The sequence below is a fragment of the Peromyscus leucopus genome, chromosome 16_21, assembly GCF_004664715.2.
Source record: "Peromyscus leucopus breed LL Stock chromosome 16_21, UCI_PerLeu_2.1, whole genome shotgun sequence".
NCBI lineage: Eukaryota > Metazoa > Chordata > Mammalia > Rodentia > Cricetidae > Peromyscus > Peromyscus leucopus.
This window is the reverse complement of record NC_051084.1, coordinates 52206328-52350506: the sequence shown is the minus strand read 5'-3', so window position 1 is coordinate 52350506 and position 144179 is coordinate 52206328. Positions and strand designations below refer to the sequence as shown.

Genomic DNA, 144179 nt, shown 5'->3' with positions numbered 1-144179 from the left:
GAAGCTCAGATACACGTCACTAGGGACACAGGCTCTCTGGAAAGCAGTGGAGGAAGAAAGCTCTCCAAGGGACAGAGGTGGAAGGGCATACAGTGCAATGCCATGTGAGACTCCTTTGTTGCCCCTAACAATTACCCTTGCCTTTTCACTAGAAAATGATTGTAAGAAACTCCCTTGAACTGCACAATACTTTATGGTGAGCATGTATGTTTACATATATTTAAAAACTACAAAAGAAAAACCCCCAATCATTACTCCTCGTTAAAGTCTTCTACTAAAGCCAGTACCACAATTCCAATTTAATATACGGAAAAACACTCCAGGTAGGAAAAAAGAGTAGACTAACAGCAAGTCTTCACCCTTTAATCCTCTCCTCCAAATTCAATACCCCAGTGTCATCCCCAGTTCTGTAGTAAACCACCTGCCTCGGTATCATCTCCCTCCTTACCTCTATCTCCAGTGGATCACATAGATCTCCCCTTCCAACCTTCATCCCCTCTGCTCATCACTTTATACCTGTCCTCTACTCCAAAAGGCAATACCTTGGAACTCACAGGACACTCCAGCCAGGGAAGCTAGTAGCCTAACTGCAGATCTTCACCTATCCCTCCTCTCCAACAAATCCAATCCCTCAGTCCCACCCCCAACTCTGTAGTAGACCCGGCACCTGCAGCAGCCTCCTATTCCTCTCTGCACCCATCTCCAATGGGTCAAAGAGATCTCCTCCAACCTTCCTTCCCACTCAGCCCCCAACTCCAGCAAGCTATCCCTGGGAACCCCCGAGCCAAGCCTGCCAGAGAAGTAAGCAGGCAAGCAAACTAGGTAGGCGAGCTTCAGACCTTTACTTCCCCTTCTCTCCTCCAAATCCAATCAGCCACCGCCACCACTCCACCTCCCATCTCATTCCCAACTCTGTAGCAGACTAACTGTTGTGGACGTTCCTCACCCTGCCTCCTTTCCTAGTGGACTGCAGAGATCCTGGTGGAACACCCTGCTTTCCTCCTCCTATGGACCCCCAAACCACACCCTCCAACCCATCCTCATTCATAAGCATCAGATCCTAATATCTAAAAACACATTTTTCCTGGAACCCCAGTGGCCATACCTCTCAGGATCCCAGGATACCAAGCGATACACACACACGCACACGCACACACCATACCCTCCTAAGATCCAAAGAGGGCAACAGAAAGCAAGGAAGAAAACACAACAAAGACAAGACCACATACCAGCACCTAGCATTATAATCTTCTGAACCTAGGTGCCAGATTAAAAACACAGTAACAACCATAACAACATGTTTGCACTGGAGCCCAGTAACCTTGCCACAGTATGCCCTGAGAGCCACAACACAGCTGAGGCACAAGACAGACTTTAACTAGCCTTCGTGAATATGATAGAGTCCCTTAGAGAGAAAATGAATAAAGCCCTTAAAAAAAAAATCTATGAAAACACGAAGAGTCCAAGGAAATGAAAAAAAAAAAGTTTAAAGCCTGAAAGTGGAAATAGAATCAATAAAGAAAACTCAAACTGATGGAAATCTTGAAATAAAAAAATTAGAAACTAATTTGATGATCCCTCCATCAAAAAAAATGTTAAATCTAAATATAAATAGATAAATAAATAGATCCTGGTACAAAACATCCAAGAAAGGTGAACTACTAAGGAAAAAAAATCCAAAAATAACAGAAATAGATGGAGAAGAAACCCAACTCAAAAGCACAGAAAATATTTTTTTAGCAAAATCATAGAAGAAACTTTCCCTAACCTAAGGAGGAGGTCCTGTCAAGGTATAAGAAGTATACCGAACACCAAATCAACTAGGCCAGAAAAGGGAATCCCCTCAGCACATAAGAATCCAAATACCTAATGTACAAAATAAGGAAAGAATATTAAAAGCTACAAGGGAAAAGACCAAGTAACATATAAAGGCAGAACTATTAGAGTAACACCTAATTCTCAATTGAGACACTAAAACAAAGAAGTGCCAGGACAGATTTCTACAGACTAAGAGACCACAGATGTCAGCCCAGAATACTATGCCAAGAAAAACTTTCTATCACAATATATGGAGAAAATAAGACATTCCATGATAAAACCAAATTTAAGAAACAACAATTAAACTGAGAAAAAAAATCAGGGAAACAACACCTTTCACAATAACCTCAAATAAAATGAAATAGTTTGCATAACTTTAACCAGGCAAGTGAAAAACTTATATAATAAAAACTTTAAGACACTGGAGAAAGAAATTAAAGAGGATATCAGAAGATAGAAAGATATCCTGTAGGCAGGAGTTTCTGTGTCCGGCCAGCTACTCTCAAATACCCAGTAGCCACTTCCCAAATAACTGATAATATTAAACCTCCTCAGTATATTAGAGGTTTAATATTACTTATAGATGCTCAGCCAGTAGCTCAGACTTATTACTAACTAGCTCTTACTCTTAAATTAATCCATTAATCTTATCTATGTTTAGCCACATGGCTTGGTACCTTTTCTCAGTACAACATTCTCATCTTGCTTTCTCTGTGTCTGGCTAGTGACTCCTGATACTGCCCTTCCCTTTCCCAGCATTCTCAGTTGGCTTCCTTGCCTGACTTCCAGCCAGTTGTTACCAGCCTGTCAGATTTTTATTAACAATGAGCATAACCCACAGGATCAGTAGGATTAACATAGTAAAAATGACCATCCTGTCAAAGAAATCTTCAGATTCAATGCCATCCCCATCAAAATTCCAACACACTTCTTCTCAGATCTTAAAAGGACAAATTGTGAAAGAACAAATTTCCACTCTATATGGAAACACAAAAATACCTAGGATGGCTGAAACAATCCTGAATAATAAAACAACTGCTGGAGAAATCACCATCCCCAAACTCAAATTGTACTACTTAGCTATAGTAATAACAACAGTACAGTACAGTACAATATCAGCACAAAAACAGACATATTGATTAACAGAATTGAATTGAAGACACAGACATAAATCTCTACACCTATGGACATCTGATTTTTTTATACGGAAGCCAGAAACGCACACTGGAAAAAAAGATAGCATCTTCAACAAATGGTGTTGGTCAAACTAAATGGCTGCATGTTAAAGAATGCAAACAGGCCGGGCGGTGGTGGCACACGCCTTTAATCTCAGCACTCGGGAGGCAGAGCCAGGCAGATCTCTGTGAGTTCGAGGCCAGCCTGGTCTACAGAGTGAGATCCAGGAAAGGTGCAAAGCTACACAGAGAAACCCTGTCTCGAAAAACCAAAAAAAAGAATGCAAATAGATCCATACTTATCACTCTGCTCAGAACTCAAGTACAAATGGATCAAAGACCTCAACATATAAACAGATACATTGTGATATCCAAGGGCCATGCTGCCACTGGGGCAATACTAGTCTGAGAGACCTGTGCTGTCATGGTGATATCTGGGCTAAGCTACAGCCAAGAGCCATGTCTGGGTGCCTGACCCTGCCGGAGCCTGTGATGATATCCATCGCCCACATTACCAATGAAGACCATGCAGATGCCAGTGGTCGGGGCCATCACTTGAGGGCATGTTGGTATCCCAGACCATGCTTCAGTGGGACCATACCAATCTGAGTGGACAATGCTATAGTGATGCCTGGGCCTGAGCTGCAACCACGGATCATGCCGGGGTCTGTGGTCCTACCACAGCTGGGTCAGTGTTGATATCCATGACCCGTGTTACCACTGGGGGCCATGGGAGAGCGGGCCAGTGGCCCATCACAGGAGAACTGGCTGCAACCCTTGATGGCCCTGAGAAAACTGTGCCCCTCCCCCACTCACTGGCCACAGCAATAGGAGAGCTGACTCTGCAAGTAGAAAAGCTGGTACCACTTCTCACCATGCGTGTGGGATAGCTGGCCCTGACCCTCACCTGAGGGTGGCAATTCTGGTGGAGGCCCAGGCTGACCAAGTCAGCTACCACCCAGGCCTACATTCAGGGCTTTGAGTTGGCCCACCCACAACATCTCCCATTTATGAAGGACATTATGAAGGAACCAGTTCCGTGGAACCAAAGCAGCAGGATCTCCATGACTGGGGTAATAGGAGGATATCCAAAAGAAGTTTTGGTGAGGGTCCAGTATTGATGATGGACCAGAAGCCAGAGGCCTTGAACCAGACCAATGACTCATTGTAATGAACATTTGCAAGTAAAGCTGTTTGGGCAAAAGGATAAACTGCATGACACATCATAGTTCCCAAGACCACTATGACAAATGAATATGTGATGGAGAGGTAAGAAAGATGGAGCAAAGTGTTTTGTTTTTTTTCTTTTTCTTTCTTTTTTTAAATTTTTTTATTTTATTTTGTCAGGGTAGGTGGAGGGTGGACATAGAAGGACTGGGAAATGAGTGAGTTTGGGGTACATGATGTGAAATTCCCAAAGAACCAATTAAAAAAATATGTTACTATATAAAAGAAAAATAATAACAGATACACTTAATCCTACAAAAGAGAGAAAAAGGATTAGAGCCTTTAAGTCACTGTCACAGGAAAAGACTTTCTGAACAGAACATCAATAGCACAGGTTCTAAGATCAGCAATTAAAAAAATGAGACCTCATGAAACTGAGAAGCTTCTGTAAGGCAAAGGACACTGTCATTCAGACAAAGTGGAAGCCTACAGAATTGGAAAAGGTTTTTACCAACTACACATTTGATAGAGAACTAATATCCAAAATATTATAAAGAACTCAAAAAAACTAGATATTAAAAAAAAAAAGAAGCCGGGTGGTGGTGGTGCACGCCTTTAATCCCAGCACTCGGGAGGCAGAGGCAGGCAGATCTCTGTGAGTTTGAGGCCAGTCTAGTCTACAAAGCGAGTTCCAGGAAAGGCACAAAGCTACACAGAGAAACCCTGTCTCAAAAAAACAAAAAAAGAAAGAAAGAAAGAAAGAAAGAAAGAAAGAAAGAAAGAAAGAAAGAAAGAAAAGAAAAACAAGTGACCCAGTTTAAAATGGGGTACAGATCTAAACAGAGAATTCTCAAACAGCTGAGAAATGCTGAAAGAAGTGTTCAACATCCTTAGTCTTCAGAGAAATGCAAATCAAAACTACTTGGAGATTTCCTCTTACACCTGTCAGAATGGCTACGACCAATAAACCAGTGACAGCTCATGCTGGATGTGGAGTAAGGGGAACATTCCTCCATTGCTAGTGGGAATGAAAACTTGTACAGCCACTCTATAATTCAGTGGGGCTGTTCCTCAGGAAGATGGAAATCGATCTCCTCCAAGATCCAGCTATACCACTCTTGGGAATATATCCAAAAGATGCTCTACCCTATCACAGGGACACTTGCTCAACCATGTTTGTTGCTGCTCTATTCACAATAGTCAGAAATTGGAAACAGTCTAGATATCTGTCCACAAATAAATAGATCAAGAAAATGTGGTACATTTACACAATGAAATATAAGTTCTGACATTTAAATAAGTGAAATTTGCAGGCAAATGGCTGAAAATAGAAAAAAATCATCCTCAGTGAGGTAACACAATCCTAGAGAGACAAATATCATATGTATCCTCTTTTACGTGACTATTAGCTATTAAGTCAGTGATAATCAAGCTACAATTCTTAGAATCACAGAGGTTAGGTATAGAGTAAAAGACTAGGTTGGGGGGCAGGGAGACATAGCTCTCGCTACACAAGGGAAATAGAATAGATAGTTATGGATGGATGAGGGTGAGGATGAAGACTGAAGGATCAAGTGGGGAAGGAGATGTGATATTTTAATTGTGCTGAAATGTGATTTTATTTGTATGTTAATAAATAAAGTTTGCCTGGAGATCAGTGGTCACAGCAAGCCAGCAACAGCAGTCAGGTGGTGGTAGCCCATGCCCTTAATCTGATCACATGGCAAGCAGAGTCTCTGTGTGGTCAAGGACACAGCCAAGTGTGGTGACACAAACCTTTAATCCCAGTACCAACCATAGAGACCAGGAGGTCTGTATAGATAGGCAGTGACGAGGAAGTCATGTGGCTGGGCTTAGAGCCAATGAGAAAGCAGAACAGGAAAGCAATAAAAACACAAGTCAGACATTAGAAGCTCTCTCTCTCTCTCTCTCTCTCTCTCTCTCTCTCTCTCTCTCTCTCTCTCTCTTTCTCTCTCAGCTACTGCTGGTGGTGGCTCTTGCTCTGATCTCTTTGGCTTTAACTCTGTATTTGGCTCTGTGTTTCTTATTTAGTAAGACTATTTAGAAATTCATCTACAAGGAGAGAGGATGAGAGAGGGAATACAGGGAGAGACAGCTAAAAGTAAGGGCCATTTGAGGGGCATATGGAAACCTAGTAAAGTAGATGCTTCCTACAACATAAACATATGTCAAGACAATCTGAAACAGAGCCCCAACTGGACATCTCTATCACTAAATGAAGCTTCCAGCACTGGAACTGAGCTACATCTAATTGAGTTGTTGACCAAAGAGGTCCCATGGGAACCCCCAAATAACCCAGGCTGTTGCCAAGACTAAAGGTTGCTCTCCTCAAACTGGTGGCAAGGCCCCATTGCTGAAGACAATGCCTACATAGTTCAATGAACATGGAGAGATGGAGCTGTGCCTACACAGAGCCTTCCCTCCCCCATGCTACATGGACTTTGTCAGTGAGAGTAAGAGCAAGCAAAGAAAGGGGGCAAACTTCCTTTTTCCATGTGCTTTTTATAGGCTGCCAGCAGAAGGTGTGGCCCAGATGAAAGGCGAGTCTTTCCACCTCAAAGGATCACGATTAAATGTGGGTCTTCCCACTTGAAATGATTTAATTAAGAAAATATCCTTCACAGACAAATGTACCCAGGCTCTTGGGTTTCAGTTAATTCCAGATGTAACTGATTGTCACTGCTCTAGAGGTAGTGGACGTGGGAGAATGGAACCAATAAACAAGGTGGACTATAAAGCCCCATGCAATAGCCAACTCTATTCAGAGCAGCAGACAATGTATACTCTGGGGGTTAAGAAAGTTCGTATGAGTAAAGTTGCTATGATACAATAACGAAGACAAGCTGAGCATGACAAAAAACATGTTTTTCCACAGAAGCTCACAAAGGACAGTTTAAACATTTCAGTGATTATCAATAACAAGCAGTAATCAGTAATGTGAAGTAAACCCACTCCTTTCTGCTGTGCCTGGAGGGAGCACAGAAACACATTCCAAGAACATTTCTGTTTTGAAGAAACTGAGTCATGAGACGTTTGGCCTGTTCGCTTGGAGTGTTCCCACGAGGACTCAGGATTCTCCTCACCTGACTCCATTCCTGGGCCGTGTTCTGACCGTAGGCAACCAAGAATAGCCATCACACTAGAGGACTATCATTTCATTGCCTTTTCTAGCTTCCAGAGACACTTCCTTTTTCTCAGCTCCTAGTCACTTCCCCATATTTAAAGGCAGAGGAGAGAGGCGCAGTTTTATGTTAGAATTTCCAACCTTCACTTCTGGTGCCCTTACACTTACAAGTGTGTGTGATTTCATTTGCCCACCCAAATATTCTGAGATAGCCTTCCTATCTGAAAGTCCACCTGAACGGGTGTCATCTGTGGCCTCATTTCTCTGCTGTGCAAACTGATATTTACAAGTATTGCAAGGATTAAGATGTCAATAGGTATCTTTGGGTGGGGAATATCATTCCTCCTGGGCATATAAATTGTAGTTATTGAACTGTTAGCCTTCTGAGCTTTTATCTACTACATGTATCCTGATAATATTAAAAGACAATACTGAACTCATACATTTTACATTTTCTCCAAATTACAAATACCTTCTGGGGTTCCATAAACCCTGGGTTTTCATCAATCACTGTGTGGGTAGAAAGCTGTGTCTCACAGCTGACCAGGAAAGCCTTTTTTTATAATAAGTAGATGTGAGCAATAATAATACATCTTCTAAGTTTTCTTACAGGCACTAAGTCCTTTTCATATATAAATTATTATCACATGCTGGAGCTGAATCTTGGAGATGGCACACATACCTATATATACATGAATGGGACTGTTGTGACCACTCTGGGATCTTCTGATTGTAATAACCCAAAAAAAAATTTACTATGGTAATTATTAGCTGAGGTCCAGCTAGTTCTTGTGAATACCATTAAAATAATAGCCTTCCAAACTTGAAGTAGCTGAATTTCTGTTGAGTAAATGATGCCTCAAAGAAGCAGTTTTAAGATATCAAGACTGACATTCATGGGTGCTCAGCTCCCACTGTGGCAGCAGTTCAAAGGATTTTTTTCCCTTTTGAAGGATTTTGTAACTCAGCTCCCGGCTCAATAACAACAATCCCCCCTGTAAGGGAAAAGAAGATGTGGATTTTATGATACTCCTTTCAGTAATGCCTAAGAAGATTTCTTCTGTACTTACCTGAGTCCTAGGCTTTTACTTTTATGTCTCTACACTTTTGTTTTTTCACCTGAAGCAGAACAATATTGAGTTTCTAAATAACATTATAGATAATAAGGGCTAAAATTCAATCTTTTCTGAAAAAATAACTAACAGACATGCTAAAACATTTTCTAAATTCCCAAGAAGCAAGTCCTAAGCCAGAAGCACAAATTTCACGGTGTTTGAGATCAATTACAAAAACAAAATCTTAAAGCAGATCAAAGCTATCCTCCTGCTTCAGCCTCCGGAGTACTGGGGTTCAGGTGTGCATGGCCATACAAAGCTTCAAAGTATGTAAATGTGTAAAATGCTCCTTTTGATCCATTCCTCAAAGCTAGGGAAAGGAAACTCTGCTTTGGTGCATAAAATCCTTTTAAAAGAGGGGAGGGAGCTGTGTGCAGAGCCCTGGCGCAGTGCAGGGAACCAGGCCCTCCCCTGTGGAATCCAATAGCACACAGCTGTGTTCCAAGGCCAGCTCTCGGGGACAATGCTATAAGCAGAGTTCACGTCAGGACCGTCTGTGCTCTGGGTGCAACAAAGAAACATCAAACTACATCTGTCCTTATTGATGAGTAGAAAAGTCTTTTTTGTTTGTTTGTTTGTTTGTACAGTTCTAGGGCCAGTGAGATGGCTCAGCAGAGGAATGCACTTGCCACTACAACTAAATATCTGAGCTCGATCCCTCGAACCCACATGATGGAAAGAAAACAACAACTCGTGCAAGCTGTCCTCTGACCTACACACACACACACACACACACACACACACACACACACACAAACACACATACATAAATAATAAATAAATAAATAAATGTAGTAGAATAATAAAACTATTCCAACTTGACCATAGGTGGTCATGTGCTTCATATGCATTTTTAGGCAATTTTTATTCCACTAACATGCTTTTCTTTTTCAATAAAATATACTATTTATGATGTATAACGTATTTTTAAAATGTCAACATTGTAGAATGAAAACGCAATCTGATCTCAGTGTTTTCCAAAATGTAGATGCTGCTGTAAACAGACACCATGATGAACCTCCTAAGCATCCTGTGAATGGGGACCATATCCAGTTGCACCGCTTAGAAAGCACCAGAAAAGCTCCTGGAGGCTGGGGAGCTACTGGGTGTTAGAACACCTGCCTAGCACGTGTGAAGCCCTGAGTTTGGGCCCTAGCACTACTCAAAGGGAAGAGGAAGGCAAAGAAATAGAGTTGTTAAGAAAACTCAAACTTGACAATCAAGTCGGACGCTACTGTGAGTGTCAGAGATGGTAAATGCAATCCAATCAACAGGACCTCAGAGTTGAGGGTGTGAAAACAGGCCCTTCGCTTTGTCTTCTTGCAAGTACATGAATGGGCCACTAGATGGCGCAGCCATCATTGAAAAATAGAAAGACATTGGCCCTCTTAAAATTCTCTATTAAGAATTTTTACTATTTTATTTCTTTTGTAAGATTAGTAGCTAGTTCAACTTATATAAATTGTCTACATATTTTGTGCTCTCTATACTCCTCAAACAATAATCAAGGTCGTAGGTGACTTTGTAAGAGGTTAATTCCACTTTTTGTTGATCTTCATTTTAAAGATTATCATACTCTTCAAATGTGTTAACTTCAACACAACAAGCACAAAGCTTCATTTTTAATAGTTTATATAAATATAACTATTATATTATATATAATTAATATATTATATATATATAATTTTAATGCAGTGAAAATATTCCCAGAAACACATTTGGGGTGTGTGTGAGTGGTGTGTGTGTGCTCATAACTTATGCCTCTTCCTCTAAGTTCCAAACAGATGATAATTTTCATTTTAAATTCCTCCTTGTGTCAGAATCTAGGAGAGCACTGGTGAGCATACATTTGTCATATTAAATATGTTCTCATCTACCAGTTTCTGGATTCCAGCAGAATCTTGCCACGTCACGCCACACACTGGTTGCCTCTCCTCAGGAAATGCATCTGTCACTCACTATCCCAGCATAGCACACCTCTCCGGAAGTCAGAGCTTGCTTCTCATACCTTAGCTGCCTGTCCTACATGACCTAACAGAAAGCCTTGTGCATAAATCAGACCAGAAATACACATATTAGAAAAATGGATTTTTTTAAGGTATGTCTTAGTTCCAGTTTCTGTTGCTGTGAGGAAACACCATGACCAAAAAGCAAGTTGGGGAGGAAAGGGTTTATTAGACCTTCATTTCACTGAAGGAAGTCAGGACGAGAGCTCTAACAGGACAGACTCCTGGAGGCAGGAGCTGATGCAGAGGCCATGGAGGGGTGCTGCTTACTGGCTTACTTCCATGGCTTGCTCAGCCCACCTTCTTATAGAACCCAGGACCAGCAGCCCAGGAATGGCACCACCCACCATGGGCTGAACCCTCCCCACACTGATCTCTAAATGAGAAAATGCCTTACAGCTGGATCTCAAGGAGGCATTTCCTCAGCTGAGGCTCCTTCCTCTGATGACTCTAGCTTCTGTGTCAAGCTGACACACAAAACCAGCCAGGACACGGTATAAATAGGAATCAAACAGGAATTTTAAACGAGTGTTGTCTTAGTTATTTTTCCTGCTTCTGTGATAAACCTTACCCTAACTAAATCAACTTAAGGGAGAAAAGGTTCACTTGGGATCACAACCCATCATGATGTGGGACTCAAGGCAGCAGGACCTTGAAGCAGCTGCCCACACTGCGTCCACAGTCAGGAAGTAGAGGATGTGACTACTTATGCCCAGCTCACTTCTGCTTCTTCATTCAGTCCAGGATTCCAGCCCAGGGAATGTTGCCACCCACGGTGGGCACATCTTCCCACCACAATTTACCAGAATAATTCCCCTACAGAAACGTCCAATGGCCTATCTCCCAGGTCATTCTAGATTTCATCATGCTGACAATTGAGACTAACCATCACAAGTACATCCTTGATAAATACACATAGGTGGACAATCATTTTTATCTTAATAAAGAATTGTTAAGGCAGAAATAAAGTGCAAGGAACCTATAAAATGTTTCATTTTTTTTTTTACCTACATTCAAATCTATTGTTTTAGAGGCATTCTCATACACTGATAAAGAGAACATAAGTTGGTACAACTATTATGGAGGAGAGATTAGAATGTGAATTTAAAAGCCTAAAAGTCATAGTGGCACTTGACTTTATCCTAAGCAATGAATTATAGATATAAATATTGTACTACAAGAGTTTTATCACAGTGTTGTTATGTAAAGTGTGGAGCTGTAAGTGTATAGTATTTCATCTATTAGTGTCACAATATCCAACTATTAAATATGGGACTGTGGAAGAGAAGGAAATGGATACGGGAAGATGTTCGCAAATATTGTATGGTTTTCATTGTTTTGTATACAGGTGTACCTGCATGCATGACTATGCCTGTGCACCATGTGCATACAGTGCCTTCAGAGGCCGGAAGAGGGTGATCCACCTTCTGAACTGGAATTATGGATAGTTGTTAGCCACCTTTTGGGCGCTGGGAAGCAAACCAGGGTCTTCTATGAGAGCAGCAACTGTGTATAATCATTGAACCATCTCTTCAACCCCTGTAAGGGGTCTGGTTGGTTGGTTGGTTGGTTGTTGGTTGGTTGGTTGGTTTGGTTTGGTTTGGTTTGGTTTTTTAACAAAGAGTTCCATTTGTAGGATTTAGGAAAAATTTGGTACACTGAATGGTTATTCAAACCTGAATAGCTTTTCAGATGTTCACTTGCGGGGCATTTTTACCTAAAGTGAAAACAAACCACAGGTAGAGACCAAGTAAAATGAAGCAAGATTCTGCAGGACCAGCATGGAAGTGGCTCTGCCCTAATGCTGCCTTCTGAAGCCATGAGACTATGAACTTAACCTTTGAGATCTGCACAGACTAAAGAGGATCCGACATGAAGGGTAGTACATGCCTAAGATGGGAATCTAATAAGAGACTCCTCATAACGTTAGGTCCCTCAACAGCTGCACACATGTAAGAATAAATGAGGAAACATGAATTTTATGCAGAGACATCAAGAAAAAAATAAAAAGCTTGAGACCAGTTGAAGGGGAAATATACGAGATAGCAAAAAGGTTGAAAAGAGTTAAGACCCCTCAAGAAAAATGTGAAGCCACATAACTTGCCATTCCAGACATCAAAACATAACATTGGAGAAGCTAAGACAGTGTGAAATTGTTACAAGAGTAGACTAAGAGTATGAAGAAGAGGCGGGGGGCCACGTTCAAAGGAACACAGCCCATCAGCAAGAAGGGACGTGCTACACACTAATACATCCCTGCAGAGAACTGGAATTGGATCTTTGCCCTAAATAAAATACATAAATTTTTTCATATGTATTAAAAGTTTTGTCCTTTTTTTAAAGATACAAATCTTTTATTTTTATGTGCATTGGAGTTTTGTCTGCATGTATGTCTGTGTGGAGGTGTCAGGTTCCCTGGAACTGGAGCTACAGACAGTTGTAAGTTGCCATGTGGGTGCTAGGAATTGAACCCGGGTCCTCTGGAAAAGCAGCCAGTGCTCTCAACCCCTGAGTCATCTCTCCAGCCCCAAGTTTTGTCCTTGTACTGTTTGAGGAGATAGCATAAAGTAGCAGTATTGGCCAGGTGTGGTAGTGCAGGCCTTTAACCCCAGGACTCAGGTGGCAGAGGCAGGTGACTTTCTATAAGCTCCAGGCCAGCCTGGTCCACACAGCAAGTTACAGGCCAGCCAGGGATACATAGTGAAAAAGTGTCTTTCAATATAGAGTAATATTGGGCTAGAGAGATGGCTGCCATTTAAAGGCTAGGCTCACAAGCAAGAATATAAAAATAAAGTAATATTTTTAATATCATACTAGGGAAAAGGCTCATAAATAAGTCTCAAAATTTAAACCATAAAAGAAAGATTATGATTTCAACTATGCTGAATTCTGAACTTCTGTTCATTGTTATGTATCAGGGGTGATGGCTACAGTGTCCTCTGCATGGTGGGATCCTCACACAGTCCTGACTCAGAGGCAGTCACTGTGGCTTATGCATAGTATAACACTACATTTAGATGAGGTATAAAACCAAGCAAAATTAAAAACTAAAACTATAAAGAAAATTGTTCTCTTTAATTTAGGACAGTGGTTGGCTCCCTGCGTGTGAGACCAAAGGTTATGGGGCCAGCACCCCTGTGACCTTGAAGGTCTCAGGAATTCTTTGGGTTTTATGTCTGGGGACTCATGGGGCAGGTAGTATATTCAAAGAGGTTCATTTTATCATTGATCATTGCGCTGTACATGCACATGGTATGTATAATGGACCCCACGATAAAAATCTTTCTAACTAAAAAGCTATAAGATATTATGTGGAGCATTTTTAATGTTAAAACTAGCTTAGAAAAAGTCCTGCAGAGATGCATACAAAGAGATAAAAATGACTTCACTGTAAACATCACTCAGAGCAAGGGAATCTTTGTGTTGTTTACCGTGTGTTCTGACCTGCTGTGAAAGCATGGGTCCTGCTAATGTTAGCGGAAGTGTCAGTCTCCCCTCCTATGTGCAGAATATGTTTTCATCCATCTGGGAAGAGCTGTGTGCACCTTCAGCCTGCAGTATCTGTGAGGGTTATCCTAGCATAGAGAAAACATAAAATTAAAGACATTTCAGATTTCTACCTACTTGTCTTTACAGCATCAGAAACTGCACATGGAAGTGATTTTCTTTTTTTTTTTTTCTTTCTTTTTCTTTTTTTTTTTTTTTTTGTGGGGGGTGGAAGGGCAGTTCTTTGAGATAAGATTTCTCTGTGTAACAGCCCTGTCTGTCCTGGCTGGAGCTCACTCTGCAGACCAGGCAGGCCTCGAACTCACAGAGATTCTCCTATCTCTTTCTCCCGAGTGCAGGGATTAAAAGTGTATGCCACCACTGCCCAGCAGGGGAGGTGATTTTCTATACCTTTGCACAGCTCATCATTTATCCATCACTAAATGCCTCTGTGATGCAATGAGGGCAAACATGTGCAGCCCAGGCAGGCCTCATGGGTGTGCTCATGAAGTAATTTACTTGTCCCCTGCTCTCTTTTTATATTTGCTCCAAGTTTGATTCCTAGCTCTGCTGACAACAACTATCTATAATTCCAGTGCCAGGGAATCATATGCTCTCTTCTGACCTCAGTTGATACCCACATACACTGCACATACCCACATAGAGACTCACACATAGACATAAACAAATACATATTTACAATAACCCAGCTTCACCTGATTGGCTGGCTTGTGTCCCTTTCAAATGGCTACTGCTCTGTTAGCACTTGTGATTGGTGATTCCTCATGGTCTGAAGCTTAAATGACACATAGACATCATCAGTGACGTCCCCACGAATCAATGAAGCCTCCATGAGTCAAAACTCACTCAATGGAGTTTACTTACTGGGTGGCTTGATCTGTTACCGACAGCACTTCCAAATGCCCTGAGAGAACGCACAGTAAGGATGAATATGTTTTAAAAGTAACCAAGACAGTTGTAGAAAAATATGCTGCCACCTTACCAAGAAAGAAAAAAAGAGAGAGAGAGAGAAGGGGAAATGAAGAAGGGACCAGAAGCTGGCCATGATGACCCTCTGCTGTAAGCCCAACAGCACCCAAAACAATGAGATAGGAAAGTTAGAAGTCAGTGTCGGCCGGCATTCAGCAAAGCTAGTATGAAACATGGCACGCATTGAATGTAACAGTATCTCTGGCCTTTTGGGGAGCCCAAGTAAAACATCAAATGGTCAGAGTTGCTACATGATTATCTTCTAGCAAAAGAAAACACACCCATCCTCACACCAAAGACAAAATAAAGCGTGACTCTGAACTTTAAAATTCATTTAAAAAAAAAGCTTTAATTTCAAAAGAAGAAATTTAACAATATGTGTTACTTTTTAGGACAACTTTCTATAAATGAGATAGTATATATCTGGACTTTTTATATAGGTTATATAATAAAGGCTAAGGGCGTATATTAAGTCACAATTCTGTAAATATATCTATGTCACAAGCCAATTAGCAAAGTGGCTTTATAATTACCTGGAGGATTATTGGAGTAATAGTTCTCTGGGAAAATCATTATTCAACATTTTTTATTAGAATGTTATTCTTGGATGTTAATTGTGCGGGCTGAGGTTTTTGCATAGAAATAAGATAAAATCCCTTTAGAACTTCAAGTGTCCCAGTTATTGAAAAGATCACAAACATTTTTTCTTCCAGGCTTATGGATAACAAAGCTGCTGAGTTACTATAAAAATTGTAAAGTTTAACCTAGCACCTGTTCAAATTCTTCACAAAAAAAATGGGAGTTCAACATCCTCTTCCAGAAGCGACCAATAGCAGGAATTACCAGATGTCTGGCTGCCATAAAACAGTAATGTGATTGTGTAGAACACTTAATTCTGAGCAACATACTGTCTTGATAGTTCTCCAAAGATCATTTAGAATTAAAGAGCCACCCAAATAAGTAAGTGTGTTGAATTGTTAAATGGAATCGTTCAACATTGTCTGAGTGTTGAAGAAAATCTGCCTGAGGGGCAAATTTATTCTTTCAATAGTTGACACTTAGCCATTCCTTCTGTTAGCAATTAGCCAAGCAGGTTCAATCATTCATTCACACAATTCCCAGTAGACTCTGTCAATATTCCATACTTCCAGGAGGGACAGACGGTGCCAAGCTTCCACGTTCTCTACAATAGCCAAATGTGTACAGATTGCTGATGCTGGAAGTGGGGATGCAAAGTGATAAGAATTGACACTGTTCTGGATGGGGAAAGTTCTTTTCTACCCATTAGATTCTTATTGAGGCTATGGCGAAATAGTATGCATTTATGAGCAGACCTGAAGGCAAATAGTAGACTAATAAATGCTACAAAAAGCATTCAATTGCTCTCATTTCTTTTTCTATGATTAAGTGGTCAGAACAGAGCTATGGGTCAGAACAGCTAGCATGTGCTAAATTCAAAATGTTCTTCATTAAATGTGATAAGACTAAGTACAGAAAAAGCAGAACTCAACGGTTTCCTAAGAACAAAGGCGTGTGCATCCATAAGGTCTGCCCATTGAACTTTTGGATTGTGGTATGTGGAGATAGAGAGCTATCCATTTATTTTAAGCTCAATTTGAAGAGCAATGATCTGGAATTCATCTATTTTAAGGGCTGGAGAGTTGGCTCTGCAGTTAAAAGGCTTGCTCTTCTTTCAGAGGACTGGAGTAGTTTGGTCCTCCAGCCCTCTCATCAGCAGCTCACAACTGCTTCTAACTCTAGGTCCAAAGGATTGGACACTTCTGGCCTCTGCGGGCACTGCACAGGTGGCACACACTCACACCTACATATAAATAAGAATTATTTTTAGTCATCTGTTTTAGAAGACTTGTGGCCACCACAGAGAACACGATATTGTATTCCATTTAACGTGATTAAATAAATCAATATGAGCAGAACAGCTGCCGCCGAGGTAGAGAGGCATCAACATGTATACTGCATCAGTGAACCACAGAGCTAAGCATTTGAAGAGGACTGCTTTAAACGTCGTATGGGGGCGGGGGGGTAGAGGCACACTGACACTAGAGAGCTTTAGCCCTCCTTCCTCACAAAGATACCAGGTTAACAACATTCAGAGTGAGCCAAGTGTGTGTGGTGTGGCAGTGTATGTGTGTCTTCAATCCCAGCATGCAGGAGGCAGAAGAAGCAGGAAGATCTCTGTGAGTTGGAGGCCAGCCTGGTCTACATGGCAAGCTCCAGGACAGCCAGGACTACACAGAAAAAAACAAAGACTATTCTGAACATAATACCTCGGTGAGGACTATAGCTCCAGCTCAGAAGCTAGAAACTCAAGTCTTTGCCAAACAAGAGCCTAGTGAAAGAGCTATTGGATTCAGTTATCCCTGACTCTGTCCCACGCAGCACCGCAGAGCAGCTGGAAAAACACCCGTACCTGCTCTCTTTTCTCAGGAAGGAAAGTGAAGAGAGTCTGAGGTTCTGAGGCTCGGTGCCCGTTTTGTCCCAACACCCACAAAGGGGACTAGGTTCTGTCTCACTCAACAGACTGCCTCCAGAGTTCAAAAGCCACTGGAAACTAAGATGAGTGTGGCAGGTAGCACACTCCTTTAAATCCCAGCATTGGGGAGGCAGAGCCAGGTGGATCTCTGTGAGTTTGAAGACAACATGATCTACACAGCAAGGTCTAGGCCAGCCAAAGTTACATGGCGAGACTTTCTCAGAGTAAAACAAAAATCCAAGATGAACAGAGTAATACCAGAACTGAAGTTCTACAAGAAGACACCAGGGGGCGCAAGCTATCAGAAAAGGTTTGAAGGGTCCAATGATTTAACAAATGACCAGCAAGCAGCTTATGAAAAGATAACGAAAATTACCGGTGGTCAGGGAAAAATGGAAATCAAAAGTAGAACAATATATTGGCTTGTTTACATTGTGGCTATTATCAACTAGAAAGGGAAGGAGGGAGGGAGGGAGGGAGGGAGGGAGGGAGGGAGGGAGGGAGGGAGGGAAGATTGGCTAAGAACAAAACAAGTTTTGTCAAGGTGAAGAGGCATTGGACCCCCTGTTTAGTGCTGCTAACAACACAAATTATTAGTGCTGCTAACAACACAAATTATGCACCTTATTTGGAATCCTCATTATGGAGTAGTGTTGCTATGATTTATTACCACAACTGTATACAACACAAGCTAAGTGGATTTTAAATTTATGATCTCCTTTTTGGATAATTAAAATGAGTTTGATTAACCTGAGTTGTATGCAAATGTCTTAATTTGTTTTCTTTTTTATTAATTTTTTTCTTTATTAAGAAAGTTTTTATTGATTTTACATAGCAACCACAGATCCCCCTCTCATTTCTCCTCCCACTCCCCCCACAACCCAACCCACATTTCCTCCTCCGAAAATGTATAGCCTCCTGTGGAGTGTCAGCAAAACCTGGTACATTCAGTTGAGGCAGATCCAAGCCTCTCCCCCTGCATCAAGGCTGTGCAAGGTGTCCCACCATAGGGAGTGGGCTCCAAAAAGTCAGCTCATGCACCAGGGATGGATCCTGATCCTACTGCCAGAGGGCCCCTTAAGCAGACCAAGCTACACAACTGTCTTGCTTATGCAGAGGGCCTAGTCCTGTCCCATGGAGGCTCCACAGCTGTTGGTCTAAAGTTCATGAGTTCCCACTAGTTTGGTTCGTTTGTCTCTGTAGGTTTCCCCATCATGATCTTGATGCCACTTGCTCATAGAATCCCTCTTCCCTCTCTTCAGCTGGACTCCTGGAGCTTAGCCTGGTGCTTGGCTGTGGATCTCTGCACCTGCCTCCATTAGTTACTGGATGAGAGCTCTATGATGACAGCTTCATCAAACTGAATACCAGGGTAAGCCAGTTCAGGCACATTCTCCATTACTGCTTGCAGTCTAAACTGAGGTCATCCCTGTGGATTCCTGGGAACTTCCCTGGCACCAGGTTTCTCCATTTCCCCATGATGTCTCCCTCTATCAAGGTATCTCTTTCACTGCTCTCCCATTCCTTCCCTGTTCCACTTCAACCATCCCATTCCCTTATCTTCTCATCCTCCATCCCCTACCCACTATTGTCCCCCTCACCCCCACTTTACTCATAGAGATCTCATCTATTTCCCCTTCCCAAGGCAGAACCTCTTAGGGTTCTCCTTGTTAGCTAGCATCTCTGGAGCTGTGAGTTGCAGTCTGATTATCCTTTGCTTTACATCTAGTATCCACTTATGAGTGAGCACATACCATGTCTGTCTTTCTGACTCTGGGTTACCTCACTCAGGATGATATTTTCTAGTTCCATCCATTTGCCTGCAAATTTCATGATGTCATTGTTTTTTACTACTGAGTAGTACTCCATTGTGTATATGTACCACATTTTCTTTATCCATTCTTTGATCGAGGGCCATCTAGGTTGTTTCCAGGTTCTGGCTATTAAAAATAGTGCTGCTATGAACATAGTTGAGCATGTGTCATTGTGATCATAGCCATTCTAACAGGTGTAAGATGATATCTCAGAGTTGTTTTGATTTGCATTTCCCTGATGACTAAGGATGTTGAGGAATCCCTTAAATGTCTTTTGGCCATTTGAAATTCTTCTGTTGAGAATTCTCTGTTTACCTCTGTATCCCATTGTTTAATTGAATTGTTTGGTATTTTGATGTCTAGTTTCTTGAGTTCCTTATATATTTTGCAGATCAGCCCTCTGTCAGATGTGGGGTTGGTGAAGATCTTTTCCCATTCTGTAGGCTGTCATTTTGTCTTATTTACTATGTCCTTTGCCTTACAGAAACTTCTCAGTTTCAGGAGGTCCCATTTATTAATTGTTTCCCTCAGTGTCTATGCTACTGGTGTTTTATTTAGGAAGTGGTCTCCTGTGCCAATGCGTGTTCAAGGCTACTTCCTACTTTCTCTTCTATCAAGTTCCGTGTAACTGGATTTATGTTGGGGTCTTTGATACACATGGACTTGAGTTTTGTGCATGACAATAAATAGGGATCTATTTGCAATCTTCTACATGTTGACATCTAGTTATGCCAGCACCATTTGTTGAAGATGCTTTCTTTTTTCCATTGTACAGTTTTGGCTTCTTCGTCAAAAATCAAGGTATTCATAGGTGTGTGGGTCTTCAATAGGTGTGTGAATTAATGTCAGGGTCTTCAATTTGATTCCATTGGTGCACATGTCAGTTTTTATGACAATACCAAGCTGTTTTTAATAATATAGCTCTACAGTAGTGCTTGAGGTCACGGATGGTGATGCCTCTAGAAGTTGCTTTATTGTAAAGGATTCTTTTAGCTATCCTGGGCTTTTTGGTTTTCCATATGAAGTTGAGTATTGTTCTTCCCAGGTTTGTGAAGAATTGTGTTGAGATTATGATGGGGATTGCATTGAATCTTTAGATTGATTTTGGTAAGATTTTCAATTTTAATATGTTATTCCTACTTATCCATGAGCATGGAAGATCTTTCTTCAGATACATAAAGTTCTTATCATACAGGTCTTTCACTTGCTTAGTTAGAGTTACCCCAAAGTATTTTATATTATTTGTGGCTATTGTAAAGGGTGATATTTCTCTGATTTCTTTCTTGGCCCATTTACCACTTGTATATAGGAAGGCTACTGATTTTTTTTTTTTTTTTAGTTAATCTTGTATCCCACCACATTACTGAAGGTGTTTATCAGCTGTAGGAATTCCCTGGTAGAACGTTGGGGATCACTTATGTATACTATCAGGTCATCTGCAAATAGTGAAAGCTTGACTTCTTCCTTTCCAATTTTTAACCCCTTGATCTACTTTTGTTGTCTTATTGCTCTAGCTAGAACTTCTAGTATTTTATCGAATAAATATGGGGAGAGTGGACAGCTTTATCTTGTTCCTAATTTTCGTGGAATCCCTTTGAGTTCCTCTCCATTTAATTTGATGCTGGCTACAGGCTTGCTATAAATTGCCTTTATTATGTTTAAGTATGTTCCTTGTATTGCTGATCTCTCCAGGCCTTAACATGAAGGGGTGTTGGATATTGTCAAAGGATTTTTCAGCATCTAATGAAATGATAATGTGTTTTTTTTTCCTCTCAGTTTGTTTATATGGTGTATTACATTGACAGATTTTTGTATGTTGAATCATCCTTGCATCTCTGGAATGAAGCCTACTTGGATAATTTTTTTGGATGTGTTCTTGGATTCAGTTTGCCAGTATTTTACTGAGTGTTTTTGAATCAATGTTCATGAGAGAGATTAGTCTGTAATTTTCTTTCTTTGTTGCTTCTCCTCTCCTCTCCTTTCCTCTCCTCTCCTCTCCCTGAAACTTGTGGATCAGATGTGAGCTCTCAGCTACTACTCCAGATCCATGCAAGCCTGTCTCCTGCCATGCTCCTGACTATGATGTTCATAGACTAACCCTCTAAGTGCCTTCCTTCATAAGTTGCCTTGGTTATGATGTCTCTTCACAGCAGTCGAACAGTAACTATGACAGCAGTCTCTGGAGGAGAGCAGACTTCAGACAGTAAATATCCAGGGTAAGATATCCTGCTCTGCATGCTATTAACATTTGTACTTGGATCAGAAGGCTTTGCCTTTCCTCTGAGCCTCATGGAGGTAGGATGGAGCATTGTCAGTTTCCCATGGCTCTGAGGCTTTGTTCCTTGACATGGCCAGATCATCTAGACACATCCACTCAGGATTTCTCACACTTGGGACTTCCTCTGCTCCCCACATGTGTGAGATAGGTAGAAGGCAGCAGTGTTGACTTGTTCCTATCTATACTTTTTTACTGAGGCTCTTTCAGATTCCACTTTCATTGGTGGGAAGGTTCTTATAAGACATCTGTCTCTTATTCCCATGCCCTCCTTTTAGATTTATTTTTATTTATGTGTATGTATGTCACATGTGTGGTATGTTATTACACAGCAAGGTAACTACAAATAATAAATAATGCATGTTTCAAAAAGTTAGGAATTTAAATGTACTCACCACTTAAAGAAGTGGTAATAGAGAATATATTTGTTTTAGCTGATTTATTCATTAAGCATTATATACATGTAGCATATCACATCATACTCCATTAATAAGGATAGCTTTTTTAAAAAAGATTTATTATGTATACAGTGAGTGCTCGGCCTGCAGGCCAGAAGAGGGCACCAAATCTCATTGCAGATGGTTGTGAGCCACCATGTGGTTGATGGGAATTGAACTCAGGACCTCTGGAAGAACAGCCAGTGCTCTTAACCTTTGAGCCATCTCTCCAGCACAAGGATAGCATTTATATATCCAATGAATTTTTAAAATATTTTATTATTTTTAATTCTGTGTATGTTGGGGAAGGGATATGCATGCATGAATGCAGGTACCAACAAAGGTTAGAAGTGTGGGATCCACCTTGAGGTGGTATCACAGGCTGCTGTGAGCCACCCAGCTGCCCAATATGGGTGCTAAGAACCAAACCCTGGTCTTCTAGAAGAGCAGGAAGCACTCTTAAGCACTGACCCATCTAACTCTAGCTCCAACATGACTTTTTTATTCTCCTTATTCATTCAGGTTCTTTTTTTTTTTATCCGAGTATTCTTTTTCTCCTGCCAGATCATCCATTTACTGCAAAAGATGTCTTAGAATAATTCATCCAATGAGATCTATATGAATGGCCTGGGAGTGGGGGGGGGGTGGCAGAGGGCAAGGAGTGGGGCATGAGAACATAGAGAAATGGGAGGGTCAAGCTAGAACAGGGACAGAGTGGGAGGGCAGGGAGGGAGATACCATGATAGATGAGGACATCATGGGAATAGGAAGAGGTAGGATGTCAGGGAGGGTCTCAGGAATTCACAAGGATGACGCTACCTGGGAGTGCTGGCAGTGGTCTAGAAGGTGCCTGGACTGGTCTACTCTGGTGACCAGTCTAGTGAGTTCCCTAAATGTCATCACAGAGCCTTTGTCCAGTGACTGATGGTGGCAGACGCAGAGATCCATGGCCAGGTGCCAGGCTGAGCTCTGGGAATCGATGATGAGAGAGAGGAGGGATTCTGCAGGCAGGGAACGTGGAGAATATGATGGGAAGACTTGCAGAGATGGCCGGCCACACTAGTGGAAGCCCATGAACTGTGAACTGGTGGCTGTGGAGCCCCCATGGGACTGGACTAGGCCCTTGGGATATGGATGATAGTTGTTTGGCTCAAACTATTTGGGGTGCACCCAGGCAGGAGGATCGGGATCCCTCTCTGGTGCATGGGCAGGCTTCTGAGAGCCTGGTGCCTGTGGTGTGATGCCTTGAACAGCCTATGTGCATTGGGGAGAGGCTTGGACCTGCCTAGGCTCAGTGTGCTGGGCTCTGCTGACTTCCCATGGGAGACCTTGATTTGGGGGATGTGGGGATGTGGGGTGGCTTGGGAGGGAGGCTGGAGGATGGGAGGAGTCGTAGGAGGAGGGGGTAATCTGTGGGTGGGATGTAGAGTGAATAGAAAATTTCTTAATAAAGAAAAATTTTTAAAAAAGAATAATTCATCCAAACCTTTTCAGTTTTCATATTCAGGTGAGGCCCATTGTGTTATCTGTTGCTTGATTTATTTGGAAGAAGTCCTTCTGTCAAGTGTGTGTGCAATGCACAAAAACTTAGAAGAACGCTGAGGAATGTGAATAGGGTGCTATGAAAGGGAGCATGACTGTTTGGTCCAGAGTTTCAAGGAGCAGGTACCATACGTGCCCAAAAAGGAAGTGAGGACTGGCGGAGTGACAATATTAAAGGGAATGGCCCTTGTACAGCAGTACCATTATTGAGTCAGTCTGTGGCCCGCCTGCCCAGTATCCTCATTCACAACAGAGAAACGCTGTTCCTTTTTCACTTCTAAAACTGCATTTAAGGCCAGGAAACATAGCTTAGTGGTAGAGCACTTCCCTCCTATGCATCAGACCTATATCCAAGCGCAGAGGCACAGGTCTGCAGTCCCAGCACTGGGAAGGTGAGGCCAAAGACTGGGAGCCCCAAGTCATCCTCAGCTATAAAGCAAGTTCAAGGTTGGCCTACGATACATGAGAACTTGTCTTAAAAATAAACAAATAAATAAATACTGCACTAATATTCAAAAATGATGATTTAGTTTAACAAATGAATTAAAAAATCAAAGCATTTGGGGATTTACCACAGTGGTGAAGTTGACCCTGGGTTTGGTTACCAGGGCCCCAAAAAAAAAAAAAAAAATGACGAATTTAAAGCGTGCTTGAACCTCAGATATAGATCATGCAAATGCAAAAATAGTATTATAATGAAAAAGAAAAGAGGACTAAAATATACCTTAGTGGCAGAATGCTTGCTTAGCATGCACAAGATCCTGAGTTGAAACCCTGGCACTGCTCTTTCAATGAGGGAAGGAACAAAGCAGGAGGGAATTGCTGAAATGCAATATCTATTCCTACAGATAGGCCTTTCCATATTTCACTGAGGTGTGCTACTTTGGAGTACTTTAGTACCCACAAAATCTTAAACAAGTAAATTCTGATTTATATACAAAAGATACTTCTTCCCAATGCCTACAAGACATATGTATGTGTATGTTTCATGTACACAGCATGAGGATGTGTACACCTCTATGTGGACATGTAAAATGTGGACTCTCTTCCTTGATCCCTCTCTACCTTTTTGCCTTGAGATAGGGTTTCCTACTGAACTAGAATAATGCTCTTATAAACTGATTTAATAAAAAGCTGATTGGCCAGTAGCCATGCAAGAAGTATAGGTGGGGCAAGCAGACTAAAAGAATTCTGGGAAGAGGAAGGGTGAGTCAGGAGACACCAGCCTGCTGTCCAGGGAGCAGCATGTAATGGCACACAGGTAAAGCCATGGAAAATGTGGCAACATATAGATGAACAAAAATGGGCTGAGTTTAAGTGTAAGAGCCAGTCAGTAGGAAGCCTAAGGTAATGGCCGAGCAGTTTTAATTAATATAAGCCTTTGTGTGTTTACTTGGATCTGAGCAGCTGCAGACTGGACGGGACATAGGAAAACTTTCAGCTACACTGGAAACTTTTCATTCTGGCTATCCTGGCTGGCCAGTCAGTTCTCAGTATTCTCCTGTCTCTAGAATATGTATGTGTATGTTGGTCATAGAACTAGTATATACACCCATGCTTGACTCTTTACTTGAGTACTGAAGATTCACCTTAGGGCCTCATGCTTGCAGACCATGTGTTTATCCCCGGTGAGCCATACCTAAAAATCTTTCAGACTGCTTTTCTCACAGTTTCTGCCTCAATGTGTGACATTCCATAGCTTCAGAAAATCCTCCTGTTGGGTACCTCACCCTTCACTGCTGGCTATGTTAAGGGTCAGAGCTCAATAGTGTTTCTCTGAAGAAGTAAGACTTTTGTAAATTATGCTCAGCCTCTGGAGTCCTCTATCGGTTCTTCTTTAAACCTGAAACCAAATTCTGTAAGAATGGCATTTCTATTTTTAATTGCAGCCTCCTCTACTTTCTTGTGCTCAACTTGAGAAACAAATTTGGCGTAAAATTTGAAAATCTATCCAACTGGCCACAAAATCTGCCTGATCTTCCTGCTATAAATGTGGGGAGTTTTTTATTAGTAGAAAAACCTGGCTGGCTGGCTCTTTTTTGAGATGAGTTGTCAGTCTCCTAGGAAATGTCTAAGTTTCACATGCAAATAGATTTCTGGCAGACACCCTATCATTCTGCCAGATCTACCCAAGAGATACAGGCCACATGAGAATAGACAGGTTAGATGCAAGGTGCTCCTGCCAAGTTACATTTGACTAATATACTAATGCCTTCCTGGAAAATCTTAGACAATACTACGTCAGAGCATGTCTGAAACAACATGCAACAAGCATCACATGATGCCTCAAGGCTGAGATTAACTAGATTCATGTAAACTCACAAGTCTAAAAAATAGTTTATGAATAATTAGATAGCATAGCATATTTACTGGAATGAACGAAATAAAACATGATGATGCCACATGCCAGTGAGAACTTGGAGAAGCTGTGTCTGTCTAGAAAGCTTCTCCAATGTTGGTAGTGTAATGTTGGTAGTGTCTTTGTTTCATTTCTGTTACTGTGATAAAATATCCTAACAAAATGCAACTTAGAGAAGGGTTTGTTTGTTTGTTTGTTTTTCTCACAACTGCAGGTTACAGCTCATCATTTGGGGGAATCTGAGACAAGGGGATCTTAAAACAACTCTTCACATCACATCCACACTCAAAAGCAGAGAGAATGAATGCATACATGCTTATTAGTGCTCATCTTGTTCTCTACATTTGTATAGTCCAGGATTCCCTGCTAGGTAATGGTGCCACCCATGGTGGGCAGGGTCTTACCACATGAATTAATAAGACAACCCTCCTCCCACACACACACCCTATAGACACACCTATAAAACAACCCAATTTAAACAATTCTTCTACTGAGACCTTTCTTCCCAGGTGATCCTGAACTGTGTCAGGTTGACAATAAGTGAGAAGAGATGGGAGGCCATTCAGATGGACACAGGAACTGGATTAATCCCTTCATCCCTCTCCAGACTGTGTATAAAAGAAGGGGTATGATAAGAATAAAACTTTTAAAGAAAGAAGATCATGACCAAGAAGAAGAAGAAGGATTAGGATGTACATAAGAAAGTAAATGAAAAGAATATTAAAAGTGCTCACAGAAGACAACAGCCCATGCCAGAGGGAAGTCTCATGATTCCTTCCCTGTTGACAGTTTCTGCCAATCCACACTGAATCACTCTGCTGAACCAGAGCAGAGCAGGGAAGAGAGATCTCAGAACCAGACCAGAGGCTCAGGAGCACCCGATCCACATGTAAAGTGTCCTCCAGGCAAGAATCTGAGTTTTTTCCTAATGGCAGGCCAGGAGCAGGGCATCTAAGGAGCCAAGGTACCTCCCACAAAAGGCACAGCAGGAGCCCTGTGGAGTGGTTAAGAAAAGCAGTTGACCAGAAAACTATCTCAAGGAGAAGGTAGCACTCACAAGAGCAGAGAGGTGTGAGTCTTGTCGGTCATTTCAGGGTAGAGGTGCCAGAGGGAGACTGAAGGGCATCTGAATAGCAACAATGTGACTGCAGAGATAATATATCCAGTGGCTAGACTAAGCGGCTGCATACAGGGACGACATGCCCTATTTTTCTCATCACTGATCCTCAACATGTTCTTAGAAAGGCCCAAATGCAGCCAAGTGAAGCCATGAGCAGAATAAATAACAAAATACAAACTGGCCAGTGTGACCTGCCCCACTTTCCTGCAGCTATTCAAACTTGTGTCAAATATAATTCAAGCTAGAATTAGGTAGAAAACGGGAGGATTTGGTTCAGATGGAATGAGGTTTTTAAACCTGAAAGCATTTCACTAAAAATGATCAAAGGGTGAAGAGATTTGCCTGAGACATCATCAGAAAAAAAAAAAAAAAAAAAGATGATGGGTTCACAGGCAGATCTGAAGGGAAAAATCAAGCTGGGTCCTTTCAGTAAAGCACAGGTCCTCGAAGTTTTTCCCTGGATCCCTTGAGCAGTATTCTGCTTATGCCAAAAGCATCCATCCATGGGCTGCGCTGCATCCCATGGGTTTTGAAGGGATATAGATCTTTCTTCAAAGATATCCTCGTTTCAGAATCTATGAGTCAGTGAATCCGGCATTGCAGTGTTACAAAATCTGGCTGTTTTTTAGTCTGATCTTTATCAATTAGTCTGATCTTTGGGTTTTCACCAGATCACACTGGTCTGGTGCCAGGCAATACTGCACAAATGGGAAACGTAACTATTTTATCTAGGGGGTGGGGTCCTGTTTATAATAGCAAGATCATAGAGTTAATGTAATTTCAGTAACATTTGAATCATTATCTGTTATTCCTCTCTGGAAACTTCCTTTGTGAAACAACCCTTTGCACTGACCAGAATAGAAACTGATCATCAGGGGAGCCTGGTAGATCAATTATCCAAGAAAAGCAGTTTGCTGAATTCTTCTTAAAACAACCTGTTTTAATGAGCAAGCTCTTCGAAGATGACTCACCACAAGAGTGACTTCACATGAGTTACTAGGAAACCTGGACCTTTCCAGAGTTGATTTCAGTGAGTAACAGAGGAAAGGCTTGGCAGTTCATTTCAAGATGATAGACATTATTTACTGAATCGGGGTCCCATCATGTCCTATTTGTAGCCTCTGCCTGTTTCTCCAGGCAGACCCACTCACATTCAAAGGGCAGCGGAACTCGCACTCTCCCACCTAAGCTCTAAAAGCTCTTGCTTAGTCAGCTTTCTGATTGAGAATCGGCTTAAGGAGGAAACAGTTTTGAGTCATGCCTACAGCTTAGATCACTGTGTCTCTGCAGTTAGATTCAAAGGCCCACTGCACCCTGTCTTGGTTTCCTTCCAGTGGCTATGATAAAATACTCTGAAAAAGGCAACTTAGGAAGGAAAGGTTACTTAGCTCACAATTCCAGGTTACAACCCACCATGGCGGGGGATGTCAAGGCAGCGGGAACTTAAAGCAGCTGGTCACGTGACACCCATAGTCAAAAGCAAAGAATGATGGTTTCATGCATCCATGCTGGTCCTTGGCCCCCTCCCTCCACACATAACACAGTTCAGATACCCCTGCCTAGGAAACAGTTGACACCCACAGTGGGCAGCGCTTCATCTGGACATAAAGACAATCCCCCACATACATGCCTATTGCTGAATACCATACACTTCAGACACAGTGTTCAGAAGCCCCTGAGAGGGAACTGACCAGAAAGCCTCCTCCCTGAGGACTAATTTTCATGATACCAGAAGGTGCCCTGCAAGCTTCCAGAGGGAAGAAGCAACCAACAGTTCTACCCAGCTATGGTGCCTATGAACCTCAGCAATGTGGAGCACGGCACAATAACCATAGGGGTCCAGTAGTGGCATGTGTATCTTGGACTTAAGACCCTCTCAACATGTACCCATCACCTGTTTTCCTGTTGGCCATAGACATTAACTCTCTATCAGTTGTCTTGGAGTGCATACATGACTTTTTGAATTTTTGAATGACTCTCTGGTCACAACATCGGCAGAACCTTGGTGTCAAAAAACAAAACTCACTCAGGTGGAGTGTTAAAACATATGAACATATACATTATGTATATACATCATATACATATCGTGTGTGTAACTGAAGAGGCCGAACTTAACGTTAGTGAAGCCAAGACAGGCTGCAGAGTAACTGAGACTAGGCCTCACCATTACAATAACCAGGGAAAAAAAACCACAAACTGTACCCTGCAGGGAACCAGTCAGAATTGAGACAAACAAGAACTGGATGCTTTTGCAGTTCTTCTTATTGCAAAAAGCCTCCTGTTAAAGATGTCTATGGCTGTGTAGGATGAGGGAGAAAAAAAAATTAGAAGGAATCAGAACTCAGGAAGAACTAGAGCTGTGTGTGGAGAGAATAGAACTGTAACAGTAGACTAAAAGAGCATGACCCGAACAGTTTGTGCGTGGATTTATTATAGATAAGAAGTGTTTCTAGGTCTCGCTCCTGAAAAGCATTTGCTTAGCAAACCTGGGAGCATCCTGAGAGCTGGTCTTTGCAGGCTGTTATATTGATATCTCTGGCTCTTGTTGCCACTGAAGGCCGTGCAGAAGCCTGTGATCTGGGATGCCACAGGGAGCCATGTTGGTGTCTGGGGGCCACGCTGCCATGGGGGCCATGCCAATCTGGGTGGCCTGTGCTGGCTGCCACCTGGGGGCATGGTGACATCTGAGTCCAGGCTTCTGCCATGGACCATGTCTGTGTCTGTTTTCCTACCATAGTTGGGGTCTGAGTTGATGTCTCTGGCCTGTGATGCTACCAGGGGCCACACAGATGTCCAGGATCCAGGCTGCAATCTATGACCATGTTTGTATCCAAGGTCCAAGCTGATTTGCGTGGCCAGTACTGTCACCTGGGGCCATGGCATCTTCAGGAACAGGGCTGCTGCTGAGGGCCATGTCTGGGTCCATGGCCCTGCCACAGCCAAGGTCTGTGTTGATTTCCATAGTTCCTGAGACCATAGAAGGCTGTATCAATGCCGAGGGTCTCCTGTGGCCATGTTGGTGTCCAAGGGCCATGCTGCCATGGGGGCCACGATGATCCGAGGGGCCTGCATTACCACCTGGGACCCTGGTGATATCCAGACCCAGGCTGCTGCCTAGGGGCATGTCTGGGCCCATGGCCCTGCAGTGGCCCAGGTCTGAGGTGGTATCCATGACTCCTAATATCACCAAGGGCTCTGCAGATGCCCAGGGTCTGGTCAGCTACCTGAGACCATGTTGGTACCTGAGGACTATACTGCCACCATGGCTATACTGATCTAGGTGGCCTGTGTGGCAACCACAGCCATGGTGATGTCCGGGTCTGAGCTGCTGCTGAGGGCTATGTCTGGATCCAAGGTCCTACTGCAGCTGAGGTCTGTGTTAGCATGGGGGTCATTGGAACCACGCTGTGCTGAGCCAGCCCTACCCTTCACTGGCCTTGGGATAGTGGCCTTGCCCCTTGCTGGATACTGTAGCAAGAGAGCTAGTCCCACCCCTCAGGGGAGAGCTGCCCGTACTCGACACTCAGAAAAAAAAATGGCCCCACGCACGCCTCATCACAGATGTACACCTCACCTGGGCAGCATACTAGAGCTGACCTTGAGGGCCTAAGAGCAGGAGAGCTGACCCCTACCCCTTCTCATCTGCCATGTGGTGGTGGCATGGACGGGAAAGAAAAGATGCCCTCTCCCCCATTACCCCCTGCAGGATGTGAGAGATCTGGCCCCAGGGTCACAGGAATGAGAGAGCTAATCCTGCCCCTCGCCCTCTGCAGCACCCCTGCAACCTGCCTGGACAGCACACTAGAGCCGACCCTGTTGTCCGGTGTGTGGGTGAGCCAGGCCTGGGGGCATGAGAGCCGGAGAGCTGACCGCACCCTCGTATGCCTCGTACAGCAGTAGGCAGAGAGGGCCCTGCCCCTTGCCTAGACAAAATGGCAGAGCTGGCCCTGGCGATACAAGTGAGGGGGACCCAGATCCGAGGGCTGGAGAGCAGGAGAACCGGCCCATCTCCTTACTACAGCCTGTATTGGATGAACTAGCTGAGGCCACGCTGGAGAGTTCAACTAGGTAGTGTCAATGAGGGAAAGTTGGCAGGCTGATCAACCCAGCTACTACCCAGGCCCAGAACCAGGGCTATGAGATGGCCCACCCCAGCATCCACTGAATCTATGAACTGCTGGAGCATGTGAAAGGAACGAACCTACAGATCCAAAACAGCAGGATCTCCAGAACACAGGACAACAGGATATCCAAGAAGAGCCTTTGAAGGAGCTTATCAAGCTGTGGATGGGGGGGGGGGAAGAGTTGATGGGGGGGGGGCAGTGAGACACCTCTGCAGGAAAGCAAGCAAGAAAGCTCAGAATCAGAGCCCAGAGGAAAGCCTTCGCCAACCCTCTCCAACCTGCTGCATAAAGCTGCCCAGAGGAAAGCCGTGGAAACTTCAGGAAGCACAACTCCTCACGGGACCAGAAGAGCCCACTGTGGAATTCAGGGGATCCAGAAACTACCAGGGAAAAGCCTTACAACCCCTTCCCACACAACTAGAACGCCATGAGCACTGAGGCTGTAGAGACTAGCTGCTGCCCTGACGCCTTCTCACGGCACCCCATGGAGCCTTTAGAGTCAGAGGGTCCAGAGACCTCCATCTTTCCCCTCAGCACAGTGGGCCAACAAGTCCCTTCATCAGTGCTGTTCTTTCATTTCTTACTCTCCATTATCATTTTCCACTCTTACATATATGTTCCTCCATGGTGATATTGTATTTGGGCTGAAATGTGACTTTATTTGTATGTTGATAAATAACATTGCCTGGAGATCGGAGGTCATAGCCATTAAGGAGAAGTCTGGCAGTGGCAGCCCATGCCCTTAATCCCATCACATGGCAGCCAGAGTCTCTGTGTGGTTCAGGACACAGCCAAGCATTATTGGTGAAATTATTAAGGCCACTCCACGTAGTTAAAAGGAAGATTTATTTAGTGGGTGACTTACAAATGAAGGAATAGGTAGATCACGGGGGTCTGGGGAAGGTGTATCGCAGTCCAGCAGTGTTCTCTGGAGCTCTGTTCAGTCAACCTCCACCATCTAGGGTCCAGGAACAGAGAGAGCACTCGCTCATCCAGGTCTCGGGTCTCCAGACGCCTCCCTTGGCCCCGCCTCGTAGGTGTGACAGTTGCCAGAGTCTCAATGGGGGTTGGAACTTCCAGATCCAAGCTGGAATGGCTACCCACTACAAAGCATGGTGACACACACCTTTAATCTCAGTATCAACCATAGAGACCTGGAGGTCTTTATAGACAGGCTGTGACGAGGAAGTCATGTGGTTGGGTTTATAGCCAATGAGAAGGCAGAACAGAAAGGCAATAAAAAGACAGGACACAGGAAGAAGGTCTCTCTCTCAGGGGAAGGATGGCAGTGACTGGTAAGCTTAAGGCTATTCGCTCTGATCTCTTGGATTTTTAACTCAGTATTTGGCTTTGTGTTTCTTATTTAATAAGACCATTTAGAATTTTGTCTGCATTCCTCGATGGGTTTGCCTTTGTGTGTTGTACAGTTATGTTCGGGGATATTTGCTTATGTTTCCCCATCCAGTTGATTCTAAGACATTCTCTATTGCAATTATTAGCCATATACGCTTCCCCTCTTATTCCTACGTGTTTTTCACTAATCAGTAGCCCTTCTTGATTTTTTTCTTTTAAAAATCAGCCTAATACTTAATCCTATCCTTACTACTCTACTCCCCCGACTCCATTCTTAATACCTAGTATCTGAGTACAGGGCTTATTATCCTTGGTTTTTTATTGTTCAACAGTTATTGAAGTCCAAGGGACCACTGTTGTTATCCAGCTAGTCCATCTGCATAGTGGCAATGTTCAGTAGCTGTGGTTGTTCTGGTGGCTAATATCCTCCTCAGAAGATAATAGAATTTACACCAGGAATTCAGCCTCTAAACTGAGGAATTATCTTCAGTACGACATACTATACCATATTCAAGTCCTGCTTGGTCATTGCTTCATTTGAAACAATTTAACTGATTAAATAAGTAAATAAATAAACAAGCAAACCAAGCAACAAAATAATACCATATACATAAATAATCGCAATGCAGTGTGATAAGGAACATGAAAAACCAAGACGTTAACTGTCTTAGTTAGGGTTTCTATTGCTGTGAAGAGACACCATGACCATGGCAACTCTTACAAAGGAGGGCATCTAATGGGGTGACTTACAGCTTCAAAGATATTTTTAGTCCATTATCACCATGATGGAGCATGGTGGGGTGCAGGTAGACATGGTGCTGAAGGAGAGCTGAGCATGGAGCAGGAACTACATCTTGATCCTCAGGTAACAAGAAGTGAACTGAGTTACTGGGAGTGGCTTGAGTGTACATGAGACCCCAAAGCCCACCTCCCCAGTGACACACTTCCTCCAACAAGACCACACCTACTCCAACAAAGCCACGCCTCCCAATAGTGCCATTGCCTATGAGCTTATGGGGGCCAATTACATTCAAACTGCCACATTAACTCATCCAAAAACTATTAACCATGCAACAATGGCATCTAGAGTGATTTAGATCAAATCCCAAGAGAAAACTCAAAAGAGTGACTATGAGTGTATTCCAAGATAATACATGAATAGTATATCTGAGCTTGGAGACAAAGCAGAACATCTGAGCAACTCAACAATTTGACAAAGACAAAATAAGAAGTTGCCAGTGGGAGTTCTAAGATAGTTTTGGCACCCTAAAGATAACAGGGTGCTTTGCTTATTAGGTGTCTTGGATTGCTTTCTGTTGCTGTGGGGAAAAAAATTAACTTGGGGGAGGAAAGGGTCATTTGGCTTACATTTCCACATTATGGTCCATCACCGAGGGAAGCTGGGGCAGGAACTGGAACAGACTGTGGAGGAATGTGGCTCACTTTCCCTGGCTTGCTAAGGTACCTTTCTTACACAACCCACTCATCTGCCCACTGTGTGCTGGGCCATTCTACATCAATTAGCAATTAAGAAAATGCCCCCACAGACCTGTCTATAAGCCAATTTGATGGAGGCAATTTCTCACTTGAGGTTCCTTCTTCCCATGTGTATCAAATTGACAAAAGCTAACTAAGGCAACAGGCACAGAAGAAGGAGGAGAAAAAAAAAAAAACTTGTCCTAAAGGCATTAAAAATCTTTAAAAGAGTCATTATAGAAAAACTGACAGAGTCAGTAAAAGAAATGCCAATCTGATTATAGGAGTCAGTTAGGACGCCAAATCGACAAGACCATAAAAGAACTTCTCCTCATTATATTATAATTAAAGCATAAAACATACAGAACTGACAGACTAGGAGAGTACAGTCAGAAGTTTCCTCAGGTCCCATCCAGCCCCATGGTACCATGTTTCTCTTGTCCCACCTGGGCTGAGGTCCCACAGCCACTTATAAAATAATTACTCAGAGGCTTATAATAATTTTAAGTGCTTGGCCATTAGCTCAGGCTTATTACTGGCTAGCTCTTATACTTAAATTAACCCATAATTCTTATCTATGTTTAGCCACGTGGCTTAGTACCTTTTCTTAATTGTGCTTTGTCATCTTGCTTCCTCCGTGTCTGGCTGGTGACTCCTCCTCTGCCCTTCCTCTTCCCAGCATTCATTTAGTCTGCTTGTCCCACCTATACTTCCTGCCTAACTATTGGCCAATCAGCGTTTTATTAAACCATTGCACAAGAGCATTATCCCACAGGAGGAGAGTATGTTTAAAGCAGCATGAGAGGACACCAGGTCACATATAAAGGCAGGCCCAATGAAATAACAACAGATTTGTCCACTGAACCTTAAAAGTCAGGAGAGCCTGGAAAGATGTATTTCTAATTATGAACAATATTAACTGTCAAATCAAACTATTATACCCAACAAAACTATCTGTCACATGGAAGGAAAAATAAAGACTTTCCATGGTTAAAAAGGACTATGGGAATTTATGACCCCTAAGTTAGTTCTTGAAGGGGCTACACAACATAGTTGAAGGAATCCTTCACATTGAAGAAAAACAATGCAGCTACAAGGACACAGAAAAGAACAAACCATGCTAGAACAACAGTTAAGCAAGAGAATAGGGGGAAAAAGTCCAACCATTACAAAAATCAACAAAATGGCAGGAACCAATAATACACATCTTTCAATAATAACTCAGAATGTTAATGGTCTCAATTTCTCAATCAAAAGACACAGACGAGTAAATGGGATCAAAAAGCAGGACCTACAAGGAAGAGGGTAATGTGTACAACAACACCATGGTCCACGGTGGCAGGAGGCAAAACCAGTTACCTCCCTCTCTGGTCTTCATAATGACCCCAATTGTCTTGGTTGCTTTCCTGTTTCTGTACAGAGATATCATGACCAAGGCAACTTACAAAATAGTATATCGGGGCTCATGGTTCCAGAGGCCTTTCATTCATAAATCATTATAATGGGGAGAATGGCAGCAAGTGGGCAGACATGACACTGGAGCAGGAAAGGGGGCTTACACCTGATCCACAATTGAGAGAGGGAGAGACAGAGACAGAGACTGAGAACTCTAACTGGGAATGGCATGGGCTTTTGAAACCTCAAAGTCCACCACCAATGACACACCTCCTCCAACAAGCCTACACCTCCTAATCCTTCCCAAACAGCTCCACCAATTGGAGACCAGGCATTCAAATACATGAACCTACAGAGACCATTATCATTCAAACCATCACATCAACAAATTAAGAGTGTTTGCAAGGATCCAATCAAGAGACACTATGACTTAAAATGTTTCTTGACTCACCTAGACCTTACATTTTAATCAGAAATATAGAAGATAAAAAAGATACAGTAATATCATCTATCTTCCACTATTTGAACCATTTTTGAAAAAAAAATATGGAACTTTCCCTAGAATTTCATTATATATCTGATGCCTCACTATCTATCATGAAACTCAGAGCAGGAGATCTGCACCATATTGTATTAGCTCGTTTTCTATTGTTGTGATAAAACATTGATCAAAAGCATCATGGAGAGGAAAGCCTATGTCCTCTTATACTTCCTTGTAACAGTTCATAACTGAGGGAAGGCAGGACAGGAACAAGGCAGGAGCCTGAAGGCAGGAACTGAAGCAGAGACCATGGCAGAATGCTGCTTACTGGCCTGCACAGCTACTTTCCTTATATAGCCTGGTTCCACCTGCCCAGGAGTGGCAATGTCCATAGCGGGCAGGGCCCTTCCACATCAGTCAGCAACCAAGAAAATGCCTTGGAGACACAGCCACAGTCAATCTGTTTGTGTCAAGTTTACAAAACCTAACTATGATGCATACAGTACCACACGACAGTGGCACAGTTATTAGAAAACATTTGAATAATGGGCCCCCATTCCAAATGCTTAACTTTTACAGAATTGATGCGGACTTACAAAATTACCAAGGTCAATGTTTTCATGTGTAACTCCTGGAAGTTTTAAAATTCTATAAGCAGTGTGTTCTATTTATTGGCATATTTTTAATTCAGAAGACCATTTAAAGAATTTTCTTTTTCTTCTTTTTTTTCCTTTGCCTTATGTATAAGCGCATCATCTTTCAGGAAATAGCTCATGATGCTTCCTTTTATATTAAAAAAGCCACATGCTCAATTGCAGTCTCAGCCCCTCACTGCAGATGGACTCCATTACACTGCACAACACTTAAAGGTAAGGATGACAGGTTCTTGGCTCACTAAATATTTTGTACTTATGAATCCCTAATGGTAACTTGAGCTATAAACCATATGAAGACAGTGGTACTCTTCATCCAAAAGGCATCCCACAGTTCTCCAAGCCTCCAGTCAGGGTCTGGTGAGCAGCGACTCCTCTGGCAAGTCAAGTCAGCACTGGAGAAGGTCTATCTTGTCACTCTCTGTGTGTCCCAAGGCTATATCTTGGCACCATCTTGAGAGGGAAGCTATTGTTTAATACAGAGCGACCAAGTGGGCCTGAGACCAAGGAATGATTCATAACTCAAAGGGCCTGAGAACTACCTGGACAACCCCAGGGCAGGAGAGTCACAGAGGCAGTTGTGGATAGGATGGACATCCTCATGGATAAGTTCATGCAGCCGGCAGCTGTGAAAGGTACAGTGAGATGTAGCCCTATCCTGTTGCTAGTCACTGAATCCATCACAGGATGATAGTTGTGGAATCTGATAGCCGTGGGCCTGAGGTCATGGGGGCGGGCAACCTTTAAAGCCATCTATCATCATACACACTCCACCAGAGGACTGAGAACTCTGAAATTCTAGCAAAGCACAAGACTTACATGACCTCATCCCTACATCAATATGTTCCATGCTAAGCAGGTTTTGAAAGTATAGAGACTGGTCATCTCAGACAGGTCTGAAGGCTGTAGTGGCTCCCCCTAATTTCAAGAGACTTAGAAGACAGCCCCTGGCTAGGGCATTAGCCACCCCAGGGGGGTATAAACTAAAACTGATGGGAGCAAGAAAGAACCTGGGGCTTTCAGGCTACAGAGTTAAGTGTGGCTCTGGTGGGCAGCTAATGCTTGACCGATTAGGACTCAGCAACAGACTGAATGTACAAAGGGCACCCAAGGAGAAGCTGAGCCAAGCATCCTCCCCCAACCCTCAATTTCTGTAGAACTCATTTTTTCTGTTTACCTTATTTTTAGTAGCATTTTGACTTTACTTTTTTTAAACAAAAATGTTTGTTTTTATTCTCCTTTTTCATTTATAAAATATTGTTTATATGTTTTTTCTTTATCAATCAAATGGTTTCTTTTTTTCTTTTTCTTTTCTTTCTTTCTTTTTTTTTTTTTTTTTGGAGATAGGGTCTCTCTGTGTAGCTTTGGAGCCTGTCTTGGAAGTAGATCTGTAGACCAGGCTGGCCTCGAACTCACAGAGATCCACCTGCCTATGCCTCCTGAGTGCTGGGATTAAAGTCATGTGCCACCACTGCCCAGCCAATCAAATGTTTTTATCTTGCCATTTTCTCTTGTTTTTATTCTTTTTTCTTTTCTTTTTTTTTTTTAATATTTATTTATTTATTATGTATACAGAAGAGGGCGCCAGATCTCATTACAGATGGTTGTGAGCCACCATGTGGTTGCTGGGAATTGAACTCAGGACCTCTGGAAGAGCAGTCGGTGCTCTTAACCTCTGAGCCATCTCTCTAGCCCCTTCTTTTTTCTTTTTTAGCCTTACTTCTTTTCCTCTTCATCTTTCCCCATCCCTTTCCTTTATTATATACACTTGTTATTTTTACTTTTACCCTATATAATTTTAAATTTCACAGCATATTCTATTTAAATTTTGACATTTTCTATTAAACAGTCATTGGTGGTGTATTGGTTGGCTTTAATCGATTAAAAGAAAAGAAAAAGGAAGAACTTAAATTTATTAGAACTAGTGGATTGTTGAAAAGTGTGTGTGGTGATATTTCAAACAAATAAAATTTGCCTGAAGATCAGAGGACAAAACGAGCCACTAGATTAAACATAGAGGCCAGGCAGTGGTGGCACACACCTTTAATCGTAGCACTCGGGAGGTAGAGGCAGAAATCCATCTGGATTTCTGTTAGTTCAAGGCCACACTGGACTGCAGTCTAAAAGAGAAACAGAGCCAGGCAGTGGTGGCTCATGCCTGTAATTCCAGCACTAGGAAGGTTGAAACAGGAAGTGATATGGCTGGGCAGAGAAAGGAATATAAGGTGGGAAGAGAAATGAACTTGGACTCTTTCAGACTGAGGAGTTGGTGGGGTAAGAGGTGGTGGTCGTGGCTTGCTCTGCTTCTCTGATCTTTCAGCTTTCACCCTGATATCTGGCTCCAGGTTTTTTATTAAGACCAATTAAGATTCAAGCAAAGTGTGTGTGTGTGTGTGTGTGTGTGTGTGTGTGTGTGTGTGTGTGTATAACAGCATACATGTATAGGCCAGAGAACAACTTTTTGGAGTTGGTTCTTCTACCTTTCCAGGGTCAAACTCAGATCCTCAAGCTTTGGGGGCAATCCCCTTTACCTGCTGGGCTTTCTATGCTGATAGAAGATTTTTTTGTGTGTAAATGCACTTAGAACAGTTTTAACTTCTACAACAACAAAGTGAAAACTGTACTTTGTCAGTTCTTCATAAGTACGGAAAATAACACAGAGGAGCTGAGCCGAAGTAAGAACTTAATTCTCCTTGACGTTTCTTCTGGGTGTGTGTGTGTGTGTGTGTGTGTGTGTGTGTGTGTGTGTGTGTGTTGTTTTCTACAGGGACCTTCTCCACCGCAAGTGAAAAACAAACTTTGTCCATCATCAAGGAAAAGAGAAATTGGGGCGTGTTCCCCTGCAGCGGTGCTGCTGTGTTGGTGTTTAACTTAGTAGCTGCTGTGTTTTGTCGTTCTCAGTTCCTGCAGTCTAAAGTTTTAAATAACTCAGTCTATAATTTTTTTTTTTCTGACAGAGCTGTAAGCTGATACTGCTGCTTCTCTTTCCCCTATAGTTACCGTGGTGTTCAAGTTAGAACCAGAGATGTAAAAACTAGGAACAGTGGTGCATGTCTGTAGTCCCAGCACTTGGCAAGTGGGAGAAGGACCAGCCAGATGTTCAAGGTCCTCCTGGGGTACATAGCAAGTCTGAGACCAGCTGGGAACACATGGGACTCTATCAAACACTGAGTGAGGAAAGTTAGGAAAAATGTTTTTTTAAAATATCGTTATAGGAAAAAGATATTTTTGCTTTCCAGCCAAAAATTAATAATGGAAAAATAGTCTGAACTATCTCAAGGCACAACCCAAGAAAGATATTTCTTTATCAATTATTTACTGAGCATCTACTTACATGCCAGGTACTGTTAGGTCCCAAGGATAAACTGCTGGCACAAATCAGGCACAGATCCTGCCTGTTCTTACTGATATGGGGTAGCAACTGCAGGAGACTGCTTGGACATGGGTTTAAGACAATTGAAAGTCTCTATTAGTTGGACAGCCATCACACTAGATATTGGGAATCCCACTGTAGCCCTGAGCCTTTCTCAGGGTAAGCTTTTAAGCAGAAAAACCATGCCCTGGATTGACATGCTTCAGTTAACAAGAATGGCCGAAAGCATAACTACAGATACCAAAAAGCAAGGTTAGTACATTTAGAGTTTCTCAGAACAAGAGACTTTGATGGATTAGGTCTTTTGGCAGGTGATACTATGTGCTGAGTTTTACAGCCTGAGTGGTACTTCCATAATAGAGTCAGGTATGCTAGGGGCTGTGGCCCTGTTACACTTACAAAGCTCACAGGCAGGAGACGAAGTAGCTCCTAATTCAATGGTGAGATATATGGCTCTTAATTCAATAATTATATATATATAATATATAATTCAATAGTTATATATATATATATATATATAACTAGAATCCCTAAATATCTGCTGTGATGGAAATAAAAAGTGATCTTTGTATGATTTGATAGGCATGCAACTGTAGAATTGCCAAGTTCCCCAATCACCCCAGAATGGTCTCTGTATGCTTCGAAGATGGAATAGTATAAAGGAAATTTTGGAAAGAGAGTGGGGGGGGGGGGGAATACAGCACTCCATCGGGTGAGATGTGAAAAGTTTAGCCCAATGTCAAAGGCTCCTGGAGTAGAAAAGTGAGAAATGTTAGGAGGTAAACCATCGGGAACAGGTTTCTGTGTGGCTCACTGTAGAAACTACAATGTTGTACTCCCTTTTATATTGGAAAACTTCATTCTCTCCCACACATGTAAAGTTGACTTAATCTTCCCATGAGTTCCTCATGCTAGATCATACTCAGATTTATTCACACGCAACTATATAATCATAGTAATATTGTGAAGGGGAAAAATCTGGTGATAGTAAAACAGGTTAGGGAAAACATAAATTAACTCTGGGAATTCTAGAAGGCCCTCTTTGTGGAGCTGGCATTTGATATGGGGGCTAAAGGATGAGCCTGAGTTCCCTAGCTGAAGGAAGGTGATGATTCAATCCGAGAGAATATGCACAAATGCTCTCACTCAGCAAGATGACACTCTCAACTGGGTGCTTGGAGTACAGAAAGTGGAGGGATTCTGAGAGCACATCTTAGGAAAGGACAGAGCGAGAGGAGCCTGAAATGGGAAGAGCCTTTACAATCTCAGAATCTAGGTATCTACCCCAACAGCAAGCCATGAAATGGCAGCCTAAGGTTCAGGTTTTCATTTGAAAACAATCACAATAGTTTTTAGCTTAGATTAGAAAATGAAATGGCAAAGGAAAAGTGTGGAGAGAGTTTTGCCATAGATCCAGTAGACGTGAGAGCAAATTACCTGAAATGGTGAGAAACTAGTGTCTAGAGGTGAACATGTTTATAATGAGATAAAATGTTTAATAGACCTTCTTCATGAAAGACCTACTTTGTCCTAGGGATTATGGGCAGTGTGAAGGAAAGGACAGACAACACTTGTTTGGAACTTCAAGAACTGGGCATATAGAAGTGACTCACTGAGCTCTGGGCAAATGGAAGAAGCCAGCTGGGATTCTTGTTTATGTACATAGCCGAAGGATATGGACCGTGGATATAGTCCAGGTGTGGAGGCATGGGCCGGTAAACCTTGCTTTATTTATTTTATTTTTTCCTTTGAGGCTACATAGCAAGGCTGTCTCAAAAAAAAAAAAATAAAATAAAATAAAAAAAGGTAACAGTCAGGAGAGGAAGCAGGAGGATCAGGAATTCCCGTTTAGTTCCAGCTACATAGCAAGTTCAAGTTCAGCTCGGGATAGATGGGACTTGGCCACACACTGAAATACCCACCACCACTGCTGCCAGCAAACAGAAGCAGTGGTTTTTTAGTGAGACATTTAGTTATTTTTATACAATTTTTCTTTTTTTCCAGTTTACTTCTTTTTATTTAACTTTTATTCTTCTCTCATACATTACATCCTAACCACAGTTTTCCCTCAGCCACTTTTCCCAGTCCTCTCCCTCCCGAATCAACTCCTCCTATTTCCTTAAGAGAGAGAGGAGGGCAGGAGTTTCTTGGGGATGTCCACTGAACATAGTCTAACAAGATACAATAAAACTGGGTACAAACCCTCATCTCACAGCTGGACAGGGCAACTCAGTATGAGGAAAAGGGTTCCAAGCACCGGCAAAAGCGTCAATGACACCCCCCACCAAGTCCCATTTTTTGGGGAGTCCTACAAAAACATCAAGCTACACAACCATAAGGCATATGCAGAGGACCTAGGTCAGACCCATACAGAGTCCGTTTGTCTCTCCAGTGTCTGTGAGCCCTTATGAGCCCTGCTTAGTTGATTCTGTGACCCATGTTCTTTATGGCTTCCTCAACCCCTCTGGCTCCTACCACCCTTCCAACCCCTTTTCTGCAGGGTAACCCCAGCTCTACCCAGCATTTGGCTGTGACTTTCACTTCAATTTAGCATAATTCATTCATTCAGTAATAGCAATGTACAACTAGGAAATTCGCAGCCAATTCCTAAATGAAATAAAATACAAGTTCTGTGTAGCGGGTGTTTCATCTTCGTGGAGGTAAAATTCTATGGCATAGCTGTGATCAAGCTATGCTACATTTTTTTTTTCTTTCAAAACCAAGAGCCAGGCTTGGTGGTAGGCATTTCAATGCAAGTTCTCCAGAGGCTGAGGTAGGAGAATTGCCACAAGTTTGAAAACAATCTGGCTTACATAGTGAGAGCCTATCCCCTTAATAATAACATACCCCAAAAAGAACCACTACCAAAACTTATGCCAGTTACCCATTCAAGTTGGTATAGACTGTTATGATAAAGCCCTGTGTTGTTAATTAAATTTTTCTTTTGACAGCTGTTATTTTAATGGATTTTATTTATTTATTTATTCAGTGAGTGTGTGTGCTGTGGTGCGCATGTGAAGGTCAAAGAACTTTTTCTCCTTCCACCATGTGGGTTCTGGGTATTAATTTTGGTAGTACAGTCTGTTGACAAGTGCATTAGCCCTCCAAGCTATCCCAAGGTGCCACAGGTAACTTTTCATGTGTCTCTTTATTAAATGGTTCTGTTCAATTTTGCTTCAACCTTGGTGACAAAACTGTCCTTCTACAAACTCTCCAAAAAGTAACTATGAATAGGGTACTTGGAAGGGCATTAAGGCAGGAAGAGTTGGTGCTGAAGGCTGTTGAGATTAGCTAAGATAAATACCACTTCTTAGCCACTGCTACAGTCAGCTAATGCACATTTCCAAACTGGAGGTATCATCCTTAAGACCTGTAAATCCCATGGTAATTGAAAATGAACCCATAGGTTTTCCAGTTGTGTTTCAGGAGTCATTATTGTTAATGATCTGAAATTGCAGTTAGCTGAGTTGAAAGTGAATGCTGGGTTAAAAGTTGGTGATGGGATGGGACAGCCTGTGGGCACGATACATGCAGAAGTGGTAAATGTCTGCTAGCTGATAATTCCTGTCTTGAAATGATTGCCACATGGAGCTGGAAACAAACATAACTGTCTATGCACTGTTTGAATCAGCTTTGCCTGCATGAGTCTCCATGTATACCTGGCCAACCTTTTTCTTATTGTAAACTTTGAGCTGGGTAGGAAGATATTTTCAATATTAAAATGTATAGCTAATTCTTACATTTGACAAACTCATCCAAATTACAGGAAGTAAAACCTTCAGTTTTCAGCATATTCTCGTATTTCAGTACTACTGGAATGGATGACTTATGTCTATGGATGGGTATTGGAATTTTCCCAGGGGCCTGCCTGCCCTGAGAAGATTCCTCCCAGAGTCCTAGGGAAGATGCTATCTATGGCCAGCATGTGTGTGTGTGGGGGGGCGGTATCTGAGGGAAAAGAATCTATGTACACCATGCTGTCTGTCCATTTTATTTCTCTAAGACAAACTTCTATCTACACAGCTTCAGTTCTCTTCTGACACTCAGCTCCTCTCTGTCCCCTTTTTCTCTGTCCTCTCATAGCCCTAACTGAATCCTTATGCTTACAATCTCATCTTCATCTTCAGTTTCTCCATCCATGCTCATTTTTTCTTTTTTCACTCTCCTTGTGAGACCAAAATGAGCCATCTTAGAAATAAGACCAAAATGCTTTCACCCTAAAATTAAGGCCTAAGATTTCTCCTTTTGAGAACAGGCCAGAAGTTACTGAGACCAGTCAGTTCAGATTCCAGAAACCAGGAAGTGTAAAAGTACAGAGTCACAAGGTAGTCAGGAGGTAATGGCTGCCGGACTATGGAATGTCCTCTCCCTGGCCCCATAGGCAACTGCTTGACCATAGAATGTCCCAACCCTAGTTTCCATAGTGACTGTGTAATCACCAGATGCCCCCATCTGGGGGCAGCCAATGAAAAATGGTGGTGGGCAACTACTTCCTTAGAAGGAAAACTGAATTGTGATTTCTGGAATTCCTAGACACAAGCCAATCAGAATTGTACCCGTATTAGCACCCCTAAATGATGTAACCTTGTGACTTTTCCCTTTAAAAACTGAGCTTGCAGACAGGTGGGCGCTTCCTCCAGCCTCCACTGTGTTGGATGTATTGGACGAAGTCCCTGCCTAGGCTTGTATTGCTTTTGGATATCCAGAATTAAACCTTGCTTTTGCATTCCGGCATGCTCGTCTTTGGTGGTCTCTCTGGGGGTCACGATCTGGGCACAACATCCTGAACTGACCCAATCCTTACTCTCTGCAAAAGCTCTGCCTTGTTCCTTCCTCTCAGGCCATGCGACTCTGCTCTGACCAGGAATCCTGCCCCAGCCTTCACTGCACCTGATTATGAAAAAAAAAAAAAACAAACAAAAAACCCTTTTGTCATGAGTCAATAGCTCTGGAATGCCACTAGTCCTGAAGGAAAAGGATGGTCTGAGCTTCATTTGCACAAGAAGCAAAGCTATGCATCTACATTCTGCCTGTTTCCTAGCCTCTGTAGAGGTGTTACTAGTCTGGATCAGCAGTAAGTCTGAGACGCTTATACTGTTTGATGTATGGTCTAGGAGTATGAGCACATAAGAAATTAATATCATCAGGAAACAGCTGATATATTAAAAGCTAAATAACATCAAATGATTCCTGATATTTGACTTCCCTCTAGAAAAATTCCTTGACCCTTCAAAGTATAGCTTTATCATTTATAGCTGAATCTCTATTTTATATACTTGCAGCCTGTAACAGATGGGCAAAGATCAAAATGACAAAAACTACTTTCTAGTATCTGGTCTTTATATTGAGTCCCTGAAGATAGTGTAGTAGAAAACAAATATATATATATATTGGCTATTTAACAAAGCTGCAATCTGTGTAACAAATGGCATCACATTGGTATAACAGAATATCTAACTCATTGCCGTGTTCTAGACAGCACTTTTATTCCAAGAACACTGATTCACACCAAATGTGTGCTGCTCTAAACTGTGATGATATTTGTTATTTTGGCATTTTTGAGCATGGTCAAGAGGTACACCCTGCTACAAAAGGGGTTTTTATTTAAGGTGCCTATTGAAGATAGTGGAGAAGAAAAGAGGCTTTCCAAAAAGGACAGCAGATGTCCTTTACCTGGAGATACAGATGTCCTTTACTTGGAGATACAGGTGGGTGTGAGACACCTGCCATGGGTGCTGGAAATTGAACTCCAGTTCTGCGACAGGCTCCCAGACCTCTTTAGACCTTAATATGACTGACTCTATTAAGAAAGTACCATTCAGGCCATAAAATTCAGCACACATTCACTTGCCAAAAGTAAAACAAGAACCTAAACCATCCAAGTTTATAGTTCTGGGAAGTCTCTAAATGTACAAATCTTGTTTTTTGGGGATTTTTTTGTTTGTTTGTTTGTTTTGTTGTTTTTTGATTCTGTAGTTCTGCTTCTGGCTGTTATTGTTAACGTTATTGTCAACCCAGGGTATGGTTTTTGTACTTAAAAGCCAAACCCTGTCTGGAAAAAACAAAAACAACAACAAAAACAAACAAACAAACAAAAAACCTCACTCTGAGAAAGGCTAAGGACTACACTGGAATTCAAAACATCCAGTGTAGTTGCTGTCCAGGTAAAAAAGACTTTCTTTGGTTTAAACTCATGTCCAAGTAGTCTTCTCTGGTTGATACTAGAGAACCCACAACAGCTCTCTACAACAGTAACAATCACCTTTTTTTGAGATTATAATTATTACATTTCTTCCTTTATTTTCCTTTCAAACCCTCCCATATACCCCTTCCAGCTCTCCTTCAAATCCATGCCTTATCTTTCACTAATTGTTATTACATGAATATATGTATATGTATATATATGTATGTATTCCTAGATATAACCTGTTGTCTGTATAATACTTTTATGCATGTTTTCAAGGCTGAGCATTTGCCACTGGACAACCAATTAGTGTCTCTTCCCTGGAAAAGACCACCTCTCTCATCCTCAGCTTTCCTCATTTGCCTACAGTTTTTTTATGCAGGGCTGAGGCCTCCTGGGCTTTTCCTTGTCCACTTGGGTATGTCCGTTGGTGTTATCCTTGTTCAGCAATCACATTGGTGAGACCTTATAAGTGTGGCTTCTGATATTACTAGAAGAAACAATCGCACAGCAAGCTCCCTGATCCTCTGGCTCTTAAAATCTTATGTACTCTTCTGCAATGTTCCTGAGCCTATGTGTGGGAGTGTTTTGTAGGCATATCCATTGAGCCTCTCTCTAGCCCTCAAGGTATTTTTGAGAGATTTTGTTGGCAAAATTAAAGATGTACTTCTTCAGGATCCAAAAAAAGATTGGGTTAATTAATCAGAAGGACATGACATTTATAATGGAGATGAACAAGATTAGACATGGAAGTTAACACTAGAGACTTTGCAAATTATGAATAAATGTAGTTAATTTGACAATCTTGTTATAATATTATATATTATATAATATATAATATATATATATGTATTTTATACACACAGATATATTACATACTTGTAAATTGCAGCTAAAGATGAGACTTTAGTTGTCTTTCTTACATTTGATTTCTAAATATCTTTTTTAGAAATATTATTATTTCTAATATTCTTTTTTAAGACAGGGTCTCTCTATATAGCCTTGGCTGTCCTGGAACTATGTATACCAGGCTGGTCTCAAACTCACATATCTGCCTGCCTGCTGGGATTAAAGATGTGTAACACCACACACAGCTAAATATGTTGCCTCAGGTATTAGTTCCTTAAGTACTTATTCATCTGAGAAATTAAAGAATAAAGTTCAGATAACAAATTAATGATGGATATTAGAAAAATGAAGAAGCAAAAATTTCTAACCAAGAAAAATTAATTATACAATGAAATGAACCCATATTATGCTGCTTAATTCACAAATGTGAATATTTTCATAATTGTAATACAGCAAAACTTGAAGACAAAACAAAAAATATTGCATAACTAAGAAGAGGGAAATTGAGGGAGACTGAGCTAAGAGATAAATCTTTGTTTTTCATGGTAAGATAGCAGATATTGTCAGCATTTGGCAACTTTAAAAAATGGCCTGTGCATGAAGACAAACGCACAAGAAATACCTAAAGGACTGAGTAGCCCTTAATGGTGCAGAAGGCAGCTGCTATTTATAAAACCTTCCAGAAGACCTGACTTTAAAAACCATGCACCAACAGAACTGATCAGAATTAATGTTAAGCTTTACTTACATTTGTTTTCAAGTCTAAAATCTCAAAATCAGACATAGGACAGACTCTGAATAATGCCTCAGAAGAGTACTAAACAGAGCTGCTCTGGCCTTTGGTTCTGTTTTGTTCCTGGGGATTGAACCACAAGCTGGGCAAGCCTCAGCTGACTGTGCTTTTCAAAACACCTTTCTATTCAGTGTTGAGTTCATCTCTTTCCCTCCCCCTCCCCCCCCCCCCCCCCCCGTGTGTGTGTGTGTGTGTGTGTGTGTGTGTGTGTGTGTGTGTGTGTGTGTGTGTGTGTGGAGGAGGAGGTGCTCATACAGGTCAGAGGACAACTGAATGCCAGTGGCAACCTGCCACTGACCTGGAGCACTGATGGGTAAAATAGGTCACGGTCAGCAGCAGCTTGTGAAGTTTAAAATAGAAAGTCTGTAATTGTCAACCAAGCAAATGAAAAACAAAGGACACAGAAAGGAAAAGAGAACACATGCTGAGTCTAGACTCCAGCCTGTGCAAACCAGCCAGGAAAAGGGACAGCACTTCAATACTCGAGAGTCTGGGAAATTTTATCATTGCTCTATTTGGTTTTCTTTCTTTGGGTCTTGGTATTTTAATTACTACAGTCCAAAGAGGACATTTTAGACTGTGTTGAAAGTACTTTAGTCTACACTTGTTTGGGCAGTGTACAGAACTTGAGACACTGAGATACAGATCGATGTCGTAAAGGTTTTTCAGGAATTAGAGGCGGGTCAGTGGGGAGCACACCAGGCTGTGTCCAAGCACAGCAAGGGGTGAGAGTGGAGATGTATATTGTTGGGCAGCTGGTACCCAACCCTAACCACATTTCCTGAAGACAATAAATCTGTTCTGAGGAAGCTTTATAAGGGTCAAGAAAACTACACTTTCATAATAGACTGCATGTTCTTCCCCAGTTCAGCAAGCTCTTTCTTTGAAATAACACTTCCCAAGGTTGCTGAAAGGACCCCAGGGATTCACTGACTCTTTTCAGGGGATCAAGAATCCTCCCCTTTCCTAAAGACTCTGTGTTAAAACAGATTCCCCGACCCTGTGTTTCCTTTTGAGACAAGATCTCATTATGTAGACTTGAGTTGGCATGGAACTCACTATGTAGACCAGGCTGACCTCAAACTAAAAGAAATCCTCCTACCTTTACCCACCGAGTCCTAAGAGTTATAGGTATGGACCATCATATCTAGCCCTAGATTTATTTCATAGTGTTATGTGTCACTTTTCGTTTGCAAAAATATAAAATGTGGGAGATTAAGAAAATAAGATGGCAAGACCCCATATTGAAGATACCACTCTCGTTAGATGCAGAACAGAGAAACCAACTTCAACTGTCCAGGGAACTTTCTTCCTGCTGGCTAGCTTATATAGTGCTAGATGCAAGCTGCTGGGCTAAAAAAGATATCAATGGTTGAATCTACACTGGAATCTGCATGGTACCATACTGAACCTCCTAGCAAAACATGTTCACTGGCTCAGTAAAGGCATAGTGGTTATGAGGTACACCAACCGTGTTCTAATTAGATATAAAGCTTACTCAAAGGAGGGAATTCATGCCTGGTACTGTAAACCTAGTCAAAAGCCAAGAAAGGCCACTGGCCCTAGGAAGGAACCTTAAGTTTTATTAAACAGCCATACTGTCAAACTGCCTTCTCAATGTTTATACTCATGGGCTTGTGTTACCCTCCAGGTTAAAAGAACATTGCAGAAAAAGGGGGTGGAAAGAAAGAACTGGCCAAAAGGGAGAAGTGGGAAATACTGAACTCAGGGCATGACATAACTGATGTATTTACCTATGCACAGCAGCTGTGATTACCTGTACAAAATCAAACCAGTCAAAATTGCAGCATAGAGATGACCCCACCCTTGGTAATTTGTAATTGATGGCTGATGACCTAGGGAATCACTCTGCTTTAAGGACATGGATGCTGGAGGCACTAAGGCGGAGTTGGGAGGAAAGTGGTGGTGATGAATATAAAATAGATTGTATGAAAAATATTTTTTTACAAAATCAATGACATTCTTACTAAAATTAGTGCGGAAGCTACTTTTCATTTTTAAATGAGATATGAGTCTCATATGCCCCAGCTGGCCTACAACTCACCATGTTTCCACTCCAAACTGCTAGGATTACAAGGGTGCAACCCCTTGTCTGGTTTATATGGTACTGGGGATTGAACTCCAGGTTTGCACATATTAGGATTGAAAAAAACAAAAAAACAAAACTACCAACTGAGCTACAGCCTCACACAAATGCTGCATTAACAAATAAATGGACTATAACTAAAATAATTAATCACTAAAGTGCAGGGCATTTACCCACCAACCCCAGTTCCCCAGAGTTTTCTGGAGTTCGAGCAGCAGGAAATATTGGATAGAAGGATTTAGATTGTGGAGATAAACATTAAAATAAAGGATAGCCTCAAGAATGAGCCCTGTCTCTGCCCCAGGGTATTTATAGAAATGCCAAGGGGTGGGGCAAAAGACCTCCCCCCCAGCACAGCCCAAGTGTAGACCATCTCAGACACCTGCACTCAGGTGTCTGAGATGTGGTCCAATCCTCTGCTCTATGCAGATCTACTTGGTAAAGCCACGAGGAATCTGAAAACAGGCTCCCACACTCAAGAGTGCTATTGATATAGCTCAGTACAGCCCTGAGTCCTTGCCTAGCATGGACATGGCCCTAGGTTCAACCCACAGCAACATAAAAAGAAAAAAAGTGAAGTTTTTCACTAAGCTTTGGTGATCTCAACAAGCTCCCCACAGCTGCAGTCTCTCACTCAAATATCACTGCCTCCCACCATGTGGCAAGCTCTGCCAGCTTGGGAACTTCCAATAACACTCAGTAATAAATTCCAAGTGCCATGCAAATGTCTGCAGAGCAGGTACATTACAAACATCGAAAAATTTAATGCTTCCTGGAGATGGCCCAGTAAATGGATTGGTAACTTTCACTTTAAAACTCTGTACACTTCATGTAACCATGAACATTTCTGCTTTTGCTACCATGTGATGTTAAACAGGTCCTATGTGAATATGCTTTGAAAGCATGAAACAAAAATAACTTAGAAAAACTCAACATCTTCATTTTCTTCTATATTGTTGATATTTACAATGACCGTATTCTGTATTTCCAGGCTAACAATTCAAAACTACAATTTGTAAGCCCAGCTAGAATGGTTCTCTAACCTCAAAGATACCTATCTTCATCTTAGTCCTTGCAAAAGCTGTAAATGTCAGATTAAATAGCAGAGAAATGAGGTCACAGATGACACCCATTCAGCTTTCAGATAGGAAGGCTATTGGATTATTTGGGTGGGCAAATGAAATTAAGTTTAAGGGCACCAGAAGAGAAGGTCTGGGATGGTAACATAAAACTGGGCCTCTCTTCTTTGCCTTTAAATATGGGGAAGTGACTACGAGCTGGGGGGGCGGGGATCTTGAAGCTAGAAAAGGTAAGGAACTAGATACTCGAGTGTAATGGCCATTCTTAGTTAACTTGACTACATCTGGTATACTTGTGAGGGATATTTTCTTAACTTGAAGTAGGAAGACCCACTTTTATTCCAGGTCTTTTGAGGTGGGCAGAAATATCTTTAACCTTTGCCAAACTCTGAGGGCCTTTTTATAGCGCCCTCCGCTTGCTTGCTCTCACTATAAAGTCTATCCCTTCATTAGCCATTAGAGCCTACTTCTCTGGCAATTCTGACATCTACTAAAGACCAAGTGACTTAACTAGTCTTGTGGACTGACCGGATTCTTGAACTTTCCATTAGTAAATAGCCACTGTTGGACTAGGTGGATCACAGTCTATAAGCTGTTCTAATAAAACATACATTCTTTAAGTTCCTTTCCTCTAGAGAACCCTAATACACCGAGACCCCCCAAGGAGCGGACTTGTGGCTGCCTCCCTCTTAGATGCATGTGTGTCCCTTTCACAGCAGTAACAACGAGCACTGCAGTTCGGCCATGTGGTTAATGTACTAGCCCGTCTGTATGGACAGATGTGTGGGCACAGTTGTCTTCCTATTCCTGTTTGAGTGAGGTTGCTGAAAGGGGGTTCGGGAATGCAATGGAACGAATAGAAAGGCTATTTATGTTTTCGCTTCCCTCTCAGTCTCAATTTTCATAGTACAACTACTGAACACGTGACGGTGGAGGAAAGCAAAGCTTAACCCACATACATCAGTAAAAGCAGATTTCCTGACACATGTGGAGTAAATAACCCATTTCTTCACAATCATGTAAACAATGATTAGCCTTTGGATTGGTCTTGTGTAAGGACTTGTCTTTTCCCTAGCAAGTTAACTTCCAAAATAAAAGTAGACCAAAGTTAAAAATACTTTATTTAAATGAAAACCCTTCATTTTAGAACTTTCATGATGATGATAAACTTCAGAGGCAAAGGTGAAAGAAGTATACTGTAATCCTTGCAATTCAGACAAAATGTTTGACTGCTATTTTCTCTAGTGAGAATAGCACGGTTAATTCCGTTTCAAAAACCTGGTAATGCCCCTTAGGAACAATTTTCTTAATTTTTGTGGAGTTACTGGCATTCTTCTTCACGGGTACAAGTAGGTAAGAACACTGATCGCTCTTGATTGGGTCTCAAGTGTGAACATCATCTGGCAGCTACCGTAGCTTTATGTTTTAAACATCAGCATATGATGTATTTCAGGGTGTAGGTAAGTTTAGATCTGAAAGAACAACAGTCTTGTGTATTTTCTATTTCAAGTCAAACTGGCATATTCAGTTTTACAGTTGCCCTACAAACCAATCATTTTACAAAAAAAAAAAATTCAAAATACATTTCACTTAAAAGTTCTGCAGTTTTACAATGATTACTGAGTCCGTATAACAAAGTTTGATCATATATAAGTGTTCAGAGTCATAACAGCAACTTAGCGGGCTACTGCAAAGCTCCCTGCTGGCGGTCCTAAATACTAGCCTCTTTAGAAGTGGTACGTCTAGGATTGAAAAACAGCCATTCCTCTTAGGTAATGTCTGACATTATGTCTCCATATCCTTGCTGAGTAAAAGAATAATGTCTCAAGGAAAAGAAGATTTGAAGAACCTCTTTTACTACTGAATTTCAAATCACACACACAAAGTAGGTGAGAAATTCTTTTATCATATTTAGAATCAAAATATCCCTTAAAATATTTACATTTTACAGTAAAAAGTATAGCAAAACACAAGATCATGTACAAGCTTAAGTATTCAAGTTTCTGAAGAGCCAGAAAGGAAAGGAATATGGCCTACCACAAACTGCAGTACATGGTAAGAAATGCATTCAATAAGTACAGATTAGAGCAATAAATGGACTCCTTGGGCTTCCGATTCACGGTCAAAAGCTGCCCAGCTAGATGATTAGTATGGTCTGATTAGGAAGTCGCCTGGCTTTTGTTGCTCCTCTACATTTTCTTTAAAAAACAGTGCAATTGAAAACAATGTACAGAGCACAGATTACTTTCAAATTAGTCATTATATAAAGGACATTCACTAGAGGCAGTAAATATATTCCATTGTTAACCATATTTGCCAATTAAGGAATAAAACTAAAATTTCTAAGCTTTTATTGCATTAATAAAACAATCTTTGAATATACAGCATTGTAAAACTTTTAAAAATAGTAAATTCCTGTAAGTAGGACAGTGGTGTAAAGGATGGTGGGCACTGGTGCAGACAGAGCACTCTGCTCTGGCACAGTTTACTGCTCTGCAAACCACCAACAGTGGAGACTTAAAGATGGCAGTCCTACCAGGCAATCTTATAAAAGATACACAACATGGAACAGTTTTTTGAATGTGATGTTGAAGCAGCCTGCAAACTTCACCTTTTGCTTTTTGCTCTGTCAGTGTGGTCCCTGTCTTTGTGGTACCTCTCTCTGTCCTTCTCCCCTTCTCTGTGTTTATTCTTCTCTCGTTCCTTCTCCTTTTCCTGGTCCAGTCTCTTGTCCGTGTTCTTACTCTCTCTGCCTGCTTTCCCATCTGTTGCTCGATCACTATGGGATGACCGTGCCCTCTCCTTATCTTTGTGTCCTTCCTCCTTGCTTTTCCTATCTCTGTCTTTTTCTTGGCTTCGGTCTCTGTGTCTGTGCCTTTCCGATTCCTGCTCCCATTCTTTGTCGTGACGCTCTCTTTTCACGTGGTGGGAATCACTGTAAAATCTCTGACGGTCCCCTTTGCCCCTGTTGAATGGCCTGTCTAGTTGTTGTTGGTCTTGCCTACCCCAAGGGTCACTATGGCGCCTTTCTGGTCTCCGAATGTCTTTGACCTGATAAAAATTTTGTGGACCCATATACCTTGATGCTTGTGAAAGGGGCCCCATCATACGTTGTGGTTGGCCTGGGAGATGAACAGGTGGCCAAGGAACCATGGGATTTTGAGGAAAGCCAAAGCCTGGAGGGGGAAGTAATGGAGGTGGCAAATGTGGTGGAAATCCAAACACACTTTGGGGAGGGAAGTTTGGAGGGCCTGGAAATGGGAATCCAGGAGGACTAGACTTGAGATGCTGGAGACTGGGCTGCTGTGGCCTCATAGGTGAAAAGTTTGCACTTGCCCTGGGGCTGGTACTCCTAGAAGTAAAGTTGATGCTTTTAGAAGGAAATTCTGATTGGCATGTACTTCCAGCTTCAAATTGAGATGATGCTGTAGTCGATCCTCTTCTAAATGGGTGGACGGTTTCAATATTTTGTGTTAAAATATCCTCCTGTAAAGGATTGCCTTGCTCTGTCTGTGAAGAATTGAAGTTTTCTACTGAGGATGAGTTTTGTGCAGCCTCAGAGTCATCATTCTGCTCTCCACATGAGTTCTTCTCTACAGAAGACAGCTTTCCCTCTCCACTGATGGGCTCTGCTAAGAGCTCCTGGTTGTGGGATGGACCAGGCAGAGCATGCTTGTCTCCATTTCGGCAGCTCTCTGCGTCTTTGCTTTCTGAAGTGGCCTGCTGATTTCGTCCTGCTGCTTGCCTAGGATCCCTTTTCAGATTGATAAACTGTGGGGACCTTGTGTTAGCAGCAAGATTTTCACTGCAACTCACATTCCCATCTATGTTTCCCTTTCCTGTACTAGGCCTGCATGGAGAATTACTTGAAGTCCGATTATCTTGCAAATTACTCTCTTGATCTTGGAGCAGCTGTCTTTTTAATGTTCTCTCTTTGTTTTCCACAGTTTCCTCTTGCTTTGATGGAATTGATAAATTTGTTAAGAATGCTTCTGTAGAAACATCTGGTGGTTTCCCTCTCAGACTAAGACTCACCAAAGGCCCTGGAGAATTGGAAGAGGATCCCACCGACGAAGATTCTTCTGCTCCTGAATTTTTACCTGTAGATTCTGAACTATTATCTACTTTAACTTTTATCTCCTTGGCTTCACCTTCAGTTACCTCCACTTTATCTATTTTCTCTACTTTCGGGTTGGTTTGATCACTTATAAAAGGAATTTCTTTAAGGGGGCTTTGTTCTACAGCTGGCTGAGCCGGCTCATATACTTGACCAGTGGTGCCCAAAAGGCTCTGGAGAATATCGTCCACAGGAAGAGGCTTATTGGCTAATTCCAGAGTAGAAGGTTGATTTTCCCAGCCTATGAGGACCCCAGGAAGGAACCTTAAGGGTTTCGGTGGCTCCTGCTTACTGACTTCCAGCAGAGGTTCGGCTGTTGTTGGCAGGTCTTCCTGAAGTGGCTGCGGGGCCTTGTTTCTCTGCTTGTGTAACACAGTTGTAAAGGAGTTGAAGAAGTCACTCTCTTCCTCGGTGGCCTCCTCTGTGGAGGACTCCACCTTACCTTTTTTGTCAGGTGGCAAGGTTACCGGGGCGGTCTCCGGAGCCTCAGCGGTGTGGCCAGAGCCGGCACTAGCAACGTGCTGCCGCTTCAGCTTCTGACGAATGATCAGGCCCAACAACAGATTAGGTCTGTGCAGCTCAAGCCCTGGAGAAAATAAACATCAACAGTCATTTTCAATTCTTTCATAAAAGGGTACATTTTACAAGCAGTTCACCCTAAGGTATCGAATGGTGGCTAGCCCTGTCACGCTGTCTCTAATGGTCTGGATTTGAAGACAAAAGGCAGCCATTCTTTTTACTCTGGACTAACCCCTCCCACTTTATTTCAATCTTATTCTATTACCAAAAGTTATACCTACCAGGTCCATCAAAAGGCACAAGAGGGTGTGGAATTTTATCTGCAGCACCCAAAGGAATAAGGTACATATCTTTAACCTGCTTCATGTTGTTAGCAGCTACGCCGTAACGCTTTCTGCTACTGAAGTATGCAAACAGCAAAGTGTAAGAAATTTGATCTTCTTCAGTTACTGGTGTGAAGCGAACCACACAGATTTCCTATTCAAGAGAGTAACAAACAATTGCTTAGAATAGTAACCTAAAAAGTGGCTTAATTTTAAATACAGCTTATTGATTAATACTAATCTAGTTTTGAGTTTTCTGATGGCTGTCAAGTAGCAGTCCCCAACTTAAATAGAAACTAGAATACTAAAAGGAAACAACCTCTAAGAAAATACAGTTCCTGGTTCATTGAGGATTCTGTACTATTTGAAGGCTTTCCATAACAAATTGAAACATGCCAGGGATAGTAGCATATACCTACACACCTGTACTCCCAGCCACTTGGGAGACTGAGAGGCAGAGGATCCTAAGTTTAATGCCTGCCTGGGCTACAGAGTGAGTTCAAAGTGAGTCTGGGCAGTTTAGGAGATGCTGTCTGGTGAAACAACTGGTCTGTGGAAACAGCTCATCAGCAGAACATTTGCCTAGTATGGGTAAGGTAGGGACACAGAAGAGGAAAAGAGAAGGAAAGACCCAAGGGATTTGGATACAGTGAAGCTGTTCAAGGCCACACAAATTATCAGTGGCAAAGACAATGTTGAAATCCAAGTCTTTTTGTATCTGCACAATTCCTGATTTCCAAAGACATAACCTCCGGAGAGCAGCCTGTGTTCTAAGTAATAGTGCCCTACACCACTATCCAACCATGTCATAGAAAATGATCCCATATTGTGGGAGATACATCCCAAGATCCCAATAGTTGCCTGAAATCACAGATAGCACTGAACATTATATATTCATTGCCTATATGTACCTATGATACCAATGATAAAGCTAATTAATAAATTAGACACAGAAAGGCATTAACAATAATGGAAAATACAATGTACTAAAATTGTTAGTATCACTAATTTTATGTTTTGAGGCTATTAAATAAAATAAAGATTATCTGATGATGGAGATGGCTAGCATGTGGGTATCACACATAGTCTGAAAGCTAGACAGACTGGACATGGTGACTCACATCCTTGATGGACAGAGCAGCATGGAAAAATATTTCTTTCATCATTCACCTTAGAACTAAAACCTCAGAGAGTGGAAATCAATGATAAACGTGGACTTACATACACAAAAACACATAAGCCTTGTAATCCAGCCTACAGAGCCTAGACACAGGAATGAAGAAGACTTGGTTTTGACAAGACTCCAAAAACACATACACTGTATATGTTGATCCTGTTTTTAAGGTGATTGGCTAACTCAATCATTTTGTTGCCCATATCTGGAGTTCTTGGCTTTATTTTAAATAAAAAGATACTCATAATTTTGTTATTTCTTTAGTAATGGAGGTTTCTTCCTAAAGGTTTTCAGTCAAAATGGCAAAGGCCTGCTTCACTACAAAGTCTAATACAACACCAGAACAAGAAATATTAGTGAGCTAAGCTATGGCTCTGCCTCCTAGATATTATATACAGGTTTTACATCTCCAAACTGAAGTCAATATAAATGCTCTCAACTCTGAAACTTGGGAGGCCAACATTTAGAAAATTCCACACCTGCCTACATGTGATAAGATACAATCAAAACATGGTTAGCTAAAAATATGGCATGAAATTACCTTCAGTCTATGTTTATAAGGTTTATGTAACCCATAAATGCACTTCACATTTATACGTAAATCTCCACTCCCAAGGTATCATCTTATGTATATGCTAACATTCCAAAATTCAAGAAAGTTCAAACTCTGAAACATTTCTGATCATAAGAATTTTGGATAAGGGATATCTAAAATGTCTTAGTAACATCACATTACATATAAGCTAACTATTCTTATGTTTAAATCAGTTCAATATGAAGGCATGCTATAAAGTAGTGGGCAATAATATATATATATATATATATATATATACATATGTATATGTATGCATACACACACACACACACACACACACACACACACACACACACACGGAAGTGATAGAAAACAATGTAATAACTGTTTTTTTTATTTTGCTATGTAGACCAGGCTGGCCTCAAGAGATCTATCTATCTGTCTGTCTCTACCTCCCAAGCTTAGTAACCTTTTAATTGCCTCAAAGTACTATAACATTATTATCAGTTTAATTTAAAAACCTATATTGGAAAAAAAGATCTTTCAGGGTTTAAGACTTTCTATTTTGGGATACTCTAAGGAAAAACAAGAAACTTCTACAAAGAAATTATTTAAATTATTCCTGTGCAGTACCATTCTTTATGCATTTAAGAAACCACAGAGAACTATTACCATGATAGAGGGTGATTATTTCCCAGTTTACAGTCTCCTCTTCCTGTCACTAACAAATCTTAATTTTTGGCTGGCACATGGCCATCCAGTAGAGATTACATATACCAGTTTCCTTTGCAGTTACATATCGCTGTTTGACTATGTTCTTGCCCATTAAATTAAGTAAAATTAAGTGATGATTGTAATTTCTGGGGTTTGCCTTTAAAAATAACTTGACAAACAGCCCCGACTTATCACCATCAGCTGCTGATAAATGAGCTTTAAACATTTTTGCCTGATGAAGGCGAACACTCTTGGAAACAATGAAGTGACAGAAGTAGCCTGGTTCCCAAATAATCCTCCCAGACCAGAGCCCCAAGCCTCATAGCATCCTAACTGGCAAAAGAGGACAAGCGTCTGCAGTATCTGAACCACTGGACTCGAGTGCAGGGTAAATCTCCACATTGACTCTGACACCTTTTCTTCCACAGTGCTGACAGGGCTAGGAGGAGACACGCCAGAAGCAGGGAATGAAAGGAATGTCACACCGCTCTGAGCAAACGCTGGACTTCAGTTTGTGTTCCCATGTGCAGTCCACGGGTCAAAGTGTCATTTCTAAGAAGATGCTATCGTTCTAAAAAAGCCTCTAGCTGGGACCTGGGCTCTAATTAGGCTTGGTAACTGGCCAAGCACCAAAAGTCCACACCTCTGTCTCTCTAGTGCTGAGATTATAAATGTGTGTGCGTCTCCAAACCCTAGATTATTACGTGTGCTGGGAATCAAACAAAGGTCCTCACACTTGCATAGCACCCACTTTATCAACTGAGCTGTCCTGCTGCGGGCCGCAGGAATATATCATAAGAACTCAGCTGGTTATGGCAAAGTCACTACCTGGAGGAATCAGGGAATTCCTCCAGAGGAAGCCAAATCCCAAGGAGTTTTTGGTGTTACTGGCTTGTTATATATCAGCTGTCTTCTGTTATGAAAATCATGTGTGCCTTCATAGCTTTCCCAATTGACTTTTCCCTAAGAAGGGCTAACAGTGTGGACTGATCACTCTCTAGACGTACACATTCCAGGTATTTGGAGAACAGCCTCAGGAAAGGCTTTCTCTGGAATCAGATTATCTCCCTTGGCCACTTTCAAGGACTACAAGAAACACCACCCAGGTGGATGCCCATTGTTAGTCTCAGGCGGACTAACAATGATGACAGCCCACATGCAAGTCTCCTGACTTAAATTCCACAAGGAGACACCACCCAGGGGGGCGCCCAACTTCCAAGGACTAACAAGTGATAGCAGCCCACGTACAAGTCTCCTGACTTACAGTAAATTCACAAGAGGACGCCGCCTAGGCCAGGTGGACACTAAGTAATAGTTTTACACAATTTAGCTTAGGCCCTCCTTTCTTACAGCCTTACTAACTTTATAGACCTCTAACTACTTACCTAACCACTTCTAGGAATATTTAGATAACCTTCTGTGCTAACAGCTATGCTCAGCCAGAACTCTCAGTTCAAGCCTCCCTGTAATTATCATTATTGATAGCATCCGGCCAGGTCCATCACCGGATGGAGGAAAGTACCTTATCAGAGATACCTCTGTACTCTCTAAGAACAGACTTGAGCATCCAGGCCACCTGTTTGAAAAGGCCTGGTGGATGTGCTAATTAAGCTTAACTTCCTCCTTTCCTAAACCTTGCCTCTAGTTCCAGATCTCCCTTTAACTATCACCAGAGGCATCTAGCTGTACACAGGTTGCCTAGAGACTGAGCACACTTTCCCCCACCCTGCAGAAAAACGGCAGATAGCTTGGACAGATAGGAGCCACAGGAAAAAAGAAGACAGTTTTATTTTCTCCCATTGACCTAGCAACTTATAGATTTTTAACATCTTTTACCAAACACATTTAAGGTTATAGTTGTGCACGTAAGACCCCTCTTCTTAGATATTACCCATATTTAGCCTTTAGTTGATTCATTAGTCACTTCCCCTTTGGGTCACAAATGGTAATTAACAACTAGTGCCCTTCTTTGTAATTCTTATCAACCCTCCATTTGATCCTGATAGTGGACAATCACTGCCTGAGGAAGTTCAGGCTGAGTGTCCTGGGTGGAGGGGAGGATTGTGATTTTGGGGAGATATATAACTGTAAAGCAGAGGACAGACGAGAGAAGGGAAGAGAGAAGAGAATGGAAGAACGAGATGGGTAAGAATTGGAGAGGAATGAGCTGAGATGGGGAAGAACTAGATTGAAGAGCTAAAAGAGAGGACTAGAGGAACGAGATGGAAGATGAGGAAGAGCCAGATGGGGAAGAACAAGATGAGGAAGAGCCAGATGAGAGAGAAGGAGATGGGAGAGAAGCTGATGGGGGAAAGAACTAGATAGATGAGAACCTAGAAGGGACAGAACTAGATGAAGGAATTAAGATAGAACCTAGAGGGGACAGTAGATAAATATAGAGAGAAATCAGGCAAGAAAGGAGCTAGACATGAGAACAGAACTGAAGCTGTGTATAAAGGATATTATGACAGAGGAATAAAGAAAAAGTGAATGGACTAAGAGCTCGGTGTGCTGAGATTATATTTCCTGATAATAGTCCTCGCCGTTAGTAGTTCTCTCTCCTGAGCCCCTGGGATGTATAATATTAAGGCTGGTTCATCTAATATTATACAAGACTGTCCATCATCCCAGGCTCTTTACCTCCATTTTGTAAGATAGATTATATACATTTCAAACTTTTTTTTTTTTCTTTTCCGAGACAGGGTTTCTCTGTGTAGCTTTGCGCCTTTCCTGGAACTCACTTGGTAGCCCAGGTTAGCCTCGAACTCACAGAGATCCACCTGGCTCTGCCTCCCAGTGCTGGGATTAAAGGCGTGCGCCACCACTGCCCGGCATTTCAAACTTTTATTAGCTCCCTTTCCTCAAGAAACACTGGATCCTTGTATAAGACTCTAAGCAGTTTGATTCTGTAAACATTTCACGTATTGGTATTGTTAAAAAATTTACACACCTTGGTTCCTGATGCTTTTATTTTTTCCACGTAATCCCAAACTGTCTGTGGTGATATCCTGCCACCTACTTGAATACTATCTGGTAGATCCTATGGTTAAAAAAAGGAAAAAGAAAAAAAAAATCAACAAATATAGAATATCTTCATTACAATATCCATGATTCATACATATTTAGCTTTGAGAATAATTTGAATGATAATACAAACAAGTAAACAGGGCTAAGAGCACAGTAGTAGAACATGTGCTTAGCATGTATAAGTCTCAGGTTCAATCAGTCTCTATCAGAATACACAAAGAGTAAACAATTGCAACGGAAAATGAAACACAGCAGACAGATAGCAACTGAGCTTATCTCAAATGCCAACTTCAAATAAATAATACTGAAAATGTAGTTTACTCAGGAGGGTAATGTTAGGCCGGGGGGTGGTGACACATGCTTTTAATCCCAGTACTTGGGAGGCAGAGGCAGGCGGATCTCTGTGAGTTCAAGGCCAGCCTGGACTACAGAGTGAGTTCCAGGACAGCCAGGGCTGTTACACAGAGAAACCATGTCTCGAAGAACCGCCCCCCCCCCCCAAAAAAAAAAAACCTTAGATACAAACATAAATACAGTTAACACTAGGAAAAATATCTGAGGTCACGCCAGGTCAGACTAGACAAGCACAGGAAAAAGAACCAGCAGCCAACCCAGCACAAAGCAATTAAGGAAGAGCAGCACACTCCGGGACAGTCAGAGACAGGCTCTCTGCTCTTCAGTGGTTGTCGGGGGGGTAGTGGGCAGGGGGATTCTTTTGTTTTGTTTTATTTTTCAAAACAGGGTTATACTATGTAGCTCTGGCTGCCCCAGAAACTCACTATGTAGACCAGATTGGCCTCGAATTCATAGAGATCCTTCTGCCTCAGTCTTAAGTGCTGGGACTAAAGGCATATGCTACTATGCCTGGTGCTTTTTTAAAACTTTTTTTTTTTTTTTGAGGTATTTTTTTTTTTTTTTTTTTTTTTTTTGGTTTTTCGAGACAGGGTTTCTCTGTGTAGCTTTGCGCCTTTTCCTGGAACTCACTTGGTAGCCCAGGCTGGCCTCGAACTCACAGAGATCCGCCTGGCTCTGCCTCCCAAGTGCTGGGATTAAAGGCGTGCGCCACCACCGCCCGGCGAGGTATTCTTAATTATTAACAGCTGAAGTTCAGATATTAGCCAACTTAATTACAAAGTATATTTTTGCAAAGAGAAAATTATATACATATATATAATTAATAGACATTTATTCAGCATATTCCTTTTTTCTCTGAAGACCAAGGAAAATCATAAAAGTAGAATTAAGTTTAAGTTTATTTAACTCCTTAGCTGCTTTCAATATTTTGAGATTTTAGCTCTAATAAAACTAAGTAATTAAAAAGCAGAGATGAAGTTCCAGAAAGTAATAACATAGAAACTGTGGCAATGAGAAAAATAGCTTCATTCAAAGTCCAGGACCTAATTATCCATGTAAAGGAATTACCTTTCAAAATGATCTAAAGAAAAACTAAAAATCCAAGACTTTTTTTTCCAAAAGACCATCACTGGCCCATTAATTTTTCTCTAACAAAAATTCACATTCCTAAAAAATTATTAGTCAAGTAAATTCTGTAACAATAGCATTGTGTAGTAACTAAAAATACCAGCAATGTAAAGGACTATGGCCCTAGCTAGGTGGCAGAAAGCTTGCCATGCACACAGTGCCCTGGGATGGGTACCTAGGACACCAGGAGGAGAAAGAAGGGTGAGACAGACTCAGTACAATTTCAGCCTAATCACAAGAAAGCTCACCTTAACATTACAGAGAATGGTCATGACTTACTTAGGCTTGTGAAAATCTGAAATGAATTGTTTAAATAACTTTTGTTTTTATGATCAGAAGACTGAAAATAAATGAAAAGGCTAATCTAACAAACCAACAAAAATAATGTCTATAATACATGTATGCTGGTTTTGTCTCCCTTGATGTAGTTGTTTAAATGTCATACTTGGTCACTAATTACAGTATTATTCTACTACTGTTTATTTTCTACTAGTTAACATTTTCTTCCTTTGGATATACAATCTACCACAGGAACCACTACAGTGATTGGTCAGTGGTCTCCTGAGACTGCCAATTAGATGTAAGCTTTACTTCCTAGTCTAAACAGTGACAAAGACAGTACTATGGTCCTGAAACATAATCAATTCCATTTCTTTAACAATTAAGACACCTTTTCAATAGGCTAACTCTGCCATAAATATGGCAGTCTTTTACATAAATCTCTACTTAAAAACAAATTTAGATAACCATGGAAACACTGGTTTTTATTCTCTGTCTCAGTGAAGTATGTTTTAGAAAAAGTAAGGTATCTAAGTTTAAAACTTTCAGAGTACAGTTTTCTACTAGTCTGCAAATTCATTTGTGAATTAATAATTTCATTAATTGAGCTGTTTTGAGGCTCATTAATAAATGGGTTTAGAACTTTTTAAATTATTATTAACTGTATGTCTCCCTGCCTACTGCTTTCAGAAACACATGAACTCAAGCAAGGAAAGGCAGAAAAGTTCACCATACCTCTGTCAAGTACTCAGGGGATCCAGATACAGGGTAAGCTTTAGTAACAAACTTTGCCACCGACGGCATATTGATAAAACCTTTCCAGATAAAGTTCAATCGAGCCAGGAAGGTAGACTCAACTTCAACAGTTCCAGGCATCTCTGGACTGAAAAAAGATACTAAAGTTAACAACAAGGCAAGCCAGGTGGTTCAGTGGGTAAAGACACTTGCCACCAATCCTGAGGGCCTGGGTTCAATCCCTGGAACCCACATAAAGGTGGAAACAGAAAATTAACAAAACCAAGTTGCCCTCTAACCTCCACCTCAGTGCTATAGCACACACACACACAAATAAATATCCACAAATCAGTCAATTTTCTACATAGTCATTCAATGTATTTTATGTCAAGAAGACTATCAATAAAAGTAAGTATAAATAAAGGTCAATAAAGTTTCCATTTTCAATTTATAAATTTACAGTTACAACCACACAGTCATGATTTACAAATCATTCTTCTGGGCTGGCTTGAAGTAGACTATGATCCAAAGATGTGCAAGCATATAGCAAAAGCTAGATCCCCTACTTTGTGGGACTGGCATGTCTAACTCATTTGTTTCTGGTGTGGTTATAAAGAGTTACTTGTTCTTATTCCATGTGTCTGGGGTTTTGCCTGCATGTTTGTCTGTGTATCATATGCATGTCCATGCAGGCTGGGGGAGGGCGTCAGATCCTTTGGAACTCTAAGTACAGATGGTTACGGGCTGACCTGTGGAAAGCAGCCCTCTGGAAGAGTAGCCAATGCTCTTAAATGCTGAGCCATCTCCCCAGCCCATAATTAGAGTTTGAAAGTTGTTCCTTCATCTCTCAAATCTCTTAACTCTAAAATCCATTCAAAATAAAGTAACTGTCAGAGTCCTGTTCACTTATCTCAACTGGCCTGGAGTGTACATAGTTGACTTTCTGAAAAGTCCCTAGTATGTTACTTATTGATCTGTGTTTGCACACTGGTAAGTACAAGTAAGCAATGGTTATAGAATTATGACTGAGAGAAAGCTACCGTGGCGTAGGAGAGAACGTTGATTTGGGAGACTCTTGTTTCTCCTCCTCAAAGAATTCAGAAGCCAGAATATTTGTAGTTGAAGACAATGCATCTGCTAAATTTTCTGCTTCGTTGTCTGAATGTTTACGAGCTCCTCCAACAACAACTTTCACGGTTTTTGGAGAAAGATCATCTACAGGTGGTGCCATTCGACCTGAAGCCATAAGACACCAAAACAAACTTGTTATCTGCAATTTTAAAACCTGCCTTCGTTTTTACTTTCTAAAGTGATTTAGTTTCTCTGGTTCAATTACTAAGTAAAAACATTTCCTGGGGTAATATATACCTATAATGTTTTCTCACAGCAAGCTGTTACACCAATTCTAAGAAGCAACAAGGAATTGTTCCACAGAGAACAATTCCATCTTCCACAGAGGCCTAAGCTAACTGAAATGCAATTTCCAGCACACTCTAGGGTTCTACCTGTACTAACTTAACACCCCCTTTGACCATTTTGTAATTATTACCAATGTTTAAATAGAAAACATCACATATAAATGATGAGATGAAGGTGTTTGTCCTCACTTATTAATGTGAAAAAATCAGCAAAAGAATGTTAACTAACCAAACATGTTGGCATACACCTTTAATCCCAGCATTGGGGAGATAAAGGCACGTGGATCTCTCTGAGTTTGAGGCCAACCTGGTTTACAAAGCAAGTTCCAGGACAGCCAGGGGAATAAAAAAAAAAAAAAAAACCTAAAACAAAAACACTAATAACCTAAAGTAAATCTGATTCCCTGATGAATTTCTATCTAAAATACTGAGAGTTCAAACCAGAAAAACAAATCTGTATCCTACCTGTTCCTAACAGTAAATGCATAGTGCAATGTTAAGTTACTAAACAAGAACAACACTGTAAAGTATAGAAAATGACGCTAATTTGGGCCTATAGCATCCAAAAGGAGAAACAAACAAATAAAAACCTCAGACATTCTGAAAATAGGCAAGTCTAGTAGTCTTTAACAAATGTTTCTTGCATGCTACTGTTAAATGTATATTCCTGTGCACATGGGAAAGCATAGCTGTGCCTGCTTTTACATTTGTAAAAAGGATCTAATTCCATAAAATAGGAGCAGGTAGATGCTGCACCATACAAACTGGGAAAACAAAACCTACCCAAATTACAAAAACAAGTACAGAAATAGTCCTTAAACAATGAGCGTTAACATTAGAGTGAGCAAAACTCCCAACCTATGCATATCTTGCAGTTCAGATCAAAAAGATGCTGTCTGTGTTGACTAGTAGTATCTTTAGATGTGGAGTCAACCTCTTCTTTTTGTTTTTCAGTTCCTTCTGGCTTCTCCAATGACTTATTGGCTGAAGGTTCCTAACAGAAGTGAAAATTTAAAAAAAGTTTTAGCCAATAAATTTTGGCATCAATTTTAAAAATCAACTTGTTATTTTATAAACATACTTTCCAAAGTAAAGCCATTATGTTCATAGTTTTTTATTTTCTTTAAGAAAAAAATAACAGCCGGGCATGGTGGTACATGCCTTTACTCCAGGCCAGCCTGGTCTACAGAATGAGTTCTGGGACAGCCAAGGTTATTATACAGAGAAATACTATCTTAAAAAATAAAAAATAAATAAATAAATAGGTAGGTAGATAGATAGATAAATAAATAAAAGATGGATGGTAGATAAATAAGTAAAAATAACAATTAGAATTTATTTAGAGCAAAAACTCAAAACAACTGATCAAAGCTTTTAATGAGTCTTCAAATTATTGTTTTTACTGGTATTTGAAAACAAGGAAACTTAAAATAGACTGTCTCCACCTTGATCTACTTATTTCTCATTTTTCTATTATACAAGAGAAAACAAATCTTAAGAAAAGTTGCAATCATTCTCAAATTACACTATTTACAAAGCACCGAGGAATTACTCTATCAAATACCCTCAGGATTCTAGGAAGTTTTTTAAAGGAGCCTATAATGCAGACAATTTTCTGCACACTAAGAAAAATAAGCCCATAACAATCAATTCAGTATAAAACAGGCTACTTTAAAATACACGATTTAAAAATAATGTTTTGCTTTAAAAACATGACGAACGCTTTTCTCCATCTTCATGTTCTAAGCTGCAAAACAGGACACATCTGTTCTTCACCTGTATTTCCATGGCCGCTTCCTGTTCTTTCATTGGGGCGTCACTCTCAATTTCTATTTCACCTTTGTGAGTTATTTTTGTGATTGGTCGTCTTTCCACTTCTCTTTGCTCTTTCTCAATCATCTCTATGGTCTAATAGAAAATATTTGAAGAAAATATTTAAAATATGTGCTTTAACTAATGAGGACTTACCTAATAAATTATTATACATAAGTAATTTATAGCTTGTCTGTCATATAAAATACAAATAAACTCTATTAAATGTTGACAAGTCTTAAGAATTCAACTCTATGCCTCAGCCAGGAGAGGCTCACATTAACATTCTGCAAGGAGGCAACTGAAAGGCAATGTTCCGAGTAGGGAAACACAGTATTTATACTTGAAATCTGCTTGCAAACCTGTAAGTACAAAAGGAAGCAAGAACTAACTTAACTCATCTTCCTCATTTGATGTTCTAGTATATCCCTCTAATACCAGCTTATTCAATAATAAAAACAAAAAAACTGGTAGCCCCCTAGTACTGTCTCCTGGCCTGCTTAGTAACACTGGTAATTAACAGCTATCATAAAGAAACTCAGCAACAACATATGAAAGTTAGCAAGTATGACAGGAATACAAGATAGTGTGTGTGTGGGTGGGGTGGGGTGGGGGGGTTCCAAACAGAGCAAGGAGGAGTAAGGACCATAAAGTGCTGGGGATGCTGTGAATGTGTTGCTCTGATTGATAAATAAAATGCTGACTGGCCAGTAGCCAGGCAGAAAGTATAGGCAGGACAAGCAGAGAAGAGAATTCTGGGAACAGGAAGACTGTGTAAGGAGATGCTGCCAGCCGCTGCAATGAGTACCAACATGTAAGACACCGGTAAGCCACGAGCCACATGGCAAGGTATAGATTTATAGAAATGGGTTAATTTAAGATATAAGAACTAGATAGCAAGAAGCCTAAGCCATTAGGCCAAACACTTTAAATAATATAAGTGTGTGTTTATTTGAGTCTGAGTGGCTGCCGGCCCAGGCGGGACTGGAGATAGCTACAGCTATAGTAAAGGTCTGTCCATTCATCCCTTATTTGTTAGTTGTAAAATATACACTAAAAAAGTCACATAGGACCAGTGAGATTGCTCAACAGGTAAAGGCTCTTACCACATAAACCTGCAAACCTGACTTTGATCCCTAGAATCCATGGAAAGGCAGGTGGAGTGATCTGCTCACAAACTTGTCTTCTGACATTCACAAATAAATGTGCCATGGAATACCACCACTCCCCACTATCACAGCACAATAGCAAATAAAATAACTTTTTAAAAAAATCAAGGAGGGCCGGGTGGTGGTTGAGCACATCTTTAATCCCAGCTCTTGGGAGGCAGAGACAGGCAGAACTCTGTGACTTTGAGGCCAGCCTGGGCTACAGACCGAGTTCCAGGACAGGCTCCAAAGCTACACAGAGAAACCCTGTCTCAAAAAACCAGGAAAAAAAATCAAGGAGAATGTCCAAGAAAAGAAAAACATGGGCTCCAATGCAAAATGACACCGGTAGACAATTTTTAAACTTCAGTGTATATTTGGAATGTGCAGAGAAAGATAATGTTAAGATTTTTTTCAAAATAAAAAGGAGGCAAGATTATGTAAGATCAAAGGGGAAAAAAAAAAAAGATGTACATTACATGAAGGCCTCTTGACCTTGAGACCACCTCTGACACAGATCGAGGAGGGTTAATGCCTATGATGGAAGCAAGCATCATTGGCAAAAAAAATCAGGTAAATGAGGCAGGACAACACAAACCACATATAATCATTATTTCTTAAAGCAGGCAGCTAATATTGGGCACTGTGGCTAAGTCACATATTCCCTCAATCTTGCTAGGCATGGTGGTGCAGGGTGGCCATGCCTAGCACTCAGGGAGTACTGGGGGAAGGGAGAACAGGTTCAAGGCCAGTCTGGGCTATACAGTGAGATCCTTCCTCAAAAAGTACAGAACTTTTTAGTTAATCTTTGAAGATTGACTTTAAAGACACTGCAAGTTTAAATTGCAATTGAAAATTCTTGGCACCTGTGACTTTTGAGAAATTTTTAATTTCAAAATGAGGTAAACGGTACTCATATTACAACACTCCAGTTCAGTCTGCAACAGTAACACATAAACATAACAACATCTCTATGTATATTTACACATGGTTATTCAATTTATATCTTCTCAATAATAAATTGGTTCTAAAAATTCTTGACTTTCTTCAGAAATTTTGCCCATGAAATTTAATAGTAAAAAACTTTAAACTTGTACCAAGTTTTAGAATTAAACCTTCTGATTCTTTAAATTTTTAATGTTCATAATACATTTGAACTGGTTACAGAGAGTACAGATTGGTTAACACTTATTTTCCAACTGTTCTAATCTGCAAGTAATAAAACAAAGTAGTTCTATAACCTGGTGACCAGCAAAAATGAAAAAAAAAAAAAAAAACAAAAAAACCCTGCAGAGAGATGAAGAGAAACAACAGAGATGTAAGAATTTAAGAAACAGGCTGGAGAGGCTCAGTGGTTAAGGACACTTGCTCTTGCAGAAGACCTGCATTCAGTTCCCAGAACCTACATGGAGGCTCACAACTGTTTGTCTCTAGTTTCCGGGACCCAAAGCGGTGCTGGCTAGTTTTATGTCAACCTAACACAAGCTACAGTCAACTGAGAGAAGGGAACTCCAACTAAGAAAATGCTTCCACAAGATCAGGCTATAAGCAGACAAGTCTGAAGGGCATTTTTTTCATTAGTGATCAATGGGAGAGGACCCATCGCATTGTAGGGACACAATGTGGGGACACCCCTGGCCTGACAGTCCTGGGTTCTAGAAGAAAGTAGGCTGAGCAAGCCAAAAGGAACAAGGCAGTAAGTGGCACCTCTCCATGGCCTCTGTATCAGCTCCTGCCTAGGCTTCTCTCGGTGGACTCTGACTCAGATACGTAAGCCAGACAAACCTTTTCCTCCCCAAGCGCTTTGGTTCTAGTGTTTCATCACTGCAAGAGAAACCCTAAGACAGACGCCCTCTTCAGAAACTGCATGAATGTGAAACACTTACATACAGGCAAAACATGCATACATAAAATAAAAATAACTGAATCTTAAAACAAAGACTTTGATAGCCAAGCCAAACACAGAGTTGTGGATGTCCTTACGTGTCTGTTTTCCCTTCGTCTCCATGCAGCTAACTCTTTAGAGGCTAGTTCTTCAGGACTCATTCTTATAAGATGATCAGGGGTTACTTCTCCTTTTAGGACTTTTTTAAATAATATCTATAGGATTTTAAAATGAAAAGAAAAAGAGACACAAACATTTAGAAACAAAAGAGAGTGGTCATATGTGAACTTCTAATAAACAAACTTTGAAGCATCTTTTAAACCTGAATTATAAATACTCATAATTTATATATAACTTAGCACATGCAGTATAACAGTTTTGTGTTCTGGAAGAGTAAAACACTTCCTATATAAAATTCAACTTGATGCCAATATGGCGGCCACACCTGCAATCCCAGCAATCCAGCGCTCAGGAGAGTGAAGCAGTAGGGTGGAATGTTCAAGGACAGCCTCAGCTACAGAATGCAGTACATTCTGTTAGGCTTCTGCTCCACACCACACCACCCCACCACCAAAAAAAAAAAAAAAAAAAAATCCACATAAAAATCAACATGAAAAAGCAAGTGCAATGAAACCATCATATACCTGTCCAAAAATGATATTAAGTCTATACCAGGACAAATTAAAATAACCACTCCACTATATAGTAAGGCACTGAATAAAACAGCTTTTATCAATGTAATAACTTCTCTGTTTTTAAGATTTCTACATTTGAATCCTGGCAGGCTTGAGTGGAAACCATAGCAAAGAACTAATTGTAAAGAAAAATAATCTTTATTTGATTATTGAGAAAGTTTCTAGATTATATATTTCAAAAAGTTCTTGGTCCATGATGGACTGTACAATGCAAACTTTTCTTCAATAGGTTTTAATATCTTGAAAGTACTTCAACGAAATACAGTTTGTCCACAGGCATTAGGAAGATTGGTCCCAGGAACTCACCCAAATACCAAATCCTCAGATGTTTAAACTGCCAATAAGAATGATGTACTATTTGCATATAACCTACATACATGAATCCATACATAGCTCTGTGTGACATAACAATTCATTCTACAATAGCCTAACCAAACAATGATATACAGTTAAGATTTTATTGCTTAGTGACAGAGAAGATGGCTTGGCTGCCTTAGTCTATGTACATACATTTTGATGTGTACACAATGGCAAAATCACCTAATGATTACTTTTTTTATACTGTATCAGCATTGTTAAGTGTCACACGACCACAGTGATACTATCTCTATATTTACTTATAATATATAGTACAATGTAAAGAGGTGTGCACACAGTTGCTACATATACTACATAGGAAATGACAACAAGAAAAATAAGCCTGTACATGTTCAGTACACATGTAATTTTTTCCCAGTAGTTTTGATCTGCTGTTGGTGGAAAAACAAATGCAGAAATGCATGAGTACTGAGGGATGACTATGTTGCAGCAAATATTACCATGTGAACTTATATCACCAACGTGAAAGCTTTTATATAAAAAGATTTAATTTAATCTATAAGCTAGAATCATCTTTAGTCAAAATTTTTCAATGAACCTAAGTAAATTTAACACACAAAAATAATCAATCTTATTTACATTTGGAACTTTGAAAGTGTTCACTACCTGACTTATGCTTAGTGTGCACAGCATAGAACTTTCTGTGTATAAACACACACAAACACATAAATACACTTACATGCATTCATACAAAACAAACACACACACACAGCTTTAAGATTTTTGTTAAGTCTCAAACAAATCACAGATAATTAAGAGGTCAATAATGTTTACTCCACATTTAAAACATACTCTAAAATAAAGTTCTATTTAATTTCTTGGAGAAAGGGCAAAGTCTCACTATGCTCAAGCTCTCCGGGAACTCACCACCTAAGTGAACTTTTTCTGCCTCAGATTCCCTAGGTAGCTGTGATGTCAAGCATATGCCACCATGCATGGACTTTTGTTTTAGTTTAGAACTAAATGTGACTTAGGTTTTTAGTAAGTTCTACTTACAGATTTAGCTTAAAATGCTTAGGCTTAATAGATTTTGAAGAATACTGAAGAATGAATTTTTTTCAACCGGGTTATACAAGAGAGTAAAGGAAAGAAATGCACATAAATCTAGACATGTAGTTCAACAGACTCAAAATACTACTCACTAATGCATAGGATTCATAAAGTAGCAAAGGACCTTACTAAAATGCTATGTGCTGGGGCTGCATACACAGCTCATACACACCATGAGTACAGCTCTGGGTCTGAGCCCCACAAACATGTGAAGGTGAGCAATGTGGCTCAAGCCTATGACCCTAGCACTCAAGAGATGGAAACAGAAGGAACAGAAGTTTAAAGTCATCCTCAGCTACATCTAAGTTCAAGATCCTCTTCCCCTTCTCTGACAGTGAAAACTGACATGCTCTTAGTGAGTGTGGCAGTTTTGATCAAAAATGTGGGATTCTCAGCTCCTTCTCTAGCACCATTTCTGCCTGCACGCTACCATGTCCCTCTCCCTGATGATAATGGACTGAACCTCTAAACTATAAGCAGCCCAATTAAATGTTTCTTTTCTAAGAGCTGCCGTGATCATGGTGTCACTAAGACAGTGAGGGAAGGAGGTCAGTTATAGAGAACACACTTCATGACATGGGGTCAAATTCAATCCCTAGCACAACAAGCAAATAGACCAAACAACAAAGAATACTGTATGAGCTGCCCAGGGGTGCTCAACGTTTTCACAATGTGACTCGATGTCATCTACAAGTGTGTTGGATCACACCAACAGCTATTTGGGGATGCACTCAGGCTATGGACCTCTTGCAGGACGTACTTGAGATAGTCTTACTTCATAGTAAATTGAAGAACTATTTGATTACAATCTTGGATTCCTATTCAGGAAAGTGGCAAGCATAAACATTTATAAGACTGGTAAGATTGTTCGGTGGGTGAAGGTGCTCACTACCAAGCTTGATGACCTAAGTTCAATTCTCTGACTCACACTGTAGAGAGAACTGACTCCTGAAAGTTGTCCTTTGACAAAAGAGCCAAAGTATACACGTGCCCACCGACACACATGCACACACTTACAAAATTAAATAAAATTTAAGAAAATTCAGAGACAAAACAAGTTACTTACATTGTTTTTAGGATCTTTTAGATTGAACATCAAGCTTCTATATTTATTCTTATACTTGGAATCCGTGTCTCGAAAAAAAGAGAAAAGCTCTTTTTCAATTTTTGTGGCAACCTTTGCTGCCTTTTCCTCTGGAACCTTCAAATTTGAGTCTATAAGTCTTAAAATTAAAACAACTCAATTATTTTCAAATACATGGAATAAATGCCATTCAACCTTTTGTGATAACAATATGTTACCTTCTCATAAGAATGTCTTTAAGGGAATGCCGGACGCTCTGTCTGATTTGATCTGCAGAAGGTTTGGAAGCAGCAGCAGGGGGGTGCACATGAGGTCCTCCTTTTTCAACTTTCTTCTTTTTCATCTCTTGCTTCTCATGAGTACCTAATTTTAAAAAGTATCTAAACTCATTAAACTGTTTTAAAGAGACACTTTCTTTTATAATACATGATTTAAGTTTAAATCAAGGCAGACTAAGTCACTACTTAGAAATAACATCAGAGCCCAGTCCATTATTCCAGTGTCCTGATACGAAAATACTAAAAGTGCAGCCATCAAGAGCAGTCCTAAAGCCATAAATTGTACGTACTTGCACTCTTTACCCATTTCAATAAGGGTTTCAGAGACAGTTATTCTTCATATACTATTGTACTTTGTTTGTTTTTGGTTTTTTCGAGACAGGGTTTCTCTGTGTAGTTTTGATGCCTGTCCTGGAACTCACTCTGTAGACCAGCTGGCTTCGAACTCAGAGATTCGCCTGGCTCTGCCTCCCGAGTGCTGGGATTAAAGGTGTGCACCACCACCACTACCACCACTACCCAACTATACTTTTAAGAAGCTACTTAGGAAATCTGACACAAATTTACAAGGTAAACAAATAATGTGATGACCTTATTTAATGAGTAACAGAATCGACTGAGCTTTTTGCCTTGTGTTTGACATTAGCTAAATACTAATGCACTCCACTGGTTTTTCTTTCTTCCATTACTAATTACCATACATTTTCAAAATCTCAATGTCAAACAATCTACGACTTTGACAACAGCTCATTTATTCTAGAATCTTCTTAGATCAATAATTCTTTTCATTTCTGTTTGTCGGCATTCAAAAAAGTATTCCAGGCAGATTGAAAGATGACTCTTCTAGGAACATAGTCCAGTTCCCAGCACCCATGCCAGGCTACTCACAATTCCCTCTAACTCTGGCCTCCAGAGGCACCTGCACTTACATGTACATACATACCCATACACTGACATGTGCACATACACATCATTAGAAATAATAAAAGTAAATCTTTAAGAATGAATTTGACAGGGTTAGAGGGATGGGAACATGAGGTTGGGAGTGGGATAGAAAGGGAGAGTAAGGAAAGAGATATTTTGATGAGGGGGGAGCAATTCGGGGTTAAGGGGAAGCCTGGTGCCAGGGAATTTCCTAGGAATCCACAAGGATGACCCCCAGGCAAAGACTCCTAGGAATAGGAGGGGGTGCCTGAACTGTCCATCTCCTGAAATCACATTGGTAACTATCCTAATTGTCATCAGAGAACCTTCATCTAGTAACTGATTGAAACAGATGCAGACATCCAGAGCCAAGAAGCCCTGGGCTGAGCTCCAGGAGTCCCGCTGAAGAGGGAGGAGGGATTATACAAACCAGGGAGTCAAGGTCATGACACAGGAAATTACAGAGATAGCTGTCTTGAGCTGGGCAGAGTTCATGGACTCTGGACCAACGGCTAGGGAGCCTGCATGAGACCAATCTATGGGGGTTGTGTAGCTTGGTCTGTTTGTGGGGCTCCTAGCAATAGGATTAGGACCTGTCCCTGACACTTGAGCTGACTTTTGGGAACCTATTCCCCATGCTGGGTTCCCTTGCCCAGTCTTGATGCAGGGCAGGAGCTTGGTCCTGCCTCAACTTATGTGCCATGCTTTGTTGACCCCCATGGGAGGCCCTCCCCTTTGTGAATGGAGATGGAAGAGGAATAGATGGGAGGGAATGTAGGGGTGTAGAGAAGAGGTGGGGGGAGGGAACGGGAGGGAAAACGGCGATCAGGATGTAAAATAAATGAAAATATTTAATTATTTAAAAAAGAGTGAATTTGATATATTAAAAACTGTACTCACTAATGGAGTATATTGTTATGATACAGATAAACACCATGCAATGCATAAATCACCTTAAATTTATCTCATCATTTATCACTTCTATAAATGGTGAAGACAATTAAACTCCTAAATTTTTGAAGCATACATTATTACTATCTATAACCACCTTGCTATGTAATAATATACCAGACTCTCTTGCTTCTAACTTAGCCCATTTTATAAAATTTCCCTATCCAACTCTCTCTAACCTCTGGTAGCCACCAGCTGATATAACTGCACATCTATTTTCAGCTTCTAGGAAATCAGCATTTCAGACTTCACATATAATAAATAGAGTAGACTCGCCACATGCCTTTAATCCCAGCACTTGGGAGGCAGGTGGATCTCTGTGAGTTCCAGGACTGCCAACGCTATACAGAAAAAGAAGAAAAAAAAAAAAAGAGTAGACTCTATGTGTATACTATGCACTAGTTGGCAGACACTTTGGTAGTATCATTTATCTTCTGTCCTTCCCATAGTAGTCATGCCTAAAAAGATAAACTGATATCCCACTGTGGTTTGATTTGGACTTCCTAGATGACTAATGATATTTTTCACATATCCACTATTCTAAAACTCTTTAACTCTATCATTTTTACCATCTTCATAACCACATTTCCAATAAAAACCGAATGAGACAGTACACCACTGTTGCTCATAGTCTACTTAGCACCTACTCTGTTAGACAACGCCCTCATCTACTAATTCTGCCTTCCCAGGAACTCTGATATTCCCTCGGAGACATCTCACACTTTCCCTTCTCTTAGCAAAACACTCCCTTATCTTCCAGTTTGACTTATTTCACATTTTACCGAGAAAACAGAATCTCAGCTAATACCTTTTTCTATAACAAAGTCACCCCTACTTAGTCTTTTTTCTGTTACTGCACCCAACATTCTCTACTACTGATTGAACATCCCTAATCAGTTTTTTTTTAAAACACGATACTCAAAAAAAAAAAAAAGCTTCAAATAAGAGACATTTAAACAGAAAAGGGGGAGCTCAAATTATCTCTCTTGCAGGAGATACGATGTCATATATACGAAAAGAAATATTCCATAAAATAACACAAACAACAAAAACCCAACCCTCTTAGGAGTGATCAAATTCAGCAAAACTGCAGAATATAAAACCAATATGCTAAACTCAGTAATTTTTAAAATATATATCAATAATGGAATTCCTGAGAAACCAGGAAATTAGCTTCACTGCTAATAGCCACAACAAAATAAAATATTTAGGAATACATTTATCTAAGTGCAAATTTTAAAACCATGATAAAAGAAATTAAAATACAGAGAAAGTTATCCCTTGTTACAAACTAAAAAAATACCATTAAAATGTTCATTCTATTTAAAGCAATCTATGGCCAATATAATTCCTATCAAAATATCACCACAAAAATAGGAAAGAAATTTGTAGTGAACGACCAAAGATCTTACACAGGCACAGCAATGCTGAGCTAAAAAGCTAAAATCATTACAATATTGACTAGCTAAGCAGCATGCTACTGGCATTTAAAAAGAAAATGCAAAGCAATAGAAAAAAACAGAATACATAATAGATCAACAATTTACAAACAACTGTTTTTCAACAAGGCATCAAGAACTTACATCAGGGAACAAAAACACGCCATATCTCAAGTAAAATTCCTTAACCCTACCACCACCCCTACCTACTACTACATTCCTGCTCTCTTGATCAGCAGATGCCCTACAAGAGTTACCTGCACAAGAGTTACCTGCAATGAATCCTTCCAGTTCCTCCATCATATTCTGCCATAAGCTACAATTGTTTCTACCTGACTGTTCTCTGAAAGTATTCTTGTCAAGGTCATCAGTGACCTACTTTGCTAAGTTTGCTAAGAGGTTTAATACCCAGGTGGCACCTGACAGTTTATCACTTCCCTTCAAGCACCACAGCACCATAGTACACTTCTCCCCATCTCACAGGCCTCCACCTCTCAAGTTACCTTCGCTGGACCCTTTCCTATTCCCAGGCTGTTAAAAAAACAAAAACAAACAAACAAAAAAACTGGTATTTTAAGGACTCTGCTTCTGCCTTGCTGTGGAATATTCCTTTACACTGTGTGAATATATGTCACTATGATTGGTTTGATAAGCAAACTGACTAACCATCAGGTGAACAGAAGGAAATTGGGCAGAAGAGTCAGACTAGGAGAATGCTTAGAGGAAGAAGGGCAGAGTCTAGAGTCGCCAGGCAGAGGCAGAGAGAGCAGGAGATGAATGTGCCATGTTAATAGTTACTGCCATGTGTCAGAGCATAAATAAGGAATATGGGTTAACTTAAAAAGAGCTAGTTAGCAATAGGCGTGAGCTATTGATTAAGCATTTATAATTAATATAAGCCTCTGTTTGAGAGAGGCTACAGGACAGGAAAACTCTGCCTACAAATGGCACCCAAACATTCAGTGAGAATTTCCATATAAAACCTGAGAAAGTTTAAAAAAGGTTCTAAATTGCACAGAAACAAATGCAGCTTCTTAGTCTCAGTCTTATGCCAGCTGCAGTGCAGAGATGTCTCCCCGGTGAGATGCAACCAGCAGCTGGCAGCCAACCGTCAATAAAGGTTCCTACAGTCTCTCACACAGATGGCGGTACGAAGAGCTTAAGCTACCAGCACAAGCTCATGCAGACAGAAAAGGATTACAGATACACAGTAAAGACAGATTCAGACAGAAAAAACCTCTAAATGGGTTACAGTGTGTTTAAAGGAGTACAAAGGCTTGGGAGAGAGAAGAGAAAGAATATATACAATCTTAGACTTAAAAAAACAGCTTTAAAATAATACAGTTTTTAAAAGGGGATATATATATATATATATATAAAAGCCACATAAAAATGGAAAATACAGCTGGGAGGTAGTGGCGCACGCCTTTAATTCCAGCACTAAGGAGGCAGAGGCGGGCAGATTTCTGTGAATTCAAGGCCAGCCTGGTCTACAGAGCGAGAGAAACCCTGTCTCGGGGCAGAGGGGGTAATGGAAAATACACAGAGAGTCTGGATATTATATGTTATTGTGTTGTCTTTGAATTTTTTGACTGCTGGGGAAGGACAATGGCTGCTAAGAGACATGGATTAAAATGCTAGATTAAACCAACCTATATATTTTTAAAATATCTTAACTTCACCGGGCGGTGGTGGCGCACGCCTTTAGTCCCAGCACTCGGGAGGCAGAGCCAGGTGGATCTCTGTGAGTTCAAGGCCAGCCTGGGCTACAAAGCGAGTCCCAGGAAAGGTGCAAAGCTACACAGAGAAACCCTGTCTCAAAAAACCAAAAAAAAAAATCTTAACTTCAAAATTTAAGTCAAAAAGTATATTGCTTTGGGGGAGAGGTTATGCTTTTATTTCCACAGGAAATGGGAAGCTGTGAATTCATTCCAGATTAAAGAAAATATGGTTTGATGGAGAAGACCCCCCCTGAAAATTGTGAATACAAACACAAAGAAATAAATCTAAAAGAACTACATGACACATGTACATTTTATCTGCTCAAAACATAACAAAAATCATCTTTGGCTGACTTATGTACAATGCATAGTCTATACTTGTATTAATGCAGATATGTATGTAATAAGCCTAAGCTATTGGCCGAACATTTATAATTAATATAAGCTTCAGTATTTATCTGAGAGCAGCTACAGGACAGGAAAACTCCACTTACACTGCCTGTCCACTGTGGAATTCTCAATAGCTGTTTTTTATCTAAATCTTTGATTTTAAATAACAGCTATGGACTGTCGAGTTCCAAATTCACACAACAGCCCCAAAGGCATCAGCTCCATATTCATCAGCCAAAGATTTACTCAAATATTTCTACCTGGATGTCTAATAAAATTTCAAATTTCTAATGATGAAAGCCATAATTTTTTAAAAAATATTCCTTCTCAATTCTTTTTCTTTCTCATTAAATGAAACTAAAATTCTATCCAATCATCCCTACTTCTTTCATCTGCCTATAACTAATCCACTGTCAAGTTCTGCACTACTGTAAAAGCAATCTCAATTTGAACATCTTCACTGTGTCCACTGTACCTATGCAACAAGGTACTCATTACTTTTACAGGATACTGCTGTGCACTCCTAATGAATGCACTCTTTTCTTCCTACTAGCCTGTAGTCCAAAACCACCAAGGTTATCTATTACTCCCTTACACAAACTCCAAAGGATTCACTTATATTCAGAATAAACAACATCATCTTCCATAATTTCCTTGAACCTGCCTTCTAGTACTAGTCTCTTCCTCAGCCTTCATACACTGCTCCTGACCTCATCTCTCCTTCAGTGTTGTGTATTCTCCAAATTCCACAAGTTACTTCCCTCCTTCTACACCAGTCTCTCCCACTCCCCAACCGTGACTCTACACCTCATTTTCACACTTTTTCTTAAAGCCTGATATCATTTCCTTACTTGTTAGTTTACTGTCTATCTTCTTCCACAAATACTTAAGTGCCAAGAAGACAGGGTTAAGGTCTACTTCACTAACTAGCTTCACCAGTATCCCAAAAATTTAAAGCAATGTTTTTCATTACAAATATAGTCAATAATTTTAACTGTCATTTAGATGTTCATTTTTTTTTAAATTTCCAAGATACACTAACCTGTGAAATAAACTAAATATATAGTACGTAATTCTTAGTAAGTCTCACTACCTGATTTTGATGCTTTTTCTACTGTGCAAGTAATAGTTGTAGATTCTTTGTGTATTTTTTCACTTTTTTCTTCTGATGATCTCCGAGGTAAAACTGGTTGTCCCAACTTCCGAAGAGGTGCTAGCTGCCATTTTTTAATTTCATTATCTCTACTGTCAGATGAAGTTTTTCCCTCACCGGACTCCTGGAAAATAGAATTTATTTCATTAAAATGAAAACTACTATATAAGATAAACTTCAATAATATGTAAGTGAAAGAAACTAAATCTAATTAACAGTACAAACTGTTGAGATGAAACAATTTTCAGTCATCATTTAAACGATTTTAAGATATACAAAAATATATTATGATTATTAAAAAACAGGATTCATTCTTTCATTCAAAATCTATTTGTTAAGTACGTACTCTGCACAGAACACATAACATCCCATGAAGGAAGGTGAGGTCCTTAGTTGGCTGACAATGAAGAAGGCAGGTACTATGGAACACTGAGCTTCTGCATTTGTCAGTGCGTCTAAAGAACAAGTCAGTCACACTAACATCGGCCCAGGGATCGGTTACGTTTGCACTAGGTCAAGAGGCCATTTTAACTCCCTGTGTGTACCATCAATGTACTTGTCACTTGGTTCCTAATTGAAACCTACAAAGAATTCCTAGTGAAAGGAGATTTCTCAGATGAGAGAAACTGATCACATTACACAAATCTTGAAAAATGGAGAATAACTATGCACAGATAGACAAAGTATCAAATATAGAAACATGATATTTAATGTAGGAATCCTCTCATTTTTCAGTTGTTTTTTTAGTTTTCTAACTAGACGTAACATTGAGAGTAGAAATGTGGTGTGTTTGTTTTAAAGACGTATTTTTGTTCTCTTTGTATGAGTGCTTTGCCATGTATGTAAGTGTACCACCTGTGGAGGCCTGAAGAGGGTGTCAGACCTCCAGCTCTGGAATTACAGACACTGTGAGCCACCATGTGGACACCAGAATTACACCTTGCTCCTCTGAAAAAGTAGCCAGAGCTCTTTACTGCTGAGCCACCTCTACAGCCCCAACATGTTTTACTATCACAGATCTGGTAATATTCCTAGCACACAACAAAAATACAATGACTATTTCAACATAGAAATCGGTGATAGGAAGTCATATATGAAAAGCAGACATCATAAATTGTCACCAGATTGACCAAAAGATTCAAGAGTTCACCATCAGCCAGGCATGGTGGAGCATGTAACAGTACTTGGGAGCAGAGGCAGGCAGATCTGTGAGTTTGAGGCCAGCCTGGTTTACATAGCAAGTTCCAAGTCAGCCAGAGCTACATAAAGACCCTGTCTCAAAAACTTAAAAATAAAACAAAAGGGGAAAAAAGAAGAATTCTCCATCAAAAAAGAAAACCAAGCAATGATAGGCTGAATGCTGCATGCATCTAGAAACTCAGACCAACTTCTAGGATTTCTAAAAACATCAACAATGTTAACGCTTTATAATGTCTTTTCAGGTAAGAAAGAGACAACTCAGCCAAATGACAATATAGTAAGATAATTTCCAAATAGACAAGAAACTGTACACAAAATTTAACAACCAACAGTTAACGACATACAGAAGTTTTCAGAGAACATATTGTAAAATGTTAATATAGCACTCAGACATAGCATCAATTAAATTTATGTTAACCAAAAAATCTAACTCTCCAAATATCGTGTCAGACAGAAATGCTAAATGTCACAAAGATTTGACAAAATGGAAATCAACCAAGACTGGCCACAAAAGAAGTGTCTGAGAGAGCTGAGTTAGTAGATAATGGAGTAGCCCATCACAAGATACTCAGATTCTGGTGAATTATTTTCCCTGCACAGTACAAAGCCCAGCTGTGCTCGGGAGCTGTAGAGGTTCAATGCCAGCTCACCTGGAGACCTTCCTAACAGAGCTGTGTTCCCTCACCATCCTTTTACACAGAGGCTACAGCTTCTCCCCCAGCAATGATTGGCTTACTAACAGATCCAAATGACTGGACCAAAAGCTTCCAGTGTTTCTTTCAGCTTCTAAAATCAGTTTTCAGTGCCTTTTAGATGACATGTCTGCTTATTCTTATACACTTATTGCCACTACATTTTTTTTCCTCTCCAAGATTCTACTACAAATCAAGAATGAGAAAAATCACCAGCAATGAAAGAAAACTTGATTGGAAAGTACAATGCATCCTTTCTATTTTTTTCTTCTTTTAAACATAAAATATTTTAAAATTTGTTTAGAAAATACTTTTAGAAGGTGGTTTAAAATGTCCTATCAGGGGAAACGAACTTTTAGAAGTCTACAGTTCAACAGTAGAAGTGAGAGGAGTGACTTCCAAGCAAATGAGATCAAAGGTTACAATTTTTTGTAATTCTTAAAGAAAATAATACAAAATGGTTCACCTAAAGAATTAGTAGATATTTGTACTTAGGTCACATAGACACATGAACATTGTAAAAAAATATATATATATATATAAAACTACAGCTTAGACAGCACAAAAAAAGCTGCTTATGCCAGAGTCCCTACTTTTCAGCAAAACTTCCCCCAAAACTTAAATTCAACTCATTCTTATGAGAAAATAAGAGCATACATTGTAACAAACCTGAAAGAGAAATTTTTGAGTCACATTTAGGTCCATGTAAAGCTTTTGAAATAATGAATGTACTCTCTGGAAAGCTTACCCGTTTTAAAATTTTGACCTTGTGCTTTACAGTATCATCCACTGATTTGTTTTTATCATTGGCCACCATGTGCTTTGACGACCCAAGCTTTTCACACTCCATTGTTTTCTCTTCACTGTGGGCTTCAACTGCAGGTTGGTCTTCCAAAATATCTGCATCTAGTATATCAGTCTTTTTATCTTCTTCAGCACAACATCTTACACAAACATATTCTTTGTCTTCCTCTCCCATTTGTTGTGCTTGGGAAAGACTTAACCCAACACAGTCACCATGAAACCAGTCATCACAGCGCCCACAGCCAACCATAAACCTGGAAGGGGGTAGGAAGGGAAAAAGTGATTTCATGAAAAACAGTATTTATTCTCAAGTGAAAACAATATTTAATGTTCAGATACTTTTCATATTTTCCACTTGTGCAATAGTTCAACATGGAGCATGTTCCCAAGGAATATTCCATGAAAATGCAACTTTTAAATCACAAGATTCTCCTCTCTAGTTGTAGAATTGATAGAAGACACTAGGGGATGACAGGAATGAGGATACAAGGTGGTTTCAGATGAAAACTGGTCTCCCATAGTACAAAAATACCATAAAACAAAGTACAAAACTTTAACAGTGAGAAGGGTAATGTGTGAGATCTTATCCACAATCTATCCTAGAGCTGAGATCATATAGAAAACTGGGGGATTTGACTTTAAAAAAATGCTTTAAAGGGGGGAAAAAAGAAGCAAAGTCTCTTTCACACTCTAACCAGTATGTAACCTGAATTGTTCTTCATTCTGGTTCAAGGTGTCATATTAATTCAGCTGAAGAATGTGCTTATTTTGGGGTGTGGGCTTTCTTAGTTAATGCCTATGTGTTTCGGGTTATCAACTTATTTCCCTAAAAAACAATGCTCTATCTTAACATGAATGCATTCACATTTAGGTTTTATTTCTAATATTCTGTTGAAGTTTTTCCTTTATTACATTCTACCTAAGAAATCACCTCATGTATTGGTAGTCAAGTCCAGTGCAAAGTTTCAATTTAAAAAAAAAAAAAAAAGCTGTCATTCGCCTAAAAAATACTTGCAACTACTTAGAAATAAAGTAGCAAATAAGACATGATCATATGATCAGCAATATTATCAGCTCACCTGGATATTCAGATTTCATCCCCCTTTCCCTTTCAGTCTGGCAATTCATGGCATTTGAAAGACTTAGGGATAGCCTTTTATCATGCAAGCACTTCACAGCACTGATGTTAATAGTGGCACCACCAAACATGTCCTACTCCTTTTAAAATGTGTGGTCTAGCAGATGGAATGTTGAAAATTATTAGCCTAGGTGGCATGGCCCAACTCTAAATACACCTGAGTTCCTATTTTCATGTTGGAAATATCAAAATTAATACTACATTTAGGAGGTGTTTTTCAAGTGGTGCCACATCCATCACTCTTCTACAGCAGCTCTTTACCCTCTTTGTCCTGTGTGCGTTTCTGTCTGCCCAACTACGACTGTGACTGCCAAGTCTTAAGGAGATGAACACAAACGGTCATTATCCTCAGTGGTCTATCTGCCCCAGTGTTGCCAGTCTTCAGCTTCCCTATCATACTCTTAGTTTGAGAAATAAGGATAGGTAGGGTTTTTATTCACAAGTCGAGATCATTTAAAACAATGCAACATTTGTTTATAAGAAAAGTTTCTGTTTGAGATTTTTGATGGTTTTGTGATGTTTCAAATGACAGAGCTGTTCCACAGGGTAGGGATTTTGAAGAATTCTTTCATGTTCAATACCTTAATGTTCTTTTCTTGCTCCACACAAAGTACACACATTGCTATTTCCTGAAACCAACTGTCCAGTATAAACAGCTTTGAGATTCTGAAGGAAAACAACTGGTCACTTCTCTGCCACAGCCACAGCTGCATTGACTCGAGGCAAGGCTGCAATGGTTCCATCTTAAATGTCAGATTATGTAACACAGTGAAGTGTTTTCAACCTTCCATTTGATGTAACCAGACCACCTCACTGATGGATGACCATAAAATTTATCAAATTATTTCATCATACCTGATTTCAAATGCCTACACTCAAATGTTGACATACTCTGAAAAACAAATCTCTTGTAATCTAAAGATGTCACCTTAGTAGTTTAGGTTTGGTTTTAAAACAATGTATTTAGATAAAAACTTTCTACAAAATAAAAAATAGTAAAACAAACAAAAACCTCCTTAGTATCTGGGAGTGGGGGAAATCTACTTTAATATAGTCAATTACTCATAACTGTTAACACCAATTTCTCAAGTCAAACCTTCTAAGTACCATGAACTTAAAAAAAAAAAAAATTCTGAAAAGACAGGACACAGAAACAGGGAATGGGAGAGAGGAAGCAAAGAGAAGGAAAGAGAGAGAAGAAAGAGACAGAGAAAGAGAAAGAAAGAGTAGAGATGGACAGACAAAGGACCTTATCTTCTTTCTGGCTATCATACTGCTTTACAGACCATGGACAGCCGGGCGGTGGTGACACACGCCTTTAATCCTAGCACTTGATAGGCAGAGGCAGATGGGTCTCTGTGAGTTTGAGGTCAGCCTGGTCTACAGAGCGAGTTCCAGGACAGCCAGGGCTACACAGAAAAACCCTGTCTCAAAAAACAAAACAAGACAAAAGATGCAAGGAGAGGAGGGCACAGTTGGGAGCAGCACAGAGGATTCACAGCAGGAGACAGCCAACTAGTCCTCCATTTCCTACCCTGTTCTTGAATTTCTGATTAACAAGAGGAGAAATTTCCTCATGGAAAGTATTAAGTCTTTATGTAAAAAGAAAGAAAGAAATGCCGTGTAGAGCTTCTGAATCAGTTAACTCAAGCAAATCAGTATGAATTAGTTATGTGAAAAAATGCAGCAATACTCACATCTTTTCTCACTATGTTCACATACAAACTAACAGTAAAAACAAAAATTAGTCTACTGAAAAAAGAATAGAAAGCAATTTGCATTTCTAATCTTAATTCTTTATGGTATTAATCTGAAAAGATTCTTAGAAAACTTCAGTTGTTAAAGTAAACTATAGAGTTAATTCTAAGAACACTTGCACAGTCACAAAAAAAAAAAAAGAGGGGAGGTCACAAATTAACACCGAAGGTATTACAAGTTCTGTTAGTTTTACTGGGTCTACAGTTCTATTAGGCAATTTAAATGACAGTCCAGAACGTACTGTCATTACACACGAGCTCACTCTTCTATATTTAAGATTTTATTTCACATAATCATTAAATCTTAATAGTTAACCTAGTCTGTGAGGAAAAATAGTCTATAAAACTTACAAAAAATCAGAACTACTTATTCTAAAGAATTATGTCCTCAGAATTAAATGTTCTTTTCTAAATATAACACTATGAATTAATGCTGCTAAGGAGACTTTTTGCTTCTCAGTTTCGAAATTTTGTCCAATCTAGAATTAGGGTCAAGAAAATGCACTACAAATTAAAGATACAAACATCTTCCTAACAAAGGAAGAAAGAGAAACCCAAGGTAGATAATATGAAGAGACTAAGAAAATTTCCATTCAAAATGCCTGCTGGTGAAAAGGTAACATTTATGTAAAAATAAAGGTCTCATTTTAAAAATATACTGAATAATTATGATACATGTCTGTATCAGGAAAATAAACTTAAGAAAAAATACACTATATTAAAAGACTTATTGTCTCTAGGACAAAAAAATTTTAACATGTTATGCCAAAGTGTAATACAAACCATAATGTCCAATTGGATATATATACAAAATATATATGTCCAGCTGCAATTTGTGTAAGATACTGATTAACTCTACTGTCACAAGTACTATAAACAAAGAGATTCCAATGTGACTAACATATAAAATCAGACAATCTTTACACATTTTTCTCATAAATCTGTACTTATACATGTACATTAAAAGCGAAAAATTACAGATTGTGTGAAAAGCATGCTTTAGATAGTCATTGAATGCAAGGACAATGTTAGCAATATAGCAGTGAGTTAATAATATATAAGGAAAAAAAACCCAACCAATTACTTAGGCTTCTTTATTCACAGACTGAAAAAAAAAATTACTGAAGGTGTCTGAAAAGCTAATTTAGAAACTAATTGTTTCCAATGTACATCATCAAGATCAATTCCACAGGGTCAACACTCCAGTCCCCAGAACTAACATTCTAAGCTGTATTCTAGACTGAAGCAGAAAAAGTCCGCATTTTATATAGCAGGCTCAAAAAGTATGTTAAAATAAGTATTAAGCAGAATATGTAATCTTCACTTTACAAAGTAACTGCTGGTGTTAGGAAGTGACAGTCACCACTAAAGAGCCTGGGTGAACTCCTGAAGACGAGGCCATTAGAACAAAATATCTATTAAAAAGCTAATTTTAACATATTGAACCTGAGTTCTGAGTCCTATGCCAAAGTTGTTGTTAAGGTTCCTAATTCATAATTCTTAAACACATCAGTGCCATGAATTTTTGAAAGATACTAAGAGACAAAGGACTGGCTTTTATTTTTTATTTTTCTGAGACAGGGTTTCTCTGTGCAACAGTCTTGGCTGTCTTGGATCTCGCTCTGTAGATCAGGCTGGCCTGGAACTCACTGAGATCCGCCTGCCTCTGCCTCCCAAGTGCTGGGATTAAAGGTTTGCGACACCACCACCCAGCAGGGCTGGCTTTTATGAAATTTAATCCTTAGGTCTCTGAGATATGAAAAGTAAGCTCCCTTTAGAACATATGAACATATCATGAATGTAAAAGTCATTGAAAGTATGTAACTGTGATAAAGGTAGCTTATATTCAAACATTACAAAATTTAAAAACAGGAATATACTTTTTTATAAAGTAATTCCTCACATTAAAATAGGATATAAACAGTTTCAGTCCTATAAAAGCTGAGGCAAGAGGACCACCCCAAGGTCAAGGACAGTACAGGTTACATACTAAGCTTCAAAACAGGCTCTGCTTCAGTCTCTGTCTCAAAACAAACAAATTAAAAACAACTCTATGGCATAAAACTTAGTTTAGCAACCCCCAAACCTCCCCCTTACTCTCCCAATTAAAATGATGTATACAACACCATTTACTGACTGCTTCTCTCTAAATTTAGTTTCTTTTTTATGTAATCTAATAGAGGTGGGAAAGGTAACTGCTATTTAACTTGTCCAAGTTTTCTTTTCTTTCTAATGTATAATCTGTCAACAGCAACATAATGATCAGCACCATCTGCTATTTACTTCCAAGATCAAATCTGTTGGTTCTGAAATGGCAGTTGGGTTTAAAGTGCATCATTTAAAAAAAAAAAAAAAAAGCTTCAAAAGAAAAAGAGCAATTCCATTACGACCTTCACATTTATTACTAGTTCTTCTGCAGTCAAATAAAGTGACATATAATCTCCAGTCCTGAGGCAGCATGACAATTCTGATTAGCATAAGAGTTTGGGTTTTTTATCAGAAGCAATGACTACATTAAATCATGATTGGTAACAGTAGCAAAACATGTCCATGCATATCAGCTATTGGTCAGACTAAGCTTTTTAAAAACATCCTAGGATGATCTAGTTGTAAATTCAGTGGCTCCAAGTTTCTATCATTTATCCAGGATTGGTATGGGGCTTTTGGAAGTCTTGTATATCAAAGAATTTCTTTTCACATTAGAAAGTTCTCACATTGAACTCAATCCTCATCCTACAAGTTTATCAGTGTACACACCCATCTACACATACACACGCACACACACCTGTTGCCATGTGGTTTTTTACAAAACCCACACTGCTTGCTGGGAGTCCACATATATTTGCTTTCAACTGTGGAGGTCTGGTCTGACCCTTCTCTTTTTACAGTGGCTATGTTGTCTGGAATGAACAAAGGAGGCTCATCCAGAGAAAAACTTCTGCTGCTTCTCCTTTGGCGAGGCTGTAGGTTTTTCTCAGGTCTTTTTAGTTTCAGTTTCTCCTCCTCCTTCACATGCTCACTGCCTGGATGTTCATGTTCATCCTTGACATGGCCAGTGACCTTCACTGCTGGTGCCTGTGGCTGAGGCTTATGGCTCTGTTTCTGGCTGGAATGGAGTAAGTGTCCAGTTTGTACAGGATGATGCAGCTCCTTAGAGCAGCCAGAGTGACCATGAAGCTTATCACTAAGAGAATGAGTTACAGGTTTGGAAGTGTGCGTTACATTTTGATCTTGTGAGGTTTTTTTCAATACAGAATGAGCTTGGCTTTTCACAGATTTAACCCCAGAATTACAACTCTGGTTTTTCAAATCCTTATCAAGCTGACCTCTCCTCACTTTGACTGGCCTCTGAAAACCATGCTGTGGATCTGGCTCCTCAGCATTTCGCTTCACACTCTTGACATTAGATTTAGTTCTGCTAGGAACTATGTCATGCTTCACCGAAACAGTTTTTCTTGGAGTCTCTGTGGTCATGCTTTGTTTAGAATGAGTTATGGATTTTGTGTGTTTAGATTTTATATTTTTGGTCTCTAAACCACTTCTATCATCCTGAAGATCTGCTGTTTCATGAGAATCCATTTTACTACTTTGAGTAATATTCAACTGCTTTGAATTTTGGTCAGGAACATCATAAATAATATTTTCAGAAGTACTAGTTTCTGGTTCAAAAGTACAAGTATTAACCTCCTCCAAATTTGATTTATTTAACTCTGTGCTCCGTAAGTGAACATCATTAGACTCCATGTCCTCACAATATCCCGATGTTTCTATTTGATTTCTTTGAAGAGAGTTCTCAGCTTTATCTAGAGTATCTATGGTACTCTTCAATTCCAAATTACATTCAGCCGCTTCATTTTTTTCTGTCTTAATTTTATCTGTACAAGCAGAGTCACTGGATACATCAGAAGACTCAGGTTCCTCGGTCATCTGGTCACCTTCACAGGGGAACTTTAGCTCCTCTGATTCTTGTTCAAGTTTTCCCACTGCACTCCTTTCTTCAACAGCATCATCCATTTCACCTGAAACAAGATCATTCTGCTCATCTTCCTTATCTGAAAACTTAAACAATGGGCTACTGTCAGTCTTAATTTTACATTCCATCAGAGCTTCATTTTTCTTTTCTTCCAGACTAACACAAGTCTCTGAAAGAAGTGAACAATTTAACTCAGGAGATGGCACGTTTATTTCACCCTGGTTATTACATGCATGTTTGGGATCTAATTCAGCTTCCTCCTTCATTTCAACACAAGATGACAATGAAGTATCAAGAGAAGATGCTGAGACTTCTGGTACCACATCGACTGGTTCAGCATGTCGGCTACTCCGTCTACTCTCCTTAGGATAGTCGGATTTCAGGGACGTGTATAGTTCTTCTTTACTCTGACACTTTTCTGAGGGTTTCGCCCCTACTTTAGGGGTAGGTACGGTCTTCCCAGAGGGCTTTTTTGTGCTTAGAGGTGCTGCACTTGAACGCTTGGCAATAGTGCTTTGTCGCAAACTTCTTACTTGTTCTATCATAGGAGAAAAAATAAAATAAAATAAAATAAAAACTTAGCTACTTGCTGTGTGCTTTTTATTTTAGTAGAGTTTAGAATATATCGCTTCCTTACTCTAAACTATGAAACTTACCTGATCATATCAGTAAAAATTTACTGACAGCTACTCATGATGATCACATATACATTAATATATATACATATAATTGAATATTAATTTACATTAATTAATATTAATATTAATTAATATTATTAAATATTAATTTATTAATATATATATACATATAATTGAATATTAATTTACATTCATGAGAGTCAGAAGGGATAGAAATGCAAATTTCAGACTCATTTATAAGAAATGTTTTCAATAAATATCTTTTCTATATAAAAATAAAAGATGGAAATCAAATTAAGCAAAATGAACATCCATTACCACTAATAACTGTCTTAAAAAAGATTATCATACATTCCTAAACACCAAATATATCTAATTATATAAAGCCAAGTTAAATCCACTTGGCATTGTAAGTTCAAACGCCAATGAAGTCTTAAATGCAAAGGAAACCATGTTTTTCTAACATGGTTTCTAAACATTCCTAAACAATATCTGTTGCTTTAAGATACAACCCTAAAGACCTCCAATCTCCATTTTAATATATTTCCCTTTCACATTGAAGTTATTATTTTTTTAAGTGAGACAGGTCTCATGTAGCCGAGGATGGACTCAAACTCAAGGAGATCTTGAAGCTGATCCTCTTGCCTCCACTTCTCCATGGTGAGATTTGAAGGCTGTTAGCACAAGCAGAACCCACGTTTGGTTCCAGTACAGGCTAGGTAGGTAAGCACTCTAAAACAATGGAGCTACATATATCTCTAGTCTCTAAACTATTCTTACGGAAGAAATCAAAGCTTGCACCAAGAGTACCACATACCGACTGCTAAATGAACCAGTAACTTAAGCTGATAAAATGTGCAAGGAAAATAACAACAACAACAAAAAAGGTAACCTCCTTCTTTTAACAGTGCTCATAATGGAGTCTACAAATAGGGCTTTCCCCCCCCTTTTCCCTGAGCTTAATAAATCTTCTAGAGAAAGGAAAAACACATAGAAAAAAGAACTGAAATTAAACTTTAAAGATTCACTAAATAGAAAAGCAATTCATAAATTAAAATTCAAAATACATGTCTGATGCTATATCTATCTTGTTCCTCTAGACCAACTTCACATGAACACATCAATTTCTTTTAAAGTTACCCTTTCAAAATAAAATCCTACAATGCTACTGCTTTGAATCTTTCCCCCAACTTGTCACTATCATCAGAGGATGAAACTGTTAAAAAATGTCCTTCTTACATCTGGAACAACCCCAGGTGATACTTCAGGTCCTGGTATAACTTAATAGCACTCTCATTCTTCAATGTCCCATTGGAAAATAAACTAGAGTTATCCCAGTCTTTGGGGACCTTTCTATTCCCCCCAGGCCTCCCAATCTCTATACATTTGGGACACACTCCACAACTTTAAAAAATTATGAGCTGCAGAGATGGCTCAGTCACTAAAGTGCTCATTATGCATGCACAAGGATCTGAGTTTAGACTCCCAACACCCATATAAAAGATGGGCATGGAAGCATGCACCTGTAACCCCAGTGCTGGAGGTAGGACGGAGTGCTGAGACAGGAGGATCCCTGAAAGGTACTGAGCAGCCAACCTACTTCAATCAAGGAGCTCCAGGTTCTTTCTGTGAGAGATACTGACTCAAAACATAAGGTAGAAGGTGATGGAGAAAGACAACTGACATTGACCTCTGGTCTTCATACTCACACACCTGGTATGCTCATGCACACATATCCACAAATGTACATATATAGCACAGAAAGACAAAATCAGTAATAAAAGATTAGTTAATGCATTGTGAATTGTTCATCATATGCTCAGTTATTTTTAAAACAACTCCTGAAGTCTTATTTCTGTATCTAGTTGATGTTTAAGCTCTAAACTCTACACATCTGTGAAATGAAACCACTGAAAAACAAAAAACTTTTAGCTTAGAAGTGGTTGCTAAAAAAAGAGTGGCAGTTAGTTGACTCGGAAGGTATTCTGATGAAATTATTTTCTAATCGTAAATTATCTATTAAGCAATGGAAAAAGCTACTTTTGCTTCTCTAAATATAAACTGCTTTTTTGCCTTTCTATAGCCAAAAAACTTATTTTCTACATTAATTCAAGCATACATGTCAAGTAACTGATTTTTAAAAACTGATTAAATATATATTTTAATACAACCTTTATTCCCTTAGATATAATAAAGGATCTTTTTGAAAGGATATGAATCCACAGAAAGTAAAGAACAAGAGAGGAAACAATGACAAATTTTGTAAATCAAACAAGGGACAATTATGAAGTAGTTTCCTTAACCTGGGCTCATAGGAACTCAGAGACTGAACCAACAACTCGGAAGCCAGCATGGAACTGACCTAGGCCCTCTACATCTGACATGTGACAGCTGTGCAGCTCGGTCTTCTTATGGAACTCCTAACAGTGGGAGCATGGGCTGTCCCTAATGCTTCGGCTGGCTTTTGGGAACCTATCCTCACACTGGAATGCCTTGCCCAGTCTTAGCACAAGGGGAGGTGTTTAGTCTTACCACAACTTGATAGGCCATGCTTTGTTGATACCCATGGGAGGCCTGTCCCCTTCTGAACAGGATTGGATTGGGGGGGGGGGCTGTGGCAAAAAAAAAAAAAGTAATATCCTTGAGACAAACACTAAGCTGGCAAGTTTAGCAAATCTCCCACTGACACTTGCCCGAAACTGGTAGCTGATCCCCCAGAGTAAGAAGGGGTTTTTCAAGACTAGGAATGTCATAGTTGAGAGTAGAAATACAAGCACTAATGATAGTTGTGAGACAAAGAGAATTTATATGTACTGAAAGTTGAGATATTCCAATCAGCTTCCTTCGTAGGGTACCAAATATGTTAACAGACTGCAGAAATAATCTGAATTCTGATGAGAGCTTTGTCAAAGAACAAGTAACACTCAGTTCATAAACTTACAAGCTCAAGTTCCCAGTGCTAGTTTGCTGAAGCAGGAGCAAGAGTCAAGGGTCAAACACCTTAAGAAGTCTGGCAGGACACACGTAGTGCTCCTGTGTACTAGCATTTCCCAAGCCCCGTCCGCTCCCCTTGGAAATGCAAGCTTCTGACTCAGTGATCCCTCACAGCCTGTCCCTCACCGTGTCACTGTAACGGCAGGCACTTGATCCGCCTCGGAAACAAGTACGACAACAAAATGACTTCTGTCTTTCCAGGCTAGAAATCCCTGCCTGAGTCCTACTCACTAACCCAAGCAAACTCCATCTTCTAATGCTTAAGTCTCGCTGGCAGCAGCCAATGACAAGCCCTGTGATGTATAGATTTTGTACATCTCAAGTCTGCTCAGATTTACAAAATGAGGGAAGGAAGCTTTCTAAATGAGAAAGACTAAAACTTTTCTCTTGTAAAGCAAAATGGAGAAAACAAACTATTAAAGGAGATAAAATATCTTGAGTATCTTACTAAAGACAAAGGTATCAATAACTTAAAGACAAAAGCGATTATGGACATTTAAAAAAAAGACGACGACGACGACGAGTGCATTGCTACCATCACAGCCACTCCCCAAACAAAACCCAAAAATACTGGAGCATTAGGACAGAAAGGTCAGGGGAAAATAAAACAATTTCAAAAGATTAAGTAAAAACGATAATATAGGAACGTATATGAAAAAGAAAGAAAATGAAAGGCCAGCATCTTTTACCAGACATGAATTCAAGAAATCAAGAGTTGACCAACTAATGAAAATGAGTAAAAGTAATTTAAGAAAAACTTCCAGGGTCGAACAATAGTTTTCAGAATCAGAATCTAATCAATGCTAGCTTAACTTTAATGCATAAAATATACCAAATACCAAGATTTCATGTCATAAAATTTTTTTAAAAATAGTGGAAAAGATTCTACAAGCTTCCTACATATAGCACTGCCAATACCTCCCCCTGCACCAAAACACAAACAAAAAACAGAGAAGCGTCTTAATAAGTCAGTGAATGAAGTCATATTTTTGAATCAGTTCCTATGGTAATTAATCCTTGCTAAAGCAAATTTTTCCCCAACCATGTCCATGCAAGCAACCCTAATTAAATGCTGTGGACACACCAATAGAGACATTAAATAGAAAAAACACTAGGCAAGAAGTATTTGCAGCAGGAGTGGAAGGAATTAAGATAATAATAATAATAATAATAATAATAATAATAAAAAATAGGGGAGAGATGACTAATGTATATAATGTATACATGCATTTATGAAATTGTGAAAAAAATGTTTTTAAGTATACATATATTGTTTAAATAAAAATTTCCCTCCCAGAGTCAAAGACAATCTAATAAAACTCCCCCAACACAAGGCCTGAGAAGCCCTCTTTTGAGTTGTTAGTCAGGGTTGTCAAGGAGACTCCCAAAATATTATAGCCTATTGCTACTACCTTAGGTTACCACCCAAAAGTAGAAGGTAAGTCCCTACTGCTGAAGGTACCATGCACTTCAGACACAGGGCCCAGAGGCCCCTGAGCAGGAATGGACCTGAAAGCCTCCTCCCTGAGGACCAGCTTTCATGACATCAAAAGGTGCCATGCAAGCTTCCAAAAGAAGGAAGATGCAACCAACAGTCCTTACCCAGTTATAACAACTATGATCCACAGCAACCACCAGCACAGCACAATAATCCTAAGGATGCAGTACTGGCACATGTAACTTGACAGGAACAAACAAACAGCTCTCTAACTAGACTTAACACCTAGGTAACAAAAGGGTAACTATGTCTGGTACTAAAAACCTAGCCAACTACCCAGGGCTAGTGAAGTCATGGATCTTGCAGAACTTACAACCACCACTTTACTAAAACCAGCATCATCCTTAACTACATTCTAAGTATGTGTCCTTATAGCCACAGCTAAATGTGGCACTCACCCCTCAAACTTCTTTCTAACAGATGGAGACCGCTACAGAACAACACAACCAATCAAAATGCTATTGTAGAGCCCAGTCCCAATGGATACACCTACAAAAGAATTGCAGCACTTAAAGGCTCAGGAATCACTGCAGAAGAGAGGGAGGAAAGACTGTAAGAGCCAACGGATCTGGGAGTTTGTTCTAAGATTGCAATCCTAGTAGTATCAGAAGCTACACCCATAAAATCTCATGAACATGACTGCCTAAAAATGAGCTGAACAAGGACAGCAACAGTAGACATGCTAATATGGGAAGGGGAAAGCCCAGGAAGCCTCAATCCTACACAAAGAACTAGAGACAACTGAGAATGAGAGAAATAGTCTTCCCTAGGGAAAAGCTCACCAATTGGTTATCCACTACGAAATGGTCAGCCCTGAAAACACATACAAGTAATATTATACAGACTGAGCAGGCTGTATGTGTGTATTTAGACATACACACACAATACAATTAATGAAAAAGATGCCATGAATTTGAAAGAGATCAAGGAGGGATATATGGGAGAGTTTGGACAGAGGAATGGGAAAGGAGAAATGATGTAATTTTATTATTACAATCTAAAAAAAACGATAATTAAAAATGCTTACATCACAAAATACATTTTAAAAAACAATCTTTCAAGCCAGACATGACTAGAATACTCCTGTAATCTTAGTACTTGGAAAATGGAGTTAACAAGATAAGGAGTTCAAAGCTAGCCTTAGCTTCACAGGGTGTCTGAAATCAGCCTGGGCTGTAAGCGACCATACTGATCAGCTGGTTGGTAGGTAGATAGGTGAGGGGATGGATAAACAGATAATCTGCGTAGAATGTGTACAACCTAACATCCATGTTTTATGCATCTGATTTTCTAGCTTAACCTCTTGGGAAGGATTACCTTGTGCCATTAAACGAGGTGATTTTCTTGGTGATCTCACTGAATTGTCTTCTACTCTGTCCCTCAAATTCCTGTTAGGTAAAATCAATTCTTCTTCATCAATGGTATCATTACCACTTTCTTTAACAACTCCTTCATCCATAATATCGTCAAGACCAACAACTAGAAAGAGACAAAAACAAAAATTATTTTAAAAAATATTGGGTGTATTATAAATTTAAAAGGGAAAAAATCAAAATGTTTTAATGTGATACTGCATAGTCATAAAAATCTATGTCTATTGATAATCTATGTGATCCTGTTACTAGTAAGCACCCACATCAATTCCATTTTACAAATGTCTACCTTGTGAAGTTATTACTCAGAGAGAATTAGCAATGACCTTTTCTGATTTGATCTCAACTACTGCTCTGCTATCATCTGCTTCCCCTTGAGACTGTCATAGGCAACTACACCTGGAATACTCAGTTATCTCAATTCTACTGAGGCAGTATAAAAGTGTTCTATGTCTTGAGACATTATGCTGCATAAGTGGGAATGATATAGGTCAGTTATAGATGGTAAAATAAATAAGGAAGACCAGACAGAGAAAGAAAATCAAAGTTGTATTTCTTCCCCCAATGGTGAGGAAAGCAGTGGGTAGTTACAGTTAAACAATTAAATTACTTTCCCCTAACCAGTAAGACAAAACCATTGAACTCAGGAAGGATGGAAAAGGTCTGGGGGACACTGAAGAAAACAGTTAACAGTATTCATATTGTTACTAAGTTTATTTCTATACAGAACAAATGTCACCTTAAGAAGTCAATGTGTATAAATAATCTTAAAAGCACACTTGCTGAAATCTTGTACAAAGAATGTTACTATTTTCATTAGATGGCTTGGATGCGAATCTCTGGCAGAACCCGCACATGAAATGTGACTAGGGCATTGACCCTCTCTACTACTTTCCTCTATCTCTGAAAGGAGAGTAACAGTACCTGTCCTACCTACCTCACAGGCTTGTTGTGAGGATCAAGTGGGATGATGTATGAAAACTCACTCTGTAAACTTTAGAGTACTATACAAATGTTAGTTAGTCTCTTCATCCTAGGGGTTAGAAGGAACCTCAAGAAGTTATCTAGTCCTCATCTTTGTATCCAAGTAGAAGAACTTCAGTTAAAAGAGCTCAACAAGATAGTGGTCTATCCTAAAATTTAAAGAGAACAAAATTCTTAATAAATATATTTTCAAATAACACAATCTTTTTTGAAGAGCAATTCAGCAATCAATAGATTCACAAAACTGCTCAAACAACCCTTCCCCCAAAACCATAAAAAAAAAAAAAAAAAAAACACCACCACAGAGGAAAAGAATGAATTGAGAAGAAAATGTTGGCCAGAAAACATTCTAATCTTTGTTCAAGAAGTCATATAAACGAAATGCATATCCATGTACATTTAGACAGGGAAAAAAGACTGACAGGATACAGATGAAAATATAACATTAGCAGTAATATTAATTCTTCTCTATAAAAGGTAAGGTTCACCTTTCATCTATTTTCCCAGTATCTTAATACAAAGCATGCACTACTTTCAAAGAGTTCACAGTCTTAACCACTATGCTATGAACTACAATACACTTCAGGAAAATTAATCAGGACTCTCTTAAGACAGAATTTGGATAGAGAGAGAGGTGGGAAGTCCAGTGAGGCTATTCTATCATGAGCAAATATTTATGTTACTGCACATACTCAAAAAAGAAAAAAAAAAGTTTACAGTAAGTACTTTAAAAAGTAAATTAATATTACCTTTTCTCAATTCTATATAAAAAAATCACTTAAATTATCTATATATGCATTGGGAAGATGCATAAAAGGCACAGACTGTAACACAGACTATTACCACCAATTATCTCTAACAGTTAAGGTGGCTAAGGAAAAGATGTTATTCTAGTATCTTAATCTTTCCTATACTTTGTCAGCAAATGTCAACAATAAGCACATGCCTTAGATTGTTATTAGGAAAAAAAGTTGGGGGGAGGCGGGAGAGACGACGACAATCTTGAAGAGTAAAATTGTCTAAGAGAAAAGGCTAATTAAACTGGTTTGGGAAGATTTAGTAACTCAAATCCACAGGCTAATTAATGAGTCTTGCATATTGTGAGTGTGTGTGTGTAAATACTATAGCACAAAAGTATGCAAGTCAGAAGGCAACTTGCAGAAGTCCATTTTCTCCATCCACCAGGTAAGTCCCTGGGACTGTAAACTGAGGTCTCTAGGCTTGGCAGCAAGAACCTTTATTTGCCATAGCTAATTGGCCATTAATGGTACCTCCCATGCTATACCTCTCTACTAACCTACCTATTATACTAATATAAATGTTTTACTTGACTCAGCAAGTCTTTGAGTTAAAGTTAAATGTAATGATGAAACTGAAAGGGGATACAAAAAGAAGTACATTTAGCAGCATTACTTTTATCCTTATTTATGTTTAGGAACATAATAGTACCTAAAAATCAAATTCACTCCAAAGAAGTTAATTTAATGTATGTAAGATACAACTTGATAAAGCCAAACTGGTAAGTCCATACATATCTCACAGAGAGAGACTCCTGTCTCAAAAACAAGATTAATGGCTCCTGAAGAATAACACTAAGGCTGATCTCTGGCTTCCAAAGGCATATACTACCCCTCATACACATAAACAAACATACTTGAGAGCTGAATCATAACAGTTTTTAATTTTATTTAATTAGAAAATCAAGTGACATACCACAAGGTGAGTATAAACAGAAGAACTGTTTAAAATGTGAACTCTGTGACACTCCAATATTTAGAAGTCAGTAAATGAAGCATAAAAAGAAACAGACAAACAAGCTGGAAAAATAAAGAGATCTGAGTGAGACATATGAACCAGACAAGTGAAAAAATATTTCAAAAAAGCAGAGAGAGATCAATTAAGTTAAATGTCTTGACAGGTGAAAGAAAAGATAAATGGCCTTGATCTGGTATCATGATAGCTACTGGTGCAACCTTAGGAGTGGTAATAGTGATGCAGACTTAAAGGAGAAATATTTTGGTAGTGGGACAGAAAAGTGAAATATAGATGTTGAAAAAAGTAAATACAAAACAGTGTGTGTTGACAATGAAATTCAACAGTAAAGGCCCAGACAAAAAAGAATGTACTTCACACTTCAATTTTTCCAAGTATAGAAAGGGAAAAGAAAAGATAGGTATATTCTGCAAGCCCCACACCTATGGAAAACAGGTGTGGAAATATAACTTTAAAACACCATCCTATAACAAATTTCATGAAATGAGTAAAACAAATGACATGAAATGACTATCTAACTATGGGACATCACAAGAAAGGCTAAACACAATGCACCAAAGGGTGTTTTTTTAACCAACTAAGCAACATTATGAAACTAAGGCACATGCAAAAATACACACTGAAATTTTTCATTTCAATTTGTATTCTGCCCCATGCTTCTGAAAACATGCAGGTAAGAGACACATGTATTCACAAGTCAATTCCAAAATGCCTAATGATGAGATAAACACTCTTGAGTGGTAGCTTTTGGGAGAGGAATACAGGGAATACTTATGGGCTGCTTCATTTTATTTCTATTATTCAGGTTTTTCTTTTCTGCTAAGATAGATCATGTGGAGATCAATGTCCTAATTCATTTGAACAGCCTGACTGTTACACTCATATAAGTGAAAAGCTGTAAATGATTATAAAAATGTACGAACTCTAGGCTTGACTAAAATTACTGATTTACAGCAAATTACTTTAACAAAAAAGCTGACCAATCACCTCTTTTCATATGCTTTTGTTACAATGTACTTTACTTGCCCAAGATCTTCAAAAAGCTGGCCACTACATGTCTCCCCCAATGCGACTATTTGTCCTTGTTTTTGTATGTATGCTTTGTACAGTTATGTGCACCTACGTGCATAGGGCAGGGGAGAAGGTCAGCAGTTTTATCTTCCTTGTGCCTGTTCTACCTAGGAGACAGTGTCTCTCACTGAAGATGGAGGTAACCAAAACAACCAGTTCCACTAGAACAGCAGGACTGCAAACCCTAGGGATCCTCTTGTCTGTCTTCCCAGAACTGGGATTATTGGGGTACACCACTGCACCCTGCTTTTTAAAAAGTTTTACTGATTGATTGGGGGTGGGGGGTGTGTTGGGGGTGGGAGCCATGTGCATTGTCTGGCCCATGTGTGGAGATCTGAAGACAATTTGTAACAAAGGCTATTGGGGTCCAGCCCAATAGCCCTCTCTAAGTCCATAGGAGAATCTACAAAAGCTGGAGAGCTAATCTTAGGAATAGTAAAGAATCTATGCACACCGTGCTCTTTCAGTCCATCACTTTATTGTTCTAAGTTAATTCTAAATCTACAGCTTCTTTTCACCTCTCTCCTACATTTTATGACTCAAGGAGGGGTGGCTTGTAAAAGCCTCAGTGAACTCTTAAAGGGAACAGGTTAAATGAGAGGGAGTGAGACCTTGAATCAATTAAAATCTAAGAAGGGAAAAAAGGAGAATTCGTGTGTGTAATACTGCATTCCTAAGCGTGGTTAGATAATGAGCTTATTAGTAAATCAAGGTGAAAGGAAAGGGAGTTAGGAATTTGTTAGTGTGAGGTTAACTTGGGGCAGCACTTTCCTATCTGCAGGTGAGGTGAGCCCAGAGCACACTTGTTCTCTATCTATTTAAACACTGTGAATCAAACAAACTAGACGTGTTGTAAATCTGTGTCTTTGGGTGTCTGAGAATGTCTCAAATGAGATACTTTTGCCTCCAGTGAGATACATTTGGTCACTTAACACTGACCAAATGCCTGTCAATGAAGATAACTGCAGGAAGGCAGACCTCTAAGTTTATACTGGAGAAAGGAACAAAGACCTGGTTGTGGAAACAGGTTTTGCCTGTGTGACCGTCTTCACACATAGCTGGGGGATATTATCCAAATACCCCAAATGTATAGGGGAAGTTGTGCCCAATAAATGATCAATCACACTGTTAGAAGTTCTTGAGAAAACAATCAGATGGGAAGGTTACAATAGCACACAAGAAAGTCACTGCAGGAAACAGCTAATAAAAACCAGTATAATCAAAACTCCTTGAGTTTTGGCTTCAACCTCCGCTAATTTTGGCTCTAATGGGTCAGCCTTGTCAGTGCCAGCTGAGTTCCTGCTTCACATTTCTGTGGCTCGTAGCAAATTTGCAATAAGCTGTTCTCTCTTCCTAACAACGTGGGTTCCAAGGATCAAACTCAGGCAGTCAACATTGGTAGCATGCATCTGTATCCGTTGAGCCACCTCACCAGCCCAAACCTGGTTTTTTATGTAAATTCTGTGGATCTGTGGTGGTTTGAATGAGAAAGCATCCCATGGCTCCTGCACTTTTAAGGATTGCGGTGCTAGATGATGGTGCTATTTGGAGGTGTTTTGGAGGGGTGCCTTGCTGCTGGAAGTATGTCACCAGAGGCAAGTTTTGAGGATTTAGACTCTGGCCACATTCAGCTTGCTCTGTTTTGTGCTTATGTTTGAAAGTGTGAAATCTCAGCTTCTGTTCCTGCCACAGTGTCTGCCATTTCCTTAACATGATGTATCCTTATCCCTCTGAAACAGTAAGACTAAGTAAACTCTTCCTTCTTTAAGGTGCCTAGGTCATGATGTTTTACCATAGCAACAGAAAGATTACAGGATCAAAAATACTGGATCAGGGGCTGGAGAGATGGTTCAGTGGTTAAAAGCACTGACTGCTCTTCCAGAGGACCCGGGTTCAATTCCCAACACCCCCATGGCAGCCAACAACTGTCTGTAACTCCAAGATCTGATACCCTCACACAGACGTGCATGCAGGAAAAACAACAAATAAATAAAAATGAATAATTTAAAAAAAATAAAAAAATAAACTGTTTATTAAAAAAAAATACTGGATCAGGCAGGTCTTCATGCTTGCATGGAAGCATGCTACCAAATGACCCACTTCCACAGCCTCCAAATGCTGCTCTTCTTAATAGAACACACTCAAACCACGTCTTTCACTATGTAAGAAAAAACTATACAGAATAGATTTTCAGGTGGACCGAGGAGCAGGTGGGGTCGAGAAGTGGGGGGGGGGGCATTTTGGAGACAAGGTGAAAACTTAGTGCAATGGGAACTCCATGGAATCTACAAAAGTAACCCTAGCAAAGACTCCTAGTAATGGGGGACACAGAGTCTGAACTGGCCATTTAAGGTAACCAGGCAAGGCACCAAGTGGAGGGATTTGAACACCAAACCAGGCACAAAACCTTTGACCTAGTTTGTCCTGCCTGCAGTGTTCTGGGACTGGTTATGGAAGAGATCACAGAGACTTTTTCCAGCAAATGATGGGAGCAGAAGCAGAGTCCCACAGCCAAACATTAGGCAGAGTATGGGGAGTCCTGCGGAGGAGAAGGATCGGAGGAACCAGAAGGGTCAGGGACACCATGAGAAAACAACCCACAGAATGAACTGACTGACTGGAACCCACGAGGACTTGGAGAGATCAGGGAGCCCGTAGGGGTCTGACCTAGGTCCTCTACATACATGTTATGGCCAAGTATGGGCAAGTTATGGCTTAGTGTTTGTGGAATTCCAAAGAGTGGAAGCTAGGGCTGTCTCTGACTCTTTTGCCTACTTGTGGGATCCTTTTTCTCCTATTGGGTTGCCTCGTCCAGCCATGATGTGATGTCTAATCTTACTGTAGTTTGTTATGGTGTTTAATTGATGTCCCTGGAAGGCCTACCCTTTTCTGAGGGAACTGAAGTCAGGATGTAACATATGAGAGGAAAAAAAGGAAAAGGAAAAGAAAGAAAGGAAGGAAGAGGGAGGGAGGGAGGAAGGGAGAGGGAGAGACACAACTGTATAATCTCTTATTATCTTACAATAATAAGCTCCATGAGGGCAGGAACTTGCATCAACTATCACTGCACCCCTAGTACTTTAAACAACAGCACATGACAGGTATATAGCATTTTTTAAAAGAGTGAGCGGCTGGGCAGTGGTGGTGCACGTCTTTAATCCCAGCACTCGGGAGGCTGAGGCAGGTAGATCTCTGTAAGTTCGAGGCCAGCCTGGTCTACAAAGCAAGTTCCAGGAAAGGCACAAAGCTACCCAGAGAAACCCTGTCTTGAAAAAACAAAAAACAAAACAAAACAAACAAAAAAAAGAGTGAGCGTATAGTATCAACCCCTTTTAAGTCAAAGCAAACTTTAATTGCTTAGATAGAATTTCCAACCATGCAATATATTGCTAATGCTTGGAATGTTATGTAATCAGACTCATGCTACCATAAAATAGGAATAGGCTTTTAAATTTAAAAACTCAGCCCTCTTGTTGAAACATAAATCATTTTTATTCATTGAGTGTCTCATTTCAATGAGTCAGTTCTCAGACTCTGTTCTGTAATTGCTGTAGCTTGGATCATAGATGGTTCCCTACAGTACATGTGTCAGACTTGGTCTCCAGGAAGGCTCTAATGGGAGGCAGTAGAAACTTGAAGAGGTGGAGCCTGGTGGAAGGTCTTCAGGTAATTCTGAATGTGTTCTTGAAAGGTGTTTGGGGATGAAGGCCCCCTCCTCACCCTACTCCTTCCCAACCATGAACAGAGCTCTTCTTTTACTACAGCACACACTCTAACCACGATACACTGCTTCTCCAGATCTGAAAGTAAAGGATCAACTGACTGTGGCCTCAAACTGACAAAACTGTTAAGCAAAATAAAGTTTCTCTGTGTTATTTGGTTACCTAAGATACTTGCCATAGTGATGAAAAGTGTACCATAACATAAACAAAAAACAAAGACAAACAAGAAAGGCTTCAACTTCCTAAAGAAATGTATTCTTCCCCTAGGAAATAAAGGCTGAGCACTGAAGACCACCCCAGGAAAGAACTTTGGTGGTTGTATACACACACAGCTAAATAAAATATAGAATCCATGAGGGTAAAAATTTGTGCTTATGCCTTCTGATATAGTGTCAATGTACAAACAGCTGCAGAAGCATGCACTGTTCAATCTTAAGGACTAATGGGCACAAAACATCACAGATACCAATTAGCTACCTCAAGAACTTAGAACCTTCATGTTCAACTAGACTTAGTCAACTCAACTTAATACAAATAAAATACCTCTACTAAATTATAAAAGTGTTGAGTAGTCCTTCATAGAGCACAGAGTTAAGATGCTAAAAGTTTAGAAACACATATTAGAAGGCATAGACACATGAGGGGGAAAAAATGACAAAGAGCTGCTCTCAAAAACAAAACAAAACAAAACAAAACACAATTACTATTTTTTAAAAATGGATGTCTAGAAACTAAATCCACTTTAAAACTACAACTGAAAGACTAAAGACAGGAGCCTTGACAGAAAACAATTCCAAGTCTACATTAAAATTGGAGCATGTGGGAAACGTGTTAGAAAGTGGAAAGCAAGAAGATCCTGATAAGTGCAATAAATATACTGATAAATATGCATGGGCATGGGCCATAGCTTCATGAAGAATAGGTAAGTTATTCAATATATTTAGTTGTGAAGCAACTGTACATACACATCTTGTACCATCCATTCCATAGGTTTAGAAGTCAGTATTTCTTGATAACTTTAGTACTTTCTCTGACTTTTTATGTATACTGCAATAATAATCCTATCTAGTTCATTTCAGTAAAGATGCTCAATTCCATAGTTTTAAATGCATACAACTTACTTTTATTCTACATAATTCTATTCATCTCTGTTTCCTGGCCTCTCAGCTAGATAAATGGATGGAATATAAAAGATGCTTGAGGTTCTAAACTATTAAAAAGATGAAAAATGTATCATTCAAGAATTATTCTCTTCCTCAAGTATATTTGTCTCAAGCCCAACTGAGGGACCAGAAGCCTTGCTTACTAAAACAGTAGTTGACAATATCATTAGTAAGGGCTGATGCAAAAGCACTGAGGATATAGCTTGGTGGTAGAACACCTGCTTCACATGTATAAGGACATGGGTTTTATCCCCAGCACCACTACCATGGCGGGGGAAGAGGGGATGTATTTTCTAAAACAACAGTTAAAAGCAAAATTTTCAATATACTGCTTCATAAATGAAGAGCTATTTATTGTAACATAAGTTTTTAATCCCCAGTTTTATTTATATGGAATAATTATTTTCTAAATTGTCACAAAAGCATTTCCTTATCAAAGCCAATGAACACTATTTATTCACTAATCCAGGTCAACTGTCACCACTGTGCATCAAATCTGTTTTATTGACTGGTCCTAATGCTAGAAAATATTTTTGAGCAAATCTTATTGCCAATTTAATTTTCAAGCTAACCTCTTTTTATGTATTTAACTTTATTTTGGGGACACTGCATAATAGGAAATCTTTCATAATGAAATTGACAGTAACCATAGCTCAAACAGAGAAAAAAAATGGCTGCAGCCAAAGTGAACACAAAAATCCTCAGATTTTTAAAATAATCAGAAAGTCAAAAGACACTTTAAAAAGTACTGCCTCTACAACAGTAACACACATACAACTAGACATTCATCTCAAAACAGTATTAGACATATATCTTACTGACTACTCGTGAGATCATTTGTATATAAGAGAGAAAAGGAACTTGGAACATCAAAACCAAGTTTGGTGATGTATGCCTATAAAAACAAGTACTCAAATGGAGCAAAGGATCACGTAACCACAGATCCACAGACTCCTTGTGACAATCAAAAGGGATAATCGTAGCCCCTCCAAGAAATCGGATATAACTACTAACTACTTCACCAACATAAGCTCTGAAACTGCTAATTAAATGCCAGCTTTCCCCCTTTCAGCAGTCTCACTCACAGGAATTGTCTACTACCTTGCAGGTAATGGGACAAATTTAATTTCACTAAAGAACGCCAACAAATAAACATGAATTAAAGTAACCAGAAAATAACCAATGGTTACAATTGATGCCAACAAGCATTGCCAATGGATACATGAAACCCACTAATGGAAAGCCTGATGAGAAACTGAGCATTTCAGGTTGGCAAAGTTATCTTAAGTCCTAAGAGACTTATCTCTTACTACCTTAACCTGGGAATCAAACTCAACATTTAAGAGTTCACATGCAACCATAATAAGAGTTCTGACATTATACAGTATTAACTGCAAAGCTTCACCTAATAAGAATTCTTGTAAATATGTTTAACCTTAACTCTAATCAAACTTTTAATTCACACTTCCAATGTGGAGGAAGTAAAGGAACAGACAAACAAGCCAGGTGACCTTATCAATAATTTAAAAATACCTGTAATTTGGCTCATTCTTGGAATAGGAAGTCTTACTATTTCTTCAAAAAGTATCAATTTGAAGACTAGCTATGGATGTAGTAGCTCAGATGATAGAGTTCTTGCCTAGAATACACAAAGCTCTAGGTTTGATTACCAGCAACATGGAGCATGTTCTACTAGGATTTGGAAGGTGGAAGATTATCAGAAGTTCAAGGCCATCCTCAACTACAAAGGGAGTTAAAGGCCAGCCTAGGCTTGCCTCAAGAACAGGGGGAAAAGGTCATCAATGGGAAAGAGTGACATCAGAAACATTATACCTACACCCTGATTTTAAAAAACCAGATGAAATGTCTAACTTGGGGGCAAATAGTACATTTGATTCTGGATAGGTAACTAGGTAATATTATATAACCATCTAGGTGTAGGTATAGAGTAATTGTGCTTAAGCCCTTTCTGTGGAGGTAGCTCATGGCTGGAATGGATAAACTAACAAATTTCTTACATGAGTAAAGCAGGTAGAACCAAATAGTAACAATGCTGAATCCCAATGGAAGGCACATGTTTGAGTACACACTGTATTATCATTATTGTTATTGTGAAAATTCCAAAATATAAAATTAAATTTATAATGAAAAAAACTTATTTTTTAAAAACTAAAGGGTATCTTTACCCAGATATCTAAATGGGATATACTTGATTTCCAGTCCATTTTATTCTAAAACACATTTAAAATGTCTTTTTAAAGATACCCAAGTAGGTATATTTTAAAAGTTGAAAAGCTAAACAAAAGAAAAATAACTTAACTAACATGAAGCCAGATTTGGTGATATATGCCTGTAATCCTAGCATTTCCACTGCAAGATGGAAAGATGAGTGACAAGCATCAGCTAACAGCTCACGTGCCAGTGAGCTCAGAGTCTGGAAGCAGCAGAAACAGGTTCCCAAGTTGTTCTCTGACCTTTACAGGTATACTCTGGCACAGATGTACCTACACTCATATACTCAGTAACTTTAATTAAAATTTTAAAAAGACACAAGAACAACAAAAACTTAACATGGGGAAGGGATAATGCTCCCATGCAGAATGAGGTGGAAACATGTACCTTCACCAAGAGTTCCTCATTTTGTAAGGTGTACAAATCAACATGTTGGGGTGTGTGCAATCCCAGCACTTGGGAGGCTGAGGGAGGAAGACTGCACGCCTTTGAGGCCATTCTGGTCTACAGAGCAGGAGAGGTCCTGTCTCATAAAGGGAAGGGAGCATGTCATGCAGGCAGAATAAATGGCTCAGTAAGGTAAAGTCCTTCCTCCAAGCCTGATCACCAGAGTTCAATCCGTGGAACACTTATGATGCAAGAACAGAAGCAACTCCTAAAAGTTTTTTCTCCAGCCTCCACATGCACAGTATGCATGCGCACGACAGTGTGTGTGTGTGTCTGTAAATAAACTTTTTAAAGTCAATGTCAAGTATTTAGCAAAATTTAGAGGGATAATATATGAAGCCAGTATATTAAAATCATACTCTAAATAATGTCATTTTTAATACAATGTATTTTATTTATAATTCTGTGCATGCACTGTATGTCTGTGTAGGGAACTTTACATCCCCTGGAGCTGAATTTACAGGCAGTTACAAGTGGCCTGACATGAGCGCTAGAATTCAACTCGGGTCCTTTATGAGCAAGTTCTCTTAACTGCTGAGCCAACTCTCTACTATACAGAAGTTTTAAAAGTATACACAAGCAGCTGTTTTTGTTCCCCCGAGAAAGTATCTGCAAGTAGATAATCAATGACCTAGAAAAAAAACTTGTATTAACTTACCTAAAATGTAAAACAAAATTAACTTTACCAATATTCATTCAAACTAAAACTAGCATCCTTGGTGGATTAGTCTCAGCCATAACATATCCTGATGAGAGACTCTATGAATCAGAACTTCCTAGAAGAGAGAAATTGATACCTAAAAATATGTTTGCCTTCAGTGTTCTGCATTACAGTGTTATTAATATACAGTTCTCTATAGTTTAAAACCTTAAACCAGTAGACTGCTTGCAGTAATAGAATGAAGTGACTATAAAGATATATCACATCAAGTTTCTGTATTAATTCACAGCAAGAGCTTTAAAAGTTATTACATTTAAAGATGAGTTAAACATTTTGTTTTACAAAGCAAGCTAAGTGTTTTACAAATAAGACAGGTATTACAAATATAATGGCCTCTTCTATTATGAAAAGGTCTAAGCAGTGAGTCATATTAAAAAATGAATACCCTTAGTCTGTCTCTTCCATAAAGATGACATTTTAGTAATACATAGCAAACAGGGTATTATAGTGAATGCCTATACTCCCCCCAACAGCCTGAGAGGCAGAAGAATCAGGAATTCAAGATCACGAGGCTACCTAGTGAATTCAAGGCCATTTTAGGCTACATGAAACCCTGACCAAAAAAAAAAAAAAAAAAAAAAACACAAGTGGGATTAAAGAGATGGCTCAGCAGCTAAAAGAACTGGCTGCACCACCAGTGCCCCTGGGTTTGGTTCCCAGCACCACATGGTAGCTCACAACCAAGGGATCAGCACCCTCCTCTGGTCTCTGGGGGCACAGTGTGCTTACATTCAGCAAAAGCACCCATCCACATAAAATTAAAACAAACAAAAAAAAAAAAAAAAAAAAGTGGAGAGTAACCAAGGAAGATACTTGACATGCACATGGTCTCTCTTCCTACACACACACACACACACACACACACACACACACACACACACACGTACACACATACCGACCTCCCACACTGACATATCCACAAAGAATGAAGCCTCAAATAAGCAAGCAGTAATGTTGACACCCACCTTCAAACCTTTAACACCTTTAAACACTACAATAATTTGTTTTCTCCCTAAATCATAACAAATGATGATGGATACTTATGATCCATCAAGGAAATGAAAAATAGAACCAGCATAGAAAGTCTTAGACAAGTGAAGCCGGGTTAGCTCGGAAAATAAGCCAAGTATCCCAAACACTTTGGGTGATATACAAGTGTGAAGAGGCATCAGTACATACCTGAATGACAGGTATGCTTGAAATTACTAATGACTGCTCAGGATCACTCAGCTAATCTTTTGGAGCTAGGTACATATCACTCATAGAGATTGCATTAGCCACCCAATCCACCTTACTACAGATGTGAGTACTAGCTAGGCTGTGACCCACAAGATCTCCAATGTCAAATGTAGTTGTTTTCACTCTCAGGTGAACCTAGCCCTATCTAAAACTGTAATCAAATATTCTGGGTCCACATAAGCCAGTAAGTCGGACCCTAGAAAAGAGCAAAGGCTGGACAATGGGGTTTCTGGAGTCAGCAGGAAGGCATCAAGAACAAAGAAAATGAGGCAGAGACAAGGCCCTGAAACAAGACTCTCCCTCCAGGCCGCTGGAGCTGCCAGTATCCATATCACTTTATCTTTAGTCAGAACTCTTCTGCTCAGAATCCTTAAGATGTAACACTTAAAGATTTTTATTATTCGTTGTTCTTGACAGAAAAAAGTTCATTATGGAATTATTTAGACCAAGATAAATACAAGTTCAGAAAAACATCTCATGAATCCCTCATATGAAACAGCCAACAAGGGCAGAGAACTAGCTCAGCAGATGAAAGCACGTAAGCTGCAACCCTGACACCAGAGTTCGGTGCTCAGAACCCACGACAAGGCTAAAGGAGAGAACTGACACTACAGTCTTCTTCAACACAACTGTGCACCGTGGTACACATCCATATCACACACACACTCACACCCACTGGGTTTCCTGGTGGCTTTATCCAGCAGGTCTGCATAAAGAGGACAGTTGGACCACAGGCCTGAGTGCAGGTGTTCGGAAGGGTCTACACTTGGCTGTACTGAGCAAGGGGGAGGTCTTTGCTCCGCCCCTTGGCATTGTGATAAAAAGCCCTTTGGAATAAAGTTCTGGGCAGACAGGTTCAGACCCAGGCCCTCCCGAGGCTATCATGTGTTTTCTGTCTTTCCTCTCATCGTCTAGGTATCTCTTTCAAGCTAATATTTCTCACTTCTCCCTACTCAAGAGTACCCTGGGTCATAAAAGTGGCGGCTGGTCCACCACAACCCACAATGATAAAAACCAAAGTAAGAAAGAAAATCATAAACTGCTCACTGCTCTGCCTAAGAATGCCCATCACCTACATACATGAACACGGGTTCCAGATTCTTTTACTGTTCTTCCTGGGGAGTAGTTTTATTTAGAAGAGGTAGGTTTTTTATTTGTGTGGTTTTTGGTTTTTGTTTTACTATGAAGGCCAGGGTGGCCTCTAACTTGCAGCAATCCTCCTGCCTCAGCCACCAGAGTGATAAGATAACAAGCACCAAGTTCTGTGCCCATAAAACTTTTTATCTTTATTACATTTATTTATCTTGGGGGGGGTGGGTGCAAGTAAAGGTCAAAGGACAACTTGTGGGAGTCTGTTCTTTCCTACCACATACGTTCATTCCATGGATTGAATTCAGGTCATTAGGCTTGATCAGTGAGTATCTTTACCCATGAGCTCTCACTAACCCCCATAAATGTTATAAATGTTATAATTTCCACATGAAAGTGTATAAATATAAAATTATATAAAATTACCAAACGAGTTAGAACATTCTCTCATACTATAAGCAATTATGATAAACTTACTTAAAATCTAAGTTGAGAATACAGAGCATAAAAATAAAATTTGGGGAGTTAGAGAACTAGTTCAGGGGTTAAGACCAGCACCGCTCTCCCAGAGAGGCCCAAGTTCAAACCCTAGTACCACATCAGGTGCCTCACAACCACTCGTAACTCAAGCGCCAAGAGGATCTAAGAGCTATGACTTCTAAAGGCAGCTATACCAACATGCAGATGCAGATACACACAAAGAGACACACACACACACACACACACACACACACACACACACACACACACACACACACGAAAAGTAGCAGAAAAAAGAAAGAATGAGATCAAAGCCAGGTGCTGTGGTGCACACTTGTGACCTAGTATCTAGAAAGCAGATGCAGGAAGGCTGTGTGACCAGTAAGCATTTTTCTTACTAAAAGAGTAAGACTATCAAAATATAATCATTTTACATAAAACAATTTTAGCATATGTTAATATTGACTCCTCTGCACTAGTATTAGCTGCTGTCCATTCAACACAAGGGAGTACTTTTTGCGTTTTGTTACTGGAGTTGGCATCTAATGCAGTACAACCACACCAGGAAAATGCTTCATCTTATCTCAAGAGTGGTAACAGGAATTTGGCTTTACCAGGAAAAGAGGGCCTACATCAATTATCACTCAACAATCTCATCATTTTAGATATCTCAGACTTTAACAAATGTCTATATAAATAACTCTGTGGCAGTTTTCCTCTTCTAAGCACACATTTAATAACTATCACAATGCACTTACAGCAAAGATTAAAATTCTGCAGCAAGACATCAGAACTAACAGAAGGTAATATTTGAGAGAGGAATGGACAACAAAGCACAGTATTCACACCAGAAACTTCAGCTGAGAAATCTATGGACAGAAACTCTAGTTTAGTGTCTGAAATAATTTTCCCTGAGGCATCAGGTTTTGCTCCTTTACAGTGAAGGTTTATATACATACTTTGGTTAAAATCTGCAGCAGGGCCAGATGCAGCATACCTACAGCACACCTGCTCACTGCCTGGCCTCTTGGTCCTACACCCTGTCTTTTCTCTGGTTTATTTTTTCCAAATCAAGATTACTAAGTGCCGACTTCTCTACTGCATATATGAATAACATACATAAAATAGCCCTGCTTTCATAGAAGCAAAGTTTTTCATTTAAATTTTGTTGTCTTTATCAATTATTTGAAGTAGCCATGGAATGAATTATATATGGGATTAAACATAGAAATGTTACAAAGTGTAAAGGGGCTAGGATTTGACTCCACTTGCAAACAAACCAACCAGATCCTCCCTGATTCATGGTTGCTGGCCAAATCCACAAAACTAGCAGGACAAAAAAAGTCTTCTTTGTAGCACAGTAGGCATCAGGGATCATGTCGTCAGTCAGTGCCTCTGACCTCTTCCAGTTTCACAGGAGTGACACACAGTATGCCTATCTAAATGTCTGCATGCTCAGTGAACTACAGTAAGAAACTGGAATGATATATGAAGAGTATTTACTGCTTTTGTAGTGAACATCGAACATCTTTGGGATAAAAGATGGGATAACATCATTTTATTTCATCATTCAAGGTAGTTTGCTGAAATCATAGTCCTGAGAAATAATCCAAGAATTCTTGGCATAGTAGCACAGCTCAGGAACATTTAAGGCCATTGCTACACTATCTCTTCCAACAAATGAATGCTAAATACATAACTAGCCTTATGAAATATACTCAGACAATTCATCAAAAATTGTTATTTCTATATTAAATGCAAAGCTCCATGATAACTGAGGTAAATTTTGTTTTATTCACCTTTGTATATTTGTAGCCTGGTACATGGCTAGCACAAAACACACATTTGGTAATGAATACAGCTCAAAATACTTCATTTTAAACAAAAATGCTGTCCTTAGGAGGCTGAGGCATGACAGCTGCAGGGACAGCCTGGACCACACAGTGAGGACAAGGCTAGGCAAACTCTACACAGCAAAATACTATTCAAAATACACAGTAAAAAGATTTAAAAACTACACACACACACACACAGAGAGAGAGAGAGGAAGCCAAAAGTGAGGGGGTTTTCCTCCATATAGCTAACTGAATTCTACTCTGAAATAATAGGTCTGATGCAAAATGTTTAAGGCCGCTTGTAGTATACTTCTACCCACTGGTACTTATTAACTGCGTATATTTAAGAGCATCTATTTGCACAATCAACTGAATCACTAGACAATTGTTTTATGTTACTCCTCTCCCCACCTCCCTTTCTGAACCCCTCAGTCTTTTTAATAATTTTGAGCCATTACAGAGCCTAATACATCTCCCCTAAACCCACAGTTTTAAAAACAAACCTAGCCTCTTTATTCTTCTAAAAACAACTTTTAAAACTTCATCCTCACTGAAAATAAAACTAAATAGAATTTGAGAAAAAGCCCTGAATCCAAGAGCATTCAACTACATAAGCAGCAGAAAACTTAAGACACTATTCCAATCTTAGTACTGTGGCATTTTTATTAAAGAACTTGGGAAATTAACCATCTAGAAACCTGTTGGTAACTGCTGTGGTCTGCATGAAATGCCCCCTAGGGGCTCGAGTATTGGTCAGCAGTTGGCAACACTATTTGGGCCTGGGAGATTACAGAACCTTTAAGACTGTAGCCTTGCTAGAGAAAGTACATCACTCAGACAAGTTATGAGGGTTTAAAGTCTCAGCCCTGCTTCCTGTTCTCCTTCTCTGCTTCCTGTGTAGACTTTGTATGATAAGCCACCTTCCTACACTGGCCCTCAACTGCCTGCCATGTCTTTCCTACCATCACAGACAGACACTCTGAAACCAAAATCAATCAATCTTTCCTTCCCTAAATTGATCTTGGTCCTGGTACTTTGCCACAGCAACAGAAATGTAACTGACACAGTTACTATGTGTACAGCTACAGCTCTGAAGATGTAATAAGTCCAGTTAATCACTTCTACAGAGTATCTGGTATATTAACATGCAAGCACTAACTATGTATCAAGTTCCTTCATTGACATCCTCTGTGCAGAAAGAAGTAGGACTTTCTTCATAAGCTGCCTCTGCCTGCAAGCTCCCTTTGAAAACACTGCCCCCAACTTCTGAGACTGAAATGACTCCTGACAACAAATATAAAGCAGTAATTCCAGAGGAAGTTATCATGTTTGACAAGTTTAGTGCCTTGATGATTAATTTTATGTCTAGGATATGATACCTAGATATTCAGCTAAATAATACTGAGTGTTGGTATTTTTTTAAAGAGAAGATTAACATTTAAACTTTGAGTAAAACAGGTTTCCCCCTCAGCTTCATCACCTATCTATACCCAATCACTGACTTATAAGGAAATAAAAAGCCTTTCCCTAACCTGAAACCAAGTAGAGGAAACAGGACAGATACTACTTACTAGTAAATATTTCTCAATCTGCTATTTAGTGTTTCCCCAAAATAACTGCAGTTATCTGGCTAACAATCAATTATTCCACAGTAAAACAGCACTAAATTTCCTACTTAACCATCAAAAGATCAACAAAAAAATAACCCAACTTTTGGGAAATGTTCACAATACTACTGGAAAGGAAAAATAAATGCAGAGAAAAACTGCTTTGTCCCTATGACAATAGAATGCCATTGTAAAATGGTACACACAAAATGCATTAAAAGTTCTTAACAACTTCCACAATTAAATTTTCAGACAAAAGAAACTATGACAGTGTATGTTAAAAAAGTAACTCTAAAACAAACTTCTAAAGAAGTAAAACAAAAATGATGTAAAAAGTAAAAAAACCGATGCTGAATACAGAGAGAATATGGTGATATGGAATAAAGTGAATAAACTTGTCAGCACGTCAGTCTTTAAAGGGATGTATCTGATTATCATGTGTACAAGTATTGAATTACCACACTAACCCGTGAAAATGCACAATTATGTTAATTGTGAAAAGAAACTGCCTAGAGTGGTACTGGAGTGCACTACTGCTGAGGACCTAACAGTCACTGTGACCAGCACTCTGCTCAGAAGGAAGCAGCACAAGCAAAGGTTCCGACAGTCAGCAAACGGCGTCTGACTCTGTTTCCCTAATTGGACTGGAGCTCACTATCTAGCCCAAGCTCGCTTGGAACTCTTGACAATCCTCCTGCCTCACCCTCTTAAGCATTCAGATTGCAGGCATGAAGTTTCTAGAGACCACAAAAATATAATACGAACCATCCAACTATGTCACCAATAAAAGAAACCTGTAAATAGCTACAGAAACAACCTGGTTCTGCAGAACAGAGAAAAGACTTACTCCATTTGCTAAGTTTACAGAACTATTAAAAAAAGAAAGAAAGAAAGAAAAATCCAAACTTATAAAATAACCACAGTATACATAGCCTTCACTGTCCTGAGAAATACAGACAAGAACATTTCTCTGTTTAATTCTATTCAAAACCATCTGTAAAAACCTATGGAACCAGGTACAAAAATCTGGATAGAAACTACGTCACACTTATAACAAAAAACCCAAAATAATTTACAAATAGCTGGAAAAGTTACTCTCCACAAAGTATTTTCATTAAGTTACAGTAAGATTTCTTCTTTGAAACTCTCTTAAATCTAGTATCATTCCAAAATAAAAATTAAAAAATGTTTTTCCATTTTGCAGTCATTAGAAAACAAGTAAGGGGCTGGAGAGATGGCTCAGAGGTTAAGAGCACTGACTTCTCTTCCAGAGGTCCTGAGTTCAATTCCCAGCAACCACATGGTGGCTCACAACCATCTGTGATGGGATCTGGTGCCCTCTGCTGGCCTGTAGTCATACATGCTGTATACACAATAAATAAATAAAAAAAAAAAAAAAAAAAAGAAAACAAGTAAGGCCGGGCGGTGGTGGCGCACGCCTTTAATCCCAGCACTCGGGAGGCAGAGGCAGGCGGATCTCCGTGAGTTCGAGGCCAGCCTGGGCTACCAAGTGAGTTCCAGGAAAGGTGCAAAGCTACATAGAGAAACCCTGTCTCGAAAAACCAAAAAAAAAAAAAAAAAAAAAAAAAAAACAAGAAAACAAGTAAGCTTTTTCACTATCTCAAAAGACAAAAAGAACCGTAAATCACATCCACTAACTGACTGGCAAATAATGAAATTTAAACAATCCTAAACAGGAGCTTTAATATTACTGTAAGTGTCCCTTACACATTCTCTTGCATGTCTTAAAAGAGTATATACCATACAAATATGGATATGAAAACATCATTGACTAAAGACCTAAGATAATTACAGCCAACAAATTAATGAGAACATTTCTACTCAAAACAGAATCATTACAAACATTAATAAATAATCCTCAAAAATAAGTATTTCAATAGAGGAATTTTAAGTATTTATCTAGAAATGTTCACCAAAACTGAAGCCGTTTTACATCAGTAAAAACTTTTACATCAACAGAAATTATCTTTTAAAAAGTTTTTTTAATGCCAGTAGAAATATTAGGATTACCAATGAGCCAGAATTTGTAAGTAAAAATTGTCAAGCAAGATGCTAACCATGCTGATTCCAGACCCTTCAAAACATTATCAGTGGTGACTATAATTCCAACAAGTGCACAGGGATGAAATGTTTTTCCTGAATGTGGACTAAACCAGCCAATAGTGTGAGGACAAGCAAAGGCTACCACAGCATTTAACAACAGGCATGTACAACTACCCACAGACACAGGCACCAAGGGGGAAAAAAAGAACAAAAAACTTGTACAACACATACAGAAAACAAGTGTAAAGTTCTGAAATATTCAGTAATACAAGCAACAACGTGACCTATGTGATAACACAACACAATAGGAATCATTTCAGAGATACACCATTAACAGCAATTCAAAACACTTCAGTATTAAGGAGTGACTGAAATCAGAGTCCTAGTAGTAATCAGTGATGAGATCTTCGGGCAGCATGATCTGAGTCAACAGCAATCCAGACACTCCAAACCTTCAGTTACTATATAAATTTAAAATATTGGACAAAAAATATTAAAAATAAATAATGAATATACCGAAAACAGTATTTCAGGAGCAGTCTAAAGTCACTAGCAAACAAACCAGCATCACATAAACCTGTGAATTATTCTGGGGAACAGTCAGGTGTTTCCCAGCCTTTTTTTCTTCCTTGACTTTGAGACAGGGTCTTGATATGTAGCCTAGGCTGGCCATGAACTTAAAATCCTCCTCCTTTAGCTTCCCAAGTGCTGGGATTATAGGCATGCACCATTATACCCAATTCCAAAGACACTTCTCATTAATACTTCAGCCTGACAGAAAGTTACTCTCCTTACTCTTTCAGCTACTTCAACTACGAATATTAAAGCAGTGCTTTCCAACAGTTCAAGCCATATGAGTGATTTCAAATGTTCAAGTAGTCAATCGTTTATAAACAACAGGCTAGGCTTACACCTGACTAGTGGCAGATTATTTGTCTGGCATGTGCAAGGCCCTGAGTTCAATCTCAGCAAATAAGTAAGTAAATATCAGCAGAAAAAGTAAGTCAGGCACAGAAATCCTCTACTCCGGCAAAAGGATTTCATGAGCTGAGGAGGTGGAGGCCAGCCTGAGGCAACACTTGGGACCCAGACTCATAAAAATAATTCCATAATGAGGAAAAATTAATTTTCAAAATTTATTTAACCACATATCTTCAAAATACTGCTTTAACACATAATCAAGAAGTTAATGAAATAATTTGCAGTCTTCTTTCATATCAAATATCCAAAATTTAATGTGCATTTTACAGCATATCTCAACTAGAACTAAGTTAGTTTGGGGTAATAATTATGTATGACTAGTGGTTACTGTACAGGACAGCACAGACCTAGAGTTCTTTGTCTAGTTTTGAAACAGACATATAAAATATATCTGTAATTCCAGCCAAGAAAAGCATGAAAGCTGAAGACATACATCAATTCAGCTTTAGTTCTTGACTCTAGCAGGCAGGCCAAGGGTGACAGTGTCCCATTTGCCAGGCAACCTCTATTTCTAGCATGAGTCCCAATTTTCACATGTTATTGAAATAATTATTAACAGCAACCCTTTAATCCTCATAAACATCCCATCTGATATGACAAGTTACATGGTCATTCTACCTAGATCCATAACATCCTTGAAAATAACTCTATATACTGCTTGGAAGAAAACTTAGTTGAAATTATCTATCTAATTCTGATGCCTGGAAAAGAGACTCTAAATTTAAAAGAAAGAACCCTAAATTCACTACACTCGTTTTTAAAAAAGAAAAGGAAAAAAGATGCTGCTGAAAAGTCTTTATTTTAAATTGCAGACTTAAAAAAAAAAAAAAAAGTAAGAATTACCTGTTGAACAAGGCATCTGGAAATTGGGATCATTGCTATCCAAAACAGGCAAACAGAACTGGTTACTTGCAGATCCTAGCATAGGATCCTTATCGCTGAGCATGTTCTTCAGCGAGTCCTCTAAGACAGTTTGACTTGTACTAAAATCCTCACAGACTTCATTCTCCAGGTTGGATCCTAGAAATAGGGCATCATCTAAGTGTTCAGTAGGAATTAAATGATTAAATGTATCAACTATATCCATGAAGACTTCTGTGTGTCTTTCAACCCTATAGAAAGACAAAAAAAATACCATAAGAAATAAAGCTATCAATTGAAAATCACCTAATACCAAATTATTTTAATAGTTTTGAATCTAAGAACACACTTCTGAATTTGTTTTTTAAAAAAAACCTTCACTGTTTTTTAGAATATACATTTGGAAATGTGGTACAAATTTTTACTGAATGATCTTTCTTTACCATGCATGTAGAATATTATTTTACCAGAAATCCTACTAAATGTTTACTCAATTCATTATTTTAGAAAAATAATGATATAGCCCATTAATTTGACATATCTGAAAGAATTACATGGTTTACACCACAAAGCTGTATGTTTTTAACCATAACATTTTCATAAAGAATCAAACAATGCTTTTACAGTAAGTCCACATAAAAGAACTAAAATTCAATTATTTAAATTGTGGTCCCATATCTACAAGAAACCACAGATAGCCTTGTTTTATTTACAAAGCATTTAAATTATTCACATATAACAGAAAAAGACAAGGTTTTCTCCACCTCCCCACCTCCCCCATGGAATCAAAGCAACTATCAACTAAACCCAACAAATCACAAGTTTACACAAGCACACAAAGCTGTGCACATATACACATATTCTCCTAGGGTCTTCTTTTAGGAGAAAACAAGATAATTAACAAGAAAACAATCACATCACATATTCAGATTTTATTTAGTGAGTTTACACAGATGTTGAATTAGTCTACCCGAACTGCACCTACACACTAACATTAAACAAAAGGTATCTGAAGCTCTCAAGGTTTATCAAAAACTGAATTATTTTTATGAATGGTTTTAAGTAAAAGTGAACCAGTTAAGAAACCACACTGATCACCTAGATTATCTTTTACTCCATATTTTCAAAATTTTACAGAACTCCAAATCTACCAAAACTTTCTTAACCTGGCTTAAGCTTTTCCCCCTTAAAAAGGAGAGGGAAAGCTGTATGTGATGTTGTGCGCCCATAATCCCAGATTTTAGGAGGATCAGGAGCTTGAGGCCAGCCTGGGCCACATGCTAAGATACAATCTAAAAAAAAGGGAGGCAGTGTGGCATTCCCATGTATAGATAACTATTGGGTATAAATTATATGAGATACTTCGATGAGCATTTTATCCGAATATGTATGACTTAATCCTTGATGATAAAAATGATTGGATAATATGCTTGTTTTACAAGGAAAATGCATTCAAATAATTTAATTTCCTCAAAGTCACCCAGCTCCATAGTCCATGTCTAATACCTATTCACCCTTTAACACTGAGCTTAAGGGTTCGAAAGACTTGAAGGCTACTGAAAAACAATTTCCCTGGCAAATTAGTGATTGCCTGGGGCTAAAGAGAAGGAAGAATGACTCTGAAGAATAAATGGAAACTTTAAGGAATGGCGGAATGTCCTAAATCTTAATTATTTTAATAGTTTCAGAAATAACCCATCACGCTGGGCAGTGGTGGTGCATACCTTTGATCCCAGTACTAGGGAGGCAGAGGCAGAAGGATATCTGAGACTTTGAGGCCAGCCTGGTCTACAGAGTGAGTTCCTGGACAGCCACAGTTGTTACACAGAGAAACCCTGTCTGGGGAAAAAAAGAAAGAAAGAAAGAAAGAAAAAGAAGAAAGAAGAGAAAAGAAAAAAGAAAGATCTCATCACTCTTCAAATGAAAAGTCATGAGTTCAAGGCCAGTCTTGGCTTACATAAAGAGGAGCTTGAAGCCACCCTGGGTCAATAAGACCCTGTCTCAACATATTTTCTTCCGCCAAAAATGAGCAATTAAAAAAAAAAAGGAAAGAAAAGAAAGCAGTTAAGCATATTGAACTCTTTAAGATAGATAAACTTTCCAATATGGCTCTTTAATCCAAAGTGTATGACTAATCATTTCGCTGGATTTAGAAAGCTAGCTTATCAAGGAAAAGAGTCTATGATCAAAAATTGAGAGAGTGTATATAATGAGGTTCCATATCTTTAACAGTATTTTCTGTTATAGTCATCGAATATTTACTATGCAGCTACCACTGCATAAGACACCTCAGCAGGTTAGTAAGAATGAAAATCTTTTAAGACAGAAAAGAAAAAGATCCCCATATTTATGGGTCCAAAAAAGACAATTTCCATAGGACATATCACAATACTAGTACTCTGGGGAACATATTTTAAGGGAAATTGATATAAATTAATAAGGCTGCTTTTTTTTAAGGTGGGTCCTATTAGATTTGTACACAATTCAATAAAGAAAAAATACCACAGCGTACTACCATCCAACATTCAAGCTATGTGGAAAGTAACATTTATCACAAGTATAAAGAAATATAAAAAACTAGTTTCAGATAGTAAGTACTTAGTATCAAAACTAACTCATGCTAGGGTGGAAGAGATGGCTCCTGGCTAAAAGTATGTGCTGCTCTTACAGGAGAAGAAAATGTGGTTTCCAGCACCCAGGTCCCTCCCACTAGCTGCAGGAAGATGGGATCTCCATGAGTAGTCAAAGACTGACATAAAATTTAAAATGCACCTTAAAAAAATAATCCATGCTAAATAGTAAAATAAGTGTTAGTTAATTACAGAAATATTAACTTAAAAAGACACATTAGGGCTGGAGAGATGGCTCAGAGGTTAAGAGCACTGACTGTTCTTCCAGAGGTCCTGAGTTCAATTCCCAGCAACCACATGGTGACTCACAACCATCTGTAATGAGATCTGGTGCCCTCTTCTGGCCTGCAGGGACACATGCAGGCAGAACATTGTATGCATAATAAATAAATAAATCTTAAAAAAAAAACACATTAATCTAAGTTCAACGTGGACTGACAGCAGAACAGAAAACATACATTACTGGTAAAGCTTGTAAAATCTGAATAAAGTCTGGACTTCAGTTAATAGTTTTCTGTTTGCACTGATAGAGGCACTATTATTACATCCTAAGTCAGTAATAAGGGGAAATGAATTGAAGACATAGACAGGGTATGTAGGAACTCTTTTCCTGCTTTACAGCTTTCCTATAAATCTAAAATATTCCAAAATAAGGCAGTTTTAAAAAGAAAGAACATTGGGGATACCAAGTAGTGTAAAAGACAAAGACAAGCAGTTATAATTAAAAAGATATTTCCAGTCTCTTTGTTAACTATATAGCTGCTTGATATAAACAAATTTCTGTCTCTTACACTAAAGTTTTACTTAGGAACTTCCTTACATTTGGTATTTTAAGCAAAACACACTATTGTCTATTTACAGTGTCTCATGGAATTCATACATTTAAATCATTATCAATAATTTGAGGTTATACATGTTAAAATCTGAAATTTTTTCTGGAATCACAATCAAACCTAATATTTACAAACAGTAAAATACATATAGTTGTCACAGAATTGGATCATCTTAATTCAAACAATTCATTCATTCATGTATTTACTAAACATCTACTACAAAGAGAAACCAATTATGGTCTCAAACTTGAGAAATTCACAATCAAAGACAGATTACAGACATACAAATACAATAAAATATAAATATCAACACACTACCAATATTTGAGGGCTGCTAATAGGGTCAGAAAACTCAGGAGGTAAGTAGATATGTGACCTGAATCCTAAAGGTTCAGAGGGTAGACCAAGAGAAGGAAAACAGTGCTAATTAAACAGTAAGTAGTATTCTGTTCTACTGAACCATTTAAAGACTCAACATAATTAAAAATATAAGTATTAAAGTTGTAATATTTAATCTTATAATTAAATTTAATGTTGTAAGTAAAATTAAATATCCAAGTATATTTCCAATTTTAAAATACTTAACTTTGAGAATGAAACTGTAGTTAAATTTAGATTATAGTAAATAAAACCAAAATATGTTATTCTGTTTCAAGTATAAACAGAATGGGGGACAAAGTGCCACAAAAATTACTTTAAAAAACTGACTTGTATGATTAGATTTTAAATGTCTCACTTTTAACTGGGCCTGGTGGCACAGGACTATAATCCTGCCTACTCTTGCAGGCAGGCACTAGATAATTACACATTCAAAGCCTGCCTGGCCTACAGAGTACATTTGTGTTCAAGGCCAACCCAGGCAGGCAACTCAGTGAGACTCTGTCAGTCATTGGGAGAGCTCTATCTAGATACCATATACTTTAAAAAAAAAAAAAAAAAAGGTCTCAAACAAAAATCTCTAAAGCAAACCTACGTAAAATATATTTTATCAAATATTACTTTTTTAAAAACCTAAATAAATACATTGCTACCAGTATATCATAGTTAAGTCTACAGAGCAAGATCCAGGACAGGCACCAAAACTACATGGAGAATCCCTGTCTCAAAAAACAAAAAACCCAAAAACAAAAAGAGACCAAGAGCTGGGTGTGGGTACAGGCTTGTAATTCGAGCACTAGGGAGGAAGGGGCAAATAGAGAGCACAAGGCTAGTTTTGACTAAATATCAAGCTTCAAGACGGCTTGGGACCCCCAGTAATTAAAGGGGGGGGCTGAAAATACTGGGAGATTATATAACTTTAAGACAGTTTTAACTGTCTCATATAGTGTACACATGTGCATGCACACATAAAATGGGTGACATGAAGAATCAAAAAACATCCAAGATGTCTAAATGAGAATGGCTCCCGCTGGCTCCTATGCTTGAATACGTGCTCCTCAGCGGACTGTTAGGGAACCAACGACCAGGTGTGGCACTGTTGAAAGAGGTGGGCTTCAGGTTTCAAAAGCTCAAACCATTCCCAGTTACCTACCCCTCTCCCTCTCTGCCCCCTCCTTCCTGCCTCCTGCTTTTGTATCAAGATGTCAGCTGTTCCTGCACCAGGCCTTTTTTCTTCCATCATGGACTCGTAAGGCCAATCAAATGCTTTCTTTTAGAAGTTGCCTTGGTCAAGGTGCTTTGTCACAGCAAGAGAAAAGTAACTAAAACACAAGTAATCATAAAACCTATGCAATTTTAAACAAGGTAATAGTAATTGGGTGGGAACATTTTATGTATGCTAGTGAAGGTCTTACTGCTAGGATAACGTGTTAGTGAAAACCTAAAGAGAAGTAGTGATCAACTATGTGTAAGAGAAATCCAGACAAAGCCCTAGAAAGGGACCATACTTGATGTCTTCCAGCCCTGACATAACAGTTTAAATTTTAAACTATCTAAACTTGATTTAATCTTTAAATCAAGCAATTTGATCAGGCATATTTAGCAAAAAACAAATTTCTAACAGGCAGCTGTAGTAGAAAAAAAGTACTACTGCTATTAGCAGTAAAACAAAAAACTTAATGTCTAGCTGCCCAGAAATCCCACCACTTCCCCACCCTTGATGATCAGATAAGGTCTCCTGTAGTCCACCCTGACCTCAATCATCCTGCTTTTGCCTCCCAAAACTGGGGGTTCCAGGTGTGGATCATCAGGACCAAATTATTCTTAATTGGAGGCAGTTATACCCATCTAACGAACACTTGGCTATGCTTAGTTAGATGCCTTCACTGTCATGACAGTTGGGAAGGGTACCTCAAGTATCTAGTAAATACATTATAACGCACTTAAAACAAGTCCACATTGCACAGGGGGAAGGAGGCAATGGTGTGGGCCAAGAAATGCTCCTCTATAGATATCCATTTAACAAAACAACTCTATATTATAATGCCAATTTTTAAAAATTGATTAGCAAAAACCAAACTGCTTGCTAGAGTAAGCAGTGGAGCAAAAACCTGAACCCAGAGAAACAGCTCACTCAAGATTCAATACACTTACCACTACACTATATTGTTTTTATAAAATTAAATTCACTGAATATTTACTAGTCAGGACGCTGTAGTAAGTAGCTCATTGATATTATGTCATTTAATTATCACAATTATACTTTTAGGCAGGTACAACTTATCAACAATTTATAAGAAAGGTGCTACAGCTTACAAGTTACACCTCTGGTTCAGCAAATCAAGTACAATACTTAAACTCACGCATATGACTTCAAGGTCTTCTCTTAAAGATTGGTATAAAAACATGATAGATAAGGATGAGAGAGAAAGTTCAGTAGTCAAGAGCATGGCTGCTTTTCCAGAGGACCCATGTTCGATTCCCAGCACCCACATTCTTGCTTAAAACTGTAACTCAAGTCCCACGGTCTTCTGAGGCCCTTTTCTGGCCTCTGTGCAAACCAGGCACACATGTGCACAGACATACATACAGACAAAACACCCATACAGGCTTAAATTATTTAAAAAATTTTAAAAAACTATAGATGAACCCTAGGTTATCTTTCTAGGACAGTCAAGGAAAATGATAAAACGCTTAAGTACAATCCCACAAGTAACTGTCCACACACATTCTGTTCTAGTTCCATGAGTTAGAGTCTGCCAGCAAAACCTCATAAAGGAAAACAAGGATCATGAAGTTTTTGTGAACTTATCCAGTAAAAGGCACCCTGCCTACAATGACACCAAAGACTCAAGCAGATTTTTGAACTTAGAAAAAGAACTAACAGGTAGAAGCTGAACCTGCAAATGCAGAATTGGACTAGTCAAAGGTAGCAAAAGAAAAAAAATTTGTCTCAAAATCTAGTCATTTCGTATTCTAAGTAGCATTAAACAGCAGTGGAATTTTGAATTAACCACTGAAGTGTCACCATAGCATAGGTACTAACAGTCAAACAACATACTCTTAGCACTTACTGAACATCAGGCATTGTAAAGTAGGTGCAATTATTATCTCTTCTACAAAAGAGCAAATTAAAACTCAATAGTTATTTACTTGTCCAAAGGTCATATACCCAATATCTTCAAATCATAATACAGGCAGTATGATTTCTGAGCCAGCACTTCTAAATTTTATTTTATGCACTCTATTTACAAACACATTATTCTTATAACTTTAATTCATAATAATAAAATCTGTAAAAATTCTGAATAAGTATCTCACTTTTCTTTCAAAATAATGCAGAGACTGTGTACTTAGTCACATTATACAGATAAAAATAAAATAGCTATCCTCAATGTATATGAACATGTTATCTGGAGGAAAAGTAAACTTACCAGCTAAAAACTTTGCAGTGTAGTTCACAACCTACTGTTTTGTTTCACGGGTTCACCTCATACAAACTGTGAATTACAGTATTATGCTTAGCCTTTCTGTATCATCTACCATGCCATTCAAAATGTCTGATAAAATTAAGATTACACCAACAGATTAAAACTTCTGAGTAATATTCAAGTCTCTACTACTTTCTTAGATCCCTTCCTTCACTGTGTAAAAGGTCAAAAAATTTAATTCCTGAGCCAGGTGTGGAGGTACCCATCTTTAATCCCAATACAGGAAGAGCTCTCTCTGTGAGTTCAGGGCCAATCACTCTTCATGTCAGCCAAGGCTAAATAGTGAGACCCTGCCTCAAATAATAATTATCTCTGACAAAAAACTGTCTGACATTAAACACATAAAGAATGACACTTAGCAACTCATACAATGCTTTCCTAACACTTGAATTCCCTTCTGAATTTTAATACATGGATTTCCGATCTAATGTCTTTAAATTCTGTTTTTCAGTCAAAACTCCATTCCCTCAGAGCACTTTGGTTTCAGATACTTTTAATCAATGCCCTGGTATCTCCTATGTAACCAAACAGCAACAATTAAACAATTATTTTTCTTTCCTGCTCTCAAAACTGTAAATTTTTAATCGTTTAAAAGTCATTTTTGTAGTTGTAAAAAATAAATCTCTTACATTTCTATAAAGGTATCTCAGATTTCTCAGAGGATATGCTCAGGCACATGCACAGGGCAGAATATTAAGCCCAAGATATTTTGTTCCAATTTAAAAAAAAAAAGCTAGCAGCCGTTTGTCAACAAAAAATTCCTGAAATGCAGATAAATAAACATATTTAGCACTCTACAAAATTTCAACCTCTTGAAACTGAAGTAATTATGTACATTAGAAAAGAAAAAGGACAGCCTAGGAAAAAACTAAAATGCAAAAAGTACTTTAAGGGAAATAATAGAATTTAATCTGGATTTTCTTCAAAAGTGTACTTTTAAGAAAGCAAAATGTGCCCAGTAGTGGTGGTGCACACCTTTAATCCCAGAGGCAGGCAGATCTCTGTGCATTCAAGGCCAGCCTAACCTATATAGTGAGTTCCAGGACAGGCAGGGCTATGGGTGAAACCCTGTGTCAGAAAAACCAAAAGGAGAAAAAAAAAAGCATCACAAAAATAAACACTAAATACATATTACTAAATAAATATTACCTTGCCAAGGCATCAAGTTATTACCTATTTTGACACCTGAGACATAAGAACTGTAAGCCTAATTTTCATACAGCAGTTTTTCCAAGTATGCCCCACACTAAATAAATACCTCTACTCTTTTTTTAGTTTCTCTCTGTCTTGGACCACATTTGCTGCTTTCCTCAGCCATATGCAGCCTGTGTGGACACATCTGCCAGAGTGTGAGTTGTTATTTTCCTGCCTGAAAACACGGCCTTCTGCTTCTCCATTCCTTTCCTTTTACATTTATTTGCAAGTTCACTTTCACCCAGGGACTGAGGGAGCTGCTTCCTTGGGGACCATAAACAATCACAGCAGAGCTCTCCAAGTAGTGCTTTCCAACTTTTTGGCACAACATCCAATGTGCATGTCTGAGTGCTGAGTGTCTGTGTATGTGCTTATGTGTATGTGTAGTTCTCCAAAATCTCAAATTCTTAAGGTAATTTTATAGCAAACCATTACTTGCTGCCTTCCAACTTTTATCAATAATATATAGATCAAACTTTTCTTAGATGATTCCAAAACAGACTATGTTAAATTTTAATAATGAGGCTTTAAATGATTAAGTTGCAATTTCTCTATCCTAAAATTACTAAGTTGGTCTAACCTAGTTCCCACCTATGCTTATAGACCATTTTTCTCTTAGAATGCATGAGAATATCCAGCATTGTGTACAAGAAGCTTATACATATATAAATTCGGTGCAACAGATAAACTCACTGTTCTTCCACTAGGATGCAAGAGCACTGGAACAAATTACACCACTCATGCTCCTCAAGAAAACACCCATGACGTGTAAAAGGGACAGGAGAAAACTTCAGTCCCACCACTGAGTCCTTTAGCACCTTGACACATCTCTAGTACAACTATAAATTAAAGCTTAACATTTCCGGTCTTAACTCTTTTCAAATAGTCCATTTCATCTATGCAACAAGTCTCTCTGCTGCTAAAGAATTATCTGAATGTGTGACTTCATCAGAGCTATGACAACTTCTCAACGTCCTGTCTACATTACTCCTATCATTGGAAAATAGAGTATTCATTTTAAAATAAGTGATAATGGTAATGATGATGAAGGGAAGAATCATTGTGAACATAAATGACCGGCAAAGAGAACAGTGGGAAAGAAAAAAAAAAAAAGATCTAAGTATAGCAAATGCTAAGGAGTACTGATTTTTCTCTCAACTTCTGTGCTCTGGAATAGCGCTATAAATGAAAAACATAAAGATGCTACACCGGAACACTTTTCTCTTTCATCTGTCCTTTTCTATAAACACACATCATCCACATTTTCAAAATATCAAACACTTCATTCAAAAAATTTTTAAAAAGGTAGGAACTGAGATGTAGGTCTGCACACTGAAAACACAAGACCAAGTTTGAACCCAAATACTAAGTAGAGCAATAATTTGCTGTGATCAATTTAAAATTTTAGCGTAAAATAAGGTGGCAAAATATGTGGGGAAAGTCTTAATTGTTCGATCCTTTTTTAAAAGATCTGTACGAAGAGTGAAGATAACATCAGGTAGACATTACAACATTGTTGCACTTCCCTCGAACCACAATCACGCTCTACTAATGACTACCGACTAGCAATAATAAACACGCATTCGAATTGTAACGACTAGGAAATGGCATTTAGCTACCCAAAGACAAGGAGAAGATGCATCCGAGGGAAAATGGGCCTTCTAGGGATAGAGCCTGGGGCTGGAGGGTGCAACAACACTTTCTCCTCTCCCTGGGTCCCCTACCCCCGCCCGCCCCGTGTCAGATGATCGGTTCTTTAGCACCATTAACACCTACTTATCGACTAGTGGTTCATTAAATTACAAGTCCTGTCGGCAGGCAGGACTCTAGGCTTCCCATTTCAAACTAGGCAATAGGAGTCCGCTGTCTGGATCCCCAGCACAAAAGCGCGCGTCCCCACCCCCCCGCCCCGCGCCGAAGGTCTGCAGCGCCAGCCTCCCCCCCCCCCCGAGGCAGGGGCAGGGACCGGCCTCGGGCGCGGGCCGGCCTCGGTGCGGTCCGGCCTGCCGCCGGGCTCCGCGAGCCGGCGGCGGCGTCCGCAGCGCCAGGCCCAGGGCCTTTCGAACCCGGCCTGGCCCCGCGACGCCCGCCCGCGCGGCGGCGGCCGAGACCCGGCACGCTCGCCGGCGAGAGCCGAGGCTCGGCGGTCGCGCCGAGGCCGCACCGCCACCGCTGCTCCGGGGGCGCCCCGCGGGCCAAACGGTGGGGCAGGCCGGGGCGGGGCGAGCCGGGGAGGCCCCGGAGGCCGAACGGCCCGGGAGGAGCTGGCGGGCGGTCGCCCGCCGCGCGAGGGAAAGAGGACGCGGGCCGCCCGCGTGGGGGTGGGGGGAGGAGGAGGCCACCGAGTGCCCGTCGCGGCCGGCGCCGCCACTCACCCGCTCCGCAGACGAGCGCTGCCACCGGCAGCCAGAGGAAGATGGAGGCCGCGGGGGCCGCGGAGGAGGGGGCCGCGGAGGGAGGGAGGGGGGTGCGCGCAGGGCGTCGGCGTTGCTGCCTGGGCTCGGGGGGCTCCGGGGCCCGCGCCGCCGCGGTGACGACACTACGGCTGGCCTGCGCGCCGCCCTCCCGGTCCGAGCTGCAGCCGCTGCCTCCCTGAGCCCTGGGGTCGCTCGCCTCGTGGAGCCTGTGCGGCGCCGCGAGAGCCCGCAGCCATCGGCGTGCGACGGCGGCGGCGGCGGCGGCGGCAGCAGCGGCGGCGCGGGAGCCAGGAGCGGGGCCGCGTCACGTGACGCTACTGTTTACCGTTCTGGGGGCCGGGGCTGCGTGCGCCGCGCCTGCGCGCTGCGGCCTGCGCGCAGCCGCCGGGAAGGCTCGACCCGGCAGGCAGGGCCCCTGCGGCCGTAGTGGTGGTGATGGCGATGGTGGTGGTGGGAGTGGTGGTGGGAGCGAACGCCGGTTGCCTACCGGGATAAGCAGGGAGCCAGACAGCAAATGCAGAGCTGACCCCTTCCCCCGCCTACTGCTTGCTTGCCTCCTGGGTGTGACTTGAAAATGGAACCATTAGGCCTGGCCCTTCCGAATGGTGCTGCCCTCCCCAACACTGAGGGCCAGATGAGCCAGGACCATGTCAGAACTGCCCCATGCAAGAAACAGTCCTGGGTGCTAGGCGTGGTGCTGGAGGCCGGGGCAGTCGGATTTTCAAGAGTCCTCGGCCAGTGTGGTCTACTAGAGCGAGTTCCAGGCCAGCCGGTGTGACATCGTGTCTCTGAAAAAGAAACATTCCTGGATACCAAATATATATATATATTCTTGGTAAGCAGTTTTCAAAACATGATCCGCAGCCCTTGGACGCCACACTCCATTGCTACCTTTCAGAGAGACTTCATTCCTCTGACAATAGCATGTGTCTAAGTTTCTTGTCACCTTAACAAAGAACTAGTAAATACACTTAAAATTTTTCAGTCTTCATTACTTTATTGCAGAATCTATCATAACATTTGTGATATGCAATGGAACTTGCGGTTATTTTTTATTTTTTTTTCTTACATCTGCTTTCCAGAGTATCGATAGATACAACTATAAAGTAAGACCCCTGGAGTTCCCTCAATTTTTAATAGCTTGTAGAAGTCCAAAGAGCAAACACTGAGACTCCACAACACTTTGTAACCCGTCTCAGCCTTTAGTTAAGTGCTATGGTCTAACTGTTGCCTGTCAGTCACTGTAACCAAAACTGAGCCCCTTAACCGCGATTGTGTTTTCAGTCTACAGAGACAATTACAGTGTTGTCCGGACCTGCCGAGCACCTTACCATAAGGTCTGCACGCTTCCTTTTAAAGCTTTTAAGTTAAACCTCACACCAAGCACACTTCACATAGTAAGGTCAGCCGGAGGTAGAACAAGCCACAGGCATGTGGTGACCTGCTCTTTACTTTCTGTCTTCTGGTAACTTCACCGCTAAAAACAAACACTTCTGCAAAGGAGGCTGGGGCTGTCCGGAGTGGAGTTCTAGGATGCCCTCCCTCTGCTGTAACGCATCAATCCCTCCAGTCTTTGTTTCACAGTCAAAAAAAAAAAAAAAAAAGGAAGAAGGAAGGAAACTTTCACTTGAGTTGTTTGGGAAGGAATTGCAAAAACTAAATACTCTCCTAACCCTTAACCTCTGTAAAATAGGGGGAAGGAGAATATTAAGAGTTGAGGAAAACTTATCTTTTCAGAGAAATCTTAGTAAATTGAGGACAAAACACAAAATAAAGATAAAAATATGAGTCATAGCACTGTTGCAACAAAGATTTCTGATCCAAGCAGAGTCAGGAACCTCGCCATCCAGCATGGTACTTTGAGCCTGTTATTTCAATCAAGCATCCAAATCCATATCTGTCCACTCCGGGGCTTTTCTTGTTGCTTCTAAAGGTAAACAAGAGTATTTGCCTTTTACCCAAGACACAGGTTACAAGAAAAAATAAACAAATGAGAGCCCTGGGAATGGTTATAACTGCCCACAGGTCATTTTTAAGTAAAATGTTTAAACACTTATGGGAAAAAAATCAGAAAATACTGGTAGCATTAAAAGTCCAAATTAATGAGCCGGGCGTTGGTGGCGCACGCCTTTAATCCCAGCACTCGGGAGGCAGAGCCAGGCGGATCTCTGTGAGTTCGAGGCCAGCCTGGGCTACCAAGTGAGCTCCAGGAAAGGCGCAAAGCTACACAGAGAAACCCTGTCTCGAAAAACCAAAAAAAAAAAAAAAAAAAAAAAAGTCCAAATTAACTTGGGGAAATTGAATTTAGTAGAAGAGCAACAAAAAACTAATTGTGTATTTATATTTGACTGAAATTATGGGGGGTGGGATGACACAGTTTGGATCTTGCTAAAATGTGGACCCAGGAAAACCAAAGTCCACCTAAAATAAAGCCATGGGGGACAGTATTAAATGCAAATATCCAGATCGGTTTTGATTGCCAAACTGAGGAGCCTTCTGGGGCTCATCTACTACCTTTTGAACAGCTAAGCTGCAGGCAGGGGACTGGGCTTGCCCAGCCTTAGGCAAATGAAGGTTATGTTTGTCTGAAACACCATTGTTGCCATAGATAGAACAAGCTCCTGCAAGTCCCTGTTGGCTGTCCTGTTTGGTATCCTGTCCTGAATCCTGGAGAGAGCTGAGGCCTCTGGGGGCCAGAGTCTTGCATCACAGCGGTAGATGCGACCCTTGCTGCTCCTCCTGCAACTGAGGTTCTCATTCTAGGGTGAGCTCTGCTCTTGCTTTCCTCCTATGGCTGACCTGCATCTAAGGCACACGAGGGAGGCCAGGCAAGGCTGGGGACGGAAGACACTGGCGTCAACTTTCCAGTATCTTGGTGCTGTAACAAGGAAGGTCCCAAGTGCCAGACCCAGTTGTCTCTGTTGGCATCTTGACTCTCTCTGGGTCAGCAGCTGGCACTTTCCAAGGTCTGCCTGCACCCAGGGGTATCCATCATTCAGGATTATTCGAACAGTCAGATTGGAGAAGGTTCAGGTCTCATTCCCTCATATGTTTCTCCAATATTAGGACTCAACTTTTCTAAGAATTTTGTTGTGAGCTGGAAAGATGTATCAGTGGGTAAAACTGCTGCTCTTCCAGAGGAAGACTGGAGATTCAGTTCCTAGCACTATCCACAGCAGGCAGCCACAACTACTCATAATTCCAGCTCCAGGTGTCCAATACCCTCTTCTGGTTTTGTGGATACCTGTACTCATGTACACACACACGCCTACATGGAGACACACACACATATAAATAAAATAAAAATTTTAAAACAATTAAGTTTGATATGAAAAGTATCTTCACTGAAACACTGGTCTCCATAGTATCAGCTCAGTCAAGTGGTAAAAATGGGAAAATTTTGAGTTGCCCATTATGAGCAGATAGATAATTTGGCATTTGGGGCTGGCAACAGATGGCTCGGCATGAAAGGCACTTGTCACCAAGCCTGACCACCAGAGTTCAATCCCTGGTGTAATACAAATCTTAAAAGGTCTTATAATTAAAAAAAAAAAAAACAAAACAAAAAACCTCAGAGCCAGATGTTGGGGTGAAAGCTGGAGAGCAGAGATGCAGAACAGCCAGCCACTAGCTTAACTCTACAAAATCTCAGCCTCAAGGGAGCAAATTCCTGTTTCTTCATGCCTTATATACCTTTCTGTGTCCTGCCATATTACTTCCTGGGATTAAAGGCATATGTTACCACTGCCTGGTTCTGTTTCTTTCATGTAGCCCAGTGTGGCCTTGAACTCACAGAGATCCATACAGATCTCTGCCTCTCAAGTGCTAGGATTAAAGGTGTGTGTCACCCCTGCCTGACCTCTATGCCTAATTTAGTGGCTGGCTCTGTCCTCTGATCCCCAGGTAAGCTTTATTGGGATATGCCCCAATAGTAGAACAGTGGTTTTCAACCTGTGTGTCACAACCCCTTTGGCAGACTTCTATCTCTGAAAATACTAAATTATGATTTATAACACTAGCAAAATTACAGTTAAGAAATAAGAACAAAAATTATTTTATGGTTGAGGGTCACCACAACATGAGAAACTGTATTAAAGGGTTGCAGCATTGGGAAGGTTGAGAACCACTGTAGTAAGAGAGAACCAGCTCCTGCAGGTTGACCCCTGACCTCCACACATATGCCATGGCATACATGCCTCCCTCTTCCTGCAAAACAAATAAATGTAATAAAGTTTTTTTAATGACATTTATGTAGTAGAATTTTCCCTAGAAACTGTGTTTTAGATATACAGTGTCCTGTTGGTTTAGAAAAGGTTGAAGTATTTTTATGTTTCACCATAGGATGAAAACAGAGTCAAAATATCCAGAACTCTCTTTATTGTGATTACCATTGAACATCTAAGCCTAGCCCAGAACACTGTATCCCTTATATTGACAGGCTTTCTGCCATCCACACATTCACTCTTCTCCTGAACCTGGCAGGCCGTGTTAGCCTTCAGCATAATTAATGGGCAAAGTGCCCTCCCTATTAAGAATGAATTAATTGCTATCACATGTAGTGGTATTGTGTTCCCCAAAATATTGTGTACCCTAATAAACTTTTCTGGGATCAGAGAATAGAACAGCCACAATATTAAACATAGAGGTTAGGCAGTGGTAGCACACGCCTTTAATCCTAGCATTCCAGAAGCAGAAATCCCTCTGGATCTCTGTGAGTTCAAGGCCACATTGGAAACAGCCAGGCATGGAGACACACACCTTTAATCCCTAGAAGTGAGCCTTTAATCCCAGGGAGTGATGGTAGAAGGCAGAAAGGTATATATGGTGTAAACTAGGCCAGGAACTAGAAGCATTTGGCTGGTTAAGCTTTCAGACTTTTGAGCAACAGTTCAGCTGAGATTCATTCCAGATGAGGACTCAGAGGCTTCCAGCCTGAGGAAACAGGATCAGCTGAGGAACTGGCAAGGTGAGGTAGCTGTGGCTTGTTCTGCTTCTCTGATCTTCCAGCATTCACCCCAATAACTGGCCTCAGGTTTGATTTTATTAATAAGACTCTCTAAGATTCCTGCTATAATCACATACTAGGGGTCAGGAAAGGGTAGCTAGGAAAGTTAGATCAAATAATAAAATAAGCTTCCATTTACCCGAGGCCTTTGTAGGCCATCGGAACCTTTTAAAAACCACAATCATGAGGCCATCTCCTCTGCATTAGTTTCCCTACCTCCCCCACAGCTTTTTTCATTTGCTCGTTTGTTTATCCATTACATACACCAGGAATGAGCACTACTCCTGCCCTGAAGGAACTCTTCAAAAGAGTGGGAAAGATGAGCAGTCAGCAATTACGTGTAGCACGGTGCGACATTAGCAGGCACAGAAGACAAATGCTCCTGTTTTCTGGGACATTCCCAGGGTCTAATGGCGAGGTTGCCCTCAACAATGATAAAGCAGCAGAAAAGTTGGTGTATTTCCGTAATTCTGAATGATTTGCTATCTAAATTGTACAGATTGCCACGGTGTTAGCAGGGTTCTCGAGAGGAACAGGACTAATAGAATGAAAATTGGGAAAAAAAAAAAAAAAGTATGTTTAGGGGATTTATTAGAATGGCTTACAGGCTGTGGTCCAGCTCATCCAACGATAGCTATAACCAAATACAAGTCCTAGAATCCTATAGTTGTTTAGTCCACCAGGCTGCGTGTCTCAGCTGCTCTTTAGTATGTGCTGGAATCCTGAAGAAGTAAGCTCCAATTCCAGTGAAGGAATGGACTGGCCAGAAAGAGTGAGGGCAAGCAGGCAAAGCGCAAGCGCTTCCTTCTTCCTCACGCTTTACACAGGCTTCCACTGGAAGGTTTGGCCAGACATTAGGTGGATGATCCCACCTCAAAAAGAGCCAGACTTAGGGTGGATCTTCTCACTTCAGATAATTCAATCAAAAACCCCTCACAGGTGAAAACAGCAACTCGGGGTTTAGTTAATTCCAGAGGTAGTCAAGTTGACAACCGAGAATAGCTATTGATGGGTATGAAGAGCCCAGGAATATAAAATCGTAAGCCTGTGCATTCTAGCGAGATGGGTGCTTACAGCCAGCAGCCACTACCATGGACTAAGGTTAACCTTTAACAGGTGCTTGCTTCTCTGTGACTCCCTATCTCAATATTTCTTTAACCTTTAACTGCTGCCTCTACATGACCTTCCGCCTCGCATTGTCTCATGTTCTTCCCAGCTATGGGGAGAACAGCCGTGTCAAGATAGCTAAAGGCTTTTGCAAATATCTTAAACTACCACCCTGTAAGCAAAAATTGTAAATCTTAAAGTGTAGCGTGACCCAAGCCTAACCTCAAGATTGTAAGAAAGCTCTTTGACCCATACCTGATGCTTAGTTTTCACTCTAAAAAGAGGCTTGAAAAACCTGCCCCCATTGTCACATTATCAGAAGCCAAACTCTGGCTGCAGCCCCAGCTAGCTGGAAGCTTCTTTTTGCCCAGTGGTGTCTTCTGGTTCATAGACTTCAGTGGTCTGTTCCCCATTATTTGCACATCCCCAGGACCCAACAGGTATTTTTGAATCCCTGGTAGTGGGTTTCTCCACCGATGAAATAAGCCAGATCAAGCCAAATTGAAAGTCCAGGTTTAATGAGTCAAGCAATCTCGGGTGGACTCTCAAGCCCCCCAGGAGTGAGGTGGGGGAAGGAGGAAGAGAAATCACATGACAGGTCTAGGGACTGGAGCTTAAATACCCTGTAGGCGGGGGTCTTGAGCTTCAGGGGAGGGGCCTGGACTTTTGGGGGTCTTCCTGAGGGGGGCAAGGTTTGGAGAGGGCGGAATGGGACTGAGGGGGAGCTTCCAACTGAACAGTTATCACAGGCACCATAAATATAACTACATTTTTAAATAAAGCGTTTTTTATAATGCCCCTCTATGACAAGCTCAATGATACTATTTCCTCCTACTAAAACTCTCCATCATTTTCCCAAACAAAGTCCAATAAATTTCTTTGTACTGTTTCTCTTGGTTTTGTTTTTGAGGCAGAATCCTACTGTGAGCCCAGAGCTCCGGGTCCTACTGCCTTGGCCTCCAGAGCACAGGGGTTGCATGCAGCTAGGCACTCACCATCACAGCAGGCTCCAAACTTAATGTAGTAGCCAAAGCCTGTAGAGTAGGTCTTGCCTATCTCTTCAGCTTTCCATGTCCCAGGATACTGCAGATGTAAAAAGGTAATTTAACAGGAAGTTTGTCAATGTACAGCAGGAGAACATACACCTTCTAGGCAAGACAGCTTCAAAATGAGGGTTAGAGAATTAACTCCTCAGGGGGATAAACATGACCTAGGTTGCCCATGCATAGTTCGTTCAAATGCTATCTCTGAAGCTAATAGCTAGGCCACCTCCTAGTAATGTCATATTATAAATCTGTCAAGGGATTAATCAATATTCTTAGGTCAGAGATGTGAGAATCTGGTCATTTATCCAAAACCCATCAGCCGGCAACCAAATCCCAGCACTTGAGCTTTGGGGCCGGAGCATCTGAGATTCAAACTGTACAAGTACAAAAAAAGGATGACCCCAGTGCTTGCTTCTTACCCTGTTGGGTACAAGACATAAGTAAGCATGTGATGCCAGGCAAGCTAGCCCTTCCTGATTATATCTTGAAAGGGGGACTCTAAAAGGATCCTACTTCTGTGATGTGGTACAAAATAGGAGCTTGAAAAATAAGGCCAGTGTCTACTTAGCAGTCCCTGGAATACTGTTTCAGAGAAAGAGCAACAGATGAGCTGCCTTCATTTATACAGTAACTACTTTGTAGAGTTGGGTTTTTGTTTTGTTTTTGTCTGTGTCCTGTCCTGTCCCTTCCCGCCGCCGCCACCCCCCCCCCCCCCCCCCCCCCCCCCCCCGCACCCCAGCAGATTCCCTCTGTATATCCCCCGGCGGCAGGTCTTGAACTTGTGATCCTCCTGCCTCAGGTTCTCAAGTAATAGAATTATAAGCATGCATCACTATGCTGCATGTTATGGCTAGCATCTGAAATATCCCCCACAAGCTCAAGAGATGCAGTGGGTGGTGCTGTGTAGGGAGGCTGTGGAATCTGGTATAAGGCCTGGCTGGCAGACACAAGCCACTGTCCGTAGGTTTAAGGATAACAGTCCAGCCTTGCTTCCAAGCTAGACAGAACCGTTTTGGTCTGCTACACTGTTGTAAGGCTTTTTCCTCCCGTTTGCAACATGCTCTCCAAATTGAAACATCTCCTCCCAGAGGAAAGAGGCGGCTTTCTGAGACTCTGGGGGCGAACAAATGGTTACATGTGAGAAGAACAAAAACTTGGAAGAATCTTTTCTTTTTTTTTTTTTTTTTTTTTTTTTTTTTTTGGTTTTTCGAGACAGGGTTTCTCTGTGTAGCTTTGAGCCTTTCCTGGAACTCGCTTTGGAGACCAGGCTGGCCTCGAACTCACAGAGATCCGCCTGCCTCTGCCTCCCAAATGCTGGGATTAAAGGCGCGTGCCACCACCGCCCTGCTTTTTTTTTTTTTTTTTTTTTTTTTTTTTTGAGACAGTAGCCTGGCTGTCCTGGAACTCACTATATAGACCAGGTGGCTCTCCAGCTCACAGAGATCTGCCTGCCTCTGCCTCCCAAGTGCTGGGATTAAAGGTGTGTGCCCTCGTGGCCAGCACTAACTTGGAGGTCCCTTTCCCTAGAGTATAAAAAGTAACAAACTGAAGGTACTCTAGCCAGCGGGTGCATGGCTCCGGCAGGCCTTGCCTTTCTCTCCCATTCCCTCTGTCTTGCTCAAACCAGTTAGATTACATTCCTGAAGCTAGCCCCCGGAAGTCCATTTCCTTATTTGGCCAATGCCTCCTCCTGAGGCTGACTACCAAGGTCCAGCTATCAAAGTATTAACCAGCAATCAGAAAACCCTCTTTGGTTCACCTAATTAACATGCCCGATCAAAACGTCCCACCACATCCTAGCCCATTCTAACACAGACCTCCCGTTTCTCCTCTTAAAAATTACACCTGCAAGGTCATTAGCGACTGTTTTCTGCCTGCCTGGGTCAGAAATCAACCACTTAAAAAAATTTTTTTTTAATTTTTTTTTTTTTTAGTTTTTTTTTTTTTCTTCTTCTTCTTCTGGACTCTATGGGCATCCACATGCACAATTTAACTTTTCTTCCTCACCTAATAAAGGATCTCTCTGTGAAAATAGGTGTTTGGGTGTGGTTCATGCCTCATCAGGGGTCCAGGAAGGAGTCCCCTCATTGTGTGGGTTCCTTCATAAATAGTTGCTGCTGCGGGTAGATAGTCTGACCAGCCAAACTGCAGAAATAAAGGATAAATCAGTGGATAGAGAGCTGTGTTGGGGTGAGTTTTTGGTGATACACAAGCTTTTGAGATCTCCCTGCTCCTTGTAAATAACCTCTCGCCCATACTCCTGCTCGTATTGTTAGCATTGGCCATCTGTACTGGCCTGCCCTTAGGGTCCTTACGGGATATCTCCTCGGCTGCAGCCACGAAGGGCACCTCCTGGGCGCATTCGCTACCCTTATAAAGGGTATAAAAGGTATAAAAGGGTATAAAGGGTATAAAAGGCAGGCCATGCCCAACCCACCCCCCACCTTTTCCTCTTCCTTCACTCTCATCCCTAGGGACTGGTCTCTGCCCCTTTTTCTCCTTTCCCCTCAATAAACCTCCTACGTGGGCCCTGTTGTACCGTGTGACTCCTTCCCGCCATTTTAAAAATACAACAAGTATCACCAATAAAAAATTCATGGGCCGGGGCGGCGGTGGTGGCCACGCCTTTAATCCCAGGACTGGGGAGGCAGAGCCAGGCGGATCTCTGTGAGTTGGAGGCTAGCCTGGTCTACAGAGCGAGATCCAGGACAGGTACCAAAACTACACAGAGAAACCCTGTCTTGAAAAACCAAACCAAACAAACAAAAACACAAAACAAACAAACAAAAAATGAGTTCACTAAATTGGACACTGTGTGCAATTGCAACTCTGGTCTGTCCTAGGCTCCCTTTTGGGGGGAGTAGGCCTCTTGTCTCTCCCCAGGACGTCTGTCAAACACAGGTTGTAACCAACTGCATCATGCTGCCCCCACCATAGCCTGAGTTGATTCCACTGTTACACCTTCTCCGCCGTGACTGACTGAAGTCCCCTGCAAACTTCAGCCAAGGTAAACCTTCCTCTCTCGAATGGTCCCTGTCACGTCTCTTGTCGTGGTGTGGAGAAAGATCACTAACATCTAGGTTGGATTTTCTTGGAAACCTTCAGCCTTTTCCTAGCTCTGTCCATTGTAATTACTTAACTAATCAGGTATAAATTAATTATTTAATCATTTTTTCCTTACAGCTTGAAAACTATTAAGAGGACTGTAAGCCAGCCGCTTAGTAGGTAAGCATTTCTCACCAAGCCTAATGCCCTGAGTTTGATCGCTGAGACTCACATGGTGAAGGAGAGAATATATGTGTGGAATATTCTTTTAACTAGGCAACATTTGTTTAGGCTGCAGAATATTACTTCAGCTGTGTAAAGGTGTGTGTTACCCTTGTTTATGCTGTATTTGTTTCACGATGTGAGGATGTGTGTTTAATTATGTAAAGCTGTGTTGCATGTGTTTCATTTTGCCTGCCTAAGGCATCTGATTGACCTAAGAAGAAGCTGACCGGTCAAAAGCTAGGCAGGAGAGGGATAGGCGGGGCTGGTGTGCAGAGAGAATAAATAGGAGGAGAAATCTAGGCTCAATATGAATGAAGGAAGAAGTAGAGGAGGAAAGAATGAGAGACACACCTGAGGCAAGAAGCCAGGCGGATGCCAGACAGCCAGACAGACATAAAGAAGCAGTGAAAGTAAAACATACAGAAGAAAAGTAGACGAAGAGAAACATGTTAATTTAAGTTAAAAGAGCTAGCCAGAAATGTGCCTAAGCTAGGTCCAGCCTTCAAAACTAATAAGTGTCTGTGTCACAATTTGGGAGTTGGTTATTGGCCCAAAAGAAAAAAAACCCTGATACAAGAATAGATACCCAAAAGTTGTCCTCTGACCTCTACACACAGGGTATTTCATATCTCTACCCATCACACACACACACACACACACACACACACACACACACACACACACACTCATCAATCAATAAAACTTATATGCTTTAAAACAGCACAGACCATGGATTTTGTTCAAGCTTTATCCCATAAACCCATTATGACACATGGATTTACATTCAATAAACATTTCTCATCTTGATGACCTATATTTACCAATGATGGATCTGCTAGAAGACTTTAGCCTCTAGGAATTTTTTTCCCTATGTTTCAAAGAATAGAAGCTGAACAGCGTAGATGTTGGCTTAATGTAATTTTGTCCCAACATTTTGGTAGGCAGAAGCCTAGATTTATGTTCACTGAAAGAGTTAATTAAACATGCATGCAAAACACTTGCTCTATTGGTACCCAGAAGGCTGAAAATGGTATAGAAAAGGAAGTGTACTGGCTGGCTTTGTGTGTCAACTTGACACAAGCTAGAATCATGGAGGATGGAGCCTCAGTAGAGGAAATGCCTCCATAAGATCCAGCTGTAAGGCATTTTCTCATTTAATGATCTATGAGGGAGGGACCAGCCATGGTGGGTGGTATCATTCCTGGGTTGTTAGTCCTGGGTTCTATAAGACAGTGGGCTGAACAAATTATGGGAAGCAATGGAAAGCAAGCTGAGGAAGAGCTCCCCTCCATGGCCTCTGCATCAGCCCCTGTCTCTGGGATCCTGCCCTGTTTGAGTTCCTGTCCTGACTTCCTTTGGTGATGAACAGCAATGCTGAAGTGTAAGCCAAATAAAACCTTTCCTCCCCAACTTGCTTTTGGGTCATGGTGTTTCATCGCAGCAGTAGAAACCCTAAGACAGGAAGGATGCCTTTTCCTGTTTCTACAGTAGAACATAGACAGTGGTAGCAGCTACCAGATCTCAGAAAATGTGGTATTCTGTTGGCACCTGTCTTAGGGTTTCTATTGGTTTGATAGAACAGCCAAAAGCAACTTGGAGAGGAAAGGAGTGATTCAGCTTACAACTCTCAGTTCACAATCCACAGCTGAAGGAAGCCAGAGCAGGAACTCGGAGCAGGAACCTGAAGTCAGAACTGAAGTAGAGGTCATAGAGAGGTGCTACTTATTGGTTTCCTCACTCATGGCTTCCTCAGCCTGCTTGCTTGCAGCACCCAGGACCAACAGGAACAATACCACCACAATAGACTGAACCCTCCTACATCAATCATTAATTAAGAAAATGCACTACAGACTTGCCTACAGGCCAATATTATGGGGACATTTTCTCAAATGAGAGCCCCTCTTCCCAAATGACTCTAGCTTGTATCACATTGACATGAAACAAACAAGCCTAGAACTTCAAGAGTTGACAGTTTGGGTAGCTCTAATAGACATGATAATTCAGTCTGGCCATCACTACAGTCCTCTTCCTTCCTACCTACCTACCTACCTACCTACCTACCTACCTACCTATGTACCTACAGAGAGAGAGAGAGAGAGAGAGAGAGAGAGAGAGAGAGAGAGAGAGAGAGAGAGAGAGATTAATTGTTGAACATATGACTAAAGGAAAGTTGGAGCAGAATAACACAAGCAGACTTTGAGTTCATGAGAAAGAGTAATCTTCCAGTTAAGGGACACATGGAAACAACAACTTGAATAATGATACTCCTCATGTGATCTTTGCAGTTACCCCCCTATTACCAGAAAGGTATCAGAAGGAATGTTTGGTTTTAAAATGGTAGCACTGACCTGAGCTCAAATTGTCATATGTTAAGACAGTTGGGGGCATGCCATCTCCAGCTGGGGTAGGTAGAGGCAGGCACCCTTACATTATAATGAAATAAGCAAAATACATATAAACAGATTTGACAAAATTACAGGCTGCTTAAGGGTAAAGTTAATATCCAGCAAAACTAAAGTCAAACAAAATGTTACTGATAATAGAATAAATTGCTAGGTGTGGTAGTTTGAATATAATTGGCCCCCATAATCTCACAGAGAGTGGCACAATTAGGCGATGTGTCTTTGTTGGTGTGGGTATGGCCTTGTTGGAGGAAGTGTGTCACTGTGGGGGCAGGCTGTGAGGTTTTCTATGCTCAGGATCCGTACCACCCAGTGTCTCAATTGACTTCCTGATGCCTGCAAGATGTAGGACTCTCAGCAACTTCTCCAGTATCTTGTTTGCCTGCAGACCACTGTGCTCCCTGCCATGATGATAATGGACCGAACCTCTGAAACTGTAAATAAGCCACCTCAGTTAAATGTTTTCATTTATGAGAGCTGCTGTGATAATGGTGTCTCTTCAGAGCAATAGGAAACTCTAACTAAGGAGACACTAGGGCGTGATAATTAAGTTGAAACTTTCAGCAAAATTTGTTATTATGCATTTATTAAAACTATCAGGAGTCCATCGCTTTTGGCTAAGAGCAAGTGTAAAAGTTTCAGGAGTCCAAATTGAACAATTAAATGTACAAAAAAAAAAAAAGGTGTTCAATGGTAGTACCAAGTTTTGTGTAGCTGCTCAAGAAGGCATTGTTAAACATTTTCAATACTCTCTAGGGTGTTGTACTCTTTGTTATAAATATATAGTCAGGCAAGCTCAGTATGTGGAAACTTCTAAAATTCAGATGGCCTAGTTTTTTCAACAAATCAATACTTTTTTTTTTTTTGGTTTTTCAAGACAGGGTTTCTCTGGCTTTGGAGCCTGTCCTGGAACTTGCTCTTGTAGACCAGGCTGGCCTTGAACTCACAGAGATCCGCCTGCCTCTGCCTCCCAAGTGCTGGGATTAAAGGCGTGCACCACCACCGCCCAGCCAGTAAATTTTTTAAAAAGGAAATATTGCCAGGTGGTGGTGGTGGTGGTGGAGGTGGCGGCAGGCAGCTGTGCACACCTTTAGTACCAGCTCTTGGGAAGCAGAGGCAGGTGGATCTCCATGAGTTTGAGGTCAGCCTGGTATACATGAGCAAGTTCCAGGATAGCCACAGCAGTTACATAGAGAAACCCTGTCTCCAGAAACTAAAAAGAAAATAAATATTATAGATAAAAGGAGACTTTAAACACTCATGATGTTGGGTATGTTGTCATATACCTACAGTCTCAGCATTTTGGAGGTGGAGGCAGGAGGCTAACCTGGGCTGTTTGAGACCCTGTTTAAACCAATCAACCAACCAAACAAACAGAAGAACAAACTACTGTTGAAGGGAGAATAAATTTTGCTTTTCAACTTAACCCAGAATGAAACCAGTAATGGTGACTCACACCTGTAACTCCAGCCTATGGGAGGTTGAAGCAGAGGGATTGCTACAAATGCGAGGTCATCCTAGCTGTACAGTAAGACCATGTCTCAAGAAAAAAAAAATAATAAATGTACATGAAACAAAAATGTATCAATATTCACTGGATTTTGATTTGAACAAAGAAGTTAGAAAACCAATAACTGACCAACTTGATAACTGAAACACAAAGATATTCTAAGACAATCATTTCCAAGAACAGAGCCTGGCTTTGAAAGATATTTTACGTTTTTTGTTAGTGTGATACTGAACTTTTTTTAAAATCTAATGTAGGAGCTAGAGAAATGGCTTAGCAGTTAAGAGCACTTTCTGCTCTTGCAGAGGACCCAAGTTCTGTTCCTAGCACCCACATAGTGGCTCAAAACCATCTATAACTCCAGTTTCAAAATATCTGAGACCCTCTTCTGATCTCCACAGGCATCAGGCATGCACATGTTGCACATACATTACATGAATGGGGTCTTAGGATTTTATTGCTGTGAAGAGACACCATGACCACAGCAACTCTTATAAAGGAAAACATTTCATTTCAGCTGGC

At 40.2% G+C, this 144179-nt stretch overlaps 1 protein-coding gene across 8 annotated transcripts; it reads right to left on the bottom strand.

Annotated features, from left to right (window-relative positions):
• Nucleotides 1–51908: 51908 nt before the first annotated feature.
• On the bottom strand, nucleotides 51909–129581 carry Phf3 (PHD finger protein 3). Of its 8 annotated transcripts, none has more exons than XM_028865395.2 (16): nucleotides 129279–129581; nucleotides 118360–118628; nucleotides 96053–96214; nucleotides 88418–90143; nucleotides 82682–82991; nucleotides 79982–80165; nucleotides 73404–73548; nucleotides 73168–73324; nucleotides 70077–70193; nucleotides 66910–67041; nucleotides 65992–66127; nucleotides 64756–64951; nucleotides 63716–63863; nucleotides 61143–61232; nucleotides 55728–55923; nucleotides 51909–55513 (listed from the first exon to the last, which is right to left on the bottom strand). In XM_028865395.2, exons 2-16 carry the CDS (start codon nucleotides 118601–118603, stop codon nucleotides 53418–53420), a joined length of 6039 nt encoding a protein of 2012 aa, XP_028721228.1. In that variant the 5' UTR covers nucleotides 118604–118628; nucleotides 129279–129581; the 3' UTR covers nucleotides 51909–53417. The 8 variants fall into 8 exon arrangements, with proteins under 8 accessions (XP_028721228.1, XP_028721229.1, XP_028721231.1 ...); XM_028865396.2 differs by lacking the exon at nucleotides 129279–129581 and adding an exon at nucleotides 128680–128769; XM_028865398.2 differs by lacking the exon at nucleotides 129279–129581 and adding an exon at nucleotides 97046–97241 and having other exon boundaries at nucleotides 118360–118442.
• Nucleotides 129582–144179: the final 14598 nt, after the last annotated feature.

Coding starts and splice junctions, on each gene's coding strand:
- Phf3 (XM_028865395.2), bottom strand. CDS start 118,603: ATGGATATAGTTGATACATTTAATCATTTAATTCCTACTGAACACTTA. Junction 90,144..96,052: donor ACCTCGTTTAATGGCACAAG/GTAATCCTTCCC, acceptor CTCCTATGATAG/AACAAGTAAGAAGTTTGCGA. Junction 73,325..73,403: donor AAAGACATTCTTATGAGAAG/GTAACATATTGT, acceptor TTTAATTTTAAG/ACTTATAGACTCAAATTTGA.